The 142,579-nt window shown below is 41.8% G+C and overlaps 1 protein-coding gene across 1 annotated transcript; it reads right to left on the reverse strand.

Annotated features, from left to right (window-relative positions):
- Positions 1–8,078: 8,078 nt before the first annotated feature.
- Positions 8,079–70,372, reverse strand: LOC126268059 (carboxypeptidase B-like). Its single transcript, XM_049973493.1, has 9 exons — positions 70,291–70,372; positions 44,499–44,708; positions 39,215–39,311; positions 35,266–35,571; positions 30,228–30,315; positions 24,412–24,557; positions 15,487–15,543; positions 15,276–15,360; positions 8,079–8,341 (listed from the first exon to the last, which is right to left on the reverse strand). Exons 1-9 carry the CDS (start codon positions 70,365–70,367, stop codon positions 8,151–8,153), a joined length of 1,257 nt encoding a protein of 418 aa, XP_049829450.1. The 5' UTR covers positions 70,368–70,372; the 3' UTR covers positions 8,079–8,150.
- Positions 70,373–142,579: the final 72,207 nt, after the last annotated feature.

The raw sequence follows: 142,579 nt of genomic DNA on the forward strand, positions 1-142,579 counted from the left end.
TCCCTATTCGGCAGACATGAAACCCTGTGACTTCTTTCTGTGGGGACACTTGAAAGACCAGGTGTACCGCCAGAATTCAGAAACAATTGAACAGCTGAAGCAGTACATCTCATCTGCATGTGAAGCCATTCCGCCAGACGCGTTGTCAAAGGTTTCCGGTAATTTCATTCAGAGACTACGCCATATTATTGCTACACATGGTGGATATGTGGAAAATATCGTACTATAGAGTTTCCCAGACCGCAGCGCCATCTGTTGTTGACAATTGTAACTACTGTAATTTCGAAAGTTTGTCTGCCTGAAAATGTACTGTTGTCCCAAGCATATTGCAACAAACGGTGTATTCCTATCGCTGCTAGTTTAGTTTGTATTGCCGTTTCAAATATACTGGTCATTTTTGAAACATCCTTTTTTTTCAAAAGAGATACAAAGAATTGTTGAAATACTACATAAGAGAACAAACTAAGAAGAAACTAAGCCTCAGATGGATGAATAAAAAGCTCAAAAACCAACAGGAAATACAAAATTATGATTAAACTTGTTTTATCTGATAGGCGTAGCACCGCACCGCATTGCTGTCGAATTTCAATATAAAAAGATAGACACTCGATGTCTGCATTATATATATTATGACGATCCCAAGGAAATAACAGAACGGTTACAGCTGCTCATGGTATCAGCCACCACCAAGAATATAGTTCCCATGAATGGAATCATATTAATAATTTCAGAGCATCAAGAAAGACGCATTTCTGAATAATTATGGTGACTGTAGTTCAAGAGGTCCACAAACCTGCAATCCAAACATTCCTGTGTAGCTGCGTTATAAGACAAGGTTTGGATGTTTTGCGGCAAAGAGATCTTATAGATATGAGGCAATATTCACAAGGAAATACAAGTTAGAAATGTATTTTAATAATCATTGAAACGTATCCAAAATTTTTCTAGGCCTTACCTGTGAAAATATAGATCTTTCACGAATATCTGAACAATCGCTGTAGATGGGTATTACCTGATATTCTTCAAACCTTAGAACTGATCATAATGGTGAGTTATAGATATATCAATACTATGCAGGAGGAGTTTGGAATAAGCCAGTACTCAACATTCTCCCAGATGAAGGAAAATTTAATGGCAGATTTGAGCAGAATGGTAAAAACCTATTTTGGGTGCATTTTTATCTTCATTGATCATACACATGGATGTATTTTCTTTCACAAATAATTGTTTGGTATAACAGAACCATAAATCTAACTATAAAAAAGGAACAAATTGATGTTAATGAAAATGAGGTACTAAGTACAGTACACAACGCCATTAAAATGGTGGATCCTCGAATGCAGGAAGTTAATGAAGGTGGTGAAGTATTTGTTTCTTAACACAAAACTGCATTTGCGGAATCATACCTACCAAACTGGTCAATAGATATACACTCCTGGAAATGGAAAAAAAAAAACACATTGACACCGGTGTGTCAGACCCACCATACTTGCTCCGGACACTGCGAGAGGGCTGTACAAGCAATGATCACTTAGCTGCGCAGCATTTGTGCACCGCCGCCATCAGTGTCAGCCAGTTTGCCGTGGCATACGGAGCTCCATCGCAGTCTTTAACACTGGTAGCATGCCGCGACAGCGTGGACGTGAACCGTATGTGCAGTTGACGGACTTTGAGCGAGGGCGTATAGTGGGCATGCGGGAGGCCGGGTGGACGTATCGCAGAATTGCTCAACACTTGCTCTGGACACTGCGAGAGGGCTGTACAAGCAATGATCACTTAGCTGCGCAGCATTTGTGCACCGCCGCCATCAGTGTCAGCCAGTTTGCCGTGGCATACGGAGCTCCATCGCAGTCTTTAACACTGGTAGCATGCCGCGACAGCGTGGACGTGAACCGTATGTGCAGTTGACGGACTTTGAGCGAGGGCATATAGTGGGCATGCGGGAGGCCGGGTGGACGTACCGCCGAATTGCTCAACACGTGGGGCGTGAGGTCTCCACAGTACATCGATGTTGTCGCCAGTAGTCGGCGGAAGGTGCACGTGCCCGTCGACCTGGGACCGGACCGCAGCGACGCACGGATGCACGCCAAGACCGTAGGATCCTACGCAGTGCCGTAGGGGACCGCACCGCCACTTCCCAGCAAATTAGGGACACTGTTGCTCCTGGGGTATCGGCGAGGACCATTCGTAAGCGTCTCCATGAAGCTGGGCTACGGTCCCGCACATCGTTAGGCCGTCTTCCGCTCACGCCCCAACATCGTGCAGCCCGCCTCCAGTGGTTTCGCGACAGGCGTGAATGGAGGGACGAATGGAGACGTGTCGTCTTCAGCGATGAAAGTCGCTTCTGCCTTGGTGCCAATGATGGTCGTATGCGTGTTTGGCGCCGTGCAGGTGAGCACCACAATCAGGACTGCATACGACCGAGGCACACAGGGCCAACACCCGGCATTGTGGTGTGGGGAGCGATCTCCTACACTGGCCGTACACCTCTGGTGATCGTCAAGGGGACACTGAATAGTGCACGGTACATCCAAACTGTCATCGAACCCATCGTTCTACCATTCCTAGACCGGCAAGGGAACTTGCTGTTCCAACAGGACAATGCACGTCCGCATGTATCCCGTGCCACCCAACGTGCTCTAGAAGGTGTAAGTCAACTACCCTGGCCAGCAAGATCTCCGGATCTGTCTCCCATTGTGCATGTTTGGGACTGGATGAAGCGTCGTCTTACGTGGTCTGCACGTCCAGCACGAACGCTGGTCCAACTGAGGCGCCAGGTGGAAATAGCATGGCAAGCCGTTCCACAGGACTACATCCAGCATCTCTACGATCGTCTCCATGGGAGAATAGCAGCCTGCATTGCTGCGAAAGGTGGATATACACTGTACTAGTGCCGACATTGTGCATGCTCTGTTGCCTGTGTCTATGTGCCTGTGGTTCTGTCAGTGTGATCATGTGTTGTATCTGACCCCAGGAATGTGTCAATAAAGTTTCCCCTTCCTGGGACAATGAATTCACGGTGTTCTTATTTCAATTTCCATGAGTGTATATACACTACTGGACATTAAAATTGCTACTCCAAGAAGAAATGCGGATGATAAACGGGTATCCATTGCACAAATATATTATACTAGAACTGACATGTGATTACATTATCACGCAGTCTGGGTGCATAGATCCTAAGAAATCAGTACCCAGAACAACCACCTCTGGCCATAACAACGGCGTTGATACGCCTGGGCAATGAGTCAAACAGAACTTGGATGGCGTGTACAGGTACAGCTGCCCATGCAGCTTCAACACGATACCACAGTTCTTCAAGAGTAGTATTGTGACGAGCCAGTTGCTCGGGCACCATTGACGAGACGATTTCAATTGGTGAGAGATCTGGAGAATGTGCTGGCCAGGCAGCAGTCGAACATTTTCTGTATCCAGAAAGGCTCGTACAGGACCTGCAACATTCGGTCGTGTATTATCCTGCTGAAATGTAGGATTTTGCAGGGATCGAAAGAAGAATAGAGTCACGGGCCGTAACACATATGAAACGTAACGTCCATTGTTCAAAGTGCCGTAAATGCGAACAAGAGGTAACCGAAACGTGTAACCAATGGCACCCCATACCATCACGCCGGGTGATACGCCAGTATGGCGATGACGAACACACGCTTCCAATGTGCGTTCACCGCGAAGTCGCCAAACAAAGAAGCGACCATCATGATGCCGTAAACAGAACCTAGATTCATCCGAAAAAATGACGTTTTGCCATTCGTACACCCAGGTTCGTCGTTGAGTACGTCATCGCAGGCGCTCCTCTGATGCAGCGTAAAAGGTAACCGTAGCCCTGGTCTCCGAGCTGATATTCCATGCTGCTGCAAACGTCGTCGAACTGTTCGAGCAGATGGTTGTTGTCTTGTAAACGTCTCCATCTGTTGAATCAGGGATCGAGAAGTGGCTGCACGATCCGTTACAGCCATGCGGATAAGATGCTTGTCATGTCGGCTGCTAGTGATAAGAGGCCGTTGGGATCCAGCACGGCATTCCCTATTACCCTAATGAACCCACCGATTCCATATTCTACTAACAGCCATTGGATGTTGACCAACGCGAGGAGCAACAACGCAAAACGATAAACCGCAATCGCGATAGGCTCCAATCCGACCTTTATCAAAGTCAATAACAAAGTGGTACGCATTTCTCCTCCTTACACGAGGCATCACAAAAACGTTGTGAGGGCTGCTTCAAAGCGACCTCGAACAAACTATCTCAAATGGAAATTCGTCTTTTTATCTAGGCGTTTTAGATGATTCGGCAGGACGACTCCTTGAAACTGTTCGAATCTCCCAATGATATGCTTGCTTTGTCCTATGTATGTGGAGCTCTCAGGAAAGATCTGTAGCAGAGGTTAAGTAATTATTTCCATTCCCTTTCCGATTTGCAGCATTCAATCGCAAGCAACGTAAATTTTACGAGCACCGATCAATAACAATGATTTTTTTCTAATAGTAGACCTACCGGTAGACATTGTAGGTGACTTTCAAGAAGTCCCAGGAAATCAGCATCACTTATTTTAATCACGTATTGCACAATAAAAACACTGAGAACACTTAAGTGTACGACAGTAACGAAGCAGACGACAATGGCTACCTCACGCAAGACGATGTTGGCTGCAGCCAAAAACCACATCAGTGCCGGCCGAATCCTTCTGACGTCTATCGACTCCTGCCCATTCAGGACAAGGGAAAGCTCTGTCAATTAAGAGTTAACACATGCATCGAGTTTCGATATTAATCTGCCTGTATTTTTCAATAAGAGTCGCAGATATTATTTCAACACACAAAAGAAATTATAATTTAAATTAAATGTTTTATTTTATAAGCTCGGCAGGTTTTATGTGAGAGAAATTTAATCATTCGTTTCTGTTTGTATCATACCGATCTCTACGGCCCAACAAAACGACACTAACATCAACTGACCCTGAATGATGGAAACTAGAAAGAGAGGCAAGAGAGTCAGCGACAGGTTACTTGTGCAGTATCTGCAACGTTATAAAACTCAACAACGTTCTTTGGTTTTCAGTTATGACCACAGTCTAACATACACAGCCGCGTCAATCACTGCAGTGAAAATTATTACTGTCCCACAGTTCGTGCGACATTCACGCCCCCAGCGGTGAGAAAGCAGCCGGAAGATTAATATTTGTTTTTAATTATTTTTCTAGTTAATTAGAGAAATATTTATTACATTTTTGCGTTCCAAGCATTAGTAAATAATCAAGAGACTTGAATGATCATGAAAAACATGTGATGACAGCCGAATGTCTCTGATTCAGTGACATAAGGTTATAACTTAACGATGAAGAAATACTTTCGAATATGTGTGTAATCATAGCTTACTCCGCTTAAAACAAAATAATATAAACTCATATTTGATGCATGAAAATAATATATTTCTTTTGTTGTCTTCTTATCATGATATGCACTTTCGTTGACACGTAACAGCATTGTAGGGAGCTTAATGTTTCGCACAGTCTTACAGTTCACTGGACATTCTAATATATAAAGATTTTGGTAAATGTAATTACTGTTGCTTCAAAGACGAATATGTTATAGATTCTTGCCATTTGTGGCTCAAATTCAGCACGAATGGTAGAATTTGTTTCTTCTGTGTTGGGAAACAGTTTCATTGCTTTTATTCTATTATTATTACGTAAGTGTGATTTTTTCCTTCAGATACAGTTGTAGAACATCTGCTGCGTTAAGCAATGTAGGCATTGCACTCCATACACGTTTTCTATGTGCCAAATTCACAGATTTGACTGAAACTGTAGTGAAGAAAATCTCACAGTTTTGAGCAGATACACAGCGCAGTTCTGTACTTTACTAGCAGTTTTTTTTGTTCTTAGAGAACACGACATTTCCCAGTAAATGTCTATAGCTTACAAGAAAATAGTCAATAAACTGTTGTGTGATGTAGCAATTGACGCCTCCTAAGATCGTTAGTAAACCTAAGAAAGACAAATTTGGTGTCTTGTTGTTGTTGTTGCTGCAATTCATTACGCTACAGACGCCCCCTTTTGTAAAAACCATTCTACAGATCAATACAAGCAATTATGATTCACTTTCACAATATCTATCCGATCTCAACAGTGTAACTTCCTTTCCACTTGGAGCGCTGCAATCACTCTGGGTAACGAAAAAGAGCTGGTGTGTTGCTACTGTTATATTAGACAGTGGATATGACAATGATGTATAATTTTTGTGTTATCCTCAGATTGAAAAGTGAGACATTCAAAGAAAAATTAAAAATTATTCAGAAATGTCAAGATGCATCTTATAACTGATTTTGTACTGCAGTATAGTGTATACTGTATTATTGAAAGGATCTTCCTTTCGGTTTCCAGATTACTTCAAGATATTTTGAAAAAATCACTGCGGAAAGATGAGTAAAGAATTTTTGTTTTGCTGAAACAGTGGATGCATTGCACTTACATGGGAGCAGATAAGAGTGTAGCTTTTCGGCATTTTTCATGTAAGTAATAAAGCTTCACGATACATGAATGGAAATATAGCCTATGTTGTAGCAGTGGTGGTAGAGTATTATTATGCAGTTATAGTAAGATTTTGCTAGGTCGACCAGAAAACTCGGTTTATTTCGGATACAAGTCTCTTGACCATTCGTGTCCTGTCGACCGAACTTCAGTATGACTTATTTAAAACAGTGCATTGTTAGCTTCACGATCGAAGCCCGATTCAAGCGGTTACCATTGTACTGATATTACTGGCGTACTAGCTTTACAGAATGTCAAAATAGCATGTGGTCTCTCAGAAACGAAATGTGTTGAATATTCTCAGTTACGTTTAATGATATTGATGAAAGCTGCGAAAAAAAAGCAATCAGGAATATATGCAATGCTCATCTCCTTAATTTACGTACATAACATTCCATCTTCGAAAAGCTGTCCCAGAAACAACCATTTGAGTTTTAGTCCATAAAGTGAATTGGTTACGATCTCTCTTCCTAGTGCAAACATTTCCTTTCTTAAATTTGTGATCGCTGGCTGCGTTGACATTTTCGATACAGGTAAATCTTCATTTATCACTGAAGAGTGACAGATTAACTGTTTAAGACAATTTCGCTCTATCTCATTTGGTGTCGTTGGAACAGAATTAATCAATAATGCACGTGCATTTGTCGTTATAACTAATGTGGAAATTCATGCCAGTTAGTTTCTTCAGAGATAATTTTTATTCCTTCTGTGGTCATGAAACCTCAGTCAGAATGTTTTTGTTTTAATAGAATTTGGCAGGAGCACTTTTTATTATCTTCTCCATTATTTTTGAAGGAGGATCTTATTATTGGGTAAAACAGTTGTTTTGGAAAGACAAGTTCAACAAATATGCTGTTAATAAACAGTAGCTGTGAAACTTCTATTTGCAAAATAAATAAATAATTAAAAATAAAAAACTGTAAAAGATACTTTATCAACTCTAAACCCGAAAATAATATTCTCCTTCTAAAACAATGGGGAAATTAATTGCAAAAATGGAATTTTTCAGTTAAACTCTTTTTTTGAAGAAGAATTTTACTATATGTTTCGTAGTTGGCTTATACTATTTTGTAGCTATGTAATTTCCATTTTAAAAAGGAATAAATCTTTTACTAGCTATAGACCTGCAAATGAAAAAAGGTTTAACATAAGAAATATAGAATTTTCAATGAAGTTCTTTTGAAATTAAGTCAGGTTGTCGTCATCTCCACAAATGGGTCTGACAGTAATGTGTATTCCCGATTTACTTTTCAGCATTCTGTAATAAGTTCTAACTGCTTCCTTTATGTTTGCGTTAAGGAAAACAGAAAACCAGAAATATTCTCCATCTTCGTTAAGATACTACGACTGACGAAAGGCCTTCGTTGCTAAATCTAATGCATAATGTATCTAAATGTAACCTGCTCAGTGATAAGTGTAAATACAGATTACGAGATTTTTTTATGCTTTTAGAAATGTGTATTTCTGTTCATGATATTTTTGATGCATTAAAAGGTTTGTTATTCAGTGTTGCATTAATAATCGGAAAACCTAAAGAGAAATCTCTCTTTATTCCAGAAAAAACATGAAACATATACAAATTATCGGTGAGTATAGGTTCTTTTTAACCATAGTTGTCAGCAACATATTGACCGAAGACGCGCACGGCTTCGAAGAATGGCGTCACCAAGTTGAGGATGTCTGACGCTGGAGGATTGAAACCCAGGTTGCCGCCACCGGGAAGTTCGATGGTGTAGGAGAGGGCTACTCCGCCGACACCCTTCGTCCAGTCATCACTGCCGCCAGCCGCTGCGTCTGCAGAAACAACGTAAGCTACAGTGTGGTGACTCAGAAACAAAACAAACATGGAACACTGTGCATTTGCAATTGCAAAGCAGATATTTTACATCTATAGCTATACTACTAAAAAACTGGAAAACCGTCATGTCTGTCTGTTTGCCTATTTGAACAATCTCAAAAAATACTAGACTAATTATCATGAGGTTTTCACCGGTGGCTTGAACATGGCTTAGGACTACGTATAAGGTTTATTTAATCAAAATAGGATGACGAAGAAAATATCGTTATCTAATGTTTCATCTAAGTACGTCGTCTCAGTGTGTTCTTTTTTCTGTTAGAACACACTAATCTACAAAACTAGACGAATTTTCATGGGGTTCTCACATGCAACTTGACTGTAGCTTGCGGCAACACGTAGGCTTCATTTAATCAGAATCTGGACCTGGAATAAAATATTTCATAATTTGAAGTTTTATCTAAAAATTACGTTCTCAGCTTAAACCATCAAGGCGCAGTGCACCAAACAACCAACAGATGGTGCCGTTAGTTTCGTAGTACGCCAAAAAACCAATGGATCCCCCTTCTCATTTTTTTTAACCTCACCAACAGATATACTCCCAGTATTAAGAACCGGAATCTTGTCTTTACGAAATTACTTGGCTACGATATACGGATTTATTGATTTCGCTTTATATATTAAAACGTGACATTTCTCTGTTTCTGCCGATAGGTTTTATTTGTATTCTTTTCCAGAAAAAAACTAATTTACTAAGTCCACTTTGTGATTCTGGTGCCTGCTCGTTACATTTAGATTTAGTTTTGTTTACGAATAAAAATGCCTGGAAAACGGTAGAGTCTTTCTGAGTACATCAGAATGGCTAAAAGACTGAGGACTACGCGATATGAAGTATCAAATGAAGATCATGAGGTGAGACTTTCTGCTGCTCGAGAACGTTAAGAACATCGCTCTTTGGAAACTCCTTCTGAAAACAGGGCGTGACTTGACTCTAATCAAGAGCGTCACGCATTATCTCGCTCCTGAGAACGTTCACTAACAGAGGCTTAAAGTTCCTTCTCTCCGACGCAACATTATAGAAGCGGAAATTTGGACGGGAAGCAGCGCAGGCGAGGGAGTTTTTACACGCTATATCCCGCTTATTCCTAACAATTTATCATTTCGCTTTCAACGTGTACAATTCCCGGTGAGCTTATGTTATGCCATGACCATAGACAAAGCAGAAGGCTAGGCTATGCGTATTGCAGTCGTGAACCTTAGTTTCAGTCGCTTTTCGCACGCCCACCTCTATATGGGTAGTGTAGCAAACAAGCTCTTCGCTTAAGTCCAGAATCATACTACCTCAAACGTTGTGTACAAAGATGCTTTGTGAGTAAAACATAAGTTCTACGTTTGATAAGTCTCAGACACAGCACTAAATAAATACCTAGCAATGCTGAATATTTTAACCTACCAATCCATGCATTTAATAAGAAAATAATACATTTCATTTCGCCCACTTTTTTTAACTGTCTAGAAGGAGTCAGTTGTGTATAATTTTTATAATAATATAGATTATACATGTCGAAGTCCAAACTGAAAAGCTTTTCTTCATATATTGTTCTGATTTCTTTTGAGAAATCTATAGTATACAGAGTTATTCATAAGTACCTCCACGATTTCGGAAGACAACTACTCAACTACAAGACATACAAAAAAATGACACGTATCATTGGATGCAGCAGCTCTCCAAGCTTCGATCTGTAATACACACCATGGAGTAGTTGCAGTAGGGGTAGGAATGTTAGAACATGTTCACATATTTTTCTCTTTATGATGTTGCCCCGAATTAGTTCACATCTCTCGACAGAAATATCTGTGAACACATATCTACTGCAGTGTGCTGATGAGCCTTCTTTGGCAATTCATGTCAGCGACGTATTGATGTCTGCCACGTTAGAAACATAGCCGATACTGAACAGCGGGACAGTAGGTTAAAAACTTAGTGAGGTGCTCTATTCACTGATGTGTGTATATTTCCAGTATGTCTCGCAGTTCTTGGGGAGTCGTCTTCTAAAATACTGAATATACATAAGACTAGTCCCATACAGTTTCGAATCTTCTCTTAGGTATTAACACTAAATTATTGCTTGTTCAGCGTAATGTAGGTTGCATAGTTATATGTGCGTGTGTTCCTATTGAAACTAAAATAAAAAACTTGGAGAAATATTTGTCGAACTGGGTACACATACGAGTAATTACGTCTTTTTTTTCTTTTGGAATTAGCAATGCAGACGATCAAAACAGCTGTTGCACCTATAAGGCTGAAATGGGGATGCGAAGGGTTGAGATGAAAGAACAGTGTTGATCTGCTAGAGCTATTTTATCCAAAGAATTTCTGTAATGCATCCACGGCACTAATACACCTACAGATGGCAATGACTGTTGGAAGGGGATGAAAAAAATTGTTTTCAGTGATGAGGTCCGCTTCGAATTGAGCCCTGACAACCAGCAATGGGATACAAATGTGACTGTCGCCCGCCATATGATCCGACAGCCAGTCGTGATTGGCTGGGGTGCCATTTCTGTTCATAGCAAGACTCAAAAAATGTTCAAATGTGTGTGAAATCTTATGGGAGTTTACTGATAAGGTCATCAGTCTCTAAGATTACACACTACTTAACCTAAATTATCCTAAGGACAAACAAACACACACACCCATGCCCGAGGGATGACTCGAACCTCCGCCGGGACCAGCCACACAGTCCATGACTGCAGCGCCTGAGACCGCTCGGCTAATCCCGCGCGGCATATCACGACTCTTTTGGTTGTCATCCAAGGCACACTTACAGCATAGCGGTACGTCGACGACATTCTACACCTCGTTTGGTTGCCCTTCATGGCTACCCAAGCCTGTCTCACATTTCAGCAAGATAATGACCGCCCCCACACAACGAGAGTTTCTGCTGCTTGTCTTCATGCTTGCTAAAACCCTGCCTTGGGCAGCGATGCCGCCGGATCTCTCCCAATGGACAACGTTTGGAGCATTTTGGCAGGGCGGTAAAACATCTCGGTATTTTGACGTTCTAAGGCAAAATCGGACAGATCTGCTCGATATCCTTCAGGGGGACATAAGGAACTTTATCAGTCAATGCCAAGCTGAATAACTGCTTGTGTAATTGCCAGAGGTGGACCAATGCTTTATTGACTTACTCAGTTTACGAAGCTCTTTCGCTTGAATAAATCACCCATTTTTCTGTAACTGTAACCATTTCTGTCTGTACACGGTACTTCCGTCCCATTTGCATAATGTTTTCGTGATGCGTCATTTTCTTCTATCTTATTAGAGTATAACTCTCTACGCACATTGTGTCAGCTGGACTCCCATTAGAATGTTGAAACTCTGAGCCCTTGAGCTGATTTCACGCATTTTTTTACATGTACCCTCCGCATTGGTCGACGGTCCCTGTCCAAGAGCATATGAGGTCCGTCTGGCGTAGGTTTACCTGCGGTTGATACTTCGCGTTTCCATTTCACAACCACGTTACCAACAGTCGCGCAGCTGTAGAAGTGCTGAAATGTTCCTCCTGGGTTTGTTACGCAAGTACGTCACGGTCGAAGTCCGATCCATTCTGTTGTTACTCCTCCTCTACTGATAGCACGATACTTATCGCCTTCTTTTATAAAGTCATCTCGTGATGTCTAGTCATCTGTTCCGCATTCTCTATCGATACTTTTGATCAGAGACTGTATGCATTTATCATATAGGAGCAGACTCACCCTAATATAAAAACAGCATTTCAGTCCCAATTGTAAGCAGCCTTCAGCAAGTTATGTGATATTACTAGTTGAATGTCCGCCTCCGGTAGCTGAATGGTCAGCGCGACAGAATGTCAATCTTTAGAGCCCGGGTTCGATTCCCGGCTGGGTCGGAGATTTTCCCCGCTCAGGGAGTGGGTGTTGTGTTGTACTACTCATCATCATTTCATCAAAATCGACGCCCAAGGTGTCGAAGTGGTGTCAAATCGAAAGACTTGTGCCCGGCGAACGATCTGCCCGATGGGAGTACTGTCTTCAGCCCTAGCCCAATAATTACTTAAAAGAATTTATAATACTGTTGGATGTTAGAGGTGGAGAGGTGGAGCTTTTAGTCCTTCTTCGAATGGGCAAAAGATCTACTTTGCGAAAACTTCAACTTATATTCCAGTCCCATTGATTTTTCCTTCGACGCTTCTTAATAGCAGAAATTAAACAATAGTGCATTGAAACGTTGTAAGTTTAGTAACTTGAACTAACGGTAATTATTCCATTGTTCTTAACTCTACCTGGTTGATGAAGATGCTTTTTTAACGTGTAAAAGATGGAAAATGGGCAGACCGCCCACAACATGAATCGCGAGGATGGACACAGCCTGCCATCGTCTTGGCTGGCAGAGGCGCTCACGGGGTTGGTCCGTCACACGCGGCTGCAGGGAAAGTAGGGTTGCCACATGTCCGCAGCTCCTGATCTAGTGGCTATCCCCGGTTCGAAAACCGCCACTGCGTAACACGGACAAGTACCCCGCCTGGTGTGCAGAAGGCGAGAGACGTCTAGTTCTTGGTGTGACAGATGTTGTCCCTAATTTCACGTACGACGTCGAACTCTGTGAAGTGGATTTGTGGATCCGCTGCACACTGCTTGTTTGCTGATGGCGTGGAAAGTATCCTTGACATTCGGCAGTTCTTTAATGAACGCCGTTGTTCAGTTACAGATAATTTTTCCCCAGTTTCATTTTCAGTGTCTCCCTTAACCCACTCCAGAGCTGGAGTGATCCTGTCATGAGGAGTTGATCCCCGCCTCTCCCACACTTCGAACCGATATATTCACTGGTCATGAGAATGTTATTCTCGGAAAAACTATACGTTGATAGTCTCAATTAGTCTGACGTCTTTCTGCGCCCTCCTCATTTCGTGACGACGGTTTCCTGATAGGGGGTGGTATTAATGACAAAAAATAAATAAAAAAAAAGAACGAAAAGGAAAATAAATAAATAAACCTCCACTCCACGTTCCCTACGCTTTCCTTGGTCCCTGTAGGGTGGGAACGGTACATGGTGGCCATGCCTCTGGTTGAGACCTCTCCCCACTTTGCCCCCACCCTTCCCTTTGTGCGCCTGGAAGGTTCCGATAAATAAGTGCCTAGTATTGCTGCCTCTGCATCACGAGAACCTGACTTCGATTCCTGGTCGGTTGTGATTTTTTTTCCGCACGAGAACTGGGTGTTTATGTTGTCCTCATCATTTCACCACCATCTGAGAAAGTGGCGAGATTGGACAGTGCAAGGATTGCAGATTTGTACAGGCGCTGATAGCCACGCAGTTGAGCGCTTCGCAAACCACTGTCATCAGGTCGGCTATACACTGTCACGTCCAGATTTTTACGGTCAAGCTCTGCCAAATATTTGAAACTCCGCCTTGTCTTGCTTCTGTTCGGCCTTTCAGCGATGAAGTAGAGGATGCACAACTGAGGCCCTTTCCAAACTGCTGACTTAGTCTCGGAATAAGTATACGGAGGAATAAGGACATACACCATGAGTATATATAATTGTATCAACCAATACTAGTGCTAAAAATGTAATCTATGTTCTTCTTCGTGAGCCGAACTAGCAATTAAGAAGACTGAGCACTAAGTAGCTATCATAATTGCCAAATTATAAGGCTGTTTACTGATTATGTTTTTAGCTTAAGCACATCTAATGTCTATCTCGCAAAACATTGACTGTAATTGGTCATTAATAAATGACTTTGAATATCTAATGGACTATTTCTGTTTAAAATAGGTAGTCCGCCTTTTAGGGCTAAAGATATGGCTAAGTACACCACAAAGTCTGGCTTTTCTGTTTTTGAGCCTGGCAACCATATTATTCGACGTACTGGTCCCTCCTAGCCACCACCAGACGTCGTGTGAGTAGCACCACCCTATAAAAGCAGCTCACTCGCTCTTAATGGTCAAAACAGGACAATAACGCACCGTGTTAAATTGCAATCCACAAAAAAACAACAGCTGCTTCCTTCTGCAATTCTGACACGCAGTCGGAAAATGAATCTTATTTACGCCATTTTAAGGAATTGTGGCGCAGAAATGAAGATAGCTGTATTGCAGTAGCAGTACACACTAATATAACTGATGCCTCATCATTTTACATCACGACGCGCTCTGGTACCCAGACTAATTTTTATGGATATTGAATCCGGCCACGAAAGACTACGAAATTATATTCCAGAAGCGTGTTAGACATTTAGCAGTCTGCTTTAACACGACATATAGAAGTGTAAGGGTTGAAAGTCGACCAAGAGAGACTTTTGCGACAAGGAGATTAACACGGTTGGTAATTGTATTAAGGCTTTCACAGCTACTTTATTTGACAGTGACAGAATCCATTGTGAAGGGTAATTGGGCGTAATAAGCAATTTAATTGCACCCACCTAAGATTGTTGCGTGCGGATATTATTAATGTTCATATGAATTAGTATTCGTGACCTTTAAATATTCCACTACTTCAGCTTCTCTGTGTAAGGCAGCTATGCTACAAGTGTTAATAGTAGTAGATCGTGTGTTATAAATCGTGAAAAATTAAAGACACAACTTACTTAAGTTTGTTCATCAGGTTTTGGTGAATTCCTAACCAAAGTTCGATACATGCAGCAAGCAAATTCAAAGTAGTAATAATAATAAAGTAGATAATTAAAAGAGGGATGAACGATTTTCTTTGCAATAAACAGACAAGAAACTGAATCACAAACTCATATTCAGTGTACTTCCGAAGATTCAGAGACTAAAGTTGAAATTCGGAGCAAGGTGGAAACTGTCTGAAACATAAACCCGATGGCTATATTCTGATGCTACAAACAGCTTAAAAAATTCTCAAGTAAAACTTTCGTTTCATGAGGTCAACTGAAAACGCAACATTACTTACACAAGACGTTTGTAGAGCTTCCGATGGCGTAGCTAGGGCCCCCTGCAGCTTGCTGGGCGGCATCTGCTTGGCGTGCCAAGGCGTCCTGTTGTAAGACACAGCCAGAATAGATTAGAAATGTGGGATAATTTCTGCCGTTGAGCCAATACTACTACACAATCAATATGAAAAAGCATGCAGGGAAAGAGGTAAGTATAATAAAAGACGTTACCAGAGTCTCCCAGTCGTCAGGCAGTTCGCTAGTGTAACCCCACGGGTAGAGCAAGTACTGGAAAGAGATTACAGACATGTTATTCACATAATACTGAATTAATGAACTGGTAATAGAACATGATACTGTTCAGAAAGTAAAAATTGTTCAGCAACATATTGGTATTCACCAAATGTTGCCAGCGACCACATTTGATACTTCGTTTTTACCATATAGAACTGACATGTGATTACATTTTCACGCAATTTGGGTGCATAGATCCTGAGAAATAAGTACCCAGAATAACCACCTCTGGCTTTAATAACGGCCTTAATACGTCTGGGCATTGAGTCAAACAAAGATTGGGTAGCGTGTACAGGTACAGCTGCTCATGCAGCTCAACACGATACCACAGTTCATCAAGAGTAGTGACTGGCGTATTTCGTTTTTACCATATAAGTCAGTTCTTATCTACAATCTACACTACTGACCATTAAAATTGCTACACCAAGTGGAAATGCAGATGATAAACGGGTATTCATTGTACAAATATATTATACTAGAACTGACATGTAATTACATTTTCACGCAATTTGGGTGCATAGATCCTGAGAAACCAGTACCCAGAGTAACCATCTCTGGCTTAAATAAGTGCCTTAATACGCCTGGGCATTGAGTCAAACAAAGATTGGGTAGCGTTTACAGGTACAGCTGCTCATGCAGTTTCAACACGATACCACAGTTCATCAAGAGTAGTGACTGGCGTATTGTGACGAGCCACCATTGACCAGACGTTTTCAGTTGGTGAGAGATCTGGAGAATGTGCTGGCCAGGGCAGCAGTCGAACATTTTCTGTATGCAGAAAGGCCCATACAGGACCTGCAACATGCGGTCGTGCATTATCCTGCTGAAATGTAGGTTTTCGCAGGGATAGAATGAAGGGTAGAGCCGCGGGTCGTAACACATCTGAAATGTAACGTCCACAGTTCAATGTGCCGTCAGTGCGACCAAGAGGTGACCGAGACGTGTAACTAATGGCACCCCGTACCATCACGCAGGGTGATACGCCAGTATGGCGATGACGAATACACGCTTCCAATGTGCGTTCACCGCGACGTCGCAATACACGGATGCGACCATCATGATGCTGGAAAGAGAACCTGGATTCATCCGAAGAAATGACGTTTTGCCATTCGTGCACCCAGGTACGTGGTCGAGTACACCATCGCAAGCGCTCCAGTCTGTGAAGCAGCGTCGACGGTAACCGCAACCATAGTCTCCGAGCTGATAGTCCATGCTGCTGCAAACGTCGTCGAACTCTTGGTGCAGATGGTTGTTGTCTTGCAAACGTCCCCATCAGTTGATTCAGGGATCGAGACGTGGCTGCACAATCCGTTACAGCCATGCGGATAAGATGCCTGTCATCTAGACTGCTAGTGATACGAGGCCGTGGGGATCAGCACGGCGTCGTTCCGTATTAGCCTCCTGAACCCACCGATTCCATATTCCGCTAACAGTCATTGGATCTCGACCAACGCGAGCAGCAATATCGCGATACGATAAACCGAATTCGCGATAGGCTACAATCCGACCTTTATCAAAGTCGGAAACGTGATGGTACGCATTTCTTTTCCTCACACGAGCCATCACAACAACGTTTCACCAGGTAACGCCCGTAAACTGCTGTTTGTGTATGAGAAATCGGTTGGAAACTTTCCTCGTGTCAGCACGCTGTAGGTGTCACCACCGGCGCCAACCTTGTGTGAATGCTCTGAAAAGGTAATCATTTACACACCACAGCATCTTCTTCCTGTCTGTTAAACTTCGTGTCTGTAGCATGTCATCTTCTTGATGTAGCAATTTTAATGGCAGTAGTGTATTACTCAGAAAAATTGTTGACAACAAGAAAAACGTTTCAAGAATAAAGGTACTTATCACGTCAGATTTTTTGAGGAGATTACTGTGAGCTTACATATACGAGGCTTCATCATCAGGAACTGTGAACTGTTAATTGACACCACATTGCCTTTGGTGTTGTGGTGTAAGAGCAGGTTAATTTCTGACATGAGACTACTTTATGATGACGTATAATACAGTAAATCCCACGTTTACCTTCATCGTTTATGTGTTAAGCCGTCGTCTCACGAGACGTAAATACGCACGTGGACGAGGAGCTGGTGACGTGACAGCGCCGCATTCCAGATTCCATGATACTGCGCAGAGTGAAATAAAAAATCTGGCTCGTCAGATTTTTGCCTCGCGGAGAGGAACGTGGCCAGTGAGATGCGACATCATTTTACGTTATAGGGAGAATATCGGAGCCGCGACATTGTATGGTGCTAAACATCGTATTTGATGGATTCTCTTTCTCATACAGTGTGTAGCGTGAATGTAAATTACTTCAAAGCATCTACAAACTGAGGATCTCTCGGAAACGCGCCGTTTTAACTACGATTTGTTATAATAAAGTGATGGGAAACTCCGCATGGGTGGTTGAAGTTTTTAGTATTACACTTGAGCCTTACAAAAGTATACCAATTAACTTCTATGGCATAATTAACATCATCGAAAAACGCGTCTTTTTTGATACGGTCTGCATATTAAACATCAAATAATGACATATGTGGACACAGTCTTTAGAATGTGTATTATACATATCTACATCTACATCTACATCCATACTCCGCAAGCCACCTGACGAGGGGTGGAACTTTAATAGTGGCAACTATTTATTTACTGCTCCTGCAAAATAGACACGTGTTTCAAAGTTTTACTGACCTTCATAGTCACCAGTATTGTGTATAACCCGTTGCCAGCGATGTGGAAGTTGTAGGATACTCTTAGCAGTGTCAGTTGTGTTGAGAGTTCGAGCGGCGCGTTCTATTTTCCGACGATTTTGTAGCAGTTCTGAAGCGAATGCCGTGAAGTGTTTCCTTCAGTTTAGAAATCGAGTTGAACTCACGAGGGTTTAAGTCAGGGAAGTGCGGTAGATGTTATAGCACTTAGCAGCCCGATCAGTCGAACAAATCAATAATCGCTTACATCCACACACCATCCAGTAAAACGATGGTCAGGTCCTGTGGAAAGTGTCGTCACTTCTGTCTCTATGCTGTTCATTTTTGGAACACAACCTACGACCAGCTCAGAGGCAAAAGTGATGACACTTTCTGCAGAACCTGACCATCATTTTGCAGGACAATGTTCAAGCACGTACAGTGCAAACTGTTACTGATTTGTTTGACTGATGTGGCTGCTAAGTGCTATACCACCTACTGCACTCCCCTGACTTAAGCCCTCGTGACTTTGATTTCTAAACTGAAGGAGACACTTCACGGCATTCGCTTCAGAACTGCTACAAATTCGTTGGGCAATAGACCGCGCCGCCCGAACTCTCAACACAACTGGCACCGTTAAGTGTATCCTATGACTTCCACATCGCTGGTAGCGGGTTATACACAATGCTGATGACTATTTGGGAGGTAAGTAAAACTATGAAACACGTATCTATTTTGCACGAGCTGTAAATAAATAGTTGCCATTACTAAAGTTCCAACCATCGTAAGTAGGCCTTGTTGCTACGTTGGGCTGTAACGCAGAAGTTAGGGTCGAGAGTGCAGAGTTACGAATAGAAAACTAGCATGTTCCCATGCACCGCCTTACAATTTTTTCACTTTTCATTTTCTAAAAGGTTCTCGGTCTTTCTTCTTGATTCATAGAAGTACTATCTCAAATGTATAGGTTATTTATTACAAATAATGTATTTGCTACAAGGCCAACAACTGGAATGTTTCCCCAGTGGCCAGAAATCTTAACGTGACTGACAGTCTACGTCTGAAAGTAAGCACAAGTTACATACAGGACGTTTTTGCTATTATGAGACTTTCTGTAAAATATGTCTTCCTATCTCTGATTTATGGATTGGATCATGTTCGTATCTTCCACGCAAATATCTTTTACAATGATGGTGAGGAGCTTCGAAAAAATCTCTCTTCCATTCGAAGGAAATTACAAAAATATTCTCGATACTGAAGTCTATGTGAAGAAGTACGTTATTTCAGAGTCCTGGCAGTCAATGCAACATCGAGAATATACATATTATGTGTGCACAGACTGACATTAAACATAATAACTTCTCTTTTCCTTCGCTATTTCATTCCCCCTTGCCCCACGTGGAAGGTGGTCGGCTTTCAGTCCGCTCTTAAGTCAAGCGAATTAAAAAATATAGTAAGAGAAATAAGATTTGTGGCTGTTTATCTACTTTAAATCAAAAACTAAAAACAGAAAGCTGAAAAACGAAAATGTGTCCATTTTAAGAAGACATCATAGAAAATTGAAATTCTTTTGATAAAGACTGAAGAAATGAGCTTTCACTTAAATTCTGATGGACCTCTGCAGTGGGTGAGAGAAGTCTTGCCGCAGGAGAAAATACATTCCATAGGTTTTAGGGGTTTGAGTAAAGAGAATGAATATATTAAGTAGGGAAAATACGGAATGGCCGATAGGGGGAAGACAAGCAGTGGTAAAGACAGAGGATGAAGAGTAGTGTAGTACATGGGGAGGTATTAATGGAGAGGAAATAGGAGACAGTGGCCTCTATCTGCAGTGGGATGGATGGGGAAAAGTTAAGAGTGGTAGGAGGGATAAATACCATGGCGGTTATCATTGTCTCGGAGAGGGAGTTGGCTGAAGTTGGGTTGTGATGGTGTAGGAGTAGGAATGGAGGCATGTTTTTTGTGAAGCTGCAACAGTGTACCATGGTTGGGGATCAGAGGGACGACAATGGGTTTCTGGAAATTAGTTTGCGGATGGTATAGGAGATTTGGAGGTGCTGTGTCTTTGCAATACTGCGCGAATTGCCTTAGCACGTCTCTCCCCTAAATCCAAATTCCCATTAACGCTTCAGTCCACTTGGTATTCCCCCTAAATTCAAACAGTGTTGCAGAGGCTCTTCAGCTGTACTGGAATGCCACTGGAGCATCGAATAAAATGCAGGAACCTGCCTGAAACCCAGACGTAGATGCCTTAATTAAATGAAACTGTGATTTCGGAGTCCTTTCCAAGTCTCAAACATCTCTGATGTACATGTGAAGGCTGCAGTGACGAATGTAACTTTATACCAAGGCTCGCCCAGTGCTATTCAGATACAGTTGGCGAATTTTACAATGTTCTTTGAGTTTAGGGGCTATACCGATTGGTATGAATGACAATTTGAGCAGGAGACCCCGGCTCGAATCTCGGCCTTCTTGCAAATATTTATCCATCACTTCTATCTGTATACATAGGATGAATCACCTGAAACTTGCACCACAAACTTGGTGGAAATGGAAAGTACAGTAGATGTGCTGTTTTCATAGATTGAATTAGTAGTCAAGAGCTCGTATTGTTAGCCAAGAAAAGGATTGTGTCAATACTTAGAAAGTCTATTTTTTGTACAGACATACTTTTAAATTTAACAATGCCCATTAACTTTAAAAAATTAATTGTAGGGTAAATTAGAATGTTAGTGGTATTTGTTGCAAGATTCTCTTTACGAGATACCGTATTTTGAAAAGTTTCCACACCGACGCTTGTTTGTACCATTCACCCGGCATAGTTGCTGGGTACAATGTTGTTATATTTGCTTACAATCTGCTTGTGTGTTCTTTGAGTGCACTGCGGATTTCTAGTCGTTAGCGTGTGACAGTCCAAGCAGCAGTTCGTGAGTGGACGATGGGATTTACCAGTGCAGAAACGGCCGACATGCTCGTGGTATATGGAGTAATTTCTTGTCCGATGTAGGAGATGAGATATCCCAATAGACGCCAGCCATTTCGGCAATAATTTATCATCCCCTTCAACCAGTTTCATGAAAATGGTAATGCAACACGTAGACAAAGTAACAGAAGGAAGCAAGTGACGACAGAAGAGATTAAATTAATTTTCTTGTTTTGTTGCAGTTGATCCGCACGTTAGCTCCCTCTAAACCGCACGAGCAAGTGGCATTAGTCAAGCAAGTGTTCTACACTTTCTCCATCGGCATAGGTTCCATTCCTATCATGTCTCTCCCCATCGAAAATCGTGTTAACTTCCGTACATGGGCATTCAGACAGAATACTCCAAATGTGTGCCACATTTACTGATTATATCCACGTAAACCATCGAAACATGCGCTATTGGTCTGTGGACAATCCCCGTTGGTGGAACGTCAGCGTCCATGGGTTGTAAACGAGTGGTGCGGCATAGTGAAGCATCAGCTTAGAGGTTTGTGTTTCATGTATGGAACACTGAACGCCCACAAGTATTACATCCTTCCACGGATGCTAGAAGGCGTTTCTCTGCAGACTTGGAAGAAAGTGTGGTACCAACATGATCTCTGTCCAGTGCATGGCGCACGAATTAGTGCAGAATGTCTTCACAAATTGTTTCCATGTCGTTGGATTGGAAGCAGAGTACCTGTACCTTGGCCAACTCGTTCTCCGGATTTGACGACTGCAGACTTTACTAAGGAAAGCTGAAAGACGCATCTATAAGGACGTAGCACCCACACCCAAGGCTATGCAACGACGTATTGGTACAGCCTGCTCGGACATCTCCGCTGAAATACTGGCACGTGTGCAGCATTCGTTCCATACCAGACTGGTTCCATACCAGACCGGTGCCGGCGGGCATTCTGAGCACAGCCTTTGATGGTCACTTGTCTCGTTACTGGTCAGAATCCTCATAACTAGTATGTACACTTGTATTGTTCTTTAGTGTCTGCTACCACAGGTATTGTACAAGAGCTGCTATGGGAATTTTCAAAATACGATTTCTCGTAAACGACTCACACTGGAGTCCTGAAATAAACACCTCTGACATTCTGATTCGTCCAGGTTTGTATGTTAACGTCAATAGGTGTTGTTCCACTTAAAAAGTGTAGGTATTGTTCCATTTAAAAAAGTGTATGTCAACACAAATAATACACTTTTTAAGTATTGTTACAATTTATTGATTGGGTAACAATACGAGCCCCTGACTACCAATCCATTCCGTGAAAAAGGTTTAGGTGATTCACCCTGTATACATCAGAGATGTTCGTAACTTTAAAAGGTCTCTGGGACCAGGTAGTTTCTTTTTATTCCACTCTCTTCGTGTCTGAACTGTTGATGGTCCACATTGCACTTCTGTACAAGACTACACTCCAGACAAACAAATACAGAAAATACTCTTTGACATTTATATTTCTACATCTACAGCGACATCCATACTCTGCAAACCACAGTATGAGGGTTGGCAGAAGGTATCTTGTACCGCTACTGGTGTTCCACTCGCAAATGTATCGAGGGGAAAACGACGTTTTACGTGCCTCCACAAGGGCCCTAATGGCTCTGATCTTTTCTATGTTGTCCTTATTTGTAGTAGACATTAAAATATAACTTTTTAGGATTCCGTGCCTGAATCGATAAAAATAGAACACACTTTCGCCTCTCTGCCTGCCTGTCTGCCCTACTGCTAAAACCCTTTTTCTTCGGAATGTACGGGAGTACCAGTTTGAAATTTATGTCACATACTCAGGTCTATTGTCCCTTCTCTGAGAAATAAATGTAAGCTTTTCATTCAGTGCAATATGAAGATACTGCCATCTGCGTGACATATTTTGATACTGGCAAACTTACCCATCTGCGTCACATATTTTGATACTGGCAAACTTACCCATCGAAACACGTAATTCACTTCCCGTTGACCTATACTCATGAAATTTGGAGAGTAGCAAAGTTTCACATAAGGAAAAAATCCTAAAACTATTACTTTGTAATCACACTATACGAAAAATTATTCATTTTGTTATTTGTTATCCGAAGTAACTTAAAGTTAAAACATTCTCGAAAGTGTTGGAAATATCAGGACTGATATCTTGAAGGGATTAATGTCGATGACAGGCAAATGTCGTCGAGAATCTCGATGAACTGTCTATACATAATTACGTTTGTACGGATCCCTCAGAGTGCGAGTTCTGGCTTTCTTGCCCTTGCCTGCCTGCATTTGATTCACTCTATACTTCGGCCATCGTCAGTTATTTTCCTGAATAGCAAAACACGTCTATTACTCATAGTGCAATTTTTGGGGCAACATGTTTTTCTTTATGTTTTGTCAGCGAACTCTAATAAGTTAACACGATTTATTGTAGGAAATTGGCCCTTTTTGTATTTTACTAATATTGAAAAAAATTATTAGTTAAAGATATATCAGGGCACGTCAAAAGTAGTTTTAAAAATTTGAGCCCTGTATGTAAATTCTTAACAGTTGAAGCCTGTCGCTGAGCGTAGTGCAAACGCGAATCTATTTGTTACATTGGAAACCCATCATTAGACTACATAAATTACAAGAAACAAAAAAGGAAATTTGTGAAGTAAAATAACGTAGAGGGTAACGGTGTACCGGAAATTTGTTTAAGTGCAGGATTTATTCAAACTAAGAGAGCTGAGATGGCATGTACCCTGATGTCAGTTTGTAACAACACTTTTGAGGTGATCGGTATCGCTTTAGAGGTGGTAACGCTGTAAACTGTGATGAACTGTGACGTAACAACAACAGAATAAAAGCTGTGCATTACTATGTGCAAGCTGTTAGAGTTGAATCATTATTTAACTTACAACTTTATGATACGCCATATTAGTTTTAGCATCAGTTAAAAAAAATGAGAAGTAAAATATAGCCACTGCATATAAACCAGTATGACAACGTCAGTCTGTTCAACAATAATCAAGATAAGTAATAGTATTTCTCGCTATTTAACAATACAGCGAAATTAACGTAATTTAATTTTTTAAGTTCATTTCGTAGTAATGCCCATTTTCCTGGATAATATGTTAATGTGCAACTATCTATAGGAATGGGTGGTCAAATGCACTTAGTTGGCAACTAATGCACAGCAATATCATTTAAGCTTTTATGAGTTAATTAGACAATGCTGTATCTGTTACTTACGGGTCCGTAGCTGTGGAATGTGAGGTAAAGTTTGATGCGGTTGGCGTTGGCCAGGATGTAGTCACTGAGAGCTTTCGTCTCAGACTCCGAGAACGCCTCAGAACCGGCGTAAGTGTCAGAGCAGGGGAAGCTGCTGGCGCCGACCTCTGAAAGAAAGGAATGCGAGGACTGGTCAGAGATCGAAGGCTTCCAGATTAATTTGTCGGTAAGTAGGAATAGCTGCACCTGTGTTTCTACCGGTTGATGAGAATCAATATACTGGTAGTTCAATGGTCGATCATTAGAAGTCCCGCTGGGAGTTTGATGGCGAAAGAAATGTTCGTATTTGCTGTGTAACAGGGAAAGTAGGCACTCCCATGACGTACGATTTTTGATCACCAAGTTCTTCGCCGACGTCGTGGAGTAAGTTCACTATCTGATCGGAAGTGTCCGGACACCTACTAGCGGACGTTAAAATGGGACGTGTCCACCCTTTAGCCGGCCGAGGTGTCCGAGCGGTCGCAGGTTCGAATGCTGCTTCGGGCATGGATGTGTGTGATGTCCTTAGGTTAGTTAGGTTTAAGTAGTTCTAAGTTCTAGGGGACTTCTAAGTCCCATAGTGCTCAGAGCCATTTTAACCATTTGAATCCACCCTTCACCTTGGCGTCAACTCGCTGGAGACACTTTCATTGAGGTGTCTGAAGTCTGTGGAGGAATGTCGGACTGTTCTTTCTCAAGTTCCGAAACCCGAAAGGATACTGATGTTGGATGCTGCGGTCTGGTGCGAAATGGACGTCCTAGCTTATCGCAAAGGTGTTGCAATGAGTTCAGGCCGCGATTCTAGTTAAATCGGTCTGTTTCAGGAATAATATTGTCCACAAATCATTGTCATTTATGACAGGTTGCATTGGCTTGCTGATACAATAATGGTCTCCGAACTGTCTGTCTGCTGCACGCAGTTCACAGTGCTGCAGACCGTCTTCATAAGGAGATACATAAATCGCTCGTTTCCATTCTTCCACTGTCCAGTGGCTTCGGACCTTAACACTTCTTCAAGCGCTGCTTAGCATCGACTACAGAAATGTGTGGCGATTGATGAGTTGCTCGACCATTGCACCCTATTCTTTTCGACTGCCTACGCACAGTCTGTGCTACATCGACTACTAGTAGCGCTTTCGAACTACACGAGTGATCTTTCCGCTAATTTCATGAAATATTTTACAACCTCCCTCCATTAATCTGTCTTCTCTTGGTTTACCTGTATTCTCTCTACTTCGACCATCGTCAGTTATTTTGCTGCTCAAAATAGCAAATATACCTTTAATATCATCTGTCTAATCTAACTCCCTATGTATCGCCTGATTTAAGTCGACTACATTTTATTTGCAGTTCTTTTGCATTTGATAATGTTCATATTGTGTCCTTCCTCCAAGACACTGTCCATTCCATTCAGCTGCACTTTAAAGTCCTTTACTGTCTGTAACAGGATTACAGTGTCATCGGCAAACCCCGAAGTTTTTATTTCTTGTCCCTGAACTTTAATACCTTCTCCAAATATTTCTTTGGCTTCTTTTATTGCTTGCTCACTACAGAGAATGAACAGAATCGGGGACAGGGTCCAACCCTGTCTCACTCCCTTTTTAGCCACTCATTCCCTTTCGTGCCCTTAGACTCCTATAAGTGCATGTGGTTTCTTTACACGCTATAAATAACTTTTTATTCCCTGTATTTCATCCCTGTTGCTTTCAGAATCTCAAAGAGGATATTCCAATCAAGATCGTCATTTGCCTTTCTCTAACCTACCTTTTAAGGTAAGTCGTAGGGTCAGCATTGTCTCAAGTATTCCAACATTTATCCGGAATCTATAGTCTTCTACCAGGTTTCCATTCTACTGTAACTAATAGGTGTCGGCATTTTGGAACGATGACTTACTGAACTGAAAGTTGATTATTATTCATACCTGTCAGCACCTACCCTCTTTGGAACTGAAATAATTACAGTCTTGTTGAAGTCTGGGGGTCTTTCCCCTCTCTCATTTGGCGTACTAGCTGGAATAATTTAGTTATGGCTGACTCTCCCAAGGCTGTTGGAAGATCTGAGGCAATGTCGTCTACTCCCGGGTCTTGTTTCCAATCAGTCTTTCGGCGCTTTGTTAAACTCTTCTCATTGTATCATAGCCATTTTGCGCTCTCTGTCATTGTCGTCTTTTTAGACATCTGTATTCCCTTTTGCTCACTTCACTTCCGAATTTTTAAAATTTTCTCCTTTCAGTAATTAAAGTCAATATCTCTGATGTGCACATATTTCTATTATGCCTTGCTTTGTACCTCTTTGATCCTTCTGTCCTCACTACTTCATCTCTGATAGCTACCCATTCATCTTCTGCTGTATTATTTCCCCTCTATTCAGTCAATCTTTGTCTAATATTTCCTTTGAAACGCTCAACAGCCTATGGTTCTTTCAACTTACCAGGTCTCCCTCACCTTAATTTCCTACCTTTTTCTAAATTCCTCAGTTTTAATCCACAGTTCATAAAGGATAAATTATGTTCAGAGTCCATACCTGTCCCTGCAAATGCGTTGTATTTTAAAAATCTGATTCCAAAATTTCAGTATTAACATTGTATAATCAATGTGAAGCTTTCCTATGTTTGGGTACAGCCTTCTTTCATGATTCTTAAGCCATGTGTTAGTGATGATTAAATTATGCTCTGTACTAAATTTCACCTGATGGCTTCTTCTTTTATTCCTTTCCTATAACTCATATTTTGCTGTTCTTTATCCTTGTCCTTCTCTTCCTACCAAGGAATTCACAACCACAATCAATTTTCCTGCCCCTTAAATAGCTGAATAATTTCTTTAATCTCATCACAAATTCTTCCAGTCTCTTCGTCACGTAGTTTGCATATAAACTTGCACTAATGGGGTTGGCCTTGGTTTTGTGTCTGTCTCGGCGGTGATGCGTTCACTATGCTGCAAGTAGTAACTTACCCGCATTCCCATTTTCTTATTCATTATTAGACCTACTCCTGTATTACCACTATTTTATTTTTTATACCGCTTTACTGACCTGACCATAAGTCCTGTTCATCCCCACTATACCTAACTTCAACCTTTCCATTTCTCTCCTTATATTTTGTGGTCTACCTATCCGATTAAGGGATGTAACATTTCACCTTCCGATCCGTGAAATACTAGTTTTGTCTTTTCTCATGACGACATTCTTCTGAGCATTTCCCGCACGGAGATCCGAATGAGGAACTATTTTCACTCGGGAATATTTTACCCAAGAAGATGCCATCATCATTCAGCCATACAGTAGAGCTGCATGTACTCGCGAATAGTAAGCTCTAGTTTCCCATTGCTTTCAACCGTTCACAGTGACAGCACAGGAAGGATATGCTGGCTGATGTTACGATGTCAGATGAGTCAATCATCCAGAGAATAGACCCCGCTGCTCTTCTTCATGAACCACACATTTGTCTGGCCTCTGAACAGATACCCCTCCCTTGTGGTTACATCTACGTACGACTATCTCTTCAGTTGGGGCACACAAGCTAGCCCACCCTAACAATGTTTGTTAAGATATGACCTTCAGCTGATAAGAATTTCCTTTCCTTCTGTCCGCAGCTCGCATTCTAAGTGCAGTAGGAAAGGATGGACGCTATATTTTCATTTATTTATTTAAGGTTCCAAGCCCGATGAGCCAGTTCGATTTTCGGCCGGGCCTCAGATTTTTCTTCGGTCGGTGTGTGGATGTTAGTGTTATTCTCATCATTCCATCTCACTTTCATCTACGCACATGTCTCCAAAGTGGCGCCAAGTAGGAAGACATGCACCCAGCATCCGATCTACCCAGATGGGGGTGTCTTGCCAGTAATGGTACGAGACTGTTACGTTTCATTTCTAGTGTCCCGAACGTCAGTCGGTGGTAACGGAACCCTTATAGGATCACTCTGTTGTCCATCTCTCTATCTGTTTGTACTACTGTTTAAAACCCATACTCTCAGGAACGGGTAGGGGTATCAAGCTGAAATTTATGTCATACTAAGGTCGATGGTCCATTGGCATTGTAAAAAATTGAAGCTTTTAAGTAAATGCAGTCGAAAGATACGGCCGTTTATGCCACAAATTTTGATACTCGCGAACACACTTCAAAATTAGTAGGATACTTCCCGTTGGCCTAGAACAACGAAATTTGCTAACAAGCAACGTTTCATGGTACAACAAAGTGGAAAAAATCTGAAAACTGTAAATTTGTAATTATATAAACGAAAAAAAAATTATCATTTGTAATGTGATTGTATGTATGTCCGTCTATCCCTTCTCCTCAGCAACAGGTAGACGTATTAAGTTGAAATTTATGTGACATAGTAAGGTCTTTGGTCCCTTGATGATGTAAAAGAGCAAAGAAACTTAAGCTTCTGAATTAATTCTATTAAAAGTTATGGCCATTCATGACACATATTTTGGTACTCGCAAACTCATTCATCGAAACCTACCTGATGCTTGCCGTTGACCTACGATCACAAAATTTGGGAAGAAGCAAGGTTTCACAGTTATCAATTCATGACATGAAATCTGTATATGAGTCCGCGATCATTTTATTTTTAGTACTTTTATTTTCACAAGTCGTTCTTGATTACATAGATTTCTTGACACTTTATGACCGGTTTCGGCTTATCGCCATCTTCAAATCGTTAAAATGTCGCATGTCACGTCTTTAACTTAACGATGATTTATATCAGAATATTTTAACGACCTGAAGATAAGCCGAAACTGATCATAAAGTGTAAAGAAATCTATATGATCAAGACGGACTTGTGAAAATAAAAGGTTTCACAGTACTAGTAAAAGAAAAAATGCGAAGTTTGTAAGTTGGAATTATATGACAAGAAAAAACATTAACATTTTTAATTCGCCTGTCTGTCTGTCCGTCGATAAAGATGCCTTTTCTCAGGGACGGGTTAACGTATCAAGTTAAAAATTGTCGCATGCTAAGGTCTATAGCCCCTTGACGGCGTTTAAATTGTAGGATTCTAAGTCAAAACAGTCACAAGGTAAGGATGTCTATGTCACATATTTTGATACAAACCTACTAATCAAAAACTGTCTGGTATTCTTTATTGAAGTAGAATCATGAAATTTGGCCGGAAGCAAGGTTTTATAGTATAAGTGAAGGAAAAAGTCCAAAAACTATTCATCTGATATTATATCAGCGAAAAATAGTTTTTTTCTCATTCTCGAAAGTCTTGGAAGTCCGATGACCGATATCTTGTCAGTATCGATATCGATAACAGCAAAAGTCGTCTCAGGATGGATGAACTACTTATGTACATAATTAGGTTCGTACAGAGCCCTAGGTGCGTGAGTCCTACTCTCATTGATCCTGATTTTTTCCTTCCTTTCCAATGGCGATTGCAGGACGAAGTGCGCTATTAGCAAGTTTCTTTCTTTTAAGTGTGTCGTATGCTGAGTTCTTGAGAATTTCATTTTCTTTTTGAACAACTACAGCTGGCTATGAGTCTGAAAGTAGCACAATGTGAAATGGTAACACGTCACATTTCCCGACATTGTAGCAGAGCAAACCGTACTAAAAATGACGTGTTTTGGAAGTGTCTGTAATCCGGTGTATCGCTTAAACATCTTGTTTTCGCAATATGAGAGGTCTGACTGGCCCATAAACTTTACCGCATTCAACGAACAAGAAGCGAAACGTCGCAGGATTTCACAATGAAGGTTATCAAATTCTGTTTTCTGTATAATTAGTGTTCAACATGTATGAATCTAAGACAATGAAGTCAACAATTCATATGCAGTTTCTAAATGTTTGCTCACCATTCCAGTGGAAATCAAAGTTCCTGTTGCCGTCCACCCCCATGCACAAAATGGATGCTCTAGATCGTGTCTTCCTCCACATGCGCTCCTGTGAAATCGAAATGTACATATCAGCAATGGTACATAGGTAGAAAAGGAGGCAAACTGCACTGCCTGACAGAGAAGTTTAATACTTGATGAACAAGGATTTTGTGATTTAGCTTTTCTTTTCATAAAACGTTGATCGCAGAAGATAACGAAAAATACCTCATGATTGTCTTACCCAACAGTTTCAGTTTACAAACGCTTATAAAAGTAAATTTATATAACATTTTGTATGTGCTACGCGTAAGTTTTGATTAAAAACTCGCAATATTCGCTGCAGTACACACAATAAAATCAGTGTCAGAGAACATAGATTGCTGTTTCGAAACCTGAAAACCATAAAGGAAGCGTGCAATGTACATGAAAGGTACAGAACATTCAATAAATCGCAAGCATGGCACGTGCATTTTAATGGCACATGACGCGAAGTAGCCGAGGAGATATCTGTCAATTGCCGCGATTAGTGGACATATCAAGTTCTGTGCCGAAACGTTCGACGTTGGAAATCGTTTTATTGAAGAGACTTACACAGTACAATAAATTTACACTAAAATCACAATATAAAATTGGAATTTCCTGTGAACTCAATTAAATCAAGCAAGTAAGAGAGGGATTCCTCGCTAGTGCTTATTACATTATGTGTGGACTACATTACTTAGAAGTAGTTATGATAGAAATAGTAAAAACAGAAACAACTAAAGCACAAAAATAGTTATTTGTGAAGAGTGGTATAGTAGATACTGCTGTTGGGCAAGTGAAATTGAAGTGTGACATGTGGCAGCAATGGATGCGATTGAAGAGATGGGAGGAAAAGAGAGAAATAGAAACGTTGGAAAGTGTAACAGAACTCGTCGTCAGAGCGTATGTAACTTATTAGTCTTAAACATAGGGGACCTCTCGACATTTAGACATAAAACTATTAGTTTTTCAATATCGAATATAATTATTAGAAACCTTACTTGACGTAATAAATACTATGAGCAGTCTAAGAGTCATTAAATCTTCTTTACTATTACTACACTTGCAGTAAACTAATTGTAATAAGAAGAAAATGGTGTTTGATATGCTACCGGCAATGTACGAATCTTTCCAACTTAGTACGAAGTTCGCTATTGATTCGTATTGTGCGTTGGTGTTACAATGTACTGATCTCTGTGGTGACCATGCTCACGGTTTGGTGTGGTTTATTAGTTATAGATTAATCTACAAATAACAAACCACATCAAACAGTTCTCCATGCCAAAGTCTCACCGGTGTCCCTACGTCATTCTAAATACACATACAAAAACATGTTTTGCAGACAAATAATAACCAGCCACACCTCAAGAAAAGCGAACTACAGCAACGGTAAGAGTAAAAATGGGGTACATGCCACGATTTTGCCAGACTGTATGTCTCTAAAGATTGTATACTAAACGAAAATTCAATTCGGACGATGCCCTAATATCTCTATATTTGCAGATGATAAGGTGTATTGATTTAGACCTGTGATAGATTTAAGTAGAAAGCCATAGTGCAGACGCAATGTAAACAAAAGGTAAAGTATACAGGGTATTCCAGCACAACGGTTACAAACTTTTAGGATATATAGGGTACACCTAGACGGTGGAAAATCACACAGCAATGTGTGGCCGAAGACACTTTTCTAGGGCGGTAGTGACGACACAAAACACAATAAAAGAAGGACACGAACAGGGTGGGAAAACATGTTTATTACGCTTAACGCAGCAGATCCCGAGAAATAAAAACAAAAAAGGTGTACGCATCGCGCCAGCTTCTGGGGAAGTTGAGGACCCATCAGCTATTCTCCAGAATATCAGGTCTTCCATGGGCCGGATATGTGAATCCTGCATCACGGTCTGACGTCGTAATTTCGAATACCTTCTTTGATGACGATTGTTCGTCTGTTTTATTCTTATTTCTTGGATTGATGTACTGAGCATAACAAACATATTTTCTGGTGGGGTTAGTGTCTCCCTTTCGTGTGTTTTGTGTCGTCACTCTTGCACCTAATTCCGACCATGCATTGCTATCTGATTTTCCGTCGTCTAGGTGTCCTCTGTATCTCCTGTATCTTTGTAACCGTTGTGCTGAAACACCCTGCATATGTGCTTTATAAAACAACAAAATCTGATGTAACATATTTCCTAGACTATACAATATCTGTATGTATCTATTTCAAAAACAGTAAAAGAAGAAACCTATTGGGGCTGCCACAACTGTGCTGAAACATGGTTTGCTATTAAAGAAAAACAAAAAGCGTGTACTTGCAAAAAGGTGGATAACCTTTAATTTGTTATTATATTTCTGTAAGCACTGGAAAAGAGCTTAAAATTCCAATATGATTTCACGGACTTAAAGAAAAAATGAGGCGCTGAGAACCGTAAGGACCCAAAGCACATACACCATGTTCTCAGAAAAATAGATGTTTTTGGATGTCAGATTTGTTGACAGACCACCAGTCTCATAGGTCTTTCTCCATCATAATGACAAGCGAGGCAAGAAGATGAAGAATGAAAGAGCAGAGAAGGCAGCGAGACAATGTCAGGCAATAGCCCTCGACAAGAATGACCTCCACTGAAGAGCGTATAAGAGCCGCTCCTGCCAGCCTCGGCCGGACAGTAATAGAAAGGACTGGCGAAGTATTAGGAGAGCACTACGATAGCAGTGACGTGCTATCCATATCAATTGCTTACATGGACCTTGCATGCAGCAACGGACCTTGAATGTTTGCATGTCGCCTGTCGCTTGTCACACCGTTGTCAATTCAAAGTTTCTTCTTATTTGTAATGAAAACTATTTATGTGATTTGCTTGAATTGTTGTATAGCATTCCGAGAGTTCTGCATCCTTTAGGAACCCTATAAGCGACGAGTAGTCAGTACGCCACAGGCCTGAATCGTTTTCTCAATTCCTAAACTTCCTATTAAAAATAATGCACCCACTTTACTCGTACGTAATGAAATATTGATTAATATTTAGCGTTATGTTTACTATTAATGTTAATTCACAAATTCCATATGTAGGCTGGTGATTGTCTTTTGACAGTTGTAAGCATTGTAATTCATGTGAAACGGGAATCGAAACCTGAAGAACGGATACTAAGTGCACAGCATTCAAAAGGATGACCTATTCCAGCACTTCAAGGTTCCTGTTACCACCATTTTCATTAAGTTCAATGTGTGGCTTGTGTTTCAGATAAAACTGACAATATACACTATGTGAACAAAAGTATGCGGACACTTGGCTGAAGATGACTTAAAAGTTCGTGACGCCCTCCATCGGTAATGCCGGAATTGAATATGGTGTTGGCCCACCCTTAGCTTTGATGATACCTTCCACTCTCGCAAGCATACCTTCAATCAGGTACTGGAAGGGTTTTAGGCGAATAGCAACCCATTCTTCACGGAGTGCTGCACTGAGGAGAGGTATCGATGTCAGTCAGTGAGGCAGGGCACAAAATTGGCGTTCCAAAACATCCCAAAAGTGTGCTGTAGCATTCAGGTCAGGACTCTGTGCAGGTCAGTCCATTACAGGGATGTTATTGAAGTGTAAAACCTCTGTCACAGGCTGTACATTATGAACAGGAGGTCGATCGTGTTGAATGATGCAATCGCCATCCCCGAATTACTGTTGAACAGTGGGAAGCAAGAAAGTGCTTAAAACATCAATGTAAGCCTGTGCTGTGATACTGTCACACAAAACAACAAGGGGTGCAAGCCCCCTCCATGAAAAACACGACCACACCATAACACCACCGCCTCTGAATTTTACTGTGGGCACTACACACGCTGGCAGATGACATTCACCGGGCATTCGCCATACTCACACCGTGCCATCGGGTCGCCAAATTGTGTACCGTGCTTCTTCATCACTCCACATAACGTTTTTCCACTTTCAATCGTCCAAAGTTTACGCTCCTTACACCAAGCGAGGCGTCGTTTGGCATTTACCGGCGTGAAGTGTGGCTTATGAACAGCCGCTCGACCATGAAATCTAAGTTTTCCCACCTTCCGCCTAACTGTCATAGTACTTGCAGTGCATCCTGATGCAATCTCTAATTCGTGTGTGGATGGTCTGGGTAGATGTATGCTTACTACACGTTACGACCCTCTTCAATTGTCGGCGGCCTCTGTCAGTCAACAGACGAGGACGGCCTTTACGCTTTTGTGCTGTACGTGTCCCTTCACGATTCCACTATCACATCGGAAACAGTCGACCTAGGGATGTTTAGTAGTCTGGATACCTCGCGTACAGACGTATGACACAAGTGACACCCAATCACTTGACCACCTTCGAAGTCCCTGAGTCCCGTGCAACGCCCGATTCTGCTCTCTCACGATGACTAATGACTGTTGAGGTCGCCGATATGAAGTACCTGACAGTAGGTAGCAGCACAAAGTACCTAATATGAAAAACGTATATTTTTGTGGGTCTTCGGACACATTTCATCACATAGTTTACCTCCAATTGCGGAGTACTGCTAGTGCATAAATGATATAGACAATAAATTACGTTAGCGATCCTAGATAACAACTGAGTAGTGGAGGCCAACGATTTTATATTTTCTGCTTTAGGCCCATATGGAAATTAATATCGGTAAAATCGTTGAAAACGGTTTTATATAAACATTGGGGGCCTACAGATGTAGATAAAATGGGGTTTCCATAAGATCAACAGATGAAAGGAGCACGCATACATGCTACAATCTCAAAATCGATGACGATGTGCTGTAGGCGCTTATGGTTCTGAGCGCCTCGATTTATTTTTTTATTTGATGGGTTTATGGCGAATGTCACAATAAACATAAAATAGGTATTCCTATGACCATAGCGTTGACGAGAAAAATAAATCAAGAAAATTAAGTAGTGCCGTCTGGAGCGGTTTTGTTAGAATATAATTTCTGGATAAGTAGCAGCCCTACGATAGATTATGAGGTATCAACCAGTCATTACATCTGTAAAGGTGTACTCGTATCCATCGGGGTTGAGCACGGGGACGATGTGCCAGTCGACGCTGTCTGTGAGCGCGCTCTCGGCTGCGTTCTCGACCAGCTGGTTGATGATGTAGAGGGCGGCAGCTGGCGCGATCCACTCCCTGGCGTGGATGCCGGCGTCGATCAGGATGACCGGCCTGGAGCCGCCGCCTCCAGAGGATATCTGGATGATATCCAGAGGGCGACCCTCGTACGTCTGTCCGATGGTCTGCACAGTTACTGTACTGGGATAGCTTGATGCCAGCTGCGACAGGTACTGCCGAATCTGTGAAACCCAAGGCAGAATGTATAAGTAGGCTGTTTAGGTTTTCATTTTGGTGACGCCATGTAGCGCTCTGTATTAAAATCGCTGACTGGGCTGTGTGGAGTCTGTGGCTGGTTGGACTCATTTTAATTTCAGGTATTTAAGTACCATACCTGTAGTGTAACCAGTAGATAGAAATTTTGGACCATAGTTAGGTCTCAGGCTTAAATTTCTTTGTGAAATATCATATAATGCCAATTTATTAAAAGTATCTGTGACAGTTCATTGGTAAATAATGATCAATAAGAATAATATACAGCATTATTTAAATTTCCTTGCCTGTCTGTCAAAGTTTGGAATAAATTGAAAATCACGTTCAATCCTCAAGGAAGTTCAAAAGCAACCGACAGTTTCCAAGTGTACCGATATAGCCTAGTAATTCGGGTTTCATGGAGAGCAGCACTCGAGAAATGCACACAGTAATTGTAGAGGTCTATACAACAACACTTTACGACACTTGTAGCTTGGACTACAGTTGCGGCAAGCTACGATATGAGTTTATGGTCTGGAAGGAGCAGGCAACTGTAATTGAAAAATTACATGAAAAGTTTGAAAATGAAGAAGAAATGGGATGTATTGATAGAGGCGAGGCAGTAGGCCACGGTTCTTAAGGTTATCAGCAGACTGTAGAAAAGTGGGTGATGTAGGAGAGACGAAAATGATGAAACTTTTTGAGGAGGTTTACGAATGTTGAGAGCTGGTACATCAAATGGGTGGGAGAGGAGAAAACGAGGCGGGCTGCATGTCGTACCAGAATTTGGAGGGAGTCATAAACTTTGGGGGCGAACAGTAGTCTATGCTCACCGGCAGAGGTAAGGATGAAGCGGATGGTTTTACAGGTGTGGAGGCTGGTCGTGGTAATTTAATCTCCATGTTCAGCCGTCTAGAGTTTTAGTCTATTGTGAGTTTTGTTTTGAATGGTGAGTAGATGAGAGTTCCGTGATAGATTTCAATCTAGCGTTAGTCCAAGAAATTTTGAAGTTTTAGTTATGGGTATAAGACGGTTCTAATTTGTTAGATAAATGTGACTGGGAAGAAATATTCGTTTATTAGAAGTAATGCTTGGAGTTGTGCAAGGGTGATGGGAAGGTATCACTCGTTACACCAGCTGATGAAGTTTGAAGGATTGTTGAGATGAGTGCAGGGTAGATGATCTGCAAAGAAGTTGGTGTCATGAGACTATTGGTACAAATGAGGGGTGATGGGAAGGTATCACTCGTTACACCAGCTGATGAAGTTTGAAGGATTGTTGAGATGAGTGCAGGGTAGATGATCTGCAAAGAAGTTGGTGTCATGAGACTATTGGTACAAATGAGGGGTTTCTTTCGTCGGCTGTGTATAGGAGATAAAGGGTTGGTAACTTTCGGCGTGAGCACCATTCAAACACTCTTCGGGTTGCATGATGGGAAATTCTATGAGAAATAAGGGAACAAACAAACGGACCAAGGAAAAGACTCGAGTGGAAGCCTTAATTATAACCATAACGAAAATTAAATGGGAACATGTAGCCAAGATACTGGACGGACTAGGGAACTTCTTACAGAAATTTTAAGAGACAGAAAACGTCCGAAGAGGCAATCTAACGCTTGTTCTGTAGATGACGTTAGAAAAATTTCAGGATCAAGAATATGCATACAAATGTATGAAAAATTTGCGAAGCAGGCTTTATCCAGCTGTGTGTCAAATGGCTATGATAAAATTCATTATTATTTTTATTTTTATCGTTATTAGTATTACACTTTCATTCGAGCACTCTGCAAATCTGTAGTTTGAAAGTAAACAAAAATACTGAGTTTTGCTGTTCTTCGCCAGAATCTGCGTGAGAACATTTAGCGAACACTGATATTCTTAAGTAAGTCGGATAAGGAGTTACACTAGACACGATAAACAGCCTGATCCTCTAAATGAGGGACAAATGTCACTGAATCTGACTTTATTCTATTCCGTTTGTTGGTACAACGCCGTTTAAAAAGTGAGAGAGAATTCACTGTAACATGTTTGTTACACGCCTCAATTTCGAGTCAGATGCTTCTTCTGTAAACCGCAAGGAGGCTGAGCTCACGGTTATACAATGCAAAGAAGAAATACGAAAAGTATTCAGTTAGTTGTGTGTAAAGAGCTTCTCTCCTGCAGATTGCTGTTGTCAGACTGCTAGGGAATACGGCACGAATTCACACAACAGAGAGAGGCTTCCTTTTGATTGCACAGAGTTCGATAGAAATAATGAAGATTGCTGTTTAATGTCCCGTCAACATTGTAGTCGTTATTGATGGATCACAACGTCGGGTCGAGGAAGGATTGGAAAGGAAGTGAGCCGTGTCCCTTCAAAGGAACTATCCCGGCATTTGCATTGAGCGATTTAGGGAATTCACGGAAATCTAAATCAAAATGGCCAGCCGGGGATCTGAATCATCATCCTCCAGTCCAGTTTGTTGACCACTGCGCTACTTCACTTGCTAGATTTCGATAGAGGCAGGATTAGCATCAAGTAGCGAGCAACGATAAGGTCGACCGGGCATATCCATGACAACTAACAACGAATGACGTATTGCAGAGAGGAAGTCAGCTATTAATTCAACCATCTTCCAAGTGCGGCACAGAACGATTGACGTCTCAAACACCTCCCGCAGCGATATGAGAAAGGAATAATGTCATATCATTATGGGGCACGAACCAGAAGAATGAGAAGAAACACTCGTTCGTAGTATGAAAACACTGTACAATAAATCTTTATTTCATCACAAGTACGTATCACAAGCTGATGTTGACGCGAGTGGAATGTGACAGTGAAGGATGCCTATTATAGTGTCGTATAGGAGTTGCTGAAAATGGTTCTGTCCTCCACAATAAGCATAGTCTTCCACCGCATTGACTAAGGTCACATGCAAACTTTTATGGTGCTTCTAATGGGAGTAAATGCACTGCCTCCCCCCCCCCCCCCATCCCCCCCCTGCATTTCTGACGTGGGTCGACGTGACGTCTACTTCAGCGAAAGACAAAAGATGCATTTGTGTGGTAGGCGTGTCACAACTTACAAAGATGTCACATCGTTATGAGGCCACTAGTAGTAGGTTTAAATTTATTAATTCGCATGACCAGTTTCCATATATTTAATCATTATCAGTGTCATCTTGTATATAATGCTGTTCCACTCTTTATCATGACGTGGCAACGTTTACGACATGGAAACATCTATACCATGTATCAGTGCCTTGCTTTAACGATGAAGAGACGATTGGCAAGCATTGTAACTATGCTGGAACGCTTCACATACCACCTCCATACTATAGATTATCAAATTAAATGTCTCGCTGTGTGAGATCTCCTAATCTTTCGTTGTAACTAATCCGTATAAAATGAGATATAGCATCGTTCCGGTAAAATTTATATCCGCTCCTTTAGCAGGTCCAAGAAAATTGTTCAGGATAGTTAACATACAATTACAAAAGAAATGTTAGCGATTTTCCAAATTTTTTTAGGTAACTGTTTCCAATTCATACTTTAGTATAGTAAAGTACTGAGTTCCAAAAAAATTCAAGTAGCTTTCATTCTTCGGCTGTAGTAGGGAGCCAAGCAAAATATTTTCAGCTCGGGCGATACTCACTTCATCATAACGCTGGTACTCGGTGAATGAGATGCGACTCTCCGGGGTTTTAGGGATGGATTTCACCAGCGTCATATTTCGCTCCTTCTCAAAGATCCTGGAAATTGACAATGATATTATTTGTGAACCATAGAAACTACTTATAACAGAATGTATCGTTATCTCAAAAACAATAATAATAATAATTAGTAGTATTAAGAGTAGTAGCAGTAGTAATAGTAGTATTCATGTTTGTGCCCTTCTTTTTCTTTTTTTCAAAACTTTGACATTTATATATTTAACCTGACGTGATTTAGATTTAACATCACATTCCAGAACGTATCAAATAACAAAACCCATTTTATAAATAGTTTGTACTCTACAAATATTCCCATTTACGTCTGAAATAGCGGGATCTATAAGAAATTGTCAATTGACACCTGCATAGAACTCACATTACTGTCGTTTTGAGAAAGAATACACATTTCTCATAACTGTTAAACTGTTGTAGTTTGTGGTGTTGCGTAGCTATACACAACTAGAAATTTTCTCCAGTCCTGTCCCTTTTTGAGAACATGAAAATATTGTTTTTCCCTCTAAACAATCGGCGGTATTTTTCTTCATTTTGGGGTAAGGATCTTCATCTGCATGCAGAAGATCCGTTGATCATGTTGGGCGTCCTTTGAATACTTTCCAATTTTTTTTTCTCATGGACATCTATACATTGTTGGCATTGCCATGTTGTTGTTGTTGTGGTCTTCAGTCCTGAGACTGGTTTGATGCAGCTCTCCATGCTACTCTATCCTGTGCAAGCTTCTTCATTTCCCAGTACCTACTGCAACCTACATCCTTCTGAATCTGCTTAGTGTAGTCATCTCTTGGTTTCCCTCTACGATTTTTACCCACCACGCTGCCCTCCAATACTAAATTGGTGATCCCTTGATGCCTCAGAACATATCCTCCAACCGCTCCCTTCTTCTGGTCAAGTTGTGCCACAAACTTCTCTTCTCCCCAATCCGATTCAATACTTCCTCATTAGTTATGTGATCTACCCATCTAATCTTCAACATTCTTCTGTAGCACCATATTTAGAAAGCTTCTATTCTCTTCTTGTCCAAACTATTTATCGTCCATGATTCACTTCCATATATGGCTACACTCCATACAAACACTTTCAGAAATGACTTCCCGACACTTAAATCTATACTCGATGTTAACCAACTTCTCTTCTTCAGAAACGCTTTCCTTGCCATTGCCAGTCTACATTTTACATCCTCTCTACTTCGACCATCATCAGTTATTTTGCTCCCCAAATAGCAAAACTCCTTTACTACTTTAAGTGTTTCACTTCCTAATCTAATTCCCTCAGCATCACCCGACTTAATTCGACTACATTCCATTATCCTCGTTTTGCTTTTGTTGATGGTCACTTATATCCTCCTTTCAAGACATTATCCATTCCGTTTAACTGCTCTTCCAAGTCCTTTGCTGTCTCTGACACAATTTCGATGTCATCGGCGAACCTCAAAGTTTTTATTTCTTCTCCATGGACTTTAATACCTACTCCGAATTTTTCTTTTGTTTCCTTCACTGCTTGCTCCATATACAGATTGAATAACATCGGGGATAGACTACAGCCCTGTCTCACTCCTTTCCCAACCACTGCTTCCCTTTCATGTCCCTCGACTCTTATATCTGCCATCTGGTTTCTGTACAAATTGTAAATAGCCTTTCTCTCCCTGTATTTTACCCCTGCTACCTTCAGAATTGGAAAGAGAGTATTCCAGTCAACATTGTCAAAAGCTTTCTCTAAGTCTACAAATGCTAGAAACGTAGGTTTGCCCTTCCTTAATCTAGCTTCTAAGATAAGTCGTAGGGTCAGTACTGCCTCACGTGTTCCAACATTTCTACGGAATCCAAACTGATCTTCCCCGAGGTCGGCTTCTACTAGTTTTTCCATTCGTCTGTAAAGAACTCGCGTTAGTATTTTGCAGCTGTGACTTATTAAACTGATAGTTCGGTAATTTTCACATCTGTCAACACCTGCTTTCTTGACTTCCATGTGCTCCACCTCTGTTTGTATCCAGCGAGCTATTCCGCTTGTGGAATCCAGTGTTGTTCCTCGGATTATATCCGCCTCTCCAAATAGTGTCTTGTTCCTTGAAATCTACACAACATCTAATTTGGTGTCAGTTAGATAGCAGGTAGTACACAGTGAGGAATCCGATACATGAACGAAGTGTAATCTTGATCTGCATAAAATTCTTGTACACCTCGATCACTTTGCTCTTATGTTTTTCAGGTGTTTTTATTTCAGTACGATTATATTCTATGAGGAGGAGAAACTACTTAATGTTTGAAAATTAGTTTAAGAACTGAAATTTATTCTAGGCATATTCCCTTTGGTCTGAGACCTCCTTTACATTCATCAGTTCTGCATTTAAGTTGTTACTATATTCCGTCCAAGAAACATTGAGAGAGAATTTGGTGTGGGACAACAAGAAAGGAACTCTTTTTGTAACTATTAACGTCGGTTCTGTCTCCAGTCTTCTGTAGTTGATGTATCCCTGCAGTTTTCAAATCATGCGGAATTTTCATGTTTCTCCAAAAGTTTTGCATGGACAATGTAATTTTCTATAAGGTTTTTGGACCAACTAATTTCAGGTTTTCTGCAAAATTCTGTTTTCAACAGATGCTTTGTTATTTTTTAGCCTTTCAATTTGTGTAGCAGTTTCCCCTTCATTCAGTACTTGTGAAACTAGATTGATTTTTGTGGGAGTTTCTAGTGGAAATACTATTATTATTATTAATGCTGTCAGATGTATCATAAACATTACCGTTCATAATAAACTAAAAACTAATAAATGACTGCAGGTTCCAGCATTATAAAGTTGTAACCCAGAAAGTAGCCACGCCGACTGCACGCGACTGTACTCGTTCATTGTTAAAGCTGTAATTTTCATAACCGATGTTTTGGCTTTTCAAGTCGTGGCCTTAAATGTTCAAAGTATATTATTTCCAGCACCGATGTCCGATTTGATGATATAACAATGTTTCTGGGACGTTCAAACTCTATCTAGATTAACTCTCAAGAAAATGGGATTGAGACAGCGCTCCAGTATCGTACCTCGATATGAGATCGTCGTTTTATTGCGACTTGCCAGCTGCGAAGATCAATAGCGCAGATCGGGATTTGATTGTCGTGATAGCAGTGGTACTCGTACAAACATTCAAGCGCCTAAGTAATCTTTTGTTACATCTCATCAAATGATCTTCTCTGCGTGATTATTTGCGTCATCGAGGTACAAGCAGCTCTTTGTTTCTTTGGACATAGGCGGCTGGTCGAGTGGAGAGGAGCACACTGTCTCTGACAGAAGTGTCTATGACTGGGTAAGCGGGGATGTTTCACCGACTACCCCCTTAAATGTTTATCACAATGTTTTCCCAGCAGCTCACTTGACTCTGTACTGTCGCTCGAGATATACTGTACATGGTCGTACAGCTGCTGTAATTTTGACCATAAAGGGTCTGTGTTGAGAACAGGGAAACGTTGGACACACTTCTCATAAGCAAACGGGCAAGAATTTACTCACCCGTCGGAGCCATACTCTGATAGTATGTATCACCGACGCATGCCTTTATAGTGGCCTTAGGTAAGCTAGGAAGAGGGTACACCAATTTCAGTGGGTTTGGCGTATCCAGCTGAATCCGCTCATCGACTGAGGTGATGTAATTACTTAATTTTACCCACTGTTCCAAATGGTCCAGACATTTTGTGTGGGATTAATATCGAATAATTTAGAGGGTCAGTAGAGGTGCGATGGCGTGTCTAAAAGTTCCTCAGACCACGAACTAATGCGTCAAATCTTGTGAATGGAGCTATTGTCATCTTGGAAGGCGGATGTCTCCACAGCTTCAATGTGCAGCATAGGGAAACATCTCTTCACCCAGAATGGAGAAATAAAAATCCTGGTTCATGCTCTCAGTAACCTGAATGAATTGCAAACATGCAGCTTCATGTACCGCTTTTAGTAATGACTTTTATGGGCATCAAATCTCTCATGCATGCAGTTCCCTTCGCAATATCTGCTCAGAATCTGGTTGAGGTGGATTTGCATTCCTGGCAGTAGCAATTTACGTCGCAATTTTTTAAGGAAAAAATAACGTGTAGTAAATTTACCTATATTAATGTTTGACGGTATGGACACAACTCAAATGTAATGTCAGTAGCACTGCCTGAAGTGGGTTAGTGCTCTCATTTTGTGTTCCAAAGCTATTTAGTAAATTATCTCAATAAACACTTGCAGTGTGAACTAAGTGATTGAAGTCACTGTTAGTAGCAACATTTCACCATTGCAAATTATTTGTCTTCTTTTGTATATAAAATTTATTCGCCGAGAATTAATTTTCTTTCTAAGTTATTTTCAGTTGCTCAGGAACCATCAGGGGTATCAAAATATTTGATTTAATGCATGTGCACGCTGGCTGGACTCACTGCCGTTCTAGAGGCACAAAAATAATTTGCGTTCATCACAGCTGCGTGCGTTAGTCGTAACAACATTTTTAAAAATATATTACAACGTATTTTAGTATTAAAGTAGAGTTTCTGTGAAAGTCTATGCTTTTTATTGTTGTCATGGTCTTCAGTCCTAAAACTGGCTTGATGCAGCTCCCCACGCTATCCTGTGCAAGCCTCTTCATCTCTGAGTAACTATTATAGCCTCTATCCTTCTGTATCTGCTTTCTGTATTAATCCCTCGGGTACTTCCTACGCTTCCCTTCAGTACAAGGCTAGCGATTCCTTGATACCTCAACATATTTCCATTCACCGATCCTTTCTCAGTCAAGTTATGCCATATATTTCATTTTCCCCTAATGTGATTCAGTAACTCCTCATTAGTGACATGATCTACCCATCTAATCTTCAGCATTATTCCATATTTCAAATGATTCTACTCACTTTCTTTCTGAACTGTAAGTCATCCACGCCTCACTTCTGTATGAGGCTTCACTCCATGTAAATACCTTCAGAAAACGCGTCCTAACACTTAATGTATTCGATGTTAAGAAATTCCTCTGTTCCATAAATGATTTTCTTGCTACAGCTAGTCTCCATTTCATATTCTCTCTGTTTCGGAGATTATCAGCTATTTTTCTGCCAAATAGTAAAATTCGTCTACTACTTTTAGTGTATCATTTCCAAATGTAATGCCCTCAGCATGTATTCTATGTATGGGACATGGAACAATTGCGAAATCAAAGAGATTTGCAGCATTCAGCGTGTGAAAGAGAGTCGAGAACTTACTGCTCGAGATCGTCGATGAGCACGTGGTGCAGCACTCCGTGGCGGTCGAGGAATCCCCGGAAGTGATCGTGCATGTGCGGCGGCACCCTCACGTCCACGGGGTGGCCGGCGCGGTGGGCTCGCGACCAGAAGTCGAGCGCCGGGTGCTCCCGCAGCTGAGACAGCGCCTGCAGCTGCTCCGCCGTCGGCACCAGTCGGTAGACTTTGTGTCTGCCACAGAAACACGACAACTGCCTCCTTACGTTCTTCCAGACATCTGATTGAATATATAGACTGCTTCAGGGCAGTCAAGGTACAATCATATACCATCAGGTCAAAAGTATATGGACACCTGTTAATGGGGAACAGTATGGTGTATGTCTAACCTTCGATTTTATGGCGGCTTTAACTCTACTAGAGGCATTATCAATAATGTGTAATGTGTCTGAATTTCTTTCACAAGAATCAAAAACAGAAAAGGAAGTGACATCGGACAGCGGGGTCTGGAGCAAAGTCGACGTTGTAACGCATTACAAAGGTATTCCATTGGGTGGAGCTCGGGTCTCTTGACATGTTGTTCATTGAATGTTATCCTTCACAAACGATTCCCACAAAACCTGCTTTATGGCAGAGTGCGTTGTTGTACTGATACAACCACCATCTTCATACAGTTTCCCTAGGATACGCAGTACACAATGTTATAAAATGTTTTAATATTCTTCCGTCTAATCGTTTTCGTAAGCCCAATAAAAGGCCACACCCTACCCCCGAGAAACATCCCCATACCGTAACATCACCTCCTCCGTACTTTATAGCTGGCATTACACACGAGTAACACTCGACTATTGTGGCTTTGGGAAGTTTGAAATGTCACTGATGGATTTTTTACTCAGCTGACATCCAATAACTAGTCCACTTTCGATGTCAATCAGTTCTCCTGATGGGATCCATTGTGGTGTACTGATTCTCTGCTGACAGCACAATAGCCCCGTCTTCTTTTGTTCTATGTAAACTCAAGGTGGAGAGGGGGAGAAATGAAGGAAAAGGAAAGGAAGGCAATCAATGCTGTCAGCTGCATCGGGGAATTATGCAGTATCATCGGCGAAGAGCGAAAATGTGTGCCAGGCCGCGATTCGAACTTGCGATCTCCTGCTTACGAGGGGCGTTTGAAAAGTCCGTGCACAAATAAAAACTACTTACATGTTTGGGGTAAACCTTTTTTATTTTTCGACATAGTCTCCTTTTGGACTTGTACACTTCTTCCAAGCTGTTCTAATTTGTCGATTCCTTCAGAGTAATAGGAATTGCCCAAGTCTGCAAAATAGCTATTAGTTGCTCCGATCACCGCCCCATTTGAATAAAATCTTTGTTCCGCCAGCCATTTCTTCAAATTGGGGAACAAATATTAGTCCTAGGGAGCCAAGTCTGGAGTATAGCGGGGATGTGAAACGAGTTGGAATCCTATTTCCATTAATTTTATAATCATAGCTGGTGAAGTGTGTGTTGGTGCATTGTTGTGATGGAAAAGGACTTTTTGCAGTCCAGTCACTGGGGTTTTCCTAGCAGCTCGCTTTTCAAACCGTCCAGTGACGATGAATAATACTCACCAATAATAGTTTTACCCTTTTCCAAATAGTCGATGAGAATCATCCCTTACAAATCCCAAAAGACAGTCGCCATAACCTTTCCGGCCGAAGGCAGATTCTCCATTGGTAACCCATTGTATAGATTGTTGTTTGGTCTCAGAAGTGTAGTAATGTATCCATGTTTCATACAGTGACGAAACGACGATTTAAGTCCTGCGGATTCTTCCTGAACAGCTGCAAACCATCCTCGCAACACTTCACACGATTCCGTTTTTGGTCAAGTGTGGGCAATTGAGGAACACATCTTGCGGATTGCTTTCTCATATCCAAATGTTTATGAAAAATATTTTGTACCCGTTCATTCGAGATGCGCACAGCACTAGCAATCTCACGCACCTTAAATCTTCTGTCATCCATCACCATATCATGGATTTTATCAATGATTTCTGGAGTCGTAACCCCCACAGGGCGACCAGAACGTTCATCATCACTTGTGCCGGTATGGCCACTCTGAAAATTTTGAAACCACTTATCAACTGTTCTAATCGAAGGTGCAGAGTCATCATAATGTTTATCAAGCTTCTCTTTAGTCTCCTGAGGAGTTTTGTCTTTCATAAAGTAATGTTTAATCACCACACGAAATTCTTTTTCGTCCATTTTTTTGACAGGCACTCGACGTCCTTTGTTCACACGAATGCCAAACACAAATAAATAGACCAATACAGCTGAAACTTGGTGTGCGTTCTTTACAAAGATGCTACTAACTAAACATGACCTCGATACGAGCCGGTGCTGCCATCTCTCGGACTTTGCACGGACTTTTCAACCTCCCCTCGTACTAGGCATGTGCGTTAACAACTGCGCCATCCGGTACACAGCGTCAGCGCCACTGCGCGGAATGTCTTGGCAGATCTCACGGCCGTCCCACATTCCCATCGTGCGCCACCTACCCTCAGTCCCTGTCCATGTCCTCCATGTTCGCTACTCTGAGATTCCTACAGGAGGTCGAACGTATTTGTGCATCCGGATTGAAGAAGGTGGATCCATTGTCCAGCTAGGCTAATCAATTATATGAATGCATGGTGTCTACTCTTTCGCACATGTACGAAAGAACAGACACCACGCATTCATATAATTCTTTTATTCTGGTGGTTCCGCCTCTCGTGACGTCTAGCGGTTAATTCCGCATTACTGAGTAGTGTACGGGTACTTTGTGTCAGACAGGAAACAATAGCCTTCGTGAAAACTAGAACATGTTTGCAGAAATATAAGAAGTAAAATATATACCAACTCTGTATTGATTGAGCTTCTTGTTGATACAGACGATCCCCTGCCACGCAAATCTGTGTGCTGCTGAGTCTTTGTGTTGGCCATTGCTTTGCAATCTGAAACATTTGCTGCCAATAAATTTTCGACAAATTCCTCAACCTCGAATTTATTTGAAAAATTTGCAAAAGGTTCTCCGGTATTTGCACGGTTAGTGCATACTGCTTTTTAAAATTTATTAGCGCCGATAATGGGACGGAAAATATATGGAAATCTAGATGATGGGAGAGACTCCCTCACTACAGAAACTCTGCCAATCAAATTTTGACGTGGCTGAAGAAACAGGGTGAAGTACAAAGTGGAAGCAAAATAAAGCTAGCATATAGATATTTCCTAAATAAAATGCGCTTCTGAAATAAGTCTTTCAGTGGCACCAAAGATAGAAACTCTTGGATGACACGTTCAGCGAAAGTGAGAGTAGCAAAGCAATCTCAGTCATGCTGAAGTCGAATGTTGTTTTTCAAATGTCTATTTACGAAGATAAACGAGTACTGACTCAGTTTGTCCTCGTGTCACTTGAAACATTAGATTAGGTGTACTACTCGATGCAACGTAGCCATAGTGAGGGGGAACCTCCAGGATGTAGAACAGTCCATAAAACAAGAACACGCAATAAACATTTACAAATAATAACAGATATGCTTAAGTACTTTCTAAAGATCCCTAGTGAAACAGTCCTCTTGGATGTGAAATAAGTCAAATAATTTTAAACATATTTTCGTTTCAAAGAGAACAACGAACTTTCACAAAATATGTAAGTTTTCGATAAAATGAGATGCAAAAGATAATTTCTACGCTGTTGTTACCATGAATCATGGAAGAGAAATCATTTTACAAGTCACATTGTAGGTAATGATCACAATACTTGATATTATTTGTAACATATACACATCAGTCGGTTCTGCTAAGAAATTCCATGCTAGTATTCCTTCCACGAACTCTAGTCCTTAAATGGGGCTTCACTGGACAGCCGACCGGGGTCGCCGCGCGGTCTCAGGCGCTTTGCCATGGTCCGCGCGGCTCTCCTCGTCGGAGGTTCGAGTCCTCTCTCGGGCATGGGTGTGTGTTTGATCCCATATGAACTTACCACGAATTTCCAAATTTCTTTGGAGGACGTTCATGACTTCAAGCCACATTGATGTAACCTTAGACTGTTAGGACTCGGAAAATTTTAGCTTGACTTGGTGAGCTACTCCAAAATAGTTGAATGATATAGCTATTAGTGTCAGGGGCGATAAGAAATAGCTTAAATTGCTAGAATAAAGAAAGGAACACCGAGCGCGTTGGAATTCCTGTCGAACGAAATCTGTAGCTGAGTTAACCCCTTTACAAAACATAATGCACAGTACATCACTTTAACAAGACGCAGTCACTAATAAGTGACTAATGGACGAAAGCAGACTTTACATCCTTGTAAAAGAAGGGCAGCTAAAGTGATCACAAAATTACCATCTAATATCGCTGACATCTATCAGTGGCAGCAGCTTAGAAAATATTCTGCGCTCAAACGTCATGAGGTACCTCAAACAGAAATACCTCTCTCATGCCAAACAGCATGGATTCCGTACATGTTGGTTATGCGAAACACAACTCGTGTTTTGTTCGCACGACATTTGAAAGCCATGTATCAAAGTTATCAGACAGACGCAGTAGTCCTGATCACGTGTGACTGGACTGAGGATTTCTTGGCAGGGAGAACGCATCACGTTATTTTGTATGGGGAATCACGGACAGACGTAGAAGTAACTAAAGGAACGTGACTGGCCTCCCAACACTTCGATGTGTCGTGAAAGACTTTCCAAGACTAGTCAACAGGAAGTGAAGTATTAGGCTGGGGTCTCTGTTGCTCATTACATGTACGCCACTCCCCTCACGTGCTTATAACACTCTTACGAGTCTCGGAAACAGGAAACAGTACTGAGATACTGCAACGTCTCACAACATAAAGAAACATTTGTAACTATGGCCTCCATTCTTATGGACACGTTCGAAAAAAAAAGCAAATACCATTTTGATCCTGCAGCCACTATGAATCAAGACATAAATGAATTAATGACATTAGCTGCCAGTGGGTATGGACTTAATACTCAATGGGGAAACTTAAAAATTTGTGCCGTTTCGGGATGCGATCCAACGTCTCCTGCCTAATAGGCAGATACTCTGACCATTGCGCCCCCCACACAAGTGACGAGTGCTTCTACACGGACGACCCTAGAACACCTCCTGCCAGACTCAAATTCCCACACAACTCATGTAGTGCCCTTTGGCCATTATACTCATCACTCGCGACATTTCTTCCATTCCTAAGAGTTCGAGAGTGGTGAGCATCCGCATTGAAGTCATCACGTACTCGACTCCAACTTCAATATAAATGTACTGTTTGTTCTTTTCAGCACATATTTTCAACTTTCCTCAGTACTCACTGGCATCTGATGTCATTATTTAAATTGTGTCTGTAAACATTTGTCTTTGTTTCAACAGTATTGAGGTACATACATAATCTTTTTTGTTGTTCAGTCTGATACGAGAATGAGTGTTTCGTTTCCTCATACTAAATGTAAAATTTTCGCAGATCTTTCATTTGTAGCCCCAGCGTTCGCTGAGTCTACTTACGACATTCCATCCAGCCAATATAAATTTACAGCGCTATGTGAACTTATAGACACAAGCAAACTTACTACTGGACTTTTGTTTTTGGTTATCAGTCTACTGACTGGTTTGATGCGGCCCGTCACGAATTCCTTTCCTGTGCTAACCTCTTCATCTCAGAGTAACACTTTCAACCTACGTCCTCAATTATTTGCTTGACGTATTCCAATCTCTGTCTTCCTCTATGCACAATGTCCTTACTGGATTAGAAGCACTAATGTCGCAAGTAGAGGTTCATTAGTAATGTTGCTCTTGTGGTCTTCAACCAGAAGAGTTGTTCCATGCAGATCTATATGCTGTTCTATCCTGTGCAACTCCCTTCATCTCTGAATAACTACTGCATCCCACATCCATTTGCAGTTGGTATCTCTAGTCAATCTTAAATATCGTATTTAGTAGCATGAAAGAAAAAGGAACAGATGGGTAATTCATAGCTCCATTAAGCTTAGAGGAAAAAATTTCATAGACTGGTCTATAATAATCCACTACGAAAAATCGAAGAACATGCAAGCTGTTCGAACTGTTTGTGAATACTTATCATTTACTCAAGAGAACGCGATAACCTCTTTTATTCGCCTGATTAATGGGCTTGAGTTTCTAGGGAATCCAGTCCATTTTGTTGACGAAGTGTTCAGCATATCAGATTGAATTCTTATCTGTCGTATATAAGAGCATTATCTTGTAAAAAAATTATCTTTCTACTTCAAAATTCCCCCTGCCCTCATCACTCATGGTCTGCTCTAAATCATGTAAGATAATCGCCATCACCCGTTGAGAAACTATCATGACTCACTTTACAATATTATCTAGCAGAGCTTTAAGTAGCCACTCTGAAATAATGACTCGGATTTTAGTATCAAGACTACCGAAGTTTTTGGTGGTTCTGGTCGGCTGACAGTTGCTTTTGTTCGCACTGGTGATGCCGCGTTGGGTGGCCTTGAAGCCTTTCCCGAGAGAGACATTATTGCATACAGGACATGGAGTATTGGTGAGGTACCTAACAGAGATTATGGTACTTCTTATCTCGTCAAGGCGTTATCTCTTCGTACCAGGAATAGAAGACGTGTTGCATCTAGTGAGGGTGTTTATATTTGGGTCAAAGTTGAAGGCCCGTTTCAAAATAAATTTGATTTGCAGGGTGATATTTGTATTTATTATCATAGTTGAATAAAGTTTTTCCTTTCCTTTTTCCTTATCAAAAGAAAAAAAACTACACATTGATCTTGCCAAAAGCCGAGAAGCGATTCGTCTTGGTGTTGTAGCTCTCAGGGCCAGTGCCCTAGATTTACTAAGCACTGGCCGGGCAATTGCTCCAAACCGGAAGTGCGATAAGCTCGCGCTATATAAGTGGTGTTTCCGGTTAGACGGAGTCATTCGTCGCGCGGCTGCTGCACAGGCAACTGCATTGAACGGCTCACCGAGATGCCTCGTTACAGGAGAAGATGGAGACGTTCTCGTCTACCCGTCTATAAAGCAGTTTCTACTGTAGAATTCAAACCGGGTGCTGATGGGGTTAATGGAACTGCCAAGCAAGATGCACTACATGGTCCGATTACTTTTGTGGGGGCCAGATTTGATTAACCAGTTAGTCTAAAGGTGGAGACTGATGTCAGAGAAAGATATGACCTCGGAAAGAAATGAATTTTTGGAGGTTTCCGGAGCTCATGTCATCATGAACACTCACATCCCGGATGAAAAAAAAGAAACTAAAAAAAAAAAAACGGAATACCTTGAATGACTAGACAGAAAGTTCATATTCATAGGACGTGTTACATCTCGTCCGCAGATCCTTTAGGAGGCGTGTTACATTGTGCATTCAGGAACATGGACACACATTTGAACATCTCATTTGAATCAAGTTCCCACCGCTAAAACGTCCATCGCCCACCACACAGCCATGTATTACGTACGGCGTGTGGTACCTTCCCCTGAATTTTTAAAGGGTTGTAACTCCCAAACTAAAAGTGATAGGAATATAATATAAATTGATGTATACACAGCTGGTGTTACTGCTTCTAGTGCATGATTGAAACAACTGTTATTCCGTTTAAAAATTTTTGTCATTTTGCTGTAACTCTTTGGATAATAACACAATAAACTATGTGACTTTTCATGCTCAATGAACTATGTTCATAGCTCCGCAGAGTGTGTAACGTTTCTTATGGTGACCTACCGCAATAAATACACTCCTGGAAATTGAAATAAGAACACCGTGAATTCATTGTCCCACGAAGGGGAAACTTTATTGACACATTCCTGGGGTCAGATACATCACATGATCACACTGACAGAACCACAGGCACATAGACACAGGCAACAGAGCACGCACAATGTCGGCACTAGTACAGTGTATATCCACCTTTTGCAACAATGCAGGCTGCTATTCTCCCATGGAGACGATCGTAGAGATGCTGGATGTAGTCCTGTGGAACGGCTTGCCATGCCATTTCCACCTGGCGCCTCAGTTGGACCAGCGTTCGTGCTGGACGTGCAGACCGCGTGAGACGACGCTTCATCCAGTCCCAAACATGCTCAATGGGGAACAGATCCGGAGATCTTGCTGGCCAGGGTAGTTGACTTACACCTTCTAGAGCACGTTGGGTGGCACGGGATACATGCGGACGTGCATTGTCCTGTTGGAACAGCAAGTTCCCTTGCCGGTCTAGGAATGGTAGAACTATGGGTTCGATGACGGTTTGGATGTACCGTGCACTATTCAGTGTCCCCTCGACGATCACCAGAGGTGTACGGCCAGTGTAGAAGATCGCTCCCCACACTATGATGCCGGGTGTTGGCCCTGTGTGCCTCGGTCGTATGCAGTCCTGATTGTGGCGCTCACCTGCACGGCGCCAAACACGCATACGACCATCATTGGCACCAAGGCAGAAGCGACTCTCATCGCTGAAGATGACACGTCTCCATTTGTCCCTCCAATCACGCCTGTCGCGACACCACTGGAGGCGGGCTGCACGATGTTGGGGCGTGAGCGGAAGACGGCCTAACGGTGTGCGGGACCGTAGCCCAGCTTCATGGAGACAGTTGCGAATGGTCCTCGCCGATACCCCAGGAGCAACAGTGTCCCTAATTTTCTGGGAAGTGGCGGTGCGGTCCCCTACGGCACTGCGTAGGATCCTACGGTCTTGGCGTGCATCCGTGCGTCGCTGCGGTCCGCTGCGTGCATCTTCCGCCGACCACTGGCGACAACATCGATGTACTGTGGAGACCTCACGCCCCACGTGTTGAGCAATTCGGCGGTACGTCCACCCGGCCTCCTGCATGCCCACTATACGCCCTCGCTCAAAAACCGTTAACTGCACATACGGTTCACGTCCACGCTGTCGCGGCATGCTACCAGTGTTAAAGACTGCGATGGAGCTCCGTATGCCATGCCACGGCAAACTGGCTGACACTGACGGCGGCGGTGCACAAATGCTGCGCAGCTAGCGCCATTCGACGGCCAACACCGCGGTTCCTGGTGTGTCCGCTGTGCCGTGCGTGTGATCATTGCTTGTACAGCCCTCTCGCAGTTTCCGGAGCAAGTATGGTGGGTCTGACACACCGGTGTCAATGTGTTCTTTTTTCCATTTCCAGGAGTGTATATATGTACTGGATCACTGGAGCAGATGGCCAGTGATTGAAGTCTCCCATGGACCTGTGTAAAGTTTTGATGCCTGTATTACAGGAAGACGATATCCCACAGACTATCAGTCACAATAGATGGTACTTGTGTTGTTGTTTCATAAGCAGTTTCAAACATTGTTTTTCTGCTGTTATACATCCAAGCAGTGTATGACTATAGCTGTGTACACAGCCATACATTTTATTCTACCATGAATTTAAGGCCCACGTCAGGTACTAAACTGATAGTAACATATTTCTATTTCCACTGACTTGTACAGAAAGCTGAACATTGCATGGTATAAACTAAACTCCTCACACAACACATAGAATGGTTGAAATAAAAGACAGCGGAGATGTTTATTATTGACAAAAATGTAGAAGACATCTCGGTATATGGAAATTGGAAGAGTTCGCCACATTGTTGTGGAGCGTTTGCAAACGGCTATCCCTAGCTGATGACATTGGTGGTGAGTATTGCACCCAAGTATGTGATCACTTGATTCAGTATCCTAAGTGGTAGTCATCCTGATCTCCAAGTCTTTGGACACTGCATATTTCATTTTTTATGACTTACAGTGCATAATCGCACATGCACAACAGGATATTCTGCAGGGAGTGACAGGACTGGGTAGTATGCATCATCAATTGTCAATTCCATCGTTGGAGGAATGGAATGGCGAGCATGTAAGTACCTTCACGCATCACCATTTTTTATCCTGTTATCATCAGTTTTACTTATCTTCCATCAATTTTCGTAATTTTTCCATGTTTTCCGTAATTTCAACGGATTTTTCCAGTTGCTCGATGCCCAAACCACCACTCTCAAAGAATTGTCACATCAACAAAACGTCTCGTCGCGTCGGTCTCGTGATGCTTTCAGCCAATGAAATTACAGCATGGTTCTGTATTTCTGCACCATTGTTAAACAACCACGTCCATTACTTTGCGACGCTCATATACATGTGGACAAATCATGAATCATGCTACACAGCCTACATCACATGACACAAATACTATTTCTTAGTGTAGGAAACATCCACCAGCATAGAGGAGTTGCAAAACTACATGCCTTTGCCAGCACACTATAAATTCGATAAGATTTTATTAGGATTTGCTACCTCACCCCTATGTTTGAGAGTCACAAAGTGAGTGCTGGAACAACAGGGGACAGCCAGGTTTACCATTGATGATCTCAAGTAGACAGTGCCTTAAAACCTGTACGGAAAACGTGGCTGTATATGAGTAGAACGCGGGCTATGTCACGTGACTGATGCATCCGGACAGAACACTTGAAAAAACACTGACCTCGACCAACTTACCGTTCTATAGAATGAATATGTCAGCCATTAAATCATACCTCGTTACAACTCCATCCCAATCCTTTAACGCAGATGGAAGTAAGTTTAGAAATGAATCGTTCTCTGTCATCCCAAAAAGCATCAAATACAGTAGTCAACTCGCGTGAGTCACTGGTACCTCAATAGATATGCAGTATAATGATGCCTCAATGGGAAAAAATTGACCGCCTCCCTTATTCCTTTCGTTTCATGTCCACGTTTCCCCAGATTCCTCCTGTTGTCGCATAGTTGCTCCCATGTACAAATTGTTCTGTGCGAACCAGAAGATAGCAAAGTACTTCCTCAATTTCGCCACATTTGGGTCTATATTCGGTCAATTTATACGTATTCCATCGTCATTTTTCGAAATTCTATTGATTTTAGGCCAGATTTATCCATGCGATCATGACATAACAGCTCGTTCTGTGTTCTAAAATTAATTGTAAATGTAGCACAGCTGCCAACACCTAGCCCAAATGCAGCACTGTTCGAGGGGTGTAATACAGAACTGCATTCGGCTGTATCAAGTCACTTCCACATTCGGAGAGTGTTTGTTCTGCTTTCTGTATGCGAGCAAGAAAGCAGAAACAGTAACTCGTTTGTGCCGAAGGGAGACGAGCCTCTCCTTGCACATCAATTCTGAGAGTGACTTCGGTTCGCTGATGTAAAGGGGATGATTTGGTATGGTGGGGGACATGAATTGCATGTTTACTAGATCGAGACGGTACTCGGTGATATATTCCCTGGTTGGAGATCGGTTTGACGCCCCAATATCCCTGCGAGTCTGGTATGTACACTCCTGGAAATTGAAATAAGAACACCGTGAATTCATTGTCCCAGGAACGGGAAACTTTATTGACACATTCCTGGGGTCAGATACATCACATGATCACACTGACAGAACCACAGGCACATAGACACAGGCAACAGAGCATGCACAATGTCGGCACTAGTACAGTGTATATCCACCTTTTGCAACAATGCAGGCTGCTATTCTCCCATGGAGACGATCGTAGAGATGCTGGATGTAGTCCTGTGAACGGCTTGCCATGCCATTTCCACCTGGCGCCTCAGTTGGACCAGCGTTCGTGCTGGACGTGCAGACCGCGTGAGACGACGCTTCATCCAGTCCCAAACATGCTCAATGGGGGACAGATCCGGAGATCTTGCTGCCCAGGGTAGTTGACTTACATCATCTAGAGCACGTTGGGTGGCACGGGATACATGCGGAAGTGCATTGTCTTGTTGGAACAGCAAATTCCCTTGTCGGTCTAGGAATGGTAGAACGATGGGTTCGATGACGGTTTGGATGTACCGTGCCCTATTCAGTGTCCCCTCGACGATCACCAGAGGTGTACGGCCAGTGTAGGAGATCGCTCCCCACACCATGATTCCGGGTGTTTGCCCTGTGTGCCTCAGTCGTATGCAGTCCTGGTTGTGGCGCTCACCTGCACGGCGCCAAACACACATACGACCACCATTGGCACCAAGGCAGAAGCGACTCTCATCGCTGAAGACGACACGTCTCCATTCGTCCCTCCATTCACGCCTGTCGCGACACCACTGGAGGCGGGCTGCACGATGTTGGGGCGTGAGCGGAAGACGGCCTAACGGTGTGCGGGACCGTAGCCCAGCTTCATGGAGACAGTTGCGAATGGTCCTCGCCGATACCCCAGGAGCAACAGTGTCCCTAATTTGCTGGGAAGTGGCGGTGCGGTCCCCTACGGCACTGCGTAGGATCCTACGGTCTTGGCGTGCATCCGTGCGTCGCTGCGGTCCGGTCCCAGGTCGACGGGCACGTGCACCTTCCGCCGACCACTGGCGACAACATCGATGTACTGTGGAGACCTCACGCCCCACGTGTTGAGCAATTCGGCGGTTCGTCCACCCGGCCTCCCGCATGCCCACTATACGCCCTCGCTCAAAGTCCGTCAACTGCACATACGGTTCACGTCCACGCTGTCGCGGCATGCTACCAGTGTTAAAGACTGCGATGGAGCTCCGTATGCCACGGCAAACTGGCTGACACTGACGGCGGCGGTGCACAAATGCTGCGCAGCTAGCGCCATTCGACGGCCAACACCGCGGTTCCTGGTGTGTCCGCTGTGCCGTGCGTGTGATCATTGCTTGTACAGCCCTCTCGCAGTGTCCGGAGCAAGTATGGTGGGTCTGACACACCGGTGTCAATGTGTTCTTTTTTCCATTTCCAGGAGTGTATTTCCGCCACCTATTACTTCGTAACGTACAGAGGCAAACACATTTAGTGAAACACCATGTATATTGGTATGTTCTGCGGAAATGATTAGCATTTCTGTGACCTCGGTTCAGCATGTATCCTGTAGCTCAATAGGCACAGGGTCAGCCATGGATCCTGATAACTTGATTCATGCGTAATGGCATCAACACGTATAAGACACCAATAGCGTCCTGTGTTACAGCCATCTGTGCTATATTCACCTGGTTGCAAAGTTTATCTGTGGTGGTTGGCATTGGTTCCAGCTCTGCAGCCGTCGTTACACCACATCTTAAACATTTTCGATTGGTGACAAGTCTGGTGATCCGGTGGGCCAGGTCAAAAGGCTGACAGCCTGTGAGACCAAGAAGGCATGTGTTCGTGCAGCAACATGTGATCGTTAAAAGTCTTGTTGGAAAGTGGCATCTGGGGCGTTGCGCAGAATGGGTATGGATTCGGGTTGCTGACGTCATTCACGTATATCACACTGGTCACAGTGCCCTGGACACCTGCCTACTGTGATTTGCGGCTCTACCGAACAGCAATCCACCCCATAAGGCCTTCTGTTGGTGCTGTACGTCTTGGGGGAATGCAGTCACTGTGAGGGCACTCCCCCTGTCTGCGGCAAACCAAAATGCGGTCATCACTTTCAAACAGACAGAACCTGGATTCGTCCGAAAACACTATCTGATGCCTTTCCTGTGCCCAGCGACGTCTACATTTACTTCTATATCCATACTGCGCAAGCCACCTGACGGTTTGTGGCGGAGGGTACCCTGAGTACCTCTATCGGTTCTCCCTTCTATTCCAGTCTCGTAATTTTCATGGAAAGAAAGATTGTCGGTATGCCTCTGTGTGGGCTCTTATTTCTCTGATTTTATCGTAATGGACTCTTCGCGAGATATACGTAGGAGGGAGCTATATACCGCTTGACTCGTCGGTGAAGGTATGTTCTCGAAACTTCAACAAAAGACCGTACCCAGTTACAGAGCGTCTCTCATGCAGAGTCTTCCACTGGAGTTTATCTATCATCTCCGTAATGCTTTCGCGATTACTAAATGATCCTGTAACGAAGCGCACTGCTGTCCGTTTGATCTCTTCTATCAACCCTATCTGGTACGGATCCCACACCGGTGAGCAGTATTCAAGCAGTGGGCGAACAAGTGTACTGTAACCTACTTCCTTTGTTTTATGATTGCATTTCCTTAGGATTCTTCCGATGAATCTCAGTCTGGCATCTGCTTTCCCGACGACTAATTTTATATGGTCATTCCATTTTAAATCACTCCTAAAGCCTACTCCCAGGTAATTCATGGAATTACTGTTGGTGACCTGCTATATTGTAGCTAAATGATAAAGGATCTTTCTATCTATGTACTCGCAGCACATCACACTTGTCTACATTAAGGATTCAATTGCCATTCCCTGCACCATGCGTAAATTCGTTGCGGATCCTCCTGCATTTCAGTACAATTTTCTATTGTTACAGCCTCTCGATATACTACAGCATCATCTGCAAAAAGCCTCAGTGAACTTCAGATGTTATCCACAAGCTTATTTATATACTCGTATATTGTGATTAGCGACGCTCCTACGACACTCCCCTGCAGCACACCTGAAATCACTCCTATTTAGGAAGACTTCTCTCCATTGAGAATGACATATTGCGTTCTGTCATCTAGGAACTCGTCAATCCAATCACACAATTGGTCTGATAGTCCATATGCTCTTACATTGTTCATTAAACGACTGTGAGCAACGGTATCAAACACCTTGCGGAAGTCAAGAAACACGGCATCTACCCGGGAATACGTGTCTGTGGCCCTCTGAGTCTCGTGGAATAATAGCGCGAGCTGGGTTTCACTCGATCGTCTTTTTCAAAACACATGCTGAGTCTTACAGAGTAGATTTCTAGTCTCCAGAAAAGTCATTATACTCAAACATAATACGTGTTCCAAAATTCTACAACTGATCGACGTTAGAGATATAGGTCTATAGTTCTGCACATCTGTTCGACGTCCCTTCTTGAAAACGGGGATGACCTGTGCCCTTTTCCAATCCTTTGGAACGCTACGCTCTTTTAGAGACCTACGGTACACCGCTGCAAGAACGGGGGCAAGTTCCTTCGCGTACTCTGTGTAAAATCGAACTGGTATCCCATCAGGTCCAGCGGCCTTTCCTCATTTGGCCAATTTTAATTGTTTTTCTATCCCTCTGTCATCTATTTCGATATCTGCCATTTTGTCATCTGTGCGACAATCTAGAGAAGGAACTAAAGAGCAGTCTTCCTCTGCGAAACAGCTTTGGAAAAAGATATTTAGTATTTTGGCCTTTAGTCTGTCATGCTCTGTTTCAGTACTAGTTTTATCACAGAGTGTCTGGACACCTACCGCCTTGACATAAGATCAAAATTTCTTAGTATTTTCTGCCAAGACTGTACATAGAACTTTACTTTCGAATTCATTGAACGCCTCTCGCATAGAACATCCTAACATCATCGCCATCTAGAATGTTTCTGTACATTAGTCAAAGGTAAACAGAGAAGTGGACGATGCGCACGTAACCTTTGCCAAAATAAACGGCGGCAGACTGTCACCCTGATGGTCTACGATGTGCTACACTTTTCCACTGGTACGCCAGAAGCGAGTAGGTCGCAGATCTATCCTGCAATGCCATTTGGATGAGGCGACGATCTTCACGGGGAGTGGTTTGAGTGGTACGACCTAACCCATCTCGTCTTGTTCTACGGCCTTCCGTGAACCATTCTGCAAACATCCGTTGTGCTGCTGAAACATTTCGTACCACACGAGCAGCAGTTTCCCGATTGGCTGCATCACAGTCTCCCATGCCAACAATGCGCTCTTTTTCAAACCCACTAGTTTGACGGTACGTTTCGCGCATGCGTCTGCAAGGCATTCTACATGTCTGCTCGAGTCACACTAATTCGTTACCTTCGGGTTATAGCGACAACGAGAGCTGCAGGAACATTTTACCGGCAGGTGGTATTGCGCCCCGATATCGGTGTTGGCCTTAAACCTGCGGGCCGACATGGCTCAGATGCTAACCATTTCTACAGAACATATTAATGTACAAGTCCTGGGAATATGAAAGCCCTGCCTCTAATTGTTCAAGGTGTTTTTTTATCTTTTTTTACATGATTGTATCAAGTGCTTAAATCTATAATAAGTGGTACTTTCCACCTGCCATCCACAGCTACTAATAGGAAAACACTGATTTTAAGGTGGTAAGAGTTTCAGTACCAGATGAATATCCCACATCTGAAGAGAACGGATTGCGACCTTCTATTCTGACAACAGAATGACGATTCAAATCATTTTCCTCTCCGTAATATTAAAATGCAGACATTATGTTACGCTCTCTTGATTTCAGCATTGCTTTGGAAACAGGATACCTTGAAAATCTCAATAAATGACATTAAAAACTAAGTGGATTTTATAAGTTTCCAAAGCAAGTTTTTAAAGTCATTTATTGAGATTTTCAAGGTATCCTAAGCTATTTTACCATATCTCGACAGCTGTTTGAACTTTTTGTGGGTACTTAAAATCAATTACTCAAGACAACGTGATAACCTGTTGTATTCGTCTGGATAATGGGCTTGAGTTTCTAGGGAACCCAGTCCATTTTGTTTACGAAATGTTCAGCATATCAGATTGAATTCTTATCTCTCGTATATAGTGGCATTATCTCGTAAAAAAATTATCTTTCTACTTCAAAATTCCCCCCGGCCTTATCGTACATGGCGTGCTCTAAATCATGTAAGATAATCGCCATCACCCGTTGAGAAACTATCATGACTCACTTTACAATATCATCTAGCAGAGCTTTAAGTAGCCACTCTGAAATAATGACTCGAATTTTCAGCAATTTCTTTTAACCAGTTAGTCTAAAAGACTGATGTCACAGAAAGATATGACACCGAAAAGAAATGAATTTTTGGAGGTTTTCGGAGCTCATTTCGTCATGTACACTCACGTTCCGGACAAAAAACGGAACACCTCGAATGACTAGAGGTAGAAAGTTCATATTCGTAGGACATACATATTGGTATGTTTTTCAGAAATGACGAGCATTTCTGTGGCCTCGGTTCAGCATAGGCACCGGATCTGCCATGGATGCCGATAACTTGTTTCACGCGTGGTGGCCTCAACGCGTATAAGACACGAATGGCGTCCTGTGATACAGCCATCCGTGCTATATTCACCTGGTTCCAAAATTTATCGGGGGTGGTTGGCATTGGTTTCAGCACTGCCGCCGTCGTTACACCACATCTTATACATTTTCGATTGGCGACAAGTCTAGTGATCCGTTGGGCCAGGGCAAAAGACTGACAGCCTGTGAAACCTGGAAGTTGGCATCTAGAGTGTTGTGCAGAAAGGGTATGGGTTCGGGTTGCTGATGTCATTCACGTATATGACATTGGTCACAGTGCCCTGGACAACTACCTACTGTGATTTGTGGCTGTACCCAACAGCACACACCATAAGGCCTTCTGTTGGCGCTGTTCGTCTTGGGGGAATGCAGTCACTGTGAGGGCACTCCCCCTGTCTGCGGCAAACCAAAATGCGGTCATCGTTTTCAAACAAACAGAACCTGGATTCGTCCGAAAACACTATCTGATGACATTCCTGTCCCGAGCGACGTCGTTCCAAACATCATCGCCATATAGCATGTTTCTGCACATTCGTCAAAGGTAAGCAGAGAAGTGGACGATGTGCACGTAACCCATGCCAAGATAAACGGCGACAGACTGTCACCCTGATAGTCTACGATGTGCTACACTGTTCCACTGTTATGCCAGAACCGAGGAGGACGTAGATCTACCATGCAGTGCCATTCAGATGAGGCGTCGATTTTCTCGGGGAGGCGTATGAGTGGTACGACCTGACGCATCTCGTCTTGTTCTGCAGCCTTCCGTGAACCATTCTGCAAACATCCGTTGTGCTGCGGAAACATTTCGTCCCGCACGAGCAGCAATTTCTCGGTTGGCTACATCACAGTCTCCCATGCTAATAATGCGCTCTCTTTGAAACCCACTAGTTTGACAGTATGTTTCGCTCATGCGTCTGCGAGGCATTCTACATGTCTGCTCGAGTCACACTGATCCATTAAATGGTTCAAATGGCCCTGTGCACTATGGGACTTAACTTCTGAGGTCATCAGCCGCTAGAACTCAGAACTACTTAAACCTAACTAACCTAAGGACATCAGACACATCCATGCCCGAGGCAGGATTCGAACCTGCGACCGTAGCGGTCGCGCGGTTCGAGACTGTAGCGTCCAGAACCGCTCGGTCACCAGGCCAGCCACTGATCCATAACCTTCGGTTTATAGCGACAACGAGAGCGGCAGGAACATTTTACCGGCAGGCGGTATTGCGCTCCGATATCGGTGTTGGCCTTAAGCCCGCGGGCCGACATGTTTCAGATGCTAACCATTTATGGAGAACATATTAATGTACATGCCCTGTTAATATGAACGCCCTACCTCTAGTTGTTCAAGGTGTTCTGATGTTTTTGAACATGAGTGTATCAAGTCCTGAAATAAGTGGTACTCTCCACCTGCCATCCACAGCTACTAATAGGAAAGCACTGATTTTAAGATTCCAAGAGTCTCAGTACCAAATGGTTATCCCACATCTGAAAAGAATGGATACTGATTCAGACAACAGAATGACATTTCACATTATTTTCCTCTCCGGAATATTAAAATGTACACATTATGTTGCGCCCTCTTGATTTCACCATTGCTTTGGAAGCTTATAATTTGAGACTAATATTCTCATTGTTAATTATATGAATATATGTTAGAATATTGAAACGTTAGAAAGCATGAATATCATGTAAATGAAGGAAGAAGCTAAAGCTTCAGGTTGTGTTGGGAAAAAATGAAGCAACAAAGGGCGAAAGTAATGATGATACTGAGCTCCTGTCTTTCAAAGGAGAGACTCTGCTGCCTTGAAACTATGAGATTTATTGTTCATTAATTTTTTTTCTTCATTAAGTTATTATCAGTATTATGGTGGTTTTACAGCAGCTAGCAATAAAGATTCCAATGAATGTGCCGAAGAGACTTAATATTTCAAAAAAAAATTAAAATGATTTAACGGTTCCGATTCGAATTCGCCCATTTGTAACACTAATTTACTGCCTTCAAAATAGAGTTAGTGTCCGAAAAAGTAGAGGTATAAAATGTTATTAGTTTATTGATTTTAGATACATTGTGTGGTAGACATATAGAATTTAAAACTTAGAATTTGTTATAACACAACTTGTTCTTTTTATTTTCCCAGTCATCTACTTATGGGGACAGATCCCTTTGGCACCAGAACGCTCAATTCTCCAGTTATAAGCTTTCGTTGTTTTCAAACAGTGAGAGATGTTTCAAGCATTTAGTACTTTCCGCAGACTTGGAACCAGTATCAATATTACAAACTCACGTTCATGCTCCTACTAACAACAGTATTGTAGATTTTATTTTTTAAACGTTATTTCAGTCAATGAAAACAGTTCCATATTAACGCAACCTCAGTACTTTTGCTTTGTAATTTTTGTATCCAGACACATTAGAACGCACTGGAAAATACAGGTCGGGGTAGAGGCATGTTGACGTATAATGAGAAACGCTTTTTAGCTCCGTGCATGTTGACGTATAATGAGAAACGCGTTTTAGCTCCGTTGCTAGCAAATTATTTTAGAGCATGCCTCTTTTTTCGTTTTAGACTTCTTCTTAACATTTATTGATACCCCTTTCATATGTAATACTTTTTTTGCTTCTAGTAACAAAATGAATATCAAGAAAGTTGCATGCGTTGTCAAACAAAGACCACTTAGGGATAAAAACAGGGCTGAGACTGCGCACCATCTATTGATTACACTTTTAGTATTTAATTCTTTTGTCTTTCAGAGACATGGGAACGAGCTAGCGAAGAGAGGAAGGGATTAAAAAAGGACAAACGTTTGAAACAAACAGCTAAAGCTTTTTTTTAACACAGAGCGCCAACAAAGGCCCCGTAATGATTTGTAATAAAGAAACAAACTATCTTGAGCAAGTGTGTCTGTCGATGAATTCTGTCGTCGCTACTTTAAAAAATTACATATTTGCAAATGACGGCACAAACTGCGGAACATTAAAAACCCATTCATCTAGTGAAAAGCATTTTGGTTTACAGACAATAGCTGATAATTGTCTCTTGGGAGCAAGATGGTGATAGTCATACTGCATCAGCTAGAACGTATCTGCAGGTTCTAGATGTCTCCTCCACGTGTGCTAAATAAATGTCTCAGGTACCAGCCGCACAGATACGAGGCACGTTGCGCTTGGTACAAAAAGGCCGAAACATGGCTTGATGTTAATAAACATCTGACACGCCGCACTTACTATTAAACGTATAAACTCAGCTTCCCCTCTCTTGATCTTCAACTCTTCCTCTCATTTCCCTAGATATACCAATTTACCTGATTCATCACGCTTACCCAATTTTTTAATGTCATTTATTGAGATTTTCAAGGTATTCTAAGATGTCTGACATTGAGCTATTTTACCATAATCGGCCGGAGTGGCCGCGTGGTTCTAGGCGCTACCGTCTGAAACCGCGCGACCGCGACGGTCGCAGGTTCGAATCCTGCCTCGGGCATCCATGTGTGTGATGTCATTAGGTTAGTTACGTTTAAGTACTTCTAAGTTCTAGCGGACTGATGACCTTAGAAGTTAAGTCCCATAGTGCTCAGAGCCATTTGAACCATATTTTACCATATCTCTACAGTTACATTTAAGCATTTACATTGAAGTGATAAAAGTCATGCGATAGACATATGCACATATACAGATGGCGGTGGTATCGCTCACACAAAGTATTGTATCCTGCCTAGTTGTAAAAGATTGGGTGTCTAGGACACCTGCTTCTCGGATCGATAGACAACAATTAAAGCAAATCGTGTCAAAGAGTTTTACTACGAAATAAATCAATAACAATACCTGACTTTGAGAAATACATAGATGTGTCGCAAGCAAAGGGCGACACGCAATATATCCAGTGTACTTCAGTATAAAGATTCCAATACAAGTGAAGTAATACAGTGTATGCTTCCACCCAAGTCGCTGGTTTTGACGCTTCTGTAGAACTGGACAGCGGCCAGTCGGCGCGGTGCTTATGTTCTCTTAGCCTACTTCACAGCCCTCCCTGCTCTAACGTTCCCGACAGGCGTGCCGACGTTTGACTTTACGCCGGAACACAAAGTATTAGGCGGCAGAGCATTAGCAGAGCGGTCATTTGTACTCAGGAGAAAAACGTGAAAGGATTTCCGAATTGATTATGGCCGTTCGACGGGAATTAATATACTTTGAACGCGGAATAGTAGTTGGAGCAAGACGCATGGGACATTCCATTTCGGAAATTGTTAGGCAGTTTAATATTCCGAGATTTGCAGCGTAAAGAGTGTGCCGAAAATACCAAATTGCAGGCAGAACCTCTTCACCGCGGACAACTCAGTGGCCGACGGCCTTCACTTAACTATCGAGATCAGTGCCGTTTGCATAGAGTTGTCAGTACAAACAGACAAACAAGTGAGTCAAATAACCGCAGAAATTAATGTAGGACGTACAACGAATGTATCCGTTAGGACAGTGCTGTGAAATCTGTCGTTCCTTCCTTGAGCTCGTCAGCGAATCGGCTGGACCCTAGACAACTGGAGAATCCTTGCCTGGTCGGATGAACCCCGACATCAGTTGGTAAGAGCTGACGGTAGGGTTCTAGTGTGGCGCAGGCATCACGAAGCCATGAACCCAAATTGTCAACAAGGCATGTGCAAGCAAGTGGTGTGGCTGTAATGATATGGGCTGTGTTTACATGGAATGGACTGGGTCCTCTGGTCCAGCTGAACAGATCATTGGCTGGAAGTGGTTATGTTCAGCTACTTGGAGACATTTGCAGCCATTCATGCATTTCATGAAACTTTTATGGATTATAATGGGCCAAGTCACCAGACCACAATTGTTAGCGATTATTTTGTAGAAAGTTCTGAAGAACTCGAACGAATGATTTGACAAACCAGATCGTTCAACATGAATCTTGGGATATGAACGTGAGATGAGTTCATGCATAAAATCCTGTAGCGGCAGTATTTCCGCCATTATGGACGGTTACGGAGGCAGGATAGGTCATTAGTTCTGTAGGGGCTTCCAACGACCATAAGACATAGATTTTAGGGTCACATGAACCGCGTTATAAATTATCACAACTTGTTCCACGCAGATGGACAGCAGAAATGTTTGATAAGGTGTTACCTGAAAGGACATTAACAGTAACAGTAAGGAAAGACACTAGCCGTCCAAAAGTATTGAATAATGTCTTACCACAAGGACCTGTTTTTGCTCCTCTCTTGTTTAATTTATATGTAAATGATATTCCTCCAACACCTTCCAGAAACTTTTACTCTGAGGATGACTGGTCAACAACTGGGAATCAGCTAGAAAGATCCTAACTTCTGATCTACACATCTTAAGCCAACTTTTTCCTTTGTTAAAACCAAACTCAAATAAAACAGAAGCTTCATGCTTTCGCCTCTCCAGAAAATTGACACACAGAGACTTCAATGTCTATTTTGAGGGGGACAAACTTCACGATAGCATTCATCCAAAATACCTTGGGTTCACGTTTGATAGCACACTTTCTTCTAAGGAACACTTGACACGAACATCTGCAAAGCTCAAATGCAGAAACAATATTCTCCATAAACTTTGTGGTAATCGTTGGGACCGTCAATAGGCACTCTTCGGGTATCAACAATCGGATTTGTATACTCAGCGGGAGAGTACTGTGTGTCTTTGTGGATTAATAGCCCACACGTAACGACGCCATGCGCATTGTCAGTGAGTGAATACGATCATCTCTCATATATTGTTTACCTAACTTCAGCCGCATTCCACCTCCTGATATCAAACGGAAGAGCGCGCATCTGCGTGAACCCCAGAAGATGGCTGGTTGATAGTACCGACATTCCAATACTGAACAATGTATTCCCTGCGGAGTGATTTTCTCAGTTACAAACTTTGCTTTAGTTGACACACTATTTCAGTTCATTGTAACTGGTCCAAAAGATGAAGACGTATTACACAACAATCACTGTTTATGTTTTCATTGGTAAGTATGTACGCAGCTACAGATATCAAATTTAAAGTTAAATATGTTAATGAAAATTTACGTAGAGCAGAACTTAGTGGAAAAGCCCATCTAACTGCCAACGAATAAACAAATAATTGATGCAGACTGGTACCACTGGAAGTGGTAAACATATGTTCATACGAATGCTAAGAAAAATTAGAAGAGTGAGGATGCAATGAAATACACCTTGACAGTTCAGCAGCGAAATAAAACATCGTCCGAAATCGTACTGAATGTTTTCGCCGAAGTGTAAATCGTTGCGAAAACATAGAGAATCTCTTAGCACTAAATAATCATTTACAGGGATCAGTGATTGCAAGGTCGTCGTACTGAGAGAGAATACCGTAATAGACCCATGTTTTACAGAAGCCCGAAATTTAACGCGTGCTTGTACGCGAAATGTTTTTAATAATTCCACAATGAAATTTTAAAATCCAAAGAGATTCTGCTCGTATGTAAAATACATCAATAAAAATACAATTAATATGTTCGCCGCATACAGCAATGGTAACGCACTGATGATAATAGCACTACAACGGAATTACTAAAGATGTTCTTCCGAAATGTCTTCAGCAAAGAAAACGAAATAAATGCTCCAGAATTCTAACCAAGAACAGCTGCGAAGATCAACAACTTAGAAGCAGATATCCTCGCTGAAGAGAAGCAGCTTAAATCGTTTTATAAAGACAAGCCTTCGAGTCAAGGTTCGTTTGAGAGTACGCTGATGTAACAGCTCCATACTTAGCAATGATTTGCAACCGCTCGCTCGATGAAAGAACCCTATCTAAAGACTAAAAAATTGGACAGATCACACTAATACTAAAGAAAGGAAATAGGAGTAATCCGATGAATTACCTACCTATGTTACTGACACTGATTTGCAGTACAATTGTGCAACATATGCTGTGTTCGAAGATTATGAATTACATAGAAGAAAACGATCTATTGCTACATACACAACACGAATTCAGAAAACTAGTCGGCCGAGGTGGCAGAGCGTTTCTAGGTGCTACAGTCTGGAACTGCGTGACCGCTACGGTCGCAGGTTCGAATCTTGCCTCGGGCATGGATGTGTGTGACGTCCTCAGATTAGTTAGGTTTAAGTAGTTCTAAGTTCTAGGGGACTGATGACCTCAGAAGTTAAGTCCCATAGTGCTCAGAGCAATTTGAACCACTTTTTTTTAGAAAACTACCGTTCTTGTGAAACAGAACTAGCTCTTTTTCACACGAAGTAATGAGTGCTACCTACAAGAGATCACAAATTGATTCCATATTTCTAGTTTTCCAAAAAGCTATGGACTTCGTTTCCCATCAATGACTTCTAAACAAATTACGTCCCTGTGGAGTATCACTTCATTTGTACGACAGGATCCGTGATAATCCTTCAGAAAGCTCGCAGCTCGGAGCAACGGACGGAAAGTCGACGAGTGAGACAGAAGTCATATCTGGCGTTCTCCAGGGAAGTGTTATAGGCCTTCCGCTGTTCTTAACCCACATAAACAATTAAGCAGAAAATCTGAGAATACCTTTTGGATTGTTTGCAGGTGATGCTGTTGTTTAATGTCTGGTAAAGTCACGGGAAGAGCAAAACCAATTATAAAAATCATTTGGACAAAATATCCATAAGGTTAGAAAAGTGGCAATTGACTCTAAATAATGAAAACAGTTAGATCATTCAAGTGAGTACTAAAAAGACACCGTTAATTTCGGTTACACGATAAATCACCCATATCTAAATTCTGGGAATGCAACTAGTTCCGACTAAGAACAACTTAATTTGAAACGATGAAGTTCACGCAAGATTGGATTTTATTAACAGAGTAAGTAGAAGAGGCAGCAGATCTAGTAAAGAAATTGCTTGCACTATGTTTATCGATCTTCTTCAAGAGTACTACTCACCAGATAGGACTAACTGGGGGCCTCGAAAAACTTCAAAGAAGGGCAACTCGTGTAGCATTATCACAATGGGAGAGAGTGTCGCAGATATAATAGGCGAGTTAAAGTAGCTATCATTAAAACAAAGGCGTGTTTTGTTGAAGTGAGATCTTTTCACGAAAATTCTATCTACATCCATATCAATACTTCGCAAGTCACCTCAAAGGTGTGGCGGAGAGTACGTCTGGTATACTGGAGGGTATTTCTGTTACCACTAACTGATCCACCCATTCGCAAATTGAACAGTTGTTATAATAATCGTACCACGAGTTGTTTTCCCACATACAAAACTTCACTGCAAAAACAAAAGAAAGACATTATTTTCATCTGAATGCAAATGAAAATTGGACGCGATAAAACATAATACGTCAGATTTCATCAAAGGTACTTTACACTCGATACCAGTAGCTTCTAGTTTCAAACATGTACGGCTGCTGAAAATGCAGTATAAAAGTGTACATAACTGCACACCCAAGGTATTCTTTCACAAGAATACCTGAATATATTGCAGTGGTCAGTTTACGACAACCAGCATACTGGGCTAAAATGTTGTACTTCCTACTGATTAAACCATTACAACAGATCTGTTAATGTAGTATTTTAAAAAAATCACGATTCAACCGCAAAGGATAATCACGACTTTTTACCTTCGAACGGACATGTAGGGAAAAATGATCGTCGCAATAAAATAAGTCAGAGCTCGCGCGGAATATTTAAATGTTCGTTTTCCCTCGTGCTATTCTAGAGTGGAATGCTAGAGAAACAGTTTGAAAGTGGTTCGATGAACACCCTGCCAGGCACGAAAGCTTGAATTGTAGAGTAGTCATGCAGCTGTAGATGTAGATTAGTTCTATTTTCTTCAACGGCTGAAATGTTTGAAATAAGAAGTGTGTGCGGAATGCTATTTGAGAGATGCCAGCACAGCACAAATGCGAGACTAACTCACCCCCGGTAGGAGACGGCTGCCAGCGCGGTAGCTAGCAGTGCTACCAGCAGCAGCAGACTTAGTCCTGAGGCGCGCATTGTGCCGTTTGCCGCCGTGGCGCGCAGTCCTCGCATATATAGGCGGCGTTATCACCGTACTGAGTGGGCCGCCGATGGCCATTGCGACAGCTTACCTCATTGTCCGCTGTTACTCACGCACGCTCTTCCAAAATCCCGGCGTAAATGCGAATGCGATGTTGGAGTCACCAGCGCCAGGAACCCTCTGACCTCCCTCTCGCCCCCTCCGCAAAGAATGGTTTCCATAGGCATTTCTCTCTTTCCTTCGAACATTTCTATGTTCACTTACACTGATTTCCAAATTTTTCAGCCAATATCGTAGAGGAAAGTGGCAATAAGATCTACGAGTCTCGATAATGGCAAGGTGTTCAAAAAAATTCCCCACACATATACAGAAACAAGCGAAAGGAAGCTATTCCCACATTTTCACGCTCATATAGCTCCAATCTGCCAGACCTGTTTACACAGTATGGCTTCAAATGGCTCTGAGCACTATGGGACTCAACTGCTGTGGTCATCACTCCCCTAGAACTTAGAACTACTGAAATCTAACTAACCTAAGGACATCACACACATCCATGCCCGAGGCAGGATTCGAACCTGCGACCGTAGCAGTCGCACGGTTCCGGACTGCGCGCCTAGAACCGCGAGACCACCGCGGCCGGCTTTACACAGTATGTTCACAGTTTGTGAACGTGCCCGGCAGTGCTTAGCAATGTGGCAATTCGATATATGTCCTGATCTCCTTCTGCCTCCGTCATCCTACTACACCTCCTTTATCGGTCATCATCTCCCCTGTCTCTTTGTCCATCTCCATTTCCACCAACTCTCTCTCCATCTCCTCCTCCCTCCTCTCAGTGTCAATCTTCTCCTGCCCCCTGTCTATGTCCTTCCTCCACCCCCCTCCCCCTCTTCACCATCGTCCTATTTGTCCATCTGTCCAGATATTCTATGTAAAGGGGCAAGGTTATTGGCATAAATTTAGAGAGGTCCTTGACCAATTTTCTACAGAGATTTGCACAACATATGTCTTCAGACGGAATTGAAAGCCGTATTATAAAGTTGTAGCCTATCTCCATCCAACGTTTGTTAGAGTATCACGTAAAAATTTGAAATAAATCGGTTAAACACCTTTAGAGAAAAACATTAAACAACGACCTGTCTTTATGTGGTAGTTGAGAAAAATTATGAGGTTGTCATAGAAAAATGGGGAAAAAGAAGTTGTCTCTCTTCGATAAAGGAGAATGACCAGAGGACTTTCTTGTATCTATAATAGCGCCAGTGTGAGGAACACAGAACCATCACCCTAATATCGTAGAAGGCAAAGAAGCATTTCCGGCCCTCGCAGACCTCCAAACCCCTTCGAAAGGGTGCTGTGGCATCAGCTGATTGATATCTTGAACAAAAAGGGAATAATATGGAAGGCTGACAGCAAGTCTGTACTTGAAGCAGAGCGCAGGTGTACAAATAGGAAACGAGACCTACAAGAACGCAACACCGGGAGAGCACCCACATTGGGCTGCAGGCTCTCGCCAGTCCTACTTAACAGTTATTTGTACGAAATAGTAATTTTTCGGATGGGAGAAGAGGCGTCAGGAGAGGTGGACGGAAAATTAAATGTCCAAAATCCGCAGATGACATGGCGATTCTTACGGCAAATTAAGTGACACTGTTTCAGACGGTAAATTAGCTGAATGAAGCCTTTGTAGTATACGGTACGAAAATAAGTAAATAGAAAACTAAATGTATATTTACAGATTTAAGGAAAAGAAGAGTGACGTGTAAGTTAGGGACAGAAATCATAGAAGAGGTGAAAGCAGTCTAGAGTTAGGGATGATAGCTCAGAGAAGATATGCAGTGTGAACAGGACTTCAAAATCAGAATGGCGCTAGCGAAAGAGACATTTCAAAACCAGAAAGCACTTTTAGCTAATGTTTGAACATAGATTGAAGTAAGCGGCTAGTGAAATTTCGGATATGGAGCGTGGCCTTGTACAGATCAGAAACGTGGAAATTTAGAAAGTAGATGAGAATTGAAGCTTATGATATGTGGATACGGCGCAGAATGGAAAAGATCAGCTGGACTAAGAAAATCAGAAATGACGAGGTACTGACGAGGGTTGCAAATCATCGAATGACGTTGTTGGCAGTGAAGAACAGGAAACTGGAGAGGACGTAATTTGGATCAAAGGTGCCTTCTAGTAGGGGCAACTAAAGATTTTATTCCAGAGGAGTGAGGGAAGGGCAAAAGAAGCTACCAGACACTCGATGACATCAGTAAACCGCAAGGAGGGCACCAAAGAATGAAGAGAAAGCAGAGGACAGATAATAGTGGAGGGCTATGAAGTCTAAACATCCCACAAAGAAGTGGTGTCAACTATCAAATTCTCTTTCACTAGTAGTTAGGATCACACCATTCGTAGAGACCTGGAGGAGTCTGGCATCGTGAGGAAACAACAAAATGATGGGACGGTATCATCTTGAAGCCTATGAACAACAGCGGACTATTCTGTGCTCGGATTAGCAAGTATAACATTATGTAACGTTGCTTATGATCTAACGCTATGGCGATTTCGTATGGCATGTTGCTATGAGCGTATTTAACTTCGGTATTATTTTGTTCACGTTTGTATTATAGCTCTCGTCTTGAGAAAAATCACACATCATATCCATGAAGACAGACAGGTGTTGGTGAATGACGGTTCTGCGATTTAATCTGTTGTCAGTGACAGTATATCCGATGTATGGCAAAAGTGACGATCAATTAACTTTCATGGACACTTGCCTTCACTAGTGATATTCATGTTAAAAGAAAGGAAGTAGGATTACGAAACAACGTCTCGTCAAACACGAGATTAGACGCGAAGCAGAATCTCGAACTGGGAAGGATGGGGACGAAAGTCATCTGTGGCCCATCAAAGGACTGATTCTGGCATTTGCCGTTATATTTCAGGAGGCTACTGTAAACACAAATCAGTGCGGCCTGAATGCGATATGAAGTACCGTATGCTAACTTTATAAGGAGAAACAGTGGGTATTCCATAGCAAACATGATCTCAAACGGTGGCCTGTATCCGTCCTCAAAATGCACTGTTTTTATTGATATACGTCTCGTGGCACAAAGAAGGTGTTTTGTGTTACGAACTGCTTCACAGGGATGTGTCTTTCACGGTTGACATATGTTGCCAACAAATGAAACAAATGAAATGCCTTGCACTCGCAGAATAATAAATTCGAACTGGAGGACAGCACCAAGGAACTTGGTTGGCAGACACGCTTACCGTTCATCTTCTAATCTGGCACACCCACATGTTTACCTTTATCGCCCCCTATCGGTCAACCACCAAGAAAGATAGTTTTTGTATTCTTTTGTTTTTTAATTTTGGTGATTGGCCTTTAAACGTGGCTTAAGTCGGAATCATCAACTCGCTATATGCGTGAGATTGGAAAACTATTTGCGCGTCAGTAAACGAGGTGGAATACATCGTTGACAATTTCTATGATATTTGTCTCCATTTTGTTCAGTAAACTAACGGGAAACGCTATTAACATGCACTACACTAATGCAACTTGATCTCATCATAACATCATACAGCGAATGGCTATCCTAATTAAATATGTTTTCAGGTACTCATGTACCTTTACCGGACTACAACGAAAATACGAATATATGGATGTGAGAGTAGTTGCTGGATGAAACAGTGAACAGAGTATTCATAACGCGGTTTCATTAACAGACTTGTGTATTTTCAGTAACAGTCCTGCAGTATTTTAAGTTTCTTACCTCTAGATCTACTGGTTACTGAACGTAGCGAGACTTCTTATAACGACAAAATTTCTAAAGATGTTCTGAGCTCAATATAGCTGTTTGTAGACCTGTCACTGAGGAGTTAAATTGTTTCTATCGCGCCTGTTTGCGTTGACATTTTCATGGAGAAAGCGACCAACGGCAGCGTTCATCGCCTCCTCGTTGCCCCTGTGATAACTGATACAGATAATTCGCAATGTAGACAATGAGATTAGCTGTAGGTGCTGTGCGAAAGTAATCTTCCCTGTGTGTAAACATGTATCTGATAAGTCGAGGACACACCAAAGTGGAATTCATTCAGAATCTCTGATTGGTATACGACGAATAGGTCAAGTGAATCTTGCAAGAAAATTATCTGGCATTCCAGGAAGTAACAAAATTATCACAGCGTCACCAGACATATTCCACTACGTTGTCATGACCTTTTGTAGTCATAGCAGGACGATTATGTCCCTACAGGCTATGTCTTCTTGGGTGGGATAACAATTTAGGAGTGCATCTTGTGCATCAACGATGCAGCGGCTTAATGACTTTTCCTACAAGATCATGAGGAGTATTCTAGTGTTTATTGTGAGGGAGAAGAATGGTACGTTGCACAGGACACAGCAGTAAATGCGAAAAAAAAGCACTGAGTCAGAGGTCCCTTTCATTGACATCGACATGTAGCAGGGCGTGTGAACAAATACGTTGCACAACGTTATGAAATACCCAGAAGTATATTGCCTATTGACATCAAACCTGATTGTATTTGGAAATTATCACTCTTGTAAGACACAGCTGGCATTTTATTTGCACGACGTATTGCGTACAGAGTTTTTCTAATTGATTTCGATTTTCAGAGTTTCAAAAAGGCTTTTGACATCATTCCTTATTAGCGGCTTCCAAACACATTCCTTTCCTGTGGACTATCGTCTCAGTTCTGGGACTGGACTCGTGATTTCCGGTCTGAAATGTCAGAAAGTCACCTACTGAAACGGAAGTGATAAATGTGATTCCGTAAGTAAAGTGATGTAGACCTCCTGCTATTTCTAATCTACGCGGTATCCAAAGTCTGTTACATAGGGAATTCTAATAAATAATAAAACACATTTTAGTCACTTTAATGTTAATAAATCATATTTTCAACATGATCTCCGTGCTTTTCAATGAATAATTTGATGCGCTTTGCAAGATTAACGTGAACTCGATAGAATAGGTCTGAATTGCGTTGATTTTAGCACACTGAATGGTGATGCGTTGTGTCAGGTTGCTGAAATCCGCAATCCTCATAGATTAAACTTTTTCTTTCAGCATGCCACAGAAAAAGAAATCAGGGGGAGAAAGGTCTGGCCAACGAGCGGTCCACTCCACATGACCTCTTCTCTCAATCTAGTGAGGAAAATTGTCATTCAACCGACATTATCATTTTGATAATGGGCAGGGATCCTACCCTGCTGAAACCATTCTGGAAATCCCTCACCCAGACACTCAGTTTGAGGCATCAGTTTGTCTCTCAGCATGTTCAGATAAGTCTCACCCGTTACATGTCCATACTATCACATGAACTTTCCACAAACCATAGCACACCACCATGTTTCGGCAGCCCTGGTGTGTCTATGGACTCTTTCAATGTCGATTGCCTTGAGCCAAATATAGAAGATTTTGTCTCTTCACTTCACCATTGACATAAAACACAGCTTAATCACTGAAAAAAATACGGTCTTTAGTAAAACTGATATTTTCATCCAATTTATCTGCAAAACATTCACACAGTATCTGTAACTTGTACAGATGAAACGTCTCCTCAGACAGGGGTTTGTGGATGGTTGACCTTGGAACAGCCAGCTCCTTGAGTGTCCGACGAAGCGATTTCTTTCGGCTTTCATAAATCTTGGCCAAGACAGCCTCTTTTATTTCGTTGCAAGTCTTTGGTCGTACGGAATGGGGGGTATCCAACACACTGCCTGTTTCTTTAAATCTGGTGATTAATTTTTCGACAGTAGTCAAATAAATAGATTAACGATGAGGGTGTCTAAGGCAAAATTCTTGCCGACCGATGTGGCCGAGCGATTCTAGGCGCTTCAGTGTGGAACCGTGCGACCGCTACGGTCGCAGGTTCGAATCCTGCCTCGGGCATGGATGTTTGTGATGTCCTTAGGTTAATTAGGTTAAAGTAGTTCTAAGTCTAGAGGACTGATGACCTCAGATGTTAAGTCCCATAGTGCTCAGAGCCATTTGAACCATTTTTGATCATCAACAGTGAGTGAGCTGCTTTCATAGGGTGGTGCTACTCCCGTGACGTCTGGTGGTGGCCAGGAGGGACCAGTATGTCGAATAATATGGTTGCCAGGCACAAAAACAGAAAAACCAGACTTTGTGGTGTACGTAGCCATATCTTTGGCCCTAAATGCCGGACTACCTATTTTAAACAGAAATAGTCCATTAGATATTCAAAGTCATTTATTAACGACCAATTACAGTCAATGTTTTGCGAGATAGACATTAGACGTGCTTAAATTCTTCCGCAGTTTAGCGATACGACCACACTTCTCGTCCAGTTAAGAGTACCAACTTCACCCGTTCTTCTTTGGACACAGCCATCATTTAATCTAGAAATTAAAAAAAAAATTATTAGAATTAATAGAATTTATTTCATTATTCTTTATTTATTTATTTATTAATATTTATTAATGTTTATAAAGTACAAAATATTTATTAGAATTCACCATCAGAATTTATGGACACACAGTATATAAACTATTTCGCAGACATTCAGAACATTTCTCTTAGATTTACGGCAGTTAATGGTGCCGTCTAGTAAACTGCTGAGAAGAGCAAAGCTTATCGCAAAATGATGTTTAAAATATATGTTCGCGAACCAAAACGTGACGCTCCTTTGAGGTTCTCCACACGAATATCATTAAAGTTCTCTTACACGATAAATCAGTCACATTTAAAGGTTTTCAATTCACATAAATATCTATAAGCTATGATCACGAACAACGTAAATTGGAACGGTTATATTGAAAATATTGCGGGGAAGGAAACCCAAAGACACGGTTTTATAGTTGGAATACTTATAAAATGAAACAAATCAATTGAAGTGACCGCCTATAACACACTTGTCCTTCCTCTTCGTCAGTATTCCTGTGCGATATTTGATCCCTATAAGATGGGACTGACAGAAGACAAAAAAATTTCGAAGAAGGACAGTTCGTTTTGTATTATCACGAAAAAGGAGAGTTTGTGTCTAGGATATGGTAAGGAAGTTATGGAGTAAATCATGGAAACGTAGGCGTTTTACATTGCGGAGAGCTGTTTTCAATAAATTACAATCGCCAACCTGCTCCGCTGAATGCCACGCTGTTTTTTTTACCCGACTACATAGGAGACCTGACCATTGTAGTAAGAGACATCAGTACCAGAAAGAAAAGGTTTGGTTGTTCGTTATTCACAAGTACTTTTTGGGAGTAGAACGGTTGAGAACTAATGTGACAGTGGTTCATAGAACCCCCTGCCAAGCACTTAATTGTGAATTTTAGAGTATCCATTTTGGTGTGGGTGAAAATGACAGTGAAGGGGTAGCAGAAAAGAGGGACGAATCTAGCAATGGATACGAGAGCAGAAGTGCAAAATAAGAGTGAAAAACTTGCAAAGTATTCCTTACTTAGACGTACGCCACGGTTCGTTTTATTCTAGATCTAGGACAGAGAGAAAAGGAAGGAATGTTGTTGGAACAACAATTAAAAAGGCAGCTCAAAAGAAAAGTAACTCAAATTTTATTTTATCTTTTGCCAAGTGATCTTCTACTGCCTCTCAGTGAGGAGAAATGAAGAAAAAGACGACACAAGAAAACGTTTTTAGGATTTTATCCAAAATCCCACTTTTTTAAAATTCTCTCATACATCTTGGCATAGATGCGTAACAGTATGAAGAAGCAACTTTCTCCCAGGCTGCAAGGGCGCAGTCCCAAAGAGCGTCAGCTGTAGTACCATGGTTTCGTGGCCATTTCTGTCAACGTTCTGGCAATCTCAGTTCACATGTTTTCCATGTGGCCATGGCGGCCAGTCCATGACGCTGACGCTAATCATGGAGAGCAGCTGCTGAACGAATGCCGACTTGTGAACGGTAGAATAGTTATCTTGCAATGTGGAGTCCCCCTCTCCATACAGCATACTCTTTAAACGTGGATTCTCAGAATCAGCAAGTAGCTACACCAGTGGGATCGAATAACTACTTGCGCATCGTAAGAAGGTTTTCGACAAGGAGGTGGAACACAATGTTGACAATTTCTCTGATATTTGTGTGTATGTTGGACTATAACCTAATGGGAAACGCTGTTAACATGCACTACACTAATACTACTCGCGTCTCATAGTAATACCATACAACGAAGGCTACCTTAATTAATCTTGAAATCTTCTGTGATACTCAGATAGCTGTACCAGACTACAACGTGACTGTGAGAGTAGTTGCTGAATGAGAAAAGAATATTCAGTGGTAAGCTTTCAATAACAGATTTGCGTATTTTCAGTAGCAGTTCTGCAGTGTTTTATGTTTCTTACCTCTAGATCTACTGGTTACTGAACGTTGTATGAGGAGATGTATATCGATAATAGTACATACTGCGGACATATACACGCCATTGTTTGAGATAAAGTTTGTTACGGCATACCTACTACTCTATTTTCTCCTTATAAAGTTAGCCTACTGTACTTCAAATCACCATTAGGCTGTACTGAATTAAGTTTACAAAGACATCGTGAGCTATGACGGCAAATGGCAGGATCAATCCTTTCAAGGGCCACAGACGACTTTCTTCCTTCCCAGATCGAGATTCTGCTTCACTTCTAATCTCGTCTTTGAAGATAAGTTGTACCGTAATCCTCCTTCCTTTCTTTTAACCTCAATGTGACTAATGAAGGCACGTGTCACACGAAAGTTAATTGGTCGTCACACTGTCATTGACCATACTAATAAATCGCAGAAACTTAGTTCATCAACGTCTATCTCTCTTCCCGAACAAGGTCATAAATGTATCTAAAAATTATCGTACTTCAAACTATACAACTTGACTTAGCCGATAGCACTCACTCCGTAGAGAGCACATGTGTTACGAATTGCCTCTATAAGGCACATGTCTTTCGAATTGCCTCCACTCTTTTCATCATTTTGTTAAACACAAACAGAACATTATCACAAATGTTAGCTTTCACTCCGTTTTAGATTCTATTTTCTAAAGCGTGCACAAAGCCCCTCATAAACTCAACAGTGATATGAGCTGTACCACGAACTTGAACAAAATAATATAAATACGCTTAAGCAATACAAAGTCGCCACGGAGCATGCTGAAATATAGTATTACGTCATACGCAACGTCAGATAGTGTTATGCTTCAAACTTCCTGGCAGATTAAAACTGTGTGCCGGACCGAGACTCGAAATCAGGATGTTTCGTATCAGTGCACACTCCGCTGCAAAGTGAAAATCTTATTCTGGAAACATCCCCCAGACTTTGGCTAACCCATGTCTTCGCAATATCCTTTCTTTCAGGAGTGTTAGTTCTGCAAGTTTCGCAGAAGAGCTTCTGTAAAGTTTAGAAGTAGGAGACGAGGTACTGGCAGAATTAAAAGCTGTGAAGACGGGGTGTGAGTCGTGCTTGGGTAGCTCAATTGGTAGAGCACTTGTCTGTTAAAGGCAAAGGTCCCGAGTCCCATTCTCGCTCCAGCACACAGTTTTAATCTGCCGGGAAGTTTCATATCAGCGCACACTCCGCTGCAGAGTGAAAATCTCATTCTGGAGTGTTATGCTTGCTAATTCGACCAAAGAAAAGTCCGCTGGAGTTCAGAGGCTCTATGTCTGATGTGTCGCAAATACTTGAAGGGACGCCAGTCCATACTAAGCGATAGCTGGCTGATGATGTTGAAATTGGTCTTTCCATGACAGATACCCACGAGCTCTTTCAAAACATATTTTTATGTTACTGGCTGGTTAGAAAACGATCGAAACTGTCTCTGACCTTCTGACAAACTGATGCTGTTAGCATATAGACGGAAGAGAAGAAGAGTATGGGTTGACATTATGGCTTTGCGTCCGCACTGCATGAGCTGCACTACAAGACGACGAATGATTTATTCACGACAACAGCTCAAGTGGAAGTCAACACTTCTCATACAGTGTGCTGCATACCCGATTATGACAAAATCATGATGATAACATGTGAAATTTGATGGTTGGTTGAACTATGGTTAGCTTGTGACGGGTAAAGTGTGGGTTCGATTCCCGCTGGGGGTACCAGTTTTTAACGGCCATAAACAGACACTCTTCACTTCCAGTAACACCAAGTAAAGAACGCAGGACTGTATCGTGGTTCCAAATCAACATTAATCGTGTCCATTCGTTAGTAACTGGGACAGAGTTGGACGAGATTTAGCAGTTAGAGGCCGAAGTCGCTGCTTGCAGAAACTCTGCCTGTAACAAGCTTTCTTACACGACTAATATTATTTTAGTTCACAAACCAATCGTCATGTAAGGTCATAGGACCTTCGTTTCTTATTTTACGTGATCTTGAGATATTGAAAATATTGGCGCTCCATCGACATCTACATCTACATGGATACTTTGCAAATCACATTTAAGTGCCTGGCAGAGGGTTCATCGAACCACTTTCACAATTCTCTATTATTCCAATCTCGTATTGCGCGCGGAAGAAATGAACACCTATATCTTTCCGTACGAGCTCTGATTTCCCTTATTTTATCGTGGTGATCATTCCGCCCTATGTAGGTCGGTGTCTACAAAATATTTCCGCATTCGGACCAGGAAGTTGGTGTTTGGAATTTCGTGAGAAGATTCTGTCTCAACGAAAAACGCCTTTCTTTTAATGATTTCCAGCCCAAATCCTGTATCATTTCTGTAACACTCTTTCCGCTATTTCGCGATAATACAAAACGTGCTGCCTTTCTTTGAAGTTTTTCGATGTACTTCGTCAGACCTACCTGGTAAGGACCCCACACCGCGCAGCAGTATTCTAAAAGTGGATGGACAAGCGTAGTGTAGGCAGTCTCCTGCCAATAAAACGCAGCCTTTGGTTAGACTTCCCCATAACATTTTCTATGTGTTCTTTCCAATTTAAGTTGTTCGTAATTGTAATAGCTAGGTATTTGGTGGAATTTACGGCTTTTAGATTAGACTGATTTATCGTGTGACCGAAGTTCAACGATTTCCTTCCAGCACTGGACTGGGATTCGAGCTCGGAGTCCAGTTTTTCTCTGGATTTGAACTCCTCCAGAAGAAACTGCCCCATCATTTCGTTATTTTCTCACGGCGCCGAACTCCTCCACGTCTCTACGAATGGTGCGATTGTAACTTCTAGTGAAAGGGAATTGGATAGCAAAAACCTCTTCGTGTGGGCTCAACCACAACGATTTGCGTGGAGTTGTAGTACCAGGCTGAACATGTACATATCTCGCTACAGCGGGATCAATAAATACTTCATATCTATTCGTAGCTATGAGACGATAGCGAAAGATGTCGGTTTCTAATCCTTACCAACAGAAACCATTTGTATTGTCGTTTCGGGGTAAAATATCATGCTATTGGTGAATATATTTAACATCTGACATCTGATTCTGTGAAGTCAACAATTCTTATAGGTACTGTGTTCTACTTCCCGTCCATGACCACAACTTTACTTCATGCCGTTTCACGCTTGTGCATTGAACTTTAATACACACTTTTAGTCGTGACTTCTCAGGGGTAAAATAAGCTCCATGGGGTTTCAGGTGCAGCGCTATTGTATCATCATTTATTTCCGGGTTCGGATATTCGGCCCTGGAAACTGATATTGGTGAACACGTCGATATTTGACGTCTCTTTGTCCCAGGTTCAGTCTCGATCAGACGCGCAAGCTTTGTTTAACAGTGGCGTAACATTCGGATCATGAACAACAACAACCCGTCATGTCATTTAATGATTGTGGTAAGACTTCTGGAGTGTCCCTTATTGTAATTAAGTTTAATTTACAAGCGTTGAGGACTGTCTCATCTCTAATAACGTGTTTTCTAACACTTGTTGAATGACAGTATTGGTTTACATCTAGACTGACTGCTACAAAGAGCAGAGTTCTTTAACAGTCTCTTGTGGTACCAACTCTGTATAGTCAAACGACTGTACTGCATAGGGTTTGGAGGACCTCGACACAGCTTACTATATTGGTTCCATACAGTGAGGTTGGAGTTCGGTGGTCACCGACTTTTTGTGGTGTCGAACGTACCCAGCGCGTATAAAAACGATTACTAATAGTTATTTTAATATATTTTATTGCTATTGTATTAATAGTAAAATCTTCATTATTTGTAGTACCAGGTGATCAAAAATTCACTATAAGTTTGAAAACTGAATAAATCACGGAATAATGTAGGTCATTCCACTTTCGCAACAACTTCGTCAGAAAGAAGTCTGCTACCACATCTTTACACTGGCGTTCGTCCTCACCATACAATCACTAGTTCGTCTATCGACTTTACAACAGCTTCAGTGGAAAGAAGCCTGCTGCCTCATCTTTGGAACGGCGTCCAACTTCACCGTGGCAGCCAGTGGTTCCGAATGGTCCACTGAAAGGCCTTGAGAGGGCAACCCATGTACTGCCAAACCGAAGTTCCTACATAATTAAATATTTTTAACGCTTCTTAATTGACAATAGCTGTTTAGTAAGCTAAGTTTAGTGTGTATTTATTTTTAATTCTTGACAATGTTCTTTTAACTAAGAAACTTTAAATTGTTATTCGACTTATAACTCATTGGTTAGTAATGACATCATGCCGTCAGAAGTGGGCGCAGCTTCCATTATATATAGTAAGACGTGCACTGGTTTCTCCAGTAGTGATTCTCCAACAGAAACAGGTTCCTACTCAATGGTAATTCATCGTTTTATAGCTTTATAACTTTATGTATTTTCTGTAATATGTGGAGCCTCTTTATATACAACTCGAAGGTCTGAAGAAGACCACAGTGGTGGTCTAAACCGGTCACCTTGTTAAATAAATCGTGAGCAAGACTGTTTTTAGTAGTAAAGTAAGTACTTCTGCACAATGGGAACATGTTTCCTTCTGTTCAGATTGCTCATTCAAAAAACTTTAAAGTGCTACTCACACTTATTTGGATAGAGAAATATAAACGGCCTATATGTAGAGCTCTTAATGTTATTGTAACTGTTCTCTTCGTGCAGTTCTCGTACATAAAGCACTGTTGTTCTCTATGGAAGTGGGAGAGCAGAGATAGAACTATTATTATAGGAAAAGTGACTTTTCTGAATGAACACTGAAAACTTTGTGAAAGCCATGGACAAAAATTCACATGGGTTCATATACTTGCGAGAGATGTTTTCAAGGATTTTGTAAGACCGCAAATTGGGGAACTATAGTTTGACGAACATTTTCTTGATATGTTGTGTGATTTTGAAAGAATGGCATAGTTTTTTTTTACTACAGCCTGCAGAATTTTTTTTAATCGAATGTAGGACAGCGTACTGACACAACTTACATAGTATCATTTTGTGGGATTTAATGTTTCAATTAATCTAAATTTCTTGAATGATCATTTCGCTTTCTTCTTGGGTAACTTGGGCGCCGTTGGTGATGAACTTGGTGAACACTTCCACCCAGACATATCTCAAATGTAAATACTTCATTAACGCAAATAGGGTACCTCAATGTAGTACAACTACTGCTGGTCCTTACGAAACATAGTTTCTGGAACAAAGTGTAGTAGGGAATGGGAAATGAAATGTTTTTAGGTATGGTTATTTACATTTCTTGATTTTAGATTCCTGATTTCTTTGATTGCTTATTGTAAGGTCAACTCTTTTGCCATTTATATTTGGAAGACTTGTTGTGAGAACGTGTCATTTAGGCAGATCCATATAATACATAGACTGCCACAAAAATTTACAGCAACCATAGTTATGTGAAAACTGAGGCCTGTGCAGCATTTGGAAATTAGATCTCGTTCCTGGGGGCGAATTATGTTATGAAGGAAATGTGTATTATTCTAGCAAAAAAGAGGTTTTTTGTTGACTAGTATAATCCACATAAGATAGAAAAGAACTCAAATCTTTCGCAGTAAAAGCAAAGCGGAAATGGCTGTCTATGGAACTAGTAACAAGCTTAGAAAACATGTTCTGGTATTTCAAGTAATTAAAAATTATACATGGAACATGAGACGATTAAATCTTAAAGAAACTGGAATAGAAGTTACGATTCATAAGGAATTAATTAATATTCTTTCAGCAACAGAAAAAAAGAACTTGAAAAGACCTAAATCACATACCAACTACACAATGATTTATAGGGTGTGTCACAGAATATTAGAGAATTAAATCCAGGGTACTCATATCTATAGATATAAATTGTAAGACTACAATAAAATATTGGATGATTTTCAATGAGAGAATCATATGCTTAATATTAGAAAGTGGCAATTGCTATCTAACAACAGTGAAAAATATATTTGTAGAAACAATTCTATATGCAGTTATAAAAAATAATTCTATTATTAATGCAGTATATAATGCGAAGTGTATATGTCAATGTGTGTATGTCAGGGATTTCCTTGCACACTCTTTGATCTACTTCAATCAAATTTGATATTAAAACAGCAGGCCTCATGAGTCAGTACTGTCGGTTTTATAGCCTCATAATACCAATAGGAGCAAAGGCATGTGCTTTTTCCAGATCCTGGTGTATATGCTGCTCTGCACAACAGGAATATTGTGTTTGGGAACTACTATGCTAACTAATCAACCCACTTTTCAGCGCAGCCTTCATGTCAGGAGCAAGAAATCTCCTTCTGGTCTCTGAGATGTATGTTGTCCAGCATGACAGGTGTGTCGTGTCAGAGTAGTATCATCATGATTTATCGACCTGCTTTGCTTGACAGCCCATACATCAGTGGCAAATAGATGTTTCTCAAACGCCTGATGCATAGCCTGCCCTACATGCAGACATGTTATGAGAGTATTGTAGTATCAGTCTACGTCACTGACCTATATTGGAGAGGCTACACGTGCTAATAAGCAAGCCTGGGGATAGGTTGAGATATATAGAGGAGGTGAAGGACAAAGCAGGAGGACGACAAATGGACAGAGAGATGAAAGGAGCAGGAGATACATGAGGCAGGTGGAAAGTGTACAGAAATAGTAGATAGGCGGAAAGGAAGAGGGGAGGTAGATATGGAAAGACATAGGAGAGGAGGATATGGTTAGAGAGGAGGGTGGAAAAAGATATGGGCAGGGAGGGTGATTGGAAAAAACGGACAAAGAGAGGGGGGAGGAGATGGAGAGACAGACAGAGTGGAGAAGAGGAGGTTAAAGAGGCGGGAGGATGAGGTCGACAGACAAAGGGAGGAAGAGGTAGACACTTAGAGGGCTAAGAGGAGGAGGTGTGGTCAATACATGTGTCTATCGAATACACAGACGAACTCACAGGGAAAATGCTTATGTAATATATAAAGAAGTCTGAGGAGACCGCAACGCTGTCGTGATAAATTTAACGATAACAGACATAGTTACTAACTGTGTAGGGAGTAACATTCATTCAAATATTCTAGAACCTGGTTCAAACAATCTGAAAGACACTGATATTTTCTTTCAGAAACGACATATTCACGTTATGCATGAGCACTCCAAGAACATGAGTCGAATATTGGCTATTAAATAAAGAAAAAGTGTGTGCTGGGGATGAACAGGTCTTCCTACAGTCGGCTGAACCTACCCCATGGGATACCACAGCCAATAATGTCACACAAAACTTTCCTTTTTGCCTTTATAAACAATAAATTGAGCCTGCTAAAGTGGAAAATACCAGTAAACAAAGAGTGTGAATTACCTCTAATCGCTATAATTCTGCAGCCAACGGTAGATTGTGAGCAAAAAGGAGGTAAACTAAAAAAGGACAAAAGACAATACAGGACGATGTCTATCAAATACGTTTCCAACAGGAAGAGAGCTTTAAATAGTGCTGACAGAAAATATTGGCAGAATATCTGCTAGGTGACCGAGGGAATGATGTTTTGTGCTAGAATAACAAAAAGTCCGTAAACGTATTATTTAAAGTCCCTGCAGAACAATGATGATGAAACGAAGAAAACCTATATATAGATTAGAAACAGGTCCAAAACATCTATGAGAAAGGTTCCGGCTGTAATTTTTTATTGTAACTATCTAACAGGTAGACTACTGGAAAAGCAAAAAACTGCTGAGATAACTCTGTTATTTAGTAAATGGAACAGAGGGGAACGAAAGAATTACAGGGGTATCAGTCTCCTCCATACCATGCACAGACTGTATGCTAGAATAGTAAATTAAAGATTATAGCTTAAGTATTCATACGAATGGACCGAAATGGAGTCATGACAGATAGTTCCACTATTAACATTACGAGGGTTGCCCAGAAAGTATTGCACCTCATTTTTTCTCATCCGAAAACAATGCTGCGAATGCGAAACGTTACGTATGTATTAACTGTTGTCTCCTGAGTGCACCAAGTTTCTGTCACTTCCGACAGATAGCATAGCTGCAGGACAGTTTCAAAATGGCGTCTGTATTTGATGTACGTTACAAGCAACGTGCTGTCAGTGACTTTCTCGCTGCAAAGAAAGAAACTGCGGGGAATTTTCAGCAACGCTTGTGCAAAGTCTATGGAGCTCTGCTGTCGATAGAAGTACAGTTAGTCGCTGGGCACGGAGGGTGAGGTCATCAGAAGGCGCTTCGGTCGAGCTCCACGATTTGCAGCGGTCGGGGAGACCATCCACGGCTGTCACATCTGCCATGTTGCAGCGAGCTGATGTTGTCATTCGCGAGGACAGACGCATTACGGCTCGGCAGTTGGCGCTGTATCTGTCAATCAGCAAAGTAAGTGACGGTGCAGTTATCTGCACTCTTGGGTATTCAAAAGTGTGTGCAAGATGGGACCCGCAGTGTCTAACGGTGGATAACTAATCGCACTGAAGAAACATTTGTCTTGATTTGTTGCAACGTTTTGAAGCCGAGATGGAGGTCTTCTTGTCCCGCATTGTGACATGTGATGAAACCTGGGTTCACCATTTTGAACCCGAAACAAAGCGGCAGTCGATGGAATGGCCCCATTCAGACTTCCCACAGAGGAAAAAAGCAATTACTTCCGCTGGTAAGGTCATGATCACCGTGGTTTGAGACTGTGAAGGTGTGAATCCCAGTGAAGTGTTGCCATGAGGCGGTACCATTAATTCAGAAGCATATGTCAACACATTAACAAAACTCAAGACGCACTTCTGGCGACTTCGGGCCACAGCTACCCAGGAGACTTTCTGTTGCAATACGACAACGCTCGGCCCCAGTTCTGAGGAATGCTACACATATCGCAAAACAGTTGATGGACAGTGCTACCTCATGCATCCTACAGCCCTGATATAGCCCCCTCAACTTCCTCTTCTTTTGGCCGTTAAAGGATGCCATTAATGGAAGACATTTTAAGGATGAAAATCCCCCCCATGAACCATGGACATTGCCGTTGGTGGGGAGGCTTGAGTGCCTCAGCGATATAGATAGCCGTACCGTAGGTGCAACCACAACGGACGGGTATCTGTTCAGAGGCCAGACAAACGTGTGGTTCCTGAAGAGGGGCAGCAGTCTTTTCAGTAGTTGCAGGGGCAACAGTCTGGATGATTGACTGATCTGGCCTTGTAACAATAACCAAAACGGCTTTGCTGTGCTGGTACTGCGAACGGCTGAAAGCAAGGGGAAACTATGGCCGTAATTTTTCCCGAGGACGTGCAACTTTACTGTATGATTAAATGATGATGGCGTCCTCTTGGGTAAAATATTCCGGAGGTAAAATAGTCCCCCATTCGGATCTCCGGGCGGGGACTACTCAGGAGGACGTCGTTATCAGGAGAAAGAAAACTGGCGTTCTACGGATCGGAGCGTGGAATGTCAGATCCCTTAATCGGGCAGGTAGGTTAGAAAATTTAAAAAGGGAAATTGATAGGTTAAAGTTAGATATAGTGGGAATTAGTGAAGTTCGGTGGCAGGAGGAACAAGACTTTTGGTCAGGTGAATACACGGTTATAAATACAAAATCAAATAGGGGTAATGCAGAGTAGGTTTAATAATGAATAGGAATATAGGAATGCGGGTAAGCTACTTACTACAAACATCATAGTGAACGCATTATTGTGGCCAAGATAGATACGAAGCCCACACCTACTACAGTAGTACAAGTTTATATGCCAACTAGCTGTGCAGATGACGAATAAATTGAAGAAATGTATGATGAAATAAAAGAAATTATTCAGATAGTGAAGGGTGACGAAAATTTAATAGTCATGGGTGACTGGAACTCAGTAGTAGGAAAAGCGGGAGAAGGAAACGTAGTAGGTGAATATGGACTGGGGCAAAGAAATGAAAGAGGAAGCCGCCTGGTAGAATATTGCACAGAGCACAACTTAATCATAGCTAACACTTGGTTCAAAAGAAGGCTGTATACATGGAAGAAGCCTGGAGATACTGACAAGTTTCAGATAGATTATATAATGGTAAGACAGAGATTTAGGAACCAGGTTTTAAATTGTAAGACATTTCCAGGGGCAGATGTGGATCTGACCACGATCTATTGGTTATGACCTGTAGATTAAAACTGAAGAAACTGCAAAAATCTGAGAAATTAAGGAGATGGGACCTGGATAAACTGAAAGAACCAGAGGTTGTACAGAGTTTCAGGGAGAGCATTTGACAAGAATGGGGAAAAGAAATACAGTAGAAGAAGAATGGGTAGCTTTGAGGGATGAAGTAGCGAAGGCAGAAGAGGATCAAGTAGGTAAAAAGACGAGTGCTAGTAGAAATCCTTGGGTAACAGAAGAAATATTGAACTTAATTGATGAAAGGAGAAAATATAAAAATGCAGTAAACGAAGTAGCCAAAAAGGAATACAGACGTCTCACAAATAAGATCGACAGGAAGTGCAAAATGGCTAAGCAGGGATGGCTAGAGGACAAATTTATGGATGTAGAGGCTTATCTCACTAGGGGTACTGCCTACAGGAAAATTAAAGAGACCTTTGGAGATAAGAGAGCCACTTGTATGAACATCAAGAGCTCAGATGGAAACCCAGTTCTAAGCAAAGAAGGGAAAGCAGAAAGGTGGAAGGAGTATATAGAGGGTCTATACAAGGGCGATGTACTTGAGGACAATATTCTAGAAAAGGAAGAGGATGTAGATGAAGATGAAATGGGAGATACGATACTGCGTGAAGAGTTTGACAGAGCACTGAAAGACCTGAGTCGAAATAAGGCCCTGGTAGTAGACAACATTCGATTTGAACTACTGACGGGCTTGAGAGAACTAGTCCAGACAAAACTGTACCATCTGGTGAGCAAGACGTACGAGGCAGTCGAAATACCCTCAGACTTCAAGAAGAATATAATAATTTCAATCCCAAAGAAAGCAGGTGTTGACAGATGTGATAATTACCGAACTATCAGTTTAATAAGTCACAGCTGCAAAATACTAACGCGAATTATTTACAGACGAATGGAAAAGCTAGTAGAAGCCAACCTCGGGGAAGATCAGTTTGGATTCCGTAGAAATGTTGGAACACGTGAGGCAATACTGACCCTACGAGTTATCTTCGAAGCTAGATGAGGGAAGGGCAAACCTACGCTTCTAGCATTTGTAGACTTAGAGAAAGCTTTTGACAATGTTGACTGGAATACTCTCTTTCAAATTCTGAAGGTGGTAGGGGTAAAATACAGGGATCGAAAGGCTATTTACAATTTGTATAGAAACCAGATGGCAGTTATAAGAGTCGAGGGACATGAAAGGGAAGCAGTGGTTGGGAAGGGAGTGAGACAGGGTTGTAGTCTCTCCCCGATGTTATTCAATCTGTATATTGAGCAAGCAGTGAAGGAAACAAAAGAAAAATTCGGATTACGTATTAAAATCTATGGAAAAGAAATAAAAACTTTGAGGTTCGCCGATGACATCGAAACTGTGTCAGAGGCAGCAAAGGACTTAGAAGAGCAGTTGGACGGAATCGGTAGTGTCTTGAAAGGAGGATATAAGATGAACATCAACAAAAGCAAAATGAGGATAATGGAATGTAGTCAAATTAAATCGGGTGATGCTGAGGGAATTAGATTAGGAAATGAGACGCTTAAGGTAGTGAATGGGTTTTGCTATTTGGGGAGCAAAGTAACTGATGATGGTCGAAGTAGAGGGGATATAAAATGTAGACTGGCAATGTCAAGGAAGTGGTTTCTGAAGAAGAGGAATTGTTAATATCGAGTATAGATTTAAGTGTTAGGAAGTCATTTCTAAAAGTAATTGTATGGAGTGTAGCATTGTATGGAAGCGAAACATGGACGATAAATAGTTTGGACAAGAGGAGATTAGAAGCTTTCGAAATGTGGTGTACAGAAGAATGCTGAAGATTAGATTGAATCGGATTGGGGAGAAGAGACGTTTGTGGCACAGCTTGACCAGAAGAAGGGATCGGTTGGTAGGACATGTTCTGAGGCATCAAGGGATCACCAATTTAGTATTGGAGGGCAGCGTGGAGGGTAAAAACCGTAGAGGGACACCAAGAGATGACTACACTAAGCAGATTCAGAAGGATGTAGGTTGCAGTAGGTACTGGGAGGTGAAGAAGCTTGCAGAGGATAGAGTATCATGGAGAGCTGCATCAAACCAGTCTCAGGACTGAAGACCACAACAACAGAGGAGGTAATGCACACAGTGAAGCACTGGCTCCACCAACGGGACAAGGATTGTTGCCGACAGGGCATACACGCCCTTGTTTCGCGCTGGGGGAAGGTCATAGAACGGGGTGGAGATTACGTGGAAAATTAAGGTGCGTAGATAAAACACCATTCTTTCATATATGTAATTCTCATTATGTTCAAGATAGAATTGTTGAAGAAGAAAATGTGGTTCGTTACTCGTAGTTTCATTGTACAAGTTATAGAGACACACTATTATACACCTTACAAATCCATATTTCTTCAGGGGAAAACTGCAGATCGTGTTAGAGAAACGATCTTCCCTAAGCAACTGATAAACGTGTTAAAATGTACCTATGACAATGCAAGAACATATTTAGGGAAACAGAAAACAACATAAATAATCACAAGTATCTATGTCCCAACACATTTCAACATTTTCATAAGTGACACAATCAACAGCTGGAAACAAAATCCTGGTTTTCCTACCTATGAAACTAATCCAATCTAAAACCCCCCAAAAATAAATAAATGAACAATATGTCATAATAATTCAAGAAACTGAAGATAAACTTTAATATTCAGCTCATCACATCAATCAAGTCTGTCAAAGATATATCGTAAACGTATTCACTGGTAAGACAAAGGTGATAAGAGCGCCAATGTGGTCCAAACACTTTAAGAACAAAAACATGGAAAGGTCACCTCCTACAGTTACGTAGGTCGTGAAATCAGAAATGATAAAGACACTCACACCGTTATTTTACGCCTATATGCGAACAAGATTACATCTACAAGTAGCTGCGAAGCTAAATTAAGATCTTCGTAGGTTTATCCTATTGTTCATGACTGTCTTATTTATAGCTAAAACGAAAGAGTCTTATGAGTTGGACCAGTACTAACAATCCTCATCTATGTTTCATTTTAACGTCTCCAACATAGAAGGTAAATTTTCCTTACGATGTATTTTAAGTACATTGTCCTTTGCGATTTTTAGCAACGTAGGCATCTGCATATTTATTTTCTGTATTTTCAACTGTTGTCCACTCTGCAACGACGCAGATAATATCAGAGATTAGTTCTGGTTCATTAGTCAAATATGCGAGATTCTTTTTCGGGAAGCTCAGAGATATGATTTTAGCCACTATTTAATGAAACCATAGTTTAATGATACGAGGGCTGTTCAAGAATGATCATAATTTTTTATGGTCATTATTTCTCACGCTAAAATTTAATCTTATGATACTCTGTTAGCTTAATGTACTACAAACACCCGTAGAAGTTTCACTGTTCGCGTTCCTGGTTCTCGCCTGTGAGAGGCAGACAAAGTCAGACATGTTCAATATCGCGTATCGCTGCAATGGAAATAACACGCGAGGAACAATATGCGGCTTTGAAGTTCTGCTTTCGTCCCAATAAATCTTCAGTTCATGTCTATACTATGTTACAGGAGGCCTATGGAGAGTCTCTTCTTCTTTACACCACAGCTCGAAGGCGTTTTAAAATGTTTAAAGAGGAGAGACAATCAATTTCAAAGGAAGGTAGACCCGGTGCTCCAGTTACTGCTCTTACGGGAGAAAACATCAACACTGCTGCTGTCATTATGAGACAGGATCGACGAATTAGGTTAAGATCACTTTCTGAAATACTGAATATTTCATAGAGTGTCACCCACACATGAAACTTGTTTGTGAGCGATGGTTTCCAAGATTCCTGATTCCAGAACAAAGAGATCCGCGTGCAGGTCTGCATGCAGTTAAAGTTAATGTTAGAGGAAGATCAGGAGTTTCTTTCAAATGTAAACATTGCTTTTAAAACTCGGTTACATCATTTTGATCTTGAGAGCAAACAGCAAAGTTCAGTGTGAAAATCTCCTTCACCACCAACTCCCAAAAAATCAAAAGTGGTTGCTCCTGTAGGGAAAATTATGGTCATTTCATTCTTTGATATTGATGGAATGGTTCATCGGAATGTTGTACCTACACACTCACATCAGTGACTGGACAGTACCACACAGATGTCCTGAAAACATTGCAAGTCCATATCAGATGCAAAAGACCAAATTTCCGTGAAGCAGGCTGGATGCTGCATCAAGATAACGCGCGGCCGCATGTTGCCAATGTTGTTCCTAAATATCTTTCAAAAATCAAAGTGAAGTCCATCCTTCACGCTCCCTATAGTCCGGATTTAGCCTCATGTGACTTTTTTCTGTTCCCTAACATGAAGAAACGCCTTCGTGGGAGGCATTATCAATCATCAGAGGCAGTGGTGGAGGCTGCGGAGGTGGTTTTGAAGGACCTATCAAAAAATGATTCCCAGCACGCATTTGAAGACTGGCAGAAACTCTGGGACAAGTGCATCGCATTCATGGGAGACTACTTTGAGAAGGATCATAAAAATTATGAGGATGAGTAAAGGTATGTTGTCAAAAAAAATTATGATCATTCTTTATTGAACAGCTTTCGTATATTACTGCGACATGGTAAGAATTAACCACAACCATATTAGAAAGAAATGAGTGCACATTCGAGGTTAACATCAGCAGTGCTCAAATACAATTAAAGAACAAGGTACGAAATCCTTCCTTTCCACCTTTAACAATAACTACTAACCTATTAGAAATATATGTCCATGTCATAGATGCTGAAAAGAAATGAAAATATCAAAATGTTTATTCTCATATTTCGTACATGACGCCAAAATGAAAAAGAAAAAAAACTACTTATTACCAACTTACGACGATTGGACAACATAAAACTTTTTTATCGAGATATGATAAATGGCGAACACGTTAGAACCAATAGCACTGCCGATACAAAAGCCGTAGTTGTCTGGATCCAACTTGCAATTATGTATCACAATAAGTAGAGAAAGTCTTAGTATTAACAAACAGTGATCTACAGGGTGTTCTGAAGCTCTTTGATCAGTTTAATACTGTAGGCAGAGAACATCAAAACAAATATATTTAGATAAGGAATATATGGTCTCTGAATTCAACTTGTAGTGTTAGGGGTATGAAGTGGATGCTTTTACGCTAGTGGCCGGCCGGTGTGGCCGAGCGGTTCTAGGTGTTTCAGTTTGGAACCGCGTGACCGCTACGGTCGCAGTTTCGAATTCTGCCTCGGGCATGGATGTGTGTGATATCCTTAGGTTAGTTAGGTTTAAGTAGTTCTAAGTTCTAGGGGACTGATGACCTTAGAAGCGTGCTCAGAGCCATTTGAACCATTTTGTCACTTCATCTTAGCCATTCGCTGCCATTGTAAAACAATACGATTTCTGTTACTTTCTGAAACTTTATTTCAATGTAAGTCGGGATGACACTATCAGTATAATTTATCCCTACGCTGGTGTCACTGTATCATATCAGTTCCATTTAAACACCTCCAACGTAGAAAGTACATTTTCCTTATGACATATTTTAAGTTTATAGATAGAACAGTTACGAACTGTACTGTTGCGAACCTGTATGATTGTGGACTTCACTTCCGGGTTGCAAGTCATCGTTGAGTACGTAGAGTTCAGTAATTTAGAGCACTTAATCTGCCTATACTTACGTTGAGACGTTATCTGAACTCCGTCCTTGTGGTTGGGAGTTCGCGTTTCTCGTCTGTGGAACACAGAGAGGAAGAGACAGTATTAGAGTATATTAGTCGTCCTAGTGTTTGAAAGAGTTTATCTGTCGCTGGAGTTCTTCCATCATCGCAGACGAGTACGAGAACCATCACTTTGACGCACTGGACGCAGTACATACCGTGATATCCCAAATTGCTTCGGCTTATTAGGGCTATAAAAGCTAAACAGCTGTGATCACGTTAGTTAATTTCCACTGAGGTTCCACTCCACCGTAGATCATCTTTGAAAGTAGTGTCTTTTAGTGTTTGATACTTAGATGATGTCAGTCATTCCGCGTTATTGGTATTAGACTGCCGGGGCAGAGTTCGGCAACTGATCAGTAATTTTACTTAGGAAATGTTAACTTTGTAATATAAATGTTATTTTTAATCTACAACAGATATATAAGCAGGAACAACGTTTATCATTTAGTAGGACTAGTTGTCTTCATCATTCATATATGCTTAGATTGTAATTTATAGAATTAAGAGATCTTAAGATCTGCTTCAAGGGGTAGTCAGACAGGGCGTAATCTTCACTTTACCGTTTATTATTTTCCGTTGCGCACATTCATTTTACACCCGCCTGGAGTAGCATCCTGGAAAGTATTAACCTAGATCATATTAGAACGTAGTGAGTGCATGTTTGAAGTTAACATCTGCTGTGCTCAGCATCATTTAAATCAAGGTACGAAATTCTCTGTTTCGTCATTTAACAATAACTACTAATCCGTTAGAAATTTACTTTCGCATAGCTAGCTGACGGAAAGTGACGAAAGATCAGACAGAATAAATATGCTCATATCTTGTACCTGGTTTCCAAAAAAGAGAAAAAATACCAACTTACAATGATTTTGCAATTAAAATATTTTTAGCTAGATATGAGAACGCACAAAATGATTCTGCTTCACACCCTGCGTTGCGAATCAGTAGAGATCATAAATGCCAACAAAACTTCGGAAATTTTCCGTCATATTTTCCATCCAACGACGTTATCTGGCGCTACGGCGGCAATAACTCTTTCATTCCGATTCTCATCTCCGCTAGCGTTTATACTTGCAGAGGAAGCACAAATAAAATATTCATTTAAACGTAAGACAAATACAAGCTAGCTGTGACCTGGTTGATAAGAAGTTCCTTCACAAACAATATTATTAACACACTAGTTCACCGGGCATTAAAGAAAGTATAAGTCGCAGTTTAGAGTGGTAATTAGTTTTACAGTGCTTCTCGATAGCTCAGACAGTAGAGAAACGAATTTTCTAGTTTATGAAATCGGAGTGTCAAACCAAATCCCACTGATTGTTATTAAGTCTCAAAACTAATAACAATGATAATCGATTGTGAATCTTTACTGCAGCGTCTAATTGATACGAAATAGTCATTTTATTAAAATAAATTATGATAAGAATTCGATTGAATATTGGGACGTAATACTGACACATACATTGTTGAAACGGCAGTTGAAAACACTGTGTTTTGCTAAAAAGATAAGTTTACTTATTAACTCTGATCAGCTGACGTAACACTGCCAAACAATCACAATTTCCGATTGTTCATATCCTGTTGCATTTCCATTTGCTGTTCACTACGATTTTGCGAACACAAAGAAAAACATGTATACAATTTTAATAACACTGATGAATCAAAAAACCTACTAGGAAACTATTGTGGCCATTCACGGTATTGTTGTGTAATCTTGAAAAAACCTGAATCTTAAGAAAAGAAACATAGAATTTCACGAAGCCAACTGTTAGCAAATAAATCATTACTTACCTTTGTGAAATGTTACAAAAACTAACTTTCATTAGCTGTGATATCCTGTGTCATGAATTAATTTAAGTAGACATCAGTCCAGTTAGTAGCGGGAGACATCTTGTTGAAACAGGATTCCGAAAGACAGTCGAAACCGGCGTTCCTCACTCGGCTTTGGCAGAAGTATTGGACGTCTTTGGTAGGTATTACAATTTGTAATTCAGATGAGAATCCATCACGAAACATTTTAATAACGCAAACGAACCAGTGTTTCAGATTCCTCGAAACCACAAAAATCATGTCGAGAAACAAAGACTTATGTTGACATATAAATGTACAACGCTGATGGAAACAAGAAGACAGTTTACTTCCTTTCCTAACATGACATTAATAGAAAAAAATCCAGAAACAGTTCGACGTAAAAATTTTGCGGCTGTCTTTACTGATCAGAACGACTGCTATTCGAGAGTTCCCTCTCGATGCTGCAGACTATGTCACCAGCCAACAACTTCCTGACACTAGCCACAACCCGTCCAGACGACATCGACACTTCGGCTCCTGAGGCCTGTAACCTACAGTGGACTGACAAGCATGAGATTATTTATTATTGTGGTTTGAGCTCCCGGGCTAAATATCTTCTACGAACCGAGTGAACTCTGTCCCATAACAATTCCACTGCGACCATTGGTAATGGAGCGCATGGCATGAGAAATATAGACTGTGTAATCCATCACTGCAACCAAATCATTTATCAAAAATAAAAATAAAAAGGTTGATGCTTACGTTCGTGTCGGTTTTGTATGGCGTCTTGTCACGCTGGTTGCTGTATTTAGTAAGTTTCTCTTTTCCTGAGGTTCTAAGAATTTAATAATATATTGCGAATTTGTTGGTTAAGAAGGGTGTTGTTTAACAGTTACAAAACCGTGCGCAGAATGAAGAGATGTCTAACATTTTTAACAGTTTGTTTGCTGTCTATACCGGTAAGTGTTGCGATGGAGGGCACTGGGCGTTGGATGCAGCTCGTGAAAGTTGAGCTGCGTCAAGGCGAATTGTTTTGGCGTGACTTATTAACCATATTAAACCGAAGAGCTTCAAAAGTTAGAGGAAAACGGAAAGTAGAAATACACTCCTGGAAATTGAAATAAGAACACCGTGAATTCATTGTCCCAGGAAGGGGAAACTTTATTGACACATTCCTGGGGTCAGATACATCACATGATCACACTGACAGAACCACAGGCACATAGACACAGGCAACAGAGCATGCACAATGTCGGCATTAGTACAGTGTATATCCACCTTTCGCAGCAATGCAGGCTGCTATTCTCCCATGGAGACGATCGTAGAGATGCTGGATGTAGTCCTGTGGAACGGCTTGCCATGCCATTTCCACCTGGCGCCTCAGTTGGACCAGCGTCCGTGCTGGACGTGAAGACCGCGTGAGACGACGCTTCATCCAGTCCCAAACATGCTCAATGGGGGACAGATCCGGAGATCTTGCTGGCCAGGGTAGTTGACTTACACCATCTAGAGCACGTTGGGTGGCACGGGATACATGCGGACGTGCATTGTCCTGTTGGAACAGCAAGTTCCCTTGCCGGTATAGGAATGGTAGAACGATGGGTTCGATGACGGTTTGGATGTACCGAGCACTATTCAGTGTCCCTTCGACGATCACCAGAGGTGTACGGCCAGTGTAGGAGATCGCTCCCCACACCATGATGCCGGGTGTTTGCCCTGTGTGCGTCGGTCGTATGCAGTCCTGATTGTGGCGCTCACCTGCACGGCGCCAAACACGCATACGACCATCATTGGCACCAAGGCAGAAGCGACTCTCATCGCTGAAGACGACACGTCTCCATTCGTCCCTCCATTCACGCCTGTCGCGACACCACTGGAGGCGGACTGCACGATGTTGGGGCGTGAGCGGAAGACGGCCTAACAGTGTGCGGGACCGTAGCCCAGCTTCATGGAGACGGTTGCGAATGGTCCTCGCCGATACCCCAGGAGCAACAGTGTACCTAATTTGCTGGGAAGTGGCGGTGCGGTCCCCTACGGCACTGCGTAGGATCCTACGGTCTTGGCGTGCATCCGTGCGTCGCTGCGGTCCGGTCCCAGGTCGACGGGCACGTGCACCTTCCGCCGACCACTGGCGACAACGTCGATGTACTGTGGAGACCTCACGCCCCACGTGTTGAGCAATTCGCCGGTACGTCCACCCGGCCTCCGGATGCCCGCTATACGCCCTCGCTCAAAGTCCGTCAACTGCACATACGGTTCACGTCCACGCTGTCGCGGCATGCTACCAGTGTTAAAGACTGCGATGGAGCTCCGTATGCCACGGCAAACTGGCTGACACTGACGGCGGCGGTGCACAAATGCTGCGCAGCGAGCGCCATTCGACGGCCAACACAGCGGTTCCTGGTGTGTCCGCTGTGCCGTGCGTGTGATCATTGCTTGTACAGCCCTCTCGCAGTGTCCGGAGCAAGTATGGTGGGTCTGACACACCGGTGTCAATGTGTTCTTGTTTTACATTTCCAGGAGTGTATTTAATGTCTCATTGACAATTAGGTCACTGGAAATGGGGCAGGGTAATTGGAAAGTAAACTTGCCGTGTCTTTTCACGGGAAACATACCACCAGTTTCCTTAAGCTATTTGGGAAAGAAATCATGGCGATCATAAATCAGGATGACCAGATAGTGATATGAATTACCAGCGTACACAAACAAGGTTGTAAGGATAGCGTGCACTCTCATTCAAATCAGTGAATAGCGATAAAGTTATTTCTCTCGACTTTTTACAGCTGTCTTGTGGAGCTTACATGTTGAACGCCTTTACTGGTGAGAAGACAAGGTACCTTTGTTTTAACTACATTAAAACAAACTAATGGATTAGAGCTAAGAAGAACATTTTAACGACTTGCGCGAGTCCACAACGATAAAGATATGCATCTCCTCACATAATGAAAGTGTTGTGTACTACGAAGTGCTTCCAGAGTTGTTACAAGTGCGGTCAACGGACATGAAAAGCAAAAGATAAAGGAGACTACAAAAAGTGATGCTACTGCATGATAATGCCCACCACGACTCTGCAGTTCTTCTTATCTTGCACGCTCGCACGTTTACCAGATAACGATGCTTGTAGTACCACTATCAACATAATCCGTGTCAAAGTCCAGAGTACTTCAGGTTAATAGCTTTCTGTTCACGTGAAGGGGAAAATCCATCCGATCATCATCAGACTGATTTAGATATGGAAGAATATATTGCTCATAATTAATTTCATTGTTTTGTTTAATAAACTGAAGGAAAAACGTTACCAATTATTCGCTGTTCTAACACAAATAAATAATAATGCATCATGTGAACTTTACGACAAAAGCATTTTTGAATAAAACAGAGCAACTATAGCGCGAGCGTGCCCATATCGTTCGGAAATTGAAATATATTGCGCACTTTGGTCTCCAAATGGTCTGTGTCTACATGCAGTCCACAACCATCCTATAGCAGCGTTACCAAACTATCACGAAAATATGAAAATGTGGCAGCAGGGGCAGACACATAAAGAAATAGAATCAACTAATTATTCAGTGCCAAAATTAATACAATATGAATGATATACATAAGAAACTAAGAATTATCTCAGCAGAGGCAGCAAAAGCAGGCATTAAAAAGTACGCAACACTGCAAGGTTCTCACTTTTAGATCTAGTGAGTGATGAATCAAGGTAGTGACAGAAAGTGTGGAGGAGCCGTTTTCTGAAGATTTCCTTACTGATTGTCTATCCGCCTGAGTGTAGCGCTTTCACAAGTGAAGTAAAAAACTTGTGTTTTACTGGGTCCGACAGCTAACGCAGTCTTACCTTTGAAAGACGAAACTGAGGTAGCAGACAACTCTACCGAAAACCGCTCCCTCTTTTTATCCAATTATAGTTAATTTGAATAATTCGGAACGTAAAGTATGAGACTAGGGTAGTTTAGTAAATGAGAATTATATAGAATATTTCATTGAAACCACCAGAAAATGTGAGGAGAATACGGTACGATTGTTCTCAAACACTCCAGGAGGTAAACTGGCGGTAACAGTGTTGTCAAATATTTTCTGGAATGTTGCCACATCGCAAGCTAGCGGTAGAGAGAATAGTTTTCCCATAGCTGGCCTGTTTCTGGAGCGTCACCTGTTTTGCGTTTCAAAGACAAGGACCCAGCAGCTGCGAGTTGAACGGGCGAATAGGAGGCTGGGTATTATTCTTATTTCTGTAACTAGTGGTCGAAGTTAAAGTGTAGTCCCAAATACTCTTCAGATTCACAGACTTCAACCTGAATACCAGAAATTGCCGGCCGGTGTGGCCGAGCGGTTCTAGGCGCTTCAGTCTGGAACCGCGCGACCGCTACGGTCGCAAGATCAAATCCTGCCTCGGGCATGGATGTGTGTAATACCGTTAGGTGAGTTAGGTTTCAGTAGTTCTAAGTTCTAGGGGACTGATGAGCTCAGACGTTAATCCCCCTAGTGATCAGAGCCATTTCAATCATTTTAATACCAGAAATTAAGGTCGTGATGAATTATTTGGGCAACCCTATTTCCCAATAGCTGTCATAGCTATTTTGGGATTTGAGTGTTATGCATACAGTAAAATGAAAAACCTCATTCACCAGACTGTTTATCAGCATCACATCACTGTGTCATTATAATACATACTTTGGCAATGATAAATTTACTCTAATATAATAAGTACTTGATGTAGATATGGGAGACCATATTGCTAACAATTAATTTGATTCTTTCTTTTGGGCGAACTATCAGAAAACGTTACCAAGCATTCAATGTTTTAATTCAAATAAATAACAACTGATTATGATAAGTTTATTACAAAAGTAGTTGTGAGTAAATCAAGGTTCTATATTCCCTCCAACGATCTCTGTGTTGCCTTTTATCATGAGATGGTGTCCCTTTGGTATCGCCTTTGGTCCACCCTTCATGGGAATAAGCTCCGAATTATTGAGCCTCTCCCAGGGGGTTGGACAACCTGCACTCGCTCCTCCAGCAGGGAAAAGGTCATTTTAACTAGGTACCGCCTTTTTAGCCGTTGTCGTTTGATAAGTGGCGCTCGCCGAACACATTGCGCCCAAGTTTTAACTGTCCGCCACTGCCTGACGGAATGCCCACTTTTTAACTGTTTACGTTCCCGCTTGCGTTTGCCGTCTGAGTTATCGGCCTTTTTAGCAAACGAGCCGCGGGCTGTCGAACGCGTTTTACTTTTTATCCGTCAAAGCTATATGGCGAAAGCCATTTAATTTTCAGTTTTGTAGCCCTTTCTCCACGTCCTTGTTTTTACCAGTCTTCTCTCATGTCAATTGGGATTGACGTATAGTTATTTTTTAACTACTCTCTTTCTTCGTGTTCTATAGTTTTGACTTGGGCGCGTATGACCCCAGTTGTTTTTGCGCTCTGAAAAAAAACACGTAAGTAAATGAAGGACATGACCTTCCCGTGTTTTTATTCTAAAATTATTTTGGACCTTATTGGCGCTTTTGTCACTGTGCCATTACCTTAATTTTACCCGTGAGGATGTTAATGGTAGGTCTTTTACAGATATGATTGAGGTAATGAGCTGAATATTAAAGTTTAGCTTCAGTTTCTTGAATTATTACAACACAGTCTTCATTTACTGTATTCTTTTTTTGCTTGGAGTAATTTCATGGGTAGGAAAACCACAGCTTTTTTTCCAGCCGTTGATTGTATCACTTCTTAAATTGGAGATTTGCGTTGACGACGTAGATTAGCATTGTCAAACTCCTTTATTTGCGATTATTTGTAATGTATACTGTTTTCCTGGATTTGTTACTATTTCTTTCATTGTCATAGGAACGTTTCAACACGTTTGTCAGTTGGTTAGGGAAAATCGTTTCCTAACACAGTCTGCAATAAGGTGCATAATTGCTTGTCTCTAGAACTTCTTGTACAATGAAACTAATATCAATAGTGTATCTCTCTGTCCTGAATTCATTTCGGTCCCCTCGTATGAATACGTCAGCTACAATCTTTTATTTACTATTCTAGCATAGATTTTGCTCATGTATTGAGGAGACGAATCCCTCTGTAATTATTTAGTTCTCCCCTGCTGCATTTACTAAACAAGAAAGTTACCTGTGCAGCTTTGCGCTTTCCCGCTAGTCTATCTGTTACTTAGTTACAGTATAAGATGATAGCTGATGCACCTTTGACATTGTTGCTTTAGCTCCATTTATATTCTATATATAAGTTTCCCTCTTTTCATCATCATTGTTCTGCAGCGACTTTAAATAATACATTTACAGGCCTTCCGCTATTCGATCGCAAGGCATTATTCCCCCAGTCACGTAGCAGATATTCCACCAATATTTTCCGTCAGAAGTGTTTGAAGCTCTCTTTTTGCAGTATATGTATTTTATAGACTTCGTCCTACATTGTCTTTTGTCCTATTTTATTTTTCCTTCTTTTTGTTCACAATCTAATTTTGGCTACTGAGAGATAACGATTAGAGGTTACATCGGACCTTCTATTTACTTACATTTTCCTCTTTAACGGCCTCAGTTTATCGTTTATTAACGGAAAAAAGGAAACTTTTGTATGTCATTGTTGGCTGCAATATCCTACGGGGTAGGTTCAGCCTCCTTTTGGAAAGGATCCTCAGCACATTTTTTTTATTTTGTAGTCAATAAACAACTCACGTTCTTGGATTTCTCATGCATAGTGTGAATATGTCGGTTCTGAAAAAAGATATCAGCATCTTTCAGGTTGTTTAAACCAAGTAAATTTTCATAGTTGTATGATACTTGAATGAACGTTACTGTCCACACAATTAGTGATTATCTCTGTTATCGGTAAATTTATCACAATAGCATTACAGTCAGACGTCTTTATGTATTATATGAGCCTTTGCCCCATGGCTTCGCCCATGTATTCGATCGACACATGTACTGAATGCACCACTTCCATTTCCCTCTGTCTGTCGACGTCATCCTTCCACCTCTGTCGAGGTCCCCCTCCCCACTCTCCCTGTCTCTGCATTTCCTCTGCCACTCTCTTTGTGGTTTTTTTTTCAACTACCCTCCCTGCCCATATCTTCTTCCACCCTTCCCTCTGGCCATATCCTCCTCTCCTCGGTCTTTCCATCTCTGCCTAACCCTCTTCCTTTCACACCTATCAGCTATCCCTCTACACCTTCCGCCTGCCACATATATCTCCTCCTCCTTCCATCTCTCCATTTGTCGTCCTACTGCTCTGTCCATCCCCTTCTCCATCTATCTCAACCTATCGGCAGCCATGCTTATCAGCACATGTAGTCCCTTCAATATAGTTAATTAAAGCAGGATGATAGTACCATACTCTCACAACATGCCTGTCATGCAGGGCAAGCTATACAGTAGACACTTGAGAATTATAGACTTGCTCTTGACATACAGTCTACGAAGCAAAGAAGATAGATAAATTAGGATGATACTATTCCAACACTACACATCTCCCATGCAGGGCAGCCTACATCTCAGGGCAAAGTCGCTTTCTGCTGACATGTAAGCTGCTTCGATAAGTAGGTTGATTTGTCAGACTAATAGTTCCCACACAAGATGCCTTTTGTGCAGAAGCAACCTTTATACCAGGGGCTGGATAAAAGACATATCTCTGCTCCTATAGTCCACCTGCTTAGCTGATTGGTAATGTGCTGCCTACCATGCAGTGGGCTTAAGTTCTATTCCCCGTCGGGTTGAAGATTTTCTACACCTGTGGACTGGGTGTTGTATTGCCCTCATCATCATCTCATCGTCACTGACACTCAAGTCGCCCAGTGTGGCATCACCTGAAATAAGACTTGCAGACAGTGGCCGAACTTCCCCAGATGGGGCCTCCTAGGCAGAAATGCCACATGATCATTTCGTTTTATTTCTACGCCTAATGATGTTAGAGGGCTATAAACCTCACAGGACTGACTCTCGTGAGGTCTGCTATTTTAGTGCCAAACTCAGTGGAAGTAAATAAAGAAGGAGATCCCAGACATACACACATTCACACATACACTTTGAAATATATGCTGTAAATAATGACAAATTTACTTTTTGTAACTGCATGTAGACTAACACTCCTGGAAATGGAAAAAAGAACACATTGACACCGGTGTGTCAGACCCACCATACTTGCTCCGGACACTGCGAGAGGGCTGTACAAGCAATGATCACACGCACGGCACAGCGGACACACCAGGAACCGCGGTGTTGGCCGTCGAATGGCGCTAGCTGCGCAGCATTTGTGCACCGCCGCCGTCAGTGTCAGCCAGTTTGCCGTGGCATACGGGGCTCCATCGCAGTCTTTAACACTGGTAGCATGCCGCGACAGCGTGGACGTGAACCGTATGTGCAGTTGACGGACTTTGAGCGAGGGCGTATAGTGGGCATGTGAGAGGCCGGATGGACGTACCGCAGAATTGCTCAGCACGTGGGACGTGAGGTCTCCACAGTACATCGATGTTGTTGCCAGTGGTCAGCGGAAGGTGCACGTGCCCGTCGACCTGGGACCGGACCGCAGCGGCGCACGGATGCACGCCAAGACCGTAGGATCCTACACAGTGCCGTAGGGGACCGCACTGCCACTTCCCAGCAAATTAGGGACACTGTTGCTCCTGGGGTATCGGTGAGGACCATTCGCAACCGTCTCCATGAAGCTGGGCTACGGTCCCGCACACCGTTAGGCCGTCTTCCGCTCACGCCCCAACATCGTGCAGCCCGCCTCCAGTGGTGTCGCGACAGGCGTGAATGGAGGGACGAATGGAGACGTGTCGTCTTCAGCGATGAGAGTCACTTCTGCCTTGGTGCATATGATGGTCGTATGCGTGTTTGGCGCCGTGCAGGTGAGCGTCACAATCAGGACAGCATACGACCGAGGCACACAGGGCCAACACCCGGCATCATGGTGTGGGGAGCGATCTCCTACACTGGCCGTACACCTCTGGTGATCGTCGAGGGGACACTGAATAGTGCACGGTACATCCAAACCGTCATCGAACCCATCGTTCTACCATTCCTAGACCGGGAAGGGAACTTGCTGTTCCAACAGGACAATGCACGTCCGCATGTATCCCGTGCCACCCAACGTGATCTAGAAGGTGTAAGTCAACTACCCTGGCCAGCAAGATCTCCGGATCTGTCCCCCATTGAACATGTTTGGGACTGGATGAAGCGTCGTCTCACGCGGTCTGCACGTCCAGCACGAACGCTGGTCCAACTGAGGCGCCAGGTGGAAATGGCATGGCAAGCCGTTCCACAGGACTACATCCAGCATCTCTACGATCGTCTCCATGGGAGAATAGCAGCCTGCATTGCTGCGAAAGGTGGATATACACTGTACTAGTGCCGACATTGTGCATGCTCTGTTGCCTGTGTCTATGTGCCTGTGGTTCTGTCAGTGTGATCATGTGATGTATCTGACCCCAGGAATGTGTCAATAAAGTTTCCCCTTCCTGGGACAATGAATTCACGGTGTTCTTATTTCAAGTTCCAGGAGTGTATTTCCTATTTTCACTCCTCTCCAGAAATCACTTTCACTGTTAGATAGCAATTGCACATTTTTATCTATAGATATGAGTATCCTGAATTTAGCTGTAGTTTTCTATGGCACACCGTATAAATCGTTGTGTAGTTGGTATGTCATTTAGGTCTTTTCAATTTCTTCTTTGTCTCTGTTGCTAAAAGAAGATTATTTCTTATACATCGCATCTTCTACTTCAGTTTCTTTAACATTTAATAGTCTCAGGTTCCATGTGTAAATTTTTAAGTACTTGACATACCAAAACCTTGCATGTGTTTCCCAAGCAAGCTATTTTCTCTTTCGTTTTACTGTGAAAGATTTTAGTTCTTTTCTTTCTTGTGTGGATTACACTGTCAAGAAAGAAGTCTGTTTTTGTTGCTAGAATAATATACATTGTCTCGAGAACATAATTCGCCCCTAGATCCAGATGTAATTTCTGAATTCTGTACAGGCCTGCGTTTTCACATAATAATGGTTTCTGTAAATGTTTGTGGCAGCCTGTGTATTATATGACGCTTTCTCACACCAAGTCTTCCAAATAAAAACTGCAAAAAAGTTGTTAATACACAAAACAATCAAAAAATGATTAAAATAAAATTTAAGAAATTAAATAACCGTACTTAAAAATATTCCCTTTCCCATTTTCTACTACACTTTGTCTCAGAACAGCGGTAGTTGGACTACATTGGGGTACCCTCTCTGCGTTGATATGTATTTACATTTGAGAAATGTCCTGGTGGAACTGTTCAGAATGTTCGTCACCAATGGCGCCCAGGTTGCCCAGGAAGAAACCGGAATGATCATTCAAGATGTGTAGTTTATATAACACATTACATCCCATAAGGTGATGCGACCTCAATTGCGTCAGTACACTGCCCTACAATAGATTATTAAGGACCTGCAGAATGTACTGAATGACTCCTATGTCATTCTTTCAACATCACACAACAAATCAAGGAAATGTTCATCACTATAGTTCCCTAATTTGTGGTCTTACAAATATCCATTCTTTTTAATTTTCTTCGCTGATCCTTGAAAACATCTCTAACTAGTATATGAACCCATGTGAAATTTTGCCGTGGTTTTCACAAAGTTTTCAGTGTTCATTACGAAGATGCCACTTTTCCTAAATAGTGGTTCTATATCTGCTGTCGCACTTCCGTAGAGAACAAAAGTGCTTTATGTACGACAAGCGCATGAACACAATAGTTACAATTACCTTAAGATCTCCATATATATACACCATTTATATTTCTTTATCCAAGCAAGTGTGAGTTGCGCTTAAAATTTTGCTGAATGAGCAATTTCAACAGAAAGAAAGATGATCCCATTGTGCAGAAGTACTGCTTTAGATCTACTTTGCTGGAATCTACGCACAAGCTCCACTCATTTGCACTGAAATTATGGCCATATAGACATAACGGACTCGATATCATTACAAAATACATCAAGGCACTTTCCATGGATAACTATTCAGGAAAAACAGCTTCGAGGTCACGATAAACTCTGTTTCGTATCGAAGGTCTTATCATTTTAATCGTGAAGCTGAAAGATAATACTGTTGCTTTCATCAATTTAAATCGCGGATACGATCGTTGTGACGAGACAAGAAGTATGGCACATCTGATTCACAGTACACTCGAAATGATGTGTCGACAACCACATCGTCTTTGCTGCAGTCCGCGTGTTCGTCATTGTATTCATCTTCACTCACTGTCACATTCCCAGGAACCTTTCGTATCGTCAGTTCTTCACTGTGACGTACAGACCTTAGAGCAGATGGTAATTTACAATATTGCACAGTTTTCCATGTTGTCTAGGCGATTCCAACTCTTACTGTCAGACCCAAAATGACAGTCCTTTGTGTGGTCTATTGGTTGCCTTTAAATATTGGAAACTGCATACGACATGTGATGTGAGCTTTTATCCAGCCTAACAATGATGCAGTAAATGACGAACATTGAATGTGGGGCCCAGTTCTTGTCCTGTTCGCCAATCTTACACCCACGCCTCTTTACAAGAGTATTAATTGTAAGTTCGTGTTTTGGCGATTTCATAATTAACTCTCCAAATAAGTAACAAAAACAACTTACGTTATTTTTCACAGGTAAGAGACAATTCTGTATTAGAACCAACGATAAACCATAAGCTCCCACGAACACCAAGCAGACACTTCCAGCAAATATCAGAACTGTCATTGCCGCAATGTAAGTGCCAAAAAACAGAACATGGTTGTATGTGGTCAGGTACGACCCACCTGCAGTGCTACCAAACCACTTTCATTTTCTGACTGGATAAAAGGTCACATCACATGTCCTATGCAGTTCCCAATATTTAGGGGGAACCAATAGACCACACAAAGGACTGTTATTTTTGTCTGACAGTAAGAGATGGAATTACCTAGACAACAAGGAAACCTGTGCAATATTATAAATTACCATCTGCTCTAAGGGCTGTACGTCACAGTGTAGAACTGCCGATACGAAAGCCTCCTGTGAATGTGACATTTCTGAACTGAAGGTCACGTGTGATAATTACTTATAGATATTTCGGTTATTTTTCAATAATAAAATTCGCAAAAATGTGAGAAATTAAGGAGATGGGACCTGGATAAACTGAAAGAACCAGAGGTTGTACAGAGTTTCAGGGAGAGCATAAGGGAACAAATGACAGGAATAGGGGAAAGAAATACAGTAGAAGAAGAATGGGTAGCTCTGAGGGATGAAGTAGTGAAGGCAGCAGAGGATAAAGTAGGTAAAAAGACGAGGGCTGCTAGAAATCCTTGGGTAACAGAAGAAATATTGAATTTAATTGATGAAAGGAGAAAATATAAAAATGCAGTAAATGAAGCAGGCAAAAAGGAATACAAACGTCTCAAAAATGAGATCGACAGGAAGTGCAAAATGGCTAAACAGGGATGGCTAGAGGACAAATGTAAGAATGTAGAAGCTTATCTCACTAGGGGTAAGATAGATACTGCCTACAGGAAAATTAAAGAGACCTTTGGAGAGAAGAGAACCATGTGTATGAATATCAAGAGCTCAGATGGCAACCCAGCTCTAAGCAAAGAAGGGAAGGCAGAAAGTTGGAAGGAGTATATAGAAGGTTTATGCAAGGGTGATGTACTTGAGGACAATATTATGGAAATGGAAGAGGATGTAGATGAAGACGAAATGGGAGATACGATACTGCGTGAAGAGTTTGACAGAGCACTGAAAGACCTGAGTGAAAACAAGGCCCCCGGATTAGACAACATTCCATTAGAACTACTGGCAGCCTTGGGAGAGCCAGTCCTGACAAAACTCTACCATCTGGTGAGCAAGATATATGAGACAGGCGAAATACCCTCAGACTTCAAGAAGAATATAATAATTCCAATCCCAAAGAAAGCAGGTGTTGACAGATGTGAAAATTACCGAACTATCAGTTTAATAAGTCACAGCTGCAAAATACTAACGCGAATTCTTTACAGACGAATGGAAAAACTGGTAGATGCGGACCTCGGGGAGGATCAGTTTGGATTCCGTCGAAATGTTGGAACATGTGAGGCAATACTGACCTTACGACTTATCTTAGAAGGAAGATTAAGAAAAGGCAAACCTACGTTTCTAGCATTTGTAGACTTAGAGAAAGCTTTTGACAATGTTGACTGGAATACTCTTTTTCAAATTCTAAAGGTGGCAGGGGTAAAATACAGGGAGCGAAAGGCTATTTACAATTTGTACAGAAACCAGATGGCAGTCATAAGAGTCGAGGTGCATGAAAGGGAAGCAGTGGTTGGGAAAGGAGTGAAACAGGGTTGTAGCCTCTCCCCGATGTTATTCAATCTGTATATTGAGCAAGCAGTAAAGGAAACAAAAGAAAAATTTGGAGTAGGTATTAAAATTCATGGATACGAAGTAAAAACTTTGAGTTTCGCCGATGACATTGTAATTCTGTCAGAGACGGCAAAGGACTTGGAAGAGCAGTTGAACGGAATGGACAGTGTCTTGAAAGGAGGATATAAGATGAACATCAACAAAAGCAAAACGAGGATAATGGAATGTAGTCAGATTAAATCGGGTGATGCTGAGGGAATTAGATTAGGAAATGAGACACTTAAAGTAGTAAAGGAGTTTTGCTATTTAGGAAGTAAAATAACTGATGATGGTCGAAGTAGAGAGGATATAAAATGTAGACTGGCAATGGCAAGGAAAGCGTTTCTGAAGAAGAGAAATTTGTTAACATCGAATATAGATTTAACTGTCAGGAAGTCATTTCTGAAAATATTTGTTTGGAGTTTAGCCATGTATGGAAGTGAAACATGGACGATAACTAGTTTGGACAAGAAGAGAATAGAAGCTTTCGAAATGTGGTGCTACAGAAGAACACTAAAGATAAGGTGGATAGATCACGTAACTAATGAGGAGGTATTGAATAGGATTGGGGAGAAGAGAAGTTTGTGGCACAACCTGACTAGAAGAAGGGATCGGTTGGTAGGACATGTTTTGAGGCATCAAGGGATCACAAATTTAGCATTGGAAGGCAGTGTGGAGGGTAAAAATTGTAGAGGGAGACCGAGAGATGAGTACACTAAGCAGATTCAGAAGGATGTAGGTTGTAGTAGGTACTGGGAGATGAAGCAGCTTGCACAGGATAGAGTAGCATGGAGAGCTGCATCAAACCAGTCTCAGGATTGAAGACAACAACAACAATAAAATTCGCATAATATTCGTGTTATTTCCCAAAAAATTAACAATATTGCAGTGTCTCGCGAAATTCGAAGATTGTATAGTATCAAAGGACAAGTCAAAAATTATTCTCGAACTCAGTACCCTTGACTTAGCAAAGAAAGCCATTCACACTCTTTGCAACAAAAATTTGATGCCTTGTGTTACCGGTCGATAGCTAAGTCAATCTAAACACTTAGAATTGCTCATTGACTGGGTTCAACTCTCGGGAAGGGGGTTGACAGGTTTATTGTGTTTTCTTTGCGTCTTTCAAAAGTGATTGATCATCATCGTTTAAGTTCAGAGGAGGTGCAATTTTTGAATAATATTTACTGTCACTTTTAATTTTATGGTACTACAAATAATTATGTTTCTCTGTGATACCAACAGAAATAAAATATCATAATAAAGAACTATTAGTATTCGTTTATACCAGCGTTTGGTTCATTCGTCAGCACAAGAAGTCGGCCACAACTGAATTTCAATATGTAGGCCGCACCTGACTGTATGCAACCGACATAGCCTGGCTGTCTCACAGGTCCTCTAACCCCTCTGCCGTGCAGTTGTTTGACTATACACAGTGGGTACCACAACACAGTATTAGATAACACTGCTGCATGCAGCAGTCAGTCCAAATGTAAACCAATACCATCACACAACAAATATTAGGAAACACAGTCCTTTGCGCTTGTAAATTTAACTTCATTAGAATAAGTGATACTCCAGTAAATTACATGATGAGTTGTTGTTCATGATACGAATTTGAACTCACTATTAATAAAACATACCTTGCATGTCTGATTGAGACTCGTCTAGGCATAAAGAGACGTAAAATATCGAAGTGTTCACCAGTATCAGTTTACAATCCCATGAAGCTTATTTTACTCTTGAAAAATCACCGCGAAAAGTGTATAATCAAGTGCAATACACAAGTGTGAAACGGCATGAAGTACCGTTGTGGTCATGTACGGGGAGTAGAATCCAGTACCTATATGAATTGTTAACTAAGCGCAGTCAGATCTCAGTATTAAATATGTTCATCAATAGCATGATGTTGGAACCTGAAACGACGATACAAATGCTTTTGTGTGTCATGGATTCGAAACCTGCAATTTCATTATTGCTTTATAGCCACGAATGGCAGGAAATACTTATTTTCTCTTAACCAGTAGTGAGATGAGCATATGTTCGCTAGACGTAACACAACGAATACTTCTGTGCTGCCTGGAACTCCAACCTTACGCATATCGTTGCTGTAGATCCCAGACGAAGAGGTGTCAACAATAAAATTTAGTTAGGAGGTTAGTTGGTAGGAACGCGCCGGTCATAAAGACCTGAAGGAGTTTGGCATCGTGAGGGAACAACGAAATGATAGGACAGTTTCTTCCCGAAAGGTTGAAATCCAAAGAAAAATTGGAATCGGAGCTCGAATCTCAGACCAGTGTCAATATTTACAAAATCTCAAGGTCACTTAAAATAAGAAATGAAGATCCTATGACCTTACATAACGACTGGTTCGTGAACTAAAATAATGTGTGTGAGAAAGCCTACTAGAGACAGAGTTTCTGCAAGCAGCGACTTCGGCCTCTGACAACTAAATCTCAACCAAATCTTTTCCAGTCAGTAGCGAATAGACATATTTAATATTGATTTGGAACCACGTTACACGTCTTAGTTCTTTACTCAGCGTTACTCAAGGTGACGATGTTATGTGAATCGAACGCACACTTTACCCATTACAAGCTGGCCTCAGTCCAACCAGCCACCAAATTTCACATGTGTTAGCATCATTTTTTTTGTCATAATGGGGTATTCAGCACACAGTACGAGAAGTGCTGACTTCCACTTGACCCGTTGTTGTGAACAACCTATTTGTGGTTAGTCAATGTTATGCAGTGCGAACGCAAAGCCGTAATGTCAAACCCATCTTTTTCTTTTCTTTTTTAAACTTTATTCCGTCTATATGCTAAGAGCATCAGTCTGACAGAAGGTCAGAGTCATTTTCCCTCAATTTTTAACCAGCCGCAATAGAAAAGAGAAATGTTTCAGAAGGGGATGTCTGTCATTGTAAAAGAGTTTCAGTGCCATCAACCAGCGACTGCTTGATACAGACCGGCGTCCGCCCAAGTGATCGCGACGCATCGTACATAGAGCCTATGATCTCTAGCGGGCGACTATTCGATGCTCGAATTAGCAGATATAGCATTATGTAACGTTGCATATGATATAATGCTATATTTCAGCAATCTCAGGGGCGATTTTGTATAGAATCTTGCTATCAGCATGTTTTAGTCTTAGTTTGTTCAAGTTTGTTTTAGAGCTCGTGCTATGAGAACTTGTATATTTCTGACTTTTGACGATATTAGGAACGTCGTTTATGCTTCAGAAAATTGAGTTTTAAACGGAGCAAAGTCTACCATTTGTGATATCGTTCTCTGTTTGTGTTTGTTAAAAGGGGGAATGCCGTGGAGACAATTCCAAAAATCCGTGTCTTCTGTTGAGTGAGTGCTATGGACTAAGTCAAGTTGTATCATTCAAAGTACGATCATTTTGAGATAAATTAATGACCATGTTCAGGAAGACATACTGGCGTTGATGAATGATGTTCCTTCGATCCGATAATTGGCAAGAGTAACGACAAATTAACCTAAGTGTCACACTTGTCATAAGTTCTCATATAGAGAATAAAAGAAAGGAAGGAGGATTATTGGTGACACCGCTGGGGGTGAGCACAGATACATTATTCACTACCGTAATTTCCAGCAGCGTCTTAGAATTCGGATGAGGCTGGATGGTATCACCTGGGCTATCCCCTTCAAGCAGTCCTCTGGCTGAAGGAGAATATTGATTTGAATATGACACTCAGGGCTCCTGTGACTTTTGATTTTGAGAAAGATTTTTTAAATTAATGAATAATTTTCGGTAAAAGAATGGAGAAGTTCAGGAAACATTATGATATTTTTGTGGGATGGTCGTTGGAGCGTAAGAAAATGTTCCACCAGACCTAATTTTAAGCGGGTCACAATATACAATGAATACTTTGTTGCTGTGTAGATGGCGATGATTGCAGTAAAGTTCACGAATCCAATCTATGTGGGGATGTGCAGATTATACCTATCCGCACTCCACATGCACCGATTCCATTGTGAATTTCCGAAGACTCATTTCGCTAATATTAAACTACTTTGTATGGTGTAGGGTGTATAATAATTACGTATAATAATTCGCGGCTCCCCCCGTCGGAGGTTCGAGTACTCTCTCGGGCATGGGTATGTGTGTTGTCCTTAGCGTAAGTTAGTTTATGTTAGATTAAGTAGTGTGAGGGTTTGGGACTGATGACCTCTGCAGTTTGGTCCCATAAGATCTTACCACAAATTCACAAATTCATTGTTATTTTGGTTGCTCAAAGCAGAAAGACTTGTCATAGATTGAGTGAACATTTGAGAGACTTTTACGCGTTAAGCCACAATATTTCGAAGTTCCAGCGGTCGAACAACGAAAACGGGTGATGTTCCAGAGCCCCACTATCGTGAAAGTTATGGTGATTCTCGTGTACGACTGTGATGGTGTCATCCTAACGCATTACATTCCTCCACGGCAGACCGTCATGCACAGTGTAACTGTTCGTTTTTCGATCATCACCTGCGACCAGCTTTGCGAAAGAAGCGGCGATACTATCTGCTCAACCCACCCATCATTTTGCACGACAATGCGCGGGCGCATACAGCGCAATCTGTGGCTGCTCTGGTCGGTCTATGGGACTGGGAAATATTGTACCATTCGCCATACTCCCCGGACGTAGTCCTTGTGACTTTGATTTGATCTCGAAGATGAAAGAACCACTTCGTGGCATTCGCTTCAGAACTATTCCAGAGATGCGACAGACAATAGACCGCTCCATTCGCACCATCAACAGAACAGGCTCTGCTAACGGTATGCTACGCCTTCCACATCGCTGGCAACGGGTTCAAAATGGTTCAAATGGCTCTGTGCACTATGCGACTTAACTTCTGAGGTCATCAGTCACCTAGAACTTAGAACTAATTAAACCTAACCAACCTAAGGACATCACACACATCCATGCCCGAGGCAGGATTCGAACCTGCGACCTTAGTTGTCGATCGGCTCCAGACTGTAGCGCCTAGAACAGCACGGCCACTCCGGCCGGGTGGCAACGGGTTCTACACAACGCTGGTGACTACTTTGAACAATAACAGGTGCAAACGTGTAACTTTTTTGTCCCGGTTGTGAATAAATAGTTGCCACTATTTAATCTCCAACGCTCGTACATTGAAGATCCAAAGAAACTGGTACACCTGCCTGATTTCGTGTAGGGCCCACGCGTTCACGCAGAAGTGCCGTAACATATGTGGCATGGACTTGACTAATATATGAAGTAGTGCTGGAGGGAATTCGTACCATGAATACTGCAGGACTGTCCATAAATCTGTAAGAGTACGAGGGAGTGGAGTTCTCTTCTGAACAGCACGTTGCAAGATACACGTAATAATGTTCATGTCTGGGGAGTTTAGTGGCCAGCGGAAGGGTTTAGACTCGGAAGAAGAAGAAGAAGAAGAAGAAGAAGAAGAAGAAGAGTGTTCCTGGAGCCACTCTGCTCTATGGGTAACCCGGGTGGTTCTGAGCATTTCTGAATTTCCTCCTTGTAAAAAAAACCTGAATTTTCAGTGCCACTGCTATTCCTTAAGATATAAGTTCGGGGGTTTGTTCTCTGAACTTTGGAAACTGTGAATATCTCACTCGAATAGTTTGGGTAGTATGACCTCTCGAATACTGTCTTGTGTTTTGAGATATGTACAAAATCACTCATATTAAATTTCTATTTACGTGGATCCATTTTAATGTGATAGTATACCGTGTTCGTGAGTCCGTTATCATGAACAGCGATTGATTGCATTTTATTGTGAAATACTTGGTTTGATTACACTGTGAAATTATTGCTGAGTGAATATCTGCCCTTTTCCAACGGCCACGATGCTTAAAACGCAGTCACACTTGACCTTTTATTGTTCTGTTCAGACCTTCCATGAGTCTCCCCTTCGGATAGGTGAATGTTGATTAGTGATTTATTCCATACCACTGCATCACAGTCTTGAGACACCGATTATAAAACTCTCCACCAGTGATTGGGTTTGCAGGTTGTCTGGCATTGATTCGTTTCTGTCTGCTCACAGCTGCAAGCGGCACTGACTTCGGTCGCGCAGCTTAAGGCTGTTGCCAATGGGCACCACTGTGGGGAGCCGGACTTGGGTATCACGGGGATGTCAACCTAGTCTCGTCTGTCCCGAGATCGGTCTGCCGCTGAGATTGCCCCGGTTGCTGCCCGCAGTGGGGCTGAGCCCTCGCCTGTGGTTGATTGGGAGGTCGTTCCAAGGCGTGGCAGGCAGCGAAAGACGTCCCCGGAGGCTGGTCAGAAAGCCTCCCCGGTGCGTCTGACAAACAGGTTCCAGGCACTGTGTCTGGCTGAGCCGGATGCAGCTGACTGCCCTGTTTCAGAGGATGATTGGTTCAAATGGTTCAAATGGCTCTGAGCACTATGGGACTCAACTACTGAGGTCATAAGTCCCCTAGAACTTAGAACTACTTAAACCTAACTAACCTAAGGACATCACACACATCCATGCCCGAGGCAGGATTCGAACCTGCGACCGTAGCGATCGCGTGGTTCCGCACTGAAGCGCCTAGAACCGCTCGGACACTACGGCCGGCCAGAGGATGATTCTCAGTCTTCAAGTTGCGCGCAATCGCAGAGGGTGGGCTTATTGGTAGCTGGGAGCTCCAATATTAGGCGTGTAATGGGGCCCCTTAGGGACATGGCGGCTAAGGAGGGGAAGAAATACAGTGTGCACTCCGTGTGCATTCCAGGTGGAGTCATTCCGGATGTGGAAAGGGTCCTTCCGGATGCCATGAAGAGCACAGGATGCAGCCAGCTGCAGGCGGTGTCACATGTCGGCACTAATGACGTGTGTCGCTTTGGATCTGAGGAAATTCTCTCTGAATTCCAGCGGCTATCCGATTTGGTGACGGCTGCCGGTCTTGTTTACGAGATGAAGGCAGACCTCACCATCTGCAGCATCGTTGACAGAACCGACTGCGGACCTTTGGTGCAGAGCCGGGTGGAGAGTCTGAATCAAAGGCTCAGACGGCTTTGCGACAGTGTTGGCTGCAGATTCCTTGACTTGCACCATACGATGGTGGGGTTTCGGGTTCCGCTGAATAGGTCAGGAGTTCAATACACTCAGCTGGCGGCTACACGAGTCGCGGAGGCTGTGTGGCGTGGACTGGTCGGTTTTTTAGGTTAGAAGGCCTCGGGAAAGTACGGGGTGGGTTGCAGTCTGAAAGGGTGCATGGCAAATACAGGACGTGCTTGGATCAAGGAACAGTCGGAATTGTAGTTGTAAATTGTTGTAGTTGTGCTAGGAAAGTCCCTGAGCTACAAGCGCTAATAGAAAGCACAGAAGCTGGAATCGTTTTAAGTACAGAAAGCTGGCAAATGCCTGAAATAAGTTCTGCAGAAATATTTACGAATTCTCGGACGGTGTTCAGGAAAGATAGATAATGCAGAATTGGTGGTGGAGTGTTTGTGTCTGTCAGTAGTGGTTTATCTTGTAGTGAAATCAAAGTAGATACTCCGTGCGAATTGGTATGGCCGAACTAAATTAATAATCGGCTCCTTCTACCGACTCCCAGACTCCGATGATATAGTTGCTGAACAGTTCAGAGAAAATTTGAGTCTCGTAACAAATTAATACCCCATTCATACGGTTATAGTTGGTGGGGACTTTAACCTTCCCTCGATATGTTGGCAAAAATACTTGTTGAAAACCGGTGGTAGGCAGAAAACCTTTAATAGGTTCCACAACGAAACACTGTCTCGAAACTTGGTAGAAAATCCGAAGAAATTCTGGTCGTATGTAAAGCACACAAGCGGCGAGACGCAGTCAATACTTTCGCTGCGCTGTGCCGATGGTACTGTTGCCGACGACTGTGCCACTAAAGCGGAGTTATTGAACGCAGTTTTCCGAAATTCCTTCACCAGGGAAGACGAATGGAATATTGCAGAATTTGAAACACGAACAGCTGCTAGGATGAGTTTCTTAGAAGTTTCGATTTATATGGGCAAGTCTTCAGGTCCAGATTGTATACCGATTAGGTTCCTTTCAGATTACGCTGATAGAATAGCTCACTATTTAGCCATCATATACAACCGCTCGCTCACCGATAGATCTGTACCTACAGACTGGAAGATTGCGCAGGTCGCACCAGTGTTTAAGAAGGGTAGTAGGAGTAATCCATCGAACTACAGACCTATATCATTGACGTCGGTTTGCAGTAGGGTTTTGGAGCATATACTGTATTCAAACATTATGAATCACCTCGAAGGGAACGATCTATTGATACATAATAAGCATGGTTACAGAAAACATCGTTCTTGTGCAACGCCGCTAGCTCTTTATTCGCACGAAGTAACGGCTGCTCTCGACAGGGGATCTCAGGTTGATCCCGATTTCTGGATTTCCGGAAAGTTTTTAACACCGTTCCTCACAAGCGACTTCTAATCAAGCTGCGGGCCTATGGGTTATCGTCTCATTTGTGGGACTGGATTCGTGATCTCCTGTCAGGAAGGTCGCAGTTCGTAGTAATAGACGCCAAATCATCGAGTAAAACTGAAGTGATATCATGTGTTCCCCAGGGAAGCGTCGTGGGACCTCTGCTGTTTCTGATCTATATAAATGACCTGGGTGACAATCTGAGCAGTTCTCTTAGGTTGTTTGCAGATGATGCTGTAATTTACAGTCTAGTAAGGTCATCCGAAGACCAGTATCAGTTGCAAAGCGATTTAGAAAAGATTGCTGTATGGTGTGGCAGGTTGCAGTTGACGCTAAATAACGAAAAGTGTGAGGTGATCCACATGAGTTCCCAAAGAAATCCGTTGGAATTCGATTACTCGATAAATAGTACAAATCTCAAGGCTGTCAATTCAGCTAAGTACCTGAGTGTTAAAATTACGAACAACTTCAGTTGGAAAGACCATATAGATAATATTGTGGGGAAGGCGAACCAAAGGTTGCGTTTCATTGGCAGGACACTTAGAAGATGCAACAAGTCCACTAAAGAGACAGCTTACACTACACTCGTTCGTCGTCTGTTAGAATATTGCTGCGCGGTGTGGGATCCTTACCAGGTGGTATTGACAGAGGACATCGAAAGGGTGCAAAAAAGGGCAGCTCGTTTTGTATTATCACTTAATAGGGGAGACAGTGTGGCAGATATGATACGCGAGTTGGGATGGAAGTCATTAAAACGAAGACGTTTCTCGTCGCGGCGAGATCTATTTACGAAATTTCAGTCGCCAACTTTCTCTTCCGAATGAGAAAATATTTTGTTGAGCCCAGCCTACATAGGTAGGAATGATCATCAAAATAAAATAAGAGAAATCAGAGCTTGAACAGAAAGGTTTAGGTGTTCGTTTTTCCCGCACTCTGTTCGGGAGTGCAATGGTAGAGAGATTGTATGATTGTGGTACGATGAACCCTCTCCCAAGCACTTAAACGTGAATAGCAGAGTAGTCACGTAGATGTAGATGTAGAAACACTCAAACATCTGTGCGACATTTCTGCCCGTTTTTGTTTTAGCAGGTAATGTCCATACATATTTGGAGTATGTATCAATGATCATTAAAATATAATTCAAAATATTATTCACTTGTGAATATTCGCTCATATCTAAAAGATTAGCTTGCCATAAGTCATCCAAACCTTTAATCACAACGCTTCTGCAAAGTTAAGTTTAGCGTCTTGGTGTCTGCAAATTTCAAACTACTGTCTCTATACTTATTCAATTATACCTCTCTCAAAGGCCTGAAATTATTAAAACAATGAGTGGTATTACTCACAGCAGCTGATGCTATGAGCAGCTCATGGGAGTCGTCTCAGTATATATACAAAGGTTCCCGTTTGTTGATTCTTGTATGCTGAATATAAATACCATAGTCACTGCCATACAGACAACCTAATAATAATGACTTTCTAATGTCTTTGTATTTCGCATTGCGTTGATTTGCTGCTTTCCTGTGTACAATTGTCAATTGTAGTGTTTTGCCATGTATCTCTCGATCTTTGGTTGAAAACTTTACTGTTTTACGAAAATGCGACTCAGTAGACCAGGTGTATTTGAAATTCCCTATCACCTGTCTATATTGTTTTTTCCGTGTCCATAACACATGGTTTCTCATCACTAACCGATTTTTTTGTCTATCCTAGCATCGCTTTGTTGGTTAATGACACTGGCAATAGCATCGTCATCGTTGTTCACTGAGAGATTCAAGAACTGGTTTACAGGTTTCTTTCAGTGAGCTCGATTCAAATGTTCTAACTTTAACAGCCGCAACTTTGCGAGAAAGGCCATCCGTGCAGCGATGACCTTATGGCTAGCATCTAATTCTTTGATCAGTCTCAGTAGGGTCTGGGCATATCTCTGGCTCCTTAACTTTCCGTTCGAAGGACTGAAATTTTCCATTTATGTACAGACGCTTTCTCTCTCCATGCACACCTATCCTCTTGGCCTGAATGCCTGACATACGTGCCACCTCGCACATGGTACGATGTACTCTAACATATTCATCACTTTTTTCCATAACTGTAGATAAAGATACTTCTGGATGTTTCGTACATATGTACCGCCATTTAGGTTTCTTGATTTATCAATAACTAAAAACCTGTACTGTATGATATTCCAGCAATCTACACACATCTTTACAAAATCATTCAATGGCATGTCGTTTCCTACATGCGCCACGACAATGTCGTTACGCTGAAGAGCCAAACCAAAGAAACTGGTACACCTGACTAATATCGTGTAGGGCCCCACGAGCACGCAAAAGTGCCACAACATGAGATGGCATGGACTCGACTAATGTTTGAAATAGGGAGGGAACTGATTCCATGAATCCACCAAGGCTGTCCATCAATCAATAAGAGGGACGGTGGAGATCTCTTCTGAACAGCACGTTGCAGTGCATCAGAGATATGCTCAATAACGTTTGGTGGCCTGCGGAAATGTTTAAAGTCAGAGGAGTGTTCCTTGATCCCTCTATAAAAATTCTGGAAGTGTATGGTGTCGCATTGCCCTGCTAGAACTGCCCAAGTTCGTCAGAATGTACAAAGCACATGAATGGATGTGGTAATCAGACAGGATGCTTGCTTATGTCTCACCTGTCAGAGTTGTTCTAGACATACCGGGAGTCCCATATCACTCCAACTACACACGCTTCACACTATTACAGAGCCTCCGCCAGCTTGAACAGTTCCCCGCTGACAAGCAGGATCAATGGATTCATCTGTACATCTCCGTCCGCTCCATACAATTTGAAACGAGATTTGTCCGACAAGGCAATGTGTTTCCAGTCACCAACAATGCAATGCCAATGTTGATGGGCCCAGGTGAGGCATAAAGCTTTGTGTCGTGCAGTCATCTAGGGTACACGAGTCGTCCTTCGGCTCCAAAAGCCCATATCGATGATGTTTCTTTGAATGCTTTGCACGCTGACACTTGTTGAAGGACGTAGGGTCTGCACAACACAGTTCATCCCATTCCAACTGTGTAAATTGCACTGTAACACTCCTCAATGCATTTTCAATCTCTACCACAATATTCCACTGTCCAGTGCTTCTATATCAACATTTAAGCGTTTTGAACCACTAGATGTTAAATCATAAGTCGAGGTGAAAGCAGTAGAGCAATGGGAGGTATCTGCAACTACCTATACATCACATCAACACTCTGCCCTTGCAGTAACACCAGAATGTTCTGGGACCAAGCGTATGTTGGAGACCAATACTGGCCTGCACTGTGCGGTGTATGGCCCCCTAGCACACTTGTTAGAGTCGGACACAAATCAATGGAAGGGATGGATAATAGCAACTCTTTGTCCTGCTCCAACGTGTAAGTCAGGTGCGCTAGAGGATCCCACGCAGCTGCTATTCCTGAAGTGTCAGAGGCCACTGCAGATCCCGACGAGACAACAGTGGCTGCTGGTGGCCTAGACATGCCCGAAATCGCTGCAGGTCCGAACACGATGTAGAGTGCTGCCAGCCTGGATACATCAGAGGCCTCTGAACAAACAAGAAGAAGCAATAAGCATCCATAGATAAACACAATGACCTGAACAAAGAAATGGAACTTGACAAAGAAGGACCAGTACGTGCGATTATAGTAGCAAAAATATGTAATGAGTGCTTACTCTTCCACTTCCTCCTATTCTGCTGTGAAGCACAGGACTTCTTGGTTACTGCTGCTGTTGACATTTCATAGTTCTTCCACTAACTGGCCGACTGAGACAGTATCGATCATATATCACCTGACGTTACAATCACATGACCAGATGTAGCGTTTCCACATTTCAAATTTCAGGTGATGAAGTGGGTATGCTGCATTGATATTGAGTCCCAAGAGAAGTGGTGGGTGGGTGGGAAATAAAACCCATGGTCCTGATTTTGTGAACTTGCTCAGTTGAGACCCATACCCCAAGTTGGACACTTCTGTTTAGTTCTGTTTGGGGTACTGGAACAGGGCGAAGTTGACACCAAAGTGCACACTATACCACAGCATCTCTCTCTTTTTATCATCATCACATGTGTTTTCCATAGTGAGATACTTCCTGTCCGACAGTTCAAAACAGACTGTTTAATTTACGGGTGAAAGCCAATTGGAAAGCTGTTGCCACCTGGCGGTGGCATGAGTAACTAGAGCTTGAGTAGAGGTCCGACCTCCATGATGGCAGATGCAGCACCTGGTATCTGAACGACAGACATGCATGTGGGCAACTGAGAACAGTGGCCAATACATAACTCTTCATTCGATTCCTCAGTGCTTACAGATATTATGTCATGGGATGTGGGTGCATATGTGAGCTATACTGGAGTGGGGAATCCTGTCTCCAACAAACTGTTAAAATAAATAATATGCAGCAATATATTATTGACAATGATTTGAGTTTCATGTCATGAGATCATTCCTCTTCGGCATGGACTGAGTCTTCTTCCGCCAATTTCAAATTGGGGAAGGGTAAATTACGGGAGGGGTACGAGAGGGCTGGAGGATTTCCCAGTAGGGGGAAAAGTGGCTCAGAGCTGAACAAGTGCCCCTTTTCCTAGAGGCGTGGGGGTGGAGGAGGGGCAGGGAATGGTGTGGGGGGTTTCTCAGAAGGATGGAATACCCTCATAGGGTCATAACAAGAGGTATTCCCAGGGAGTCATAAACCACTTAGCAGAACAATAGGTTAAGGGGACGGGGAGGGGTGGTCTGGTCTAAATGAACAATTTTAATTAATTAGCATATAAATTTGATATCAAAAGTACACCAGGACAACTTCTCGATCAATTTGAATACAATTCGATCATAAACAAGTCAGTGTTTTTCACCATCATTTTTATTGGTTTCATTGGAAGGGTAGACTGAGTCTTGTGCTTTCTTTATTAACCTATTTCATGCTGGATTCTCACTTGAAACACAAATTTTAATAACTACCGAAAGATTCCCGTTACTTCTGCCAAAGCCGAATGATAAACGGCAGGTTCAACTGCCTTTCGGAATCTTATTTCAACATGATGTCTCCCGCTGCTGGCTGTGCTGATTTCTGTTTAAATTAGATGATGACAGAGAGGATGTCACAGGTAATGACAAATTCTAAACACGAAATTTGATTTTTGTGTCCTTACTGAAAAAAATGTGTTAAATCGTTAACCATTTGTGAACAAATGGCTGCGTGAATTTCGTTTGATTCTACACAGTTCTATATTTATTTTTTAGGACTTTTTCAAAGTTGGAGAACACCAATGTGAGTGACCAGAATAACTTCCTCGTAGAAGTTTTGATCCCTCAGTATAATTAAAATTACATACGTGTTTTTCTTTGCGATGGTAAAATCGTAGTGATCAGCATATCGATAAGCAACAAAAATGTGACACGAACCATCGGAATTTGTGTCGGTTGGCCAGTGTTACGTCAGGTGATCGCAGTTAAGTAAGCTTATGGTTGTGACAAAACACAGTGCTTTCAACCGTCTGTTCAACTATTGTATATGCCTGTATTAGCCTGAGTATACTGTCGTAAAATTATCATTAAGTATAATAATAAAACTTACATTTTTTAATAATTAGGTGTTACTGTAAAGGTTCACAATCGATTATCAACATGTTTAGTCCTGGATATGTATGTATGGGAGACAAGTAGTGAACTGCAGTTTGATACTATCTTTTCAGAAATTAGAAAATTCGTTTCTCGATTACCTGCGTTCTCTAGAAGCACTTTTGAGAAAACTAATTACCGCCCTACACTGCCACTTCAAGATTTATTTTCCTTTGTGTTCCGTTGGAACTATGGTTTCCAGACGGAACCACAATGCTTGGTAGGTGATTGTGCGAATAATTATCTCTGTACTGGAAATTCTCATCAGTTGCATCACAACTAGATTGTGTTTCACTTTCATTGAAATTAATATTTCGTTTGCCATATCTACCGTTAGTGTTAAAGACTGGTGGAAACGAATCAGATTGAAACACGTTTCCGCCCTCACACCTGATAAAGCAGATGGTCGGAAACTGTTACGCAGCCGGCCCGATATTTCATTGGGATCCGTGGCCTCTACTAAGTTGTAAATCAGGGTGTAAAGCATGATTCCTGTTGTTCATCCCACCAACGAATCATGGCTGCTACTACCGGTACAGTTCATTAGAAGCTTTCAGTTTAGTTAAGAGATTCACACTCAAGAACAACTGGAAAAATTTACCTGGATCTATGTGTAACTTCGAGGACAACCTTTAGACATAACCTTGTTTGCAGATACACATAAAACCATTTTAATACCGATAAAGAAATTTGCTTGTCTTTCTTGTCTCAGCCTTCACTGAAGTCCTGATATCGGCACCTCTGGGTACACGTCACCTAATTCACGGAATTCGGCGTGATATTTACACCGTTTTATTCACGTTTGTGGGAAATGTCAAGTAACGTACCTGAAATTTAATAACTCCGGTCGTACTGTGTCTCCATTCAGTGAGGCTACGATGGCACTGATGTAGAAAAGCACTTTTTAGTTGTGATGATCATACAAGGCTGTGACAAAAATAAAATTGTGGATCAGTCAGTAACTCCGTTTACAATTTCCTCATTACGTCATAAAAAAGCGCTCATCTCGTAGAACGTCGATGTTACTGGCTGTGATGCTCGTAAATAACTATACTCTCAGCACGTTTTATGCTTGAATAAATTGGACCGTCAGTCGAATTTGTTTAAACCCCGTTTTTTTAACTCCTAAGGATCCTTTTGACGTCGTATTTTTGGTTTAGCATGGGTTCAAGTCCAAAGCCATGTCAAATTCAGTGAAAATGAAGTTCCAGAATGCCGTTATGCGACCCATTATCCTCAGTGGTCCAGAAGGCTGTAATGGAGTCGCAAAGGTTCTGACGTTTGAAAGAAAGGCTATGAGAAGAACCTGGCGCCCGGTGGAAGACCAAGAAAGCGAAATGAAACATAGGAATAGTGAACCAAGCCAACGCTCTACAGTTTCAAAAGAGCAGATGACCCCGTTGGACAGGTCAAATAATCCGTATGCCAGAGACCCGACTTCCTAGCCCAGCTTTCCTTGCTCACATTATAACAAGAAGCCGACTGAAATGGCCCAGCAACAGATGGAAAGGCCTAAGGAAATATGCTGGAAACACAAACATAGGGAACGCAGTGGAAACCAGTTGTTGATGTAACGCATCGTTTACGGGGCCAGTGACCACTGGATAACTATGTATGCGGTTCGCTATAGTAGGAGTGCCTCTTCGTGTTATGTTATGCTATGTAACAGACAGTGAGCTTTGCTGTTCAGCATAAGGAAAATGCGAAAGGTCTCGTTAGTTCTGTCACCGACATTCTGCTGTACAGCCTACTTTCCGGAAAACAGCTTTTTTTATCATCCAGTTTTCAGCCTGCTATTTGGAAAAACGCCCATGAACCATGGACCTTGCCGTTGGTGGGGAGGTTTGTGAGCTTCAGCGATACAGATGGTAGTACCGTAGGTGCAACCACAACGGAGGGGTATCTGTTGAGAGGCCAGACAAACATGTGGTTCCAGAAGAGGGGCAGCAGCCTTTTCAGTAGTTGCAGGGGCAACAGTCTGGATGATTGACTGATCTGGCGTTGTAACACAAACCAAAACGGCCTTGCAGTGCTGGTACTGCGAATGGCTGAAAGCAAGGGGAAACTACAACCATGATTTTTATCCCAGGGCATGCAGCTTTACTGTATGGTTAAATGATGATGGTGTCGTCTTGGGTAAAATATTCCGGAGGTAAAATAGTCCCCCATTCAGACCTCCAGGCGGGGACTACTAAAGAGGAAGTCGTTATAAGGAGAAAGAAAACTGGCGCTCTGCGGATCGGAGGGTGGAATGTCAGAACCCTTAATCAGGCAGGTAGATTAGAAAATTGAAAAGGGAACTGGATAGGATAAGGTTATAGTGGGACTTAGTGAAGTTGGGTGCCAGGAGGAACAAAACTTTTGGTCAGGTGAATACACGGTTATAAATACAAAATCAAATAGGGGTAATGCAGGAGTAGGTTTAATAATGAATAAAAAATAGGCGTACCGGTAAGCTACTACAAACAACTAGTGAATGCATTAATGTGGCCAAGATAGACACGAAGCCCACGCCTACTACAGTAGTACAAGTTTATATACCAACTAGCTCTGCAGATGATGAAGAAATTGATGAAATGTATGATGATATAAAAGAAATTATTCAGATAGTGAAGGGAGACGAAAATTTAGTAGTCATGGGTGATTGGAATTCGAGAGTAGGAAAAAGGAAACGTAGGTGAATATGGAATGGGAGTAAGAAATGAAAGAGGAAACTATCTGGTAGAATTCTGCACAGAGCAAAACTTAATCATAAAAGAATCATAAAAGAAGGTTGTACTAATGGAAGAACCCTTGAGATACTAGAAGGTATCAGATAGATTATATAATGGTAAGAGAGATATTTAGGAACAAGGTTTTAAATTGTAAGATATTTCCAGGGGCAAATGTGGACTCTCACCACAATCAATTGGTTAAGAACTGTAGATTAAAATTGAAGAAACTGCAAAAAGGTGGGAATTTAAGGAGATGGGACCTGGATAAACTGACTAAACCAGAGGTTGTACAGAGTTTCAGGGAGAGCATAAGGTAACAATTGACAAGAATGAAGGAAAGAAATACAGTAGAAGAAGAATGGGTAGCCCTGAGTGATGAAGCAGTGAAGGCAGCAAAGGATCAAGTACGTAAAAAGACGAGGACTGGTAGAAATCCTTGGGTAACAGAAGAAATATTGAATTTAATTGATGGAAGGAGAAAATATAGAAATGCATTAAAAGGAGGCAGAAAGGAATACAAACATCTCAAAAATGAGATCGATAGGAAAAGCAAAATGGCTAAGCAGGGATGGCTAGAGGACAAATGTATGGATGTAGAGGTGCATATCACTAGGGGTAAGATAGATACTGCCTACAGGAAAATTAAAGAGACCTTTGGAGAAAAGAGAACGACTTGCATGAATACCAAGAGCTCAGATGGAAACCCACTTCTAAGCAAAGAAGGGAAAGCAGAAAGGTGGAAGGAGTATATAGAGGGTCTATACAAGGGCGAGGTACTTGAGGACAATATTGTGGAAATGGAAGAGGATGTGGACGAAGATGAAATAGGAGATGTGCTACTGCATGAAGAGTTTGACAGAGCACTGAAAGACGTGAGTCGAAACAAAGCCCCAGGAGTGGACAACATTCCATTAGAACTACTGACGGCCTTAGGAAAGCCAATCCTGGCAAAACGCTTCCATATGGTGAGCAAAATGTATGAGACAGGCGATATACCTTCAGACTTCAAGAAGAATATAATCATTCCAATCCCAAAGAAAGCAGGTGTTGATTTGTGAAAATTACTGGACTATCAGTTTAATAAGTTACAGCTGCAAAATACTAAAGCGAATTATTTACAGATGAATGGAAAAACTGGTAGAAGCCGACATCTAGGAAGATCAGTTTGGGTTTCGTAGAAATGTTGGAACACGTGAGCAATACTTACTCTACTACTTATCTTAGAAGGAAGATTAAGGAAAGGCAAACCTACATTTCTAACATTTGTAGACTTAGTGTTGAGTGGTACTTACAATAGGTAAATAAATTAGTGAAATCAATGAGAAGTGAAGCAGAAATTAGAAAATAAATAAAAAACAGCGGGCAAAGCAGCAGTAGCAACGGCCGGCGCTTGAAGTCATCACGTTCAGGACAGAAGCGGAAACTGTCGATTCAGCCGTCAGGGCGTCGCCCGACCGGTTTATGTGTTTCTCATTTGTAACATGTGATCAAACTCTCGGCTACATTCCAAGAGCCAATGACAGACGTTAAGAAGATTCTTCGAGAAGCTTTTCAACGTGACGGAAGAGGTAATGACCGTGAAGTCGTTCACCTCCACCGAAGTGACCTGAATAAATACGTGAGACGCAGTGGGCCCGACAGAAGAAGAGAAGAGTAGTTTTCAGTTCAGTTTCGAAGCTGAAGAGCGTCATGCAAGGAGAGACTACATGATACACAGACGCACCAAGTCCGCCGATGTAATGGAATAGCAAGCAGCAGCCTCGGCGCCAGAAGAAAGAAGTTGAAAGATATTTGAAGTCTGATTTTTAAGTACCCGGGTGACTCGTGAGGACGGGAAGGAGACGGCCTCACATCAGCAGTCACCTGTGAGCTGGGATGAAGATCTGACAGCCGAAGACTGGCAAGCGGGAGTCCGATGTTCGAGACCGGGACACTGGCCTTCCCCCGACGCGCTCTCCGCTGGCCGACACACAACACTGACACACGCGGCCGCTTAGAGAAGAGAAACACCGGGACGCCAGATCCAAAGTATCACTATCCGATGCACGACTTCGTTCTCAATAATTAAACGGGCCACCGTACGAGGCGTGTCTCCAGTGAACTGGGCGAGACGGCGACACAAGATACACACCGCCAGGCGTAATCAGACGCCGCTGCAGCAGCAGAGGCTTCGCAAACGACACAGCTGACGCTCTCTCTGCCAGAACAATCGAGTAAGGGAACAGTTGTACAAATCTTCAATAAAAGTTATCTTATGTAAAAATGCTGTTTCATTCTACCTAATACCCGAGATAAGAAAGAACCCATCCTGCCCACGTGTTGTTATGAGAGAAAAATTATTTTATTTACTATTTTCTCCCTGACATAATGCTTTAGAATCAAATGCCCTTTGCAGTAATGCTCATCCTGACAAATGACTAGCATCAAAAGAGAAAACCCAGTTACATTTAGTGTCAAAAGCGTTACATTTAGTGACAAAAGTGTTACATTATAGACAGCTTTTGACGATATTGACCGGAATACTCCCTTGCAAATTCTAAAGATGGCAGGGGTAAAATACAAGGAGCGAAAGGTTATTTACAATTTATACAGAAACCAGATGGCCGTTATAAGAGTCTAGAGGCGTGAATGGGAAGAGGTTGGGAAGGGAGTAAGACAGGGTTGTAGCCTCTCCCCGATGTTATTCAATCTGTATATTGAGCAAGCAGTGAAGGAAACAAAAGAAAAAATTGGAGTAGGTATTAAAATCCATCGAGAAGAAATAAAAACATTGAGGTTTGCCGTTAACATTGTAATTCTGTCAGAGACAGCCAAGAACTTGGAAGAGCAGTTGAATGGAATGAACAGTGTCTTGAAAGGCGGATATAAGATGAACATTAACAAAAGCAAAACGAGGATAATGGAATGTAGTCGAATTAAGTTGTGTGATGCGGAGGGAATTAGATTAGGAAATGAGACACTTGAAGTAGTAAAGGAGCTTTGCTATTTGGGGAGCAAAATAACTGACGATGGTCGAAGTAGAGAGGATATAAAATGTAGACTGGCAATGGTAACGAAAGCGTTTCTGAAGAAGAGAAATTTGTTAACATCGAGTATAGATTTAAGTGTTAGGAAGTCGTTTCTGAACGTATTTGTATGGAGTGTAGCCATGTATGGAAGTAAAACATGGACGCTAAATAGTTTGGTCAAGAAGAATGGTGCTACAGAAGAATGCTGAAGATTAGATGGATAGATCACATAACTAATGAGGAGGTGTTGAATAGAATTTGGGAGAAGAGGAAATTGTGGCACTACTTGACAAGAAGAAGGGACCGGTTAGTAGGACATGTTCTGAGTCATCAAGTAATCACAAATTTAGCATTTGAGGGCAGCGTGGAGGGTAAAAATCGTAGAGGGAGACCAAGAGATGAATACACTAGGCAGATTCAGAAGGATGTAGGTTGCAGTAGGTAGTGGGAGATGAAGAAGCTTGCACAGGATAGAGTAGCATGGAGAGCTGCATCAATCCATTCTCAGGACTGAAGACCACAACAACAACAATATTTGAAAAAAATTCATTTACAGATAAATGAGTATAGGATTTTGGGTTTGCTGAAAACGTGTATGTAACTATTCGGAGCCGGAGCACCGCATTGCACTACAGGCTGCTGCATTTCAATGCGTACGGGAGGAACCCTCGCAATTTGGAGGAGGGGCCGGGGGTTCCAGGTTTCTGCCATCTGAAGCAGATTTCTAATATCTTTTTTAAAAAATGTGGCTATAATGAACAAGTTATTCTGATTACTTGAGTCAAACTTACAATAATTTAATAAAATCATCAATTCTGAGACTTTTAACCCAGAAACCATTCAAAGTAAAATTCTTAAATAAAAATCAAAATGAAGGTAATGTTAAGTAGTTTGAAGTGGTGTCCATGTGGTATTCTTAAAAATTATATTTAATGTAATTTTTATGTAACTGAAGGCGCAGAGGGGAGAAAGGAAAAGAAAGGAAAGGAACTAATGGTATCAGTTGCATTTTACCTTTTTGCTGAATCAGCGGCGACGAGTGAAAATGTGTGCTGGACTGGGACTCGAAACCAAGATCTACTGCTAATGAGGCAGTTGAGTTGGCCAATTACATAATATCTCTGACAGCTGCGGATTCAACATGGTATCAGTTCCTTTGAACATATCCGAAAGAAAAGACACCACACTTTCACGTAACTGATTCACCGCTGATACACAACATTCAGTGCAGCCGCACATTCACGTCCGACATCCACCGCGAATGTGAGATCAGTGTGAGTGGAAGGCGTGGATGGGGGCAGCGGATAGGTGGCAGTAGGTGGGGGTGTGGGTCAGCCGTGGAGTGTACTAGGGCAGTATGTGTGGGTGGCACAGTGGTTAACGAAACTGCCTCGGAAGCAAGATATCCTGGCTTCGAGTCCCGGTCTGGTGCACTTTTTTCCCTCGTCACCTTTCCACATAAAGTCCCAACACAGTTGATATCATTAATTCTTCCCTTTTCCTTTCCTTTCTCCCCTCTGTACCTGTAATTATATAATATGTATCACATCTGCGGATTCTGCGCGGTGTCAGTTCTTTCGGATATGTCCCAAAGAACATACACATCGAATCTATAAAATTTAATTCTCACCTTGTTTATTTTTTTACTGAAACCATATTTTTAATGTAATGCAATTTTGCCATATTGTTCATCATTTGATAAAAAAGCTTTATTAGTAAACATTTTAATGACATCTTCAATGGAGAGCGGTAGTAAAAAGTAAGTAGAAACAACGGGAAAAATCTTGGCAGCACTACGCCATACACGCAACATAACGCAGCGAATCCTCTCCCCATGTTGAGTGGCGGACGGCTGCCCGTAGCACCCTAAGTACAGCGCAGGAGAAATATTTAACACTTAATTATTTTTTTCCACGTTTCATACAAGGTGATTCATAAAACTTAAAACTGAAATCAGTGCGCAATAAAAAGAGGTTCTGGTCTTTGTACTTTTAATCTTCACAGAAATGGTTTTTTTTTTGCTTAATACATGACCCAAATGTTTTTAAAAGTTGTGTTTATAATTGTTACGTTATTACTATATACCTCTATCAACAACAGAGATTCAGCTTGAGAATGAACAGTGGTTCATTTCAATCCGATATAAGACTCTAGAGTTGCACGGCAGACAAATCGTGTAGGTTGTAAAATAACGCAAAATATTTCGAATTTTAACTAGAGAACTACGAAACAGTTAAGAGATAACTTTACGAAAGTTTCTTCTCACAGTTATTTACACACGTAGACATTGTTGATAATTTTTAAAAGTACAATGTCAGTTTTCTCATTTTTCGTCACATTTGAATGGGTCAACTTCGTCTTTCCTTTCAAGACAGCAGCATAGCTTTTAGCCATTCTTCACGCAAGTAATAAAAATATCAGCTTCACAAAATTTGACTAGATACACAATGTATGTTCTGGCAGTGATAGTTCATTACTTTTACGTACTCATGGTACAGAGTGTTCTTTCTGGGCACTTTCTGCATGTTTTCTTGTAATCTGGAGGTTTGTGGAAGTAGTTGCCTCTTAATTTGTGACACTGGAAGTGCAATCAGTTTTAAATATGAACACATTTTTTAGAATGTGTTTCTTATTCATTTCTAATTTTACGTTTTTAACATGGAGGTTTTCACTTTCTATTTCAGGTTTCCCTAAGCTCATATTTGGCGATTTCTGCCTTCGCTTCAATGGCTGTTAAATATGACGAATGCGGTCTCTGGTATTCAAGACAAGTGAATCACATTACTACTCAACTTTAGCTTAGGTCTCCCATAGACTGTTGCTAGAAAGGTTCGCGAATAAACTCTTACGTGACAAGATTGTTATTACTAATTACAGATAACTTGAAGATACGCCAACACGCGAAACGCTTCATTATTAATCAAACATTTGCAACAGACACTTTTTGGAATATCAGGCAATTAGTTCAAATGATGCAATCTTCTTACCATGACACTTGCTGAAATAGATAATCATTAAATATTGTTTACCATTCTGTCAGTAATGTATGAGACAGTAGGACTCCCGACTAGAATTTTAGTTCCGTGCCTCAGGATTGTTTAGATGAAAACGTGCCCATGTTTACGTTCGTATTATAAGTAACAGTATTTATTTTAGATTCTAAGAATGAAGTAATATGGTACACTTTGGAGAGTAATAGAACTTGGCAAGCACAATTTTGTGAAAAGACGAGTCGTTGTAGATCAGAGTTCATAATTACTAATACAACTCAATGTTGTATTTGACTTTAGTAGTTTTGGAGTTTTCCAGATACGAATGGTTTTATGACTTGTTTAACGGTTCAACTGTTTCTGAGGACAACAGGTTCTTACTGCAATTTTGTATCCAAAACGGTAACAATAGAAAAAGTTCTGATTCTGTTTCTCGAACAATGTGCGGTACAGTATGTCGTCGACTGTGGCAGGACCCAAATTAACGAACAGGTTTTCGATAAGAAGGTCATGAACCGGAACAGTAGGCGATAGCATCCGCTCAATTCCCCGTGAGGAATTGGTGCTACCTAGAGTATGATATACACAGCTTACACTGAAAAAATTCTTGTTAGGTAATAAGTAAAAAAAATGTTTTAGTAATAAACATAAAGAACAAAACATATCCTTAATATATTAGATGGATCCATGTTTAGCATGGAGGAACCTTCACTTATAAAGCGTCATTCATTGTCTAAATTACTAATGTTCATAATGATTAAACTCATAGAATCTCAATCAGGTTTGCAGTTATAAGTCCACAACGTGCACCTTTTTAGTGTCTCCACTGGAGAAGTCTTATTGTTTCAAACACATAGTTCAGTAATAGCGGCTCGCTGAGCATATGCACCGACAATCAGGACTGGCGTTCCTCAACGCAGAAGGTTACAACACGCTAATGCTCTTGCACATCGAATCTGTTTAGTCTTTAGAGCCAATGTTTCTGAAGTATGCGGTCGGGCGTCGCATCGCACACCTGGATAACGTCACCATCATTCTGCACTGCATCAGGAGTGGATGGTCTTTTGCTGAGTTCATCCCCGGTGAGCATGCTTCGTTGCAAAGCGTGCGCTAGTAGTTTCGTTTTGTAGTCTACATCTGGACACCCTAATACACTGCTAAAATGACTATGTCATAACTGCACTCATTACGTGTTCATCACTGCCCAACATTTTCGTCTCGGACTCACTAATACAGTAACCTCGTATTTACAAACCAAGTTCATTGTGCCACTGTTAAGTAGTCTTTTTTTTTCTTTTTAGAGCTCATGTTTGTCGGTCCATCCCCCAGATCTTAGGTGTTCGTAATAAAATATTGTTAGGTAACATTTTTGTAGAACAAATCTGTAAATCCTTGTAGGAATCATAATCTTATAAGTCAGACGGAGCTTCTGGGCCCAGGGCGCAACTGGACCATTGAGTTTTCTTCCATAAAAATTATGAGACTAGTTTGGTTGACTGTAAGTATTATCAGTGTTACAAGTAACTTAGCATAAAGTAAAAGCATAACCAACATTTGAAATGTTACTATTAGTACATGTTCTTCTTCAGATTACAAACTTCATGTGCTGACCCAGTTACCCCCCAAATCTTTCAAAACTTTGGTAAGTGGAGCAGGTGTTTGACGTATCTGCGCCCACCTCGAAACCATTTACACCGAGAATAAATAGGTGAAATTGTATTGCAAAAGTCTGCAGAAAATCAAAAGAAAATTTTCAAGCTCTACACAGTGAAAGTGACAAACCAGTCGAATGCTGGACATGAAGCAATGTTTTCCCAACATCGTTCCCAAACAATGATATTTATAGCAACAGAAGAAGAATCCTACATTACCAAAAAAGATGTAATAAGAAAACTCTCAGAGCTTCTTACAAGCAGATCTAATATACTGAGAGATATGATGACTGATGGTTTGATTGATTTATCGAGCATTTCTTAACACTTTGTTAACTGCATGCATAATATTGATTCAAATATTAGTACCTGCAATAGGATTTTTTATTTTTTTATAATTTTAAATCTTGCAGTTTAATGAATGTTGTGTTATTCCAGGATCTGGACTAATTTCACATCCAGTCACTGTGTATGAGTTCTCTTACATTGTTGATAACTCCACTACAGTGTCGCTGAAGTGTCTTGTTCTAATTTTCTCTTGTGGTTAACATCTTTGCCAACTGCCCTAAATACCACAATTCAAATAATAATAGTTTGTATGAAACTAAGACACAAATGAGCCTGTTTCCCCAATTTATGCGGGTACCTGGGCCCATAAGGCTTCTTTTCTTTTTTGTCCTTCAATTTTAAATATAAAAAAATTAGTTCAGCTATAATATATTTGAAAGCTGCATATCATGTTATAAAAAAAAAGGTTCAAATATTGATTTTACATATTAGAACTTCTCAGGCTAGTACAGAGTTAGAAATTATTCACTGACATATTAAATCATGGCACAAAACCCTAATTAGTCATACTGGACAAATGTGGGTATACAGTCACTGAGTACATTTCATGTACAACTTTGTCCTGACTTCATGTAACTCTGTACTGTCTAAGAATTACATATTATATCGGTAAGGACAATTTTGTCTATTTATAGAATAAAAGTCAGTTTTTGCATAGAGCATCAGATCAAAGCAATAAACTGAACGTGGAACATCGAAGTGACATCAAAAAGAAACTTAGGCACACAGGTGGGCAAAACACATATGAAAGCCTTACAAGTAGCTAAGAAAATTGTACTCATTCAAAACCGACTTGCTTTACAAAGCTAATATTTACATGGTTTTGAAGAGTGCTAAAACTAAGTCATTCTCTTACAGCTATCTTATACTAATACAACCGACAAATATTTACAAAGGATTTCAATTTGTAGCATTCCTTTCTTGCGCCAAGTCTTTCTTTTACTGATTCCAGAAGACCTAGAAGAATGTGTTTGGTTATAAGCTATGCAGTTTTATTTCTAAGTACTGCAAACATGTGGTAGAAGACTGTTCATATTTGTGAACAATTAACTTATACAAACAGTGTCTCTACTTTCTCTGCTAAGCAGAAACACGCTAATCCTCTAATGTAATGACACAATATTAATATTACCTAGTAAACAGGACCAGTAAATCTTCTCTTTCACTTCATGTGTTAAAGAAGCAATAGCATAAACCATTATGGCACTTAGGCTGATTGCATTGATGAGCCGTGCAAGCAGTGTATAAACTAACATCATAGTGTGTTTTGCTTTATTCTTTTTACAATTACTATCAACACGTTTATACACACCAATATGTATCTGAATTGCCCAGGTAGCAGAAGGCCTAGAAAGTAATTCCTTCAACATATATAATCAGCAGTTAAAAATTCTCTTCATCTAAATATTATTAACATTCACTTCCTTCTTCAGCTAAATTTCTGTTTACCTGTAGGATTAACTTACTAGTATTCCTTTAGTCCAAACTAATATCCTTCCCATATGTGGCATTAAGATTTGTAATAATTACAATGGCTACATCAGTCACAGATCACAAGTAATAATTACATCTAAACATAAATTACCACACATAATACAAAAAAGTCCATTCATTCATTTAGGTACTTCTTCATGCCTTGGAGGGCAGACAAACCATTAATTTTATTTTTATGATAAGCCAAGAGATAACTTTCTTCATGTGGAATGTTTACAACCACACAGTTACCAATACACAAAAGTTGTCTTTTACAGTTTCTTTTTTAAAGAAGTAAAAATTTTGGGTGAGTTTTTAACAATATGTATTCTCCTACCTGATATATTTGTGGAGTGGCCGAGGGGCTCTAGGCGCTACAGTCTGGAACCATGAGACCGCTGCGGTCGCAGGTTCAGATCCTGCCTCGGGCATGGATGTGTGTGATGTCCTTAGGTTAGTTAGGTTTAATTAGTTCTAAGTTCTACGGGACTGATGGCCTCAGAATTTAAGTCCCATAGTGCTCAAAGCCATTTTTCTGTATTATATGTCATGGAACAATTTCCTCAGGCATGCCTGCTCGATCAGTGAGATTAAAACTTTTCTTACGTTGACTTCCCAGAAACTATTTTTTCTGTGTAGTCATGGAAGAGGATTTATCCATTCATTCTTCACCTTCGTCTTACTTATGAGTTCAGCTGCAGTAAAACATGTGTTTCACAGTGGCAAATTGCTCACTACCTGTTCAAAAAGCTCCAGATATTTTACCAACTCCTCGTGATTGCTGTGTCCTAATGAATCTGTTAAATTGTCGAAAGATAAGTTCAATGTGATTTCCCTCAGGATGAAAGTGTAATATTAGTATCTTTAATGCCATATTCATGGAAAAATGTTTCCCATGTTGGATAAGTGAAGTTCGCAGCCTTACCGAACGACAAGGTGGCAGGCTTGCCAACTTTTAGTATATTGCTGTATACTATTATTTTAAGAATTTGGACCTGCTGCAGTAGACTTTGCAGCGCACAGTGTAATCAATTTTTTGCCTTACCTGACTAGTGACTGCTACCTGCTGGATCCATGGAGTTATGTATGTGTGATGACAATAGATTTTGTGTGGCAAACTTTCGTTTGATACTGATATGTGTTTATAATACTGGGCTTTCTTGCAAACACATGTACCTACTTTAACAGTAATTCTATTTATTCTTTTTGTTCTAGTTACTCAGTAGATTCTATGATCTTACCCTTAACTAGATTTTCAATATTTCTCACTTGATTACGGTGTTAATGTGATTGATTGATTGATTTTAACAGGAGAGTTAAAACAGTTTAGGTCTTACACGCCACTGCCCGCACCAAAACTAGGTTTATTGTGCGGTATCGCTCCCTATATATCTAGTAAAACCAACTAGTGCCCTTAAATAGTGCAAGGAGTCCCTCTACCAGTTTTTTGTTAGACACACTTTCTTCAGGTCTAGTTGTCCCGAAGATTATGTATCTTTTGCTCTCCAATGCCATGCATTTAAAGGTGTGAAGAAGTTTCTTCACCCTCATCACGGATTCCATCATTTAGGGTCCTCTTCCATTATACCCATTGTGTGTAGGTCAGTCATGAGTTTGATCTCTTTCCTGTTCAATCCCAGGCTAATAGAGCTTCTTTTAAAACATGGCTTGGGCATCATTACCTTACCATGTTTTTGTTTATGGACCTTGGTCCAATATCCTACGTGCTGTTTCCTAAGCCAGTTCCGTAGTTATAATTTGATCATAGCCTTGGTGATTGTCAAGACAGGTTCCAGTCCAATAAGTGCAGTTGTTGCCCCAATCCTAGCCAATCTATCGGCTTGTTCATTGCCACAGATCCCTGAGGGGCCAAGGACCCACACTAGGTACTCCCTATTGCTTCCCCCTAGCACTACCAGAGCCCTGTGGCAATCTGCAAGTCTTAGATCTTGTTGAAGGAGCTGTCAATGATTTCAGGGCTGTCTGAATAGATGTAGATGCTATGGTCATTGTAGCACCTATTCATATTCTCCTCTACACATCCACTGATTGCAGTAATTTCGGCTTGGAATGCAGAGGCCAGTTTCGCTAGAGAGATGCTGCTCTCCAGTCTTGGCTGAACCCCATACAACCCTGCCCCAATGCTTTGATCTGTTTTCGAACCCTCAGTGAACCAAACGATGACCCCCATACAGTGTCAAACTGTTTTCTCCCACTGCTTCCTACTTCCAATTACTATGTTGTAAGGCTTGTCGAAGCAGTTCGGAGTTATTATATAGTCGGCGGGCATATCCCCAGCCATACCTATATTTACCTCATTATGTTAGTGTGCGATTCTGGATATCCGAAGGAGACCCAGTTTTGGCCAGTTTTAAGTCTGCATGCCTCAGCTGCTGCCTCCATGTTAACCCAAAGGTGAAGTGGAGGCATATCCAGCATGGCTTCCATTCCAGCGGTTGGTGTGCTGCTAATTCCGCCCCTTAACGCTAACCAGGCCAATCTCTGCACCTTAGCAGGCTCTTTAGCAGCACCCCGCTGTTCTACCTTCTTCCACCACACTACAGCCCCATAGGAAATCTTAGGTCCAGCCACTGTGGTGTATACCAAGTGCATACCCCTGGGGCTTAGTTCCAAGTTTTTGCCATAGGCCCCCTAAAGTGCTTTTTGCCTTGGAGCAGATACTCTTAATATGAAGGGTCCAAATTAGCTTCTCATCCAAGGTTACCCCTAGATATTTCACTATCCCCTTCACAGGTAGAGTCTGATTGAAGAGCTTTAGATTCCAACTTGCATGCTGAATATGTCTCTTGGTAAATGGCACCACAACCGTCTTCTTAGGATTAACTCTTAGATCCTGTTTAATGCACCATTTTTACACAATGTCCAACCCTCCTTGTGCCATATTCCTGACTGTGTCAGTGAATTTGCCAAATATTACAGTGAAAAGGTCATCTGTGTATCGTTGGCAGAAGCATTGTCTCGAATTTAGTTCCTCAATGAGTTCGTTCAACACTAGATTACACAATAGAGGAGACAAAACTCCTCCTTGTGGGTAGCCTCTAGTGTTCTTATTTACCATGTTCTCATTCATTATGGTAGCCCCTACATTCCTTCTACTAAGCATGACTCTGGTCCACCTACATATAGTGGTCCCCAGGTCATGCACCTCTTCTGCCTTTACCATGGAATCGAAGGTCGTATTACTAAAGGCTACCTCTATATCCTGGAAGATGCATAGGGATATTTCTTGGAAGTGCTTTTTCCACCTTCCCGACGAGTTGGTGGAGAGCTGTCTCACATGATTTAGCTGTTTGGTATGCGTGTCGGTTCAGGTGTAGCCCCCTCTCCCCAATGTATACATTAACCAGTTTTTCCAATGTTATGAGAATGAAGGAGGGCAGATTGATTGGTCTCATATCCTTGGCCTTGGTATGATCAATTCTCCCTGGCTTTGGAATGAAGACAACCTTCACTTCCCTCCAAACACTGGGAACAATTCCTACTGCTGAGCTAAGCTAAATAGCCTGCATAGGATTCTTATAGGCTTTACTCCTGCCTGTTGCAGGAGAGCTGGAAAAATTCCATCTGGCTCATGTGACTTGAACGGCTGGAATGTTCCTACCGCCCACTGGATTTTGCTGAAGTTCACAATTTACTTGGCCGATTCCCAGTCATCTCTTCGAGTGTCTGAGAATCGTTGCCTCTCTGGGGTCACATACTGGTCTGTGTTATCCTTCAGAGCATATCGAGGAAGTGAGTTTTGAGGAGCAATTCCAGTGTCTCATGTGCTGTCTTCGTATATTCGTCATCCTCCTTCCTCAACGTACCTTCTGGATTAGTTGGTACGCTAGTGAGAATCTTGTGAAGTCTGGCTTGTGCAGCCGTGCCTTCCACTTCCTCACAGAATGCCTCCCAGAATGCCTCCTTTGCTTGTCTTATTGCAAGATTGTAGCTTACTAGGGCCTAAGGATATTTAGCCCATTGTCCTTTACGTCTCACAATATTAAACAGTCTCTGTACTTGTTTCCTTTGCGTTTGCAGCTTGTTATTCCACTGGTTGTGCACTTTCTGGTGATTGTGCAGTTGTCCTGATATAAGGTCACTGTGGCAGAGGTAACAGCCTCTGCTACTTCCTTATCATGGTTTTAATTTCCGATACGCCTAAGTCAAGGTCCCTCCTATATGTCTCACAGTCTGTTTTCCTGGGATTTCTATAAGACATGGTCTGTCTGATTCCCATTTCAATCTTGAATTTAATGTACATGTGGTCAGATGAGGAAGGCTCCAACACCACATGCCATTGTTTCACATAGCTACCCATCGTCATGGAATCAAATGTTATGTCAATTACTTTTTCTCTTCTGCTATTCCTATGTAGGTTCATTGCCCCTATTCAGGACCTCTAAGTAGTTAGCTAAGAGGAATTCAAGAAGATACTCACCTGTATCGTTGGTGCCCTTACTGCCCCACACTAGGTTGTGGGCATTGGCGTCGCACCCCACCAGCAATTGGTCACCTTGCCGATGGCAAGTCTCTTCCAGTCTCCTCACCTCCAAGGGAGGGGGAGAACTGTCTTCATAAGGAAGGTATGCTGAGGCCAAGACAATTTCCCTCGTGATACTTTCCTCACATTGCTGGATTTTGATGGTCACTAAGTCCCTAGAGCAGAAATACATCATTAGCAATAAAGAAAAGCCGTTTCTAACGTAGATGCATGTTCTGGAGTTTCTTAGATTCCTAGAACAGATCAGCTTACCTCCAGTTCCTCCAAGGCCCGATACACACCCGTTCTGTAAAGTAGGATTCTTGTATCAGGGCCACGTCCACTTCCTGTCTCCCCAGGCAGCCGTTCAGGGCAGCAGAGGCTCCTTTACTGTGCTGCAGATCAATCTGCAGCACCTCCAGGCTCCGTCTTACTGCCACCTTTGAGGTCTTTGAGAACCATGACGATAACCTGCGGGAAACCTAAAAACAGTTTCAGGTACTGCTCCTGCATCGCCTTCAGGGACTTCTCACCAACCTGCACTACCAGGGTTCGTCCTTCCGGAGCAACCTTTTGATTAATCACTCTCCAGTCTTCTGGAGGTACTTTTGGGTTCTGGGCCCCTATTCTTCCGAACAGAGTCTTGGGAGAGACTTCCTTAAGGATCCTGGGTACCCATAAATATATCTTTGCGGTCTTAAGAAGCTCCACTGTCGTCTTGACCAGCAGCTTCACATTTTCCCACGGGGATATCATGGGCACCTTGTCTTTGAGTGTACCTCTCACAGACAAAAGTGAGTGCACCACGATCTAGATAGACCCTCCTGAAGTTCGGACCTGGGGCAGCGCCCCCCCCCCCCCCCCAATCTTTTCAAAGAGGACCGTCTGTACTAGTTCCTCCTTCTGCGAGGTAATGGCCACCAGTGGATACCCTTCCTGGATAACTGCCATCCTAAGAACCGATACTGCAGTACTATAGGTCTGCTTCCCTATTTCTTGCCTCGATTTTTTTTTTTTTTTTGGACTCGCTTATCCAGGGAGGAGGGAATCTTTGATTCCTCCCTTATCCGTTTACTACCTGTCTTTGACATTGTGGGGGTCTATGCGTCCCCTTCAGCCTGAGACAGTTTTTTCCTGGGGTCTTGGGTTCTAGTCCCTTTACTTCCCTCCACTTGTGTTTAGGAAGCCATTCTTTTCTTTCCTTTTTCCTCTATTCCCTGAGTAGCTTCCTCCTTTGGTCCCTGACAAGCCTTTGATCTTAATCTGGTCTAGCTTCTCGGCTACAGTTCCCACTTCTGGCTCAGGTCTAGAACCTGATTCAGTAGTGGAAGTGCTTTCCATCGCTTCAGTCCCCGATGTTTGGGTATCTGAGGTCTCAGTTTGCCCCTCAGTACCTTTTTCTGTAGGGCCAGTAGTGCCACAGGGAGGTCGAATACCTCTTGCTGGCACTACAATATTTCTCATGAGCTTTCTCCAATGTCGGAGTTATGGATTTCCAGTTTGTATCTCAGTTCCTCCATTTCCAGATCCATCAACCCAGTCATCTGCGTTCTGGTCATACTGAAGCAGAAAATACAACAGCAGTATTTGCCAAAACGGTGGTAGGGTCTAATACTTTACAATTAGCAAAGAATCTCTAAATAATTAGTTGTTTCACTCACAGCTCATCACAACATAATCCAGTTCTGCCAACATTACATACTGGTACAGGGAAGTGATTGGGCTGGTTTGAGCTGTGAGTGAATATTAAAATTTTACTAAAAAACATGTATGAATTTTCAATTTCCGACAAATTAATAACCTGAATAATAAATTTAAAACATCCACCAACGTGCCAATTAAAAACAAATTTTCAGCAATGGATTAAAGCTTGGTCAATCAAGGAAAAATGAAAAAGTGATTACAAGAATAATTAAAAATCGGATGACAGAATAAGCGCCCAAAGATAAATGGGAATAACCATAACTTTAAAAATAAGGCATTAATTTGTACTAGGCAAAGTCATGGACTGAAAAATGTTCAGGAATAATATACAAGTTTCATAATAAGCTAGAAGCAAATGGAACCAGAGGCTTAATAAAATCACACTATACAAAACGCAAAATACACGTAAAGGTTACTGTCGTTAATCGTGCCCCCAGGCTTGCCAGAAAACAGGAAATCAAGAAGTCAAGGTTTACACGAAGCCT

This window comes from Schistocerca gregaria, chromosome 4, assembly GCF_023897955.1.
Source record: "Schistocerca gregaria isolate iqSchGreg1 chromosome 4, iqSchGreg1.2, whole genome shotgun sequence".
NCBI lineage: Eukaryota > Metazoa > Arthropoda > Insecta > Orthoptera > Acrididae > Schistocerca > Schistocerca gregaria.

Coding starts and splice junctions, on each gene's coding strand:
- LOC126268059 (XM_049973493.1), bottom strand. CDS start 70,367: ATGCGCGCCTCAGGACTAAGTCTGCTGCTGCTGGTAGCACTGCTAGCT. Junction 39,312..44,498: donor CTCATCGACGATCTCGAGCA/GTAAGTTCTCGA, acceptor GTCAATTTCCAG/GATCTTTGAGAAGGAGCGAA. Junction 35,572..39,214: donor AGTACCAGCGTTATGATGAA/GTGAGTATCGCC, acceptor TGGGTTTCACAG/ATTCGGCAGTACCTGTCGCA.